Raw genomic sequence first — 126,355 nt, forward strand, 5'->3', positions numbered from 1 at the left:
TGACATTCTTAGACATAGACATCTCTGGCTCCTGTTACTAAAGCGACAAGGACACAAGTTGTGTGTGTCTATGCACAGGCACTGTACATATTTAGGCACACAATATTATGGGCCACAGAAATGCCCCAGATCTGTCCCTAGTGCAACCTGGGAGGTCCCTTTTGCCTTCAGATCACTAAAATCAACACATATGAAGGCAAAAGTGGAGGCGTGGCAGGTGATATGGCCCAGAGCCCTGCCTATCCAGTCATACATAAGTTTTGTTCTTACGGGGGTGGTGCCCGACCTCATACATGGGAGGCAGGTATTGTACCAGTAAGCTATATCCTTAACCCCATTCCCAGTCACTGGACTGAGGATCACTTGAGCTTAGGAGTTCATGGACAGCTTGGGATACAGGGAGACTACATGAAAATGAGCAGTAAATAAAAATTTAAAAAAAAAAGTGTTGCGAGATGACGAAGTGTCAGTGCACAGCCTGAACTCGATCGGTCCTGTGCAAGTAAGCACTGCTGAGGAGGGATGTGTGCAGAGATGGGGCGATCGCTTCCCTTGGGCTCACAGGTGCAAGTCAGCCTTAACCCTGTGACTGTGACAGCATAGGACAAGACAAAGCTCATTGGTAGTTTCTGCGAGTTTTGAAGATTCCCAGTGAGATCACAGCTAAGCGACCCCTGTGACGTCACAAAGACAAAGAAACCTATTTGTCCGGAGAGACAGGATTTACGCCCTAGCCTCCCCTTGCAGAAACAAGAAATGAGACTGTAAATGGGTGGGGTTCTGGGTAGAAAGGACCACGTGAGCTCAGCACCATCACTCCTCACTCATCCTGCTCCCCCTCTCACTAATTCACCGTAACAGCCACAGGGTGCCCAGCGCCCTGCAGCACAAGGCCCAGAAGTAGTGTGTGCAACCTGAAGTCCTGGGCTACCAGGGCCAAAACCCGCGAGCTGGCTGGCTGCCTGAAGTTGCAGGTGCTCCGGGATGCTCCCATACCTACCTGATCAGTTTTCCGCAAAACGGGCGGGACCACGTGGCTCCGGAAGTACCTATGAGCGTGGTGGTCCAGTTGAGGATTATAAGGCGGAATTGCGGACCATAGCTTGGGCCTCAAGATGCTATAGGCGTGGGCCATTGAGCTCACAGCTACCCCATCCAAAACAAAAGCTTTTTCGAGTCGCAGAGGACTGTCATAATAACATCGAGACATCCTAAAGGCAGCAGCCTCTGAGTCTGAGGGCTTTCTAAGGTAGAGAGCTTTAAATGGGGGCTTCACTGAGCATTGTTACGTCTGTCAATTACCTCCCTGAGACACAAACCCTATTGTTATTTCAGGGTCCCCACCACGCCCATCTTATCGTGATGCTGGGATTTAACCCAAGGAAGACTTTACGCATGTGTGTACTAGGAGAGCACTCTATAACAAACGACTACATCCGCAGTCTTTTGCTTACTTACACTTATACGAACACACACACAGGCTTTAACATTTCATATGTATATGCGAGTGCAGCTGTGCCCGAGTGGGAGTTGTGTGGTAACCGATCCAGTGGTAATGGCAGAGGTCCTTAAAGAGGCAGAGGCAGGAGGATCTCTGTAGTTAACGGAAAGCCAGGGATGCACAAAGCCAAACCGAACCAAGAAAAAAAATGGTAATTTAACACTGTTCCTCTGCAAAGCAGTGAGTCCAACATCTCCAGTCTCTACCCTCAGGCCTTTTTAATTTCTTGGCTGACATTTTCCTCCAAAAAGCTAGTTGACCACATTTCAGAGACTCTTCTCAGAACCATCATAATTTCAGTTTAAGTAGCTAAAGGTATAGAAGGGGGTCTGGGGCTGGAGAGATGGCTCAGTGGTTAAGAGCACTAATTGCTCTTCCAGAGGTCCTGAGTTCAAATCCCATGTTGGCTCACAACAATCTGTAATGAGATCCAATGCCCTCTTCCAATGTATCTGAACAATGTATTCATATACATGAAATAAATAAATCTTTCTAAAGATTTATTTATTTATTATATATAAGTACACTGTAGCTGTCTTCAGATACACCAGAAGAGGGCATCAGAACTCTTTTACAGATGGTTGTGAGCCACCATGTGGTTGCTGGGAATTGAACTCGTGACCTCTGGAAGAGCAGTCGGGTGCTCTTAACCACTGAGTCATCTCTCCAGCCCGAAATAAATAAATCTTAAAAGGTCTGGATACAATTTGAGGTCAGACTGATATAGTTCAGATTGCCCCCTTCCCTGCCCCTAACTGACCAAGTCTAGTTGCAGAACTCAAAACCAGAATCCATCTGTTCCTCCAATACCACTCCTGGAAACCATTTTGGGTAGTCTAGGCTAGTCTCTAGTTTCTGAATAGCTCCCAGTGTTGCTATTACAAAAGCAGGTACCACACCTGGAAAATTCTTTACTCAGTACTTTGACTTGGCTACCCTGTCCAGAAAGGCTTCAAACATGTACTGACGTGGCTAGCTTAAGGCTAAAGAAGATGGCCTAGTGGTTAAGAACACTGACTGCCCTTCCAGAGGTCCTGAGTTCAATTCCCAGCAACCACACGGTGGCTCAAGACCACCTGCAATGCAATCTTAAATCCTCTTCTGGTGGGTTTTTTTTCTCCCTTCTGGTGTTTATTTATTTATTTATTCATTATAAAGTACACTGTAGCTGTCTTCAGACACACAAGAAGAGGGCATCAGATCTTTTTACAGATGGTTGTGAGCCATGTGGTTGCTGGGAATTGAACTCAGGACCTCTGGAAGAGTAGTCGGGTGCTCTTAACCACTGAGCCATCTCTCCAGCCCTTATTAGCCACTTTTTTTTTTCCCCTGGAGCTGGGGACCAAACCCAGGGCCTTGCGCTTGCTAGGCAAGTGCTCTACCACTGAGCTAAATCCCCTCCTCTGGTGTTTTTTTTTTTTTTTTTTAAAGATTTATTTATTATATTTAAGTACACTGTAGCTGTCTTCTGATACACCAGAAGAGGGCATTGGATCTCTTTACAGATGGTTGTGAGCCACCATGTGGTTGCTGGGAATTGAACTCATGACCTCTGGAAGAGCAGTCGGGTGCTCTTAATCACTGAGCCATCCCTCCACCCCCTTCTGGTGTTTTTTTTTTTTTTTTTTTGGAGCTGGGGACAGAACCCAGGGCCTTACGCTTCCAAGGTAAGCGCTCTACCACTGAGCTAAATCCCCAGCCCCCCCTTCTGGTGTTTCTTAAGAGTGACAATTGGGGGTTGGGGATTAGCTCAGCGGTAGTGCTTGCCTAGCAAGCGCAAGGCCCTGGGTTGGGTCCCCAGCTCCAAAAAAAAAAAAAAAAAAAAAAAAAGTGACAATGTACTCACAAAAAAATATCTAAAAAAGGGGGGGAAACACAGCTAAGGACTTCTTTAAGTATAACTTCCTTTCATTTTTCCAAGGTATCTGCCTTCATGAAATCACCTCTTTACACGGGCTTTGTGGAGGTCATGGTACAGACCCAAGCAGGTCTGAATTGTGATGGGGGTGTTCAGTCCTTCCGGGCTTCAGGAGGTCAATTCTTGACCTTGATATGAATGGCACAGCTCACACAGCAATGCAGCTTGACATAAAACCTGACGGCAGCAGCTTCTACAATGTTCTGAATGACAAACTTATTGGCCTTATCCTTGGTCATGCACCCGGTGAAGTTGGCCGCAGCCCTTTTGGCATGACCTTTTTTTTTTTTGGTTATATTGGAGCCAAGAGAGCTAAGGACTTTTATGTTCATTCCACCTTTATCCCAGCTCTTGGGAAGTACAGATCAGCCTCCTCTAAAGACTGAGGACAGCCAAGACTGTTAGAAAAAGCCTGTCTTGGGGGAGGGCGGTAATGGGGGAAGGATGGGGAGGGGAATACCCACATAGAAGGGGAGGAGGAGGGGCTAGGGGGATGTTGGCCCGGGAAAGGGAATAACATTCAAGATGTAAATAAGAAATACTCTAGTTAATAAAGAAAAAAAAAAGGAAAAAAAAAAGGCTGTCTTGAAAAATTAAAAAAAAAATTTCCCAGGAATAGACCTATACGTACCAGCAACCAGGCAAATACTGCCCACTCTCATCAAGGACATGGGGCTCAAATGGCACCTGTAGCTCGTTATAGAGGCTCTGACCTCCTCTGGCCCAAGGACACTCACTACACATGGACTGGTACAGAAACACACCCCAGAACCCACACACATAAACCCAGCAGAAGCAGGTAGATCCCTTAAAAATTTAAAGCCATGGGCTGGAGAGATGGCTCAGTGGTTCGGTCCCCAGCTCTAAAAAAAAGAAAAAAAAAAAAAAAAAAAAAAAAGAGAGATCTGATGCCCTCTTTTGGTGTATCTGAAGTGTACTTATATATAATTACTTATAATATACAGTGTACTTATATATAATAAATGAATAAATCTTAAAAAAAATTTAAAGCCAGCCAGAGACAGACATCTAAATATAGCAAATAGTGCACTAGTCATGATCAGACTAGACGAACCACCATGCGGGGACTGCTTTCTATACATTCTTCTGTGAGCACTCTTTTTCACTCTCCAAGTTAAAAGGTTGCCAAGTGCTAAGCACCTTAACCAACCACATAGACGGTAAGGTGATCTCTGTCTAGATGACCAGATTACCTAAGTAGCTGCCCTCAAGCACTGTACCCAGCGCTCCCTATTCAAGTGGTCACCAAGGCTCACATCAGGTCACCGTATTTCCAATGCTTTCCTCACACACAATCATGAGGATGAACACACCACTCTACTTTAGGGACCCAAAATACAGAGATAATTTATTGGTCACGCATATTGTCCCTTGCATGTTTATCTGTATAGCATGTGTGCTGATCCCAGCAGAGACATGAAAGAGGGCATTGTTTTTAATTGGCACCATGTGGGGGCACCAAGACATGAACCTTCTGTCCTCTAGAAGAACAGCTAACGGAAGATCTTTATAGCTGATCCATCTTGACAGGTCCTAAAGATAAACCTTATTTAATCTGCAAAGTGAAAAAGTTTTGCAAGGTCATGCCCAGAGCTAAAATTTTGACGCTTTCCTTTGCAAAGCTGAATGGTGAAGGTGTCAAGAAGACCAGTTCTCAGAGAGAAGACTTTAATGAATATATTTTACAAACACACTGGAGAATCAGGCAATGCTTCCTGCATTGGATGCAATCCTGGGCCACAAGTCTGCACACTCCTTTGCAACTGGACCTGTGATAGCAGAACCTGCATGAAGAGAAGACAGGTCAGACAGGGTCCCTGTCTGTGCCGAATCACCCAGCAGACACACACAGTGATGGCCTAACCCTTCATACCTTTCATCTCGCCTTTATTGTTTACTATGACCCCTGCATTATCTTCAAAATAAAGGAACACCCCGTCTTTTCTTCGATATGACTTTCGTTGTCGAATCACCACTGCAGGATGTACTAAGGACCAAAGAAAAGAGCAGCACTTATTAACTAAGGAAACGCTCTCCACACAATGTTCACACACCATGAGGTGCCCATCACCTGCCAGCAAGAATGAGAATTCATGCAAACACCCAATACCCCTTAAGTGGCTGTTTCTGCACACAAGCTCCTTTCCCATGATAATCCCAAAACACAATGTAGGCACCACTTGCTTGCTATACCTCCCCTCACACCCACAGCCCAATAGGTTATGCACACTTTGGCCTACACATTTTTAGAATTATTTATTTTATGTATATGTACATTGTCGCTGTCTTCAGACATACCAGAAGAGAACATCAGATCCCATTACAGATGGTTGTGAGCCACCATGTGGTTGCTGGGAATTGAACTCAGGACTTCTGGAAGAGCAGTTAGTGCTCTTAACCACTGAGCCATCTCTCCAGCCCTGACCTACAAATATTAATTACAGCGAATAAAACTGTATTTCCAAGTGTCAGGTTCTACAGAGAGCACCTTGTTTGCCAGCCAAACACAAGGCAAGACATTACTAGTGCTTGCCGTGTATCAATCTGTATAGACAGTGCCCACTGACCAGCCAGTTCCACTTATAAAGCTTTAAATTTTGACTTTGCCCAAGTTGTCCATTATTAAGTCACCTCCGGAAAAAAGTAGCATTTGTATTTAAAAGCTTTCCACCATGTTGTTCTAATGGACTAGAACTAAGCAGCCAACTGTCCAGGGACTATCTATAAAACTGTACAGCCATTTAAAATGGTGCTATAGAGTCCCCACATGACAATGGCCCATTAATACAGAAAAAAAAACTCAAGACTATATCATTGTGGGGCCTAACTAAAGTCAGACAAGACATATATAACAATATAAACCATCTCTGCAGAGCTGGAAGCTGGGGTCTCACTAGTACCCACCACAAGTGCTTTTCTTTGTTAGGGACTGACCAAGGCCTTCCACACTAGGCCAAATGGTCTACCATTTAAAATTATTCAAGCAAGCCTTGAACTTATAATCTTCCTAGGTCTCCAGAACAGCTGGAGTTAAGTCTGGTACCACCTAGCCTGGTTAGGCTACCTGTCTAAAGGACTACAGACTACCTTTAAACACAGCTATCGGGCTGGAGAGATGGCTCAGTGGTTAAGAGCACCGACTGCTCTTCCCAAGGTCCTGAGTTCAAATCCCAGCAACTGCATGGTGGCTCACAACCATCTGAAATGAGTCTGATGCCCTCTTCTGGTGTGTCTGAAGATAGCGACAGTGTAATCATAATATATAATAAGTAAATAAAATATTAAAAAAAAAAAGGCTGGGAATTTAGCTCAGTGGTAGAGCGCGCAAGGCCCTGGGTTCGGTCCCCAGCTCCGAAAAAAAAAGAACCAAAAAAAAAAAAAAACAAACAAAAACAAAAACAAAGCACAGCTATGGGGCTGGAGAAATGGCTCAGCGGTTAAGAGCACTGACTGCTCTTCCAGAGGTCATGAGTTCAATTCCCAGCAACCACACGATGGCTCACAACCATCTGTAATGAGATCTGATGCCCTCTTCTGGCCTGCTGTACATAAAATAAATAAATAAATCAAATCTTTAAAACACTATCAGGAAAAAAAACTACAACTAAGCCTGCCACCTGACTCTACTGAGGATATTCCCACTACTGGATCCAACAGTATATGGAGCTGTCATCATATAAAAGGTAAGGGGACATGCTCTGCTCTTCTGTGACTGCTCCCTAGGCCACCAACCAGGCCCTGGAAGTGTTCTGAGAAGAGGACAGGCCCTGGCAGACTCATCCCAGTCTAACCACATTAGGAAACATTTAGCCACAACATCACCATTCCCTGAAAGACCCTGGTGTTAAAGGGAACAGTGAAAGATTTAACTAAGTGCTAAGAGCATACTGGTGCTGTGGAAGCAGATGTTACTATGAAAAACAACACACGCCATGTATGCACCACATCAAAGGTCTGCTAGAACATCTCTGGCAAAGAACAGTGCCCCCTAGCACCCAGCACCTGGGAGGTGGGCAGATCTGAGCTAAAGGCCAGCCTCACTTACAGTGAGATGCTGCCTGAAGGAGTTTTACAGCCAGACCACTCAAGGGAGAGACAGGTTCTAAGGCCTGTCCTTCTAAATTCACATATCTGATGGGAGCACAATCCCGAGTAGTTAATTAGCCAATAGTAAGCTTCCTGCAGAGTGTCTGGTGACAGATGATGTGCTGCTTCCAGGGTTCAGACAGTTACCCATACAAACACACCCATGTAGCACTGCCATCTGCACTGACAGCTAGGAACAGACAACCAACTGGAGATCTTTTCTGGTAAGACCAGGTAGTCTACTACTGAAGGGAAAACTTAGGCAGGCGAGTGTCAAGAGACCTGAAAAGACCCTAAACAGAGAAACAAGCTGCCCCATAAACCACAACAGTCAGGCATGCGGCGTGCCTGCAAGCCCAAGTCAAGTCTCGTCTCAAACAGGAGCAGAAGTATTGATCTCACAGCCTCCCAACGGTGTAATCTAGGGGTCTTGATAGCCACGGAGTTAACATCCCTTTTCCTAATACCTGGAGAACTTCACTCTTCCACCACTACATACATAAGGCGCCTACTCACCCTTTTTCCTTAGTTCTGGTTTGCCTTTCTTAACTGTGGCCATCACCATGTCGCCCACACCAGCAGCAGGAAGTCTGTTCAGCCGTCCCTTGATTCCCTTCACAGAGATGATATACAGGTTTTTGGCTCCTACAGAAAATAACAAGAAAATACATTTTGCATGTGACGGCAAGTATTCCCAATCTGGGGTCAGCCTGGGCTATAGACCAAGAAACTCATCTCGGCAGAATCACAAACCAACCAACCAAAACAAGCGTTTTCTTAAATGCGTCCCAAACCCAGAAGCATCTTGTCACAACACCGATTGAAGTTAAACAACACAGCATGTTGCCACTTCACCCAAAAGCGGTGTTTTCACTCTGCCCCTTCTTGACGGCTCAGTGGGTCATCAGCAAAAGGCCCACTGAGTGCTTTTAAAAGGGGACCGTGACAGCACGCAGCCACAGGCCTCACCTGTGTTGTCAGCACAGTTGATCACAGCTCCTACCGGAAGACCCAGGGAAATCCGGAATTTCGCTCCGGAGGACCCACCACGTCCTGCAGGGAGAGAAACAGAGTAAGGGGGCCACTGCACAAGCTTTGGTGGAGACTAGCCTGTCCCCGACTACCGTCCCCTTGTCACAGAACCTGACCGTCCCTTAAGTTACCATCCTCCTGTGGAGGTTAAGGAGACTGGTCGAGTGCACTTTTACAAAACTTTATCTATACAAGTCGGGAAACCGCAAAGACCGTCCAATCCGGTCAAAGGCAGGCCAACCCCACCGTCTCCGTTCGGCCCCACGCTCCGCTCCTACCCGCTCAACGCCAACTCCGCCGCCCTCCCCTTTCGGAGCTCTCCCTGGGCCTCTGTGATGCCCCATCTTCTCCTTCTCCGGCCCGGAGACTACAAAATATCACCGCAGCCGGGAGCCGTCGCCAAGGAACGGGCCGACCGGCCTACGCGGCGGATGCCAGCGGATCCCCAAACCCAAAATCCTCACCTCGCTTCGACATCTTGAGCGTCCGGAAAGAGTCAGAAAGGAAGTTAGTACAAGGGACACTGGGATATGAACTGGAGGCCACGCCCAGTCAGCCATGTGACCGGACCTCCTCTGACCCGCCTCCCTCCCCTGGTCGCAGGTATATGACGTAAAGCCCTGTGCCTCTTTGCGACTGCTCTGGATGTGAAAGCTGCCGTTGAGTTATGTAGGGGCGAGTAATTTTGGGTCATAAGTAAAAATAAATTGTTCTGTAAGAGTTCCCAAAGAACAGACAGAGATGGGGCGAGATCAAGCTCAGAATGGTTTCATTTGGCTACCGAACGTTTAAGTGGAACGCTACAGATGAGTCCATCTGTGTGCTCGGTACCATAGCATTCTCTTGTTATGAGGATTAACAATACTTTGTGACATTCACACAGTCGGTCAGACAACCACTCGGTCTCTTGTTATTAATTATTCTCAAGCTTACCCCACAGCTATCAGTGAACGATTGATTGACTCTATTGCTTCTTAAAGATATGTAAAGTTTCGTAAAGCCTAAATATAGTATAGTTTGTGTTCATGTATAGTATAATCAGGATGGGCATGTTTTAATTTATTTTACTACCTCAACCTCTCCCTATTTTCCTGACCTCTTACCTTCTGTTGATACATTCATTCTAAAGTGTATTGAATACCTACTTTAGGCCAGATTCCGTCCAGATTACACGAAGGAATAAAATAGAGCATTATTCTTGCCTTTATGGATTTTAGTCTGCCAGGGTAGACGTTGGTAATAGATACTGAATAATAGGGACAATTGTGAGAGTTCCAGTATATAGTTTGTTAAATGGGACAAAGTATTATGAAGAAAGGACAGTAAGATGTGGAAAGGTGATGAGGCAGATTGGAATAGAAACATTAGTGCCTGGAGGTGCCGGTTTGTCATCTCACCTATTCAGATGCTATCCCAAGTTCAAGCCCACCCTGAACCACGTAGAGACCCTATCTGAAAATACCAAATAGGAAAAAGGGGAAGGGATGTCTCGGTGGTGGAGTACATGCCTAACATATGCAAGATTTTTGTTTGTTTTGTTGGGACAGGATTTCTTTGTGTAGCCGGGGCAGTCCTGGAGCTACCCCTGTAGACCAGGCTGGCCTCAAACTCAAAACATTCACCTGTCTCTGCCTCTTGAGTGCTGGGATTGAAGATGTGTGCTGCTGCAGCCACCAACAGACGACGCATGCAAGATTTTATGGTCCTGGACTGGAGAGATGGCTCAGTGGGTTAAGAGCACTGACTGCGGGGCTGGGGATTTAGCTCAGTGGTAGAGCGCTTACCTAGGAAGCACAAGGCCCTGGGTTCGGTCCCCAGCTCCGAAAAAAAGAACCAAAAAAAAAAAAAAAAAAAAAAGAGCACTGACTGCTCTTCCGGAGGGTCTGAGTTCAATTCCCAGCAACTACATGGTGGCTCACAGCCATCTGTAATGGGATCCAATGCCCTCTTCTGGTGTGTCTGAGGACAGTTACAGTGTGCTCATATACATAAAATAAATAATTCTTTAAAAAAAAAAAATGGTCCCTGGGGCTGGAGAGATGGCTCAGAGGTTAAGAGCACTGACTGCTCTTCCAGAGGTCATGAGTTCAATTCCCAGCAACCACATGGTGGCTCACACTGTAATAAGATCTGGTGCCCTCTTCTGGCCAGCAGTCACATATGCAGGCAGAATGCTGTACATAAAATAAATAAATCTTAAAAAAAAAAAAAAAATGGTCCCATAAGTAAAGACACTTGCTTTGTAAGCACTTGCTTTGTAAGCCAGACCACTGAATTTAATCCCCAAACCCTTATAAAGGTGGAAGGATAGAACCAGTTCCATGAAGTTGTCCTCTGACCCCATGCACAGCATGGCACATGTGCTTATACACACATCATATATTCATATAAGCAACAATGATACATTTAAACAGTTGTGGCAGCTCTTGGAAGGCAGAAAAAAGGAGTGTTGTGTGGGGAGTTTGAGTCCTTGAGTACAGTTTGAGCTACCCTGCAACTCCTTGCCAAAAAAAGAAAAAAGAAAAGAAAAAGGGGAGCAAGCTAGAGATGTGACTCAGTGGTTAGAGAAGCAGTTCTTTTTTTTTTTTTTTGGTTCTTTTTTTCGGAGCTGGGGACCGAACCCAGGGCCTTTCGCTTCCTAGGCAAGCGCTCTGCCACTGAGCCAAATCCCCAACTAGAGAAGCAGTTCTAAACCTCGGGTCATGACCCTTTTGATGGTCAGATGACCTTTTTACAGGGGCCCATATCAAATATTTATGTTATGGTTCATACCAGTAGCAAAATTACACTTATGAAGTGGGGACAAAATAATTTTATGGTTGGGGGTCACCACAACATGAGGAGCTGTATTAAAGGGTCACAGCATTAGGAAGGTTGAGCACCACTGGGTTAAGAGCTCCTCTTGCAAAGAACCTGGATCTGTCCCCAACACATGTAGTAGTTCATAATTATCTGTGAGTCCAGTTCCAGGGTCTCTGACACTTCTGACTCTGTGGGCATCAGGTAACTATGCAGTGAATATATACATAGGCAGGCAAACACTCGCTTACATAATCAAATAAAGATCGAAAAATAGAAAGAAAGCAGCAGAAATGGACTAGGGAGAGCTTCTCGCACCACTGTAGAACTGTGGTACTTACTGAGAGAATGGGGAACTGACTTCAAGCCAAAATCGGGCACGGGCTAACAAAGTCAGATCAGAGGAAGATTGCTAGAAGCCACTGTTCAGGAAGGAAATGGTTGATTTGGATTAGCAGGAGAGCTAATGTGGTGGAGTGAAGACCTAGATTCATTTGGAGATAGAACCAGAAAAAAAAAAAAAAAAGCTACTCTGGCTGTGGTGGGTAGTGGTGGTACACGCCTTTAATCACAGCATTCCAGAGGCAGAGGCAGGGGGAGTCTCTGTGAGTTCAAGGTCAGTGTGGTCTTGGCTATTCCAGGAAAGCTAGAGCTACACAGAGAAATCATGTCTCAAAAAAGCAAAACAAGGGCTGGCGAGGTGGCTCAGCAGTTAAGAGCACTGACTGCTCTTCCAGAGGTCCTGAGTTCAAATCCCAGCAACCACATGGTGGCTCACAACCATCTGTAATGGGATCTGATGCCCTCTTCTGGTGTGTCTGAAGAGAGTGACAGTGTACTCAGATACATAAAATAAATAAGTAAATCTTTTAAAAAAAAAGAACAAACAAAAAGGAAATGAGAAATAAAAAAAAAAGAAAGAAAAGAAAAGAAAAGCAAAAAAAAGAGCCAAGCTGCCTGTTGGCCTTGAGAAGAAGGCATTACTATGAACTAACATAGAGAAGAATGTGGGGGAGTGGTTCTATATCTCTGTCTCTGTTGTTAGCAATGGTCTTTTTTGTTATGGCTCCAACCAGTGTGCCAACTAGAAAAAAAAAGGGGGACACATTATATTCTTCTCTTTCCCAGGTACCCAGATTTAATGACCAAGGTCTTTAGACTTGACTTTTCCTGAACTGTTGAGCCAGGCACCTCAAGGTCTGCCTTGAGGTAATGCTACTGTAACAGCTTCTAAGTGGTTTAACCTCAGCCCCCATTGCTTTAAGACTCTGTGCTGGCCCCTCTAGTTTTTGTAGAATAAAATCTAAGTTTATATCTTAGTCACTGTTCAACTGCTGTGAAGAGACACCATGACCGAAGCAACTTACAAAAAAAAAAAAAACATTTAAGTAGGGGCTTATGGGTCAAAAGTGAATCCATGACCATCATGGCAGGGAGCACAGCAGGCATAAGAACCTGTAGTAGCTGAAAGCTCACATCTGATCACAATTTGGAAGCAGAGAACGAGAGACTAGGCCTGGCCTGAGCTTTTGGAACCAACAAGTCCACCCCCACTGATATACCTCCTCCAGTAGAGCCACACCTCCTAATCCTTCCCAAAATAGTTCCACCAAGTAGGAACCCACCATTCAAATATATGAGCCTTTGTGGCTCATTCTCGTCCAAACCATCACAGCTCCTACCCTCAGCATTGTAATCTCTTTCCCACAATTGCTTGCCCCTCAGTGACCTCATCTCCTGTCCTCCTGGCTCTCTCCTTTTGTGGGGGAGGTGTTAAGATTTATTTATTTTATGTATATGAGTACACTGTCGTTGCTCTTTCAGACACACCAGAAGAGGGCCTCATCCCATTACAGATGGTTGTGAGCCACCCTGTGGTGGCTAGGAATTAAACTCAGGACCTCTGGAAGAGCAGTCATTGCTCTTAACCTCTGAGTCACCTCTCCAGCCCTCTCCTATCTCTTTATAGCTCACATTCCAGCAACACCAACTTATCCAGGGTTCCCGGTTACATGCTTCAGTTTCACACCTTATATTTGTGTACTTTATGCTGCTTTCCACTACTCACCGGAGACAGGGATTTGCCTAATTTGCTCCATAAGCTGCCCACATGGTCTTGAACTCACTCTGTGACCCAGACAGGATTTGAACTTGTGATCTTCCTGTTTCAGACTCCAGAGTAGTTGGAATTAGTTGGAATTATAGATAGCCTATATTCTTATATATGTTTAAAGATTGATTTATTTATTTAAAGTATATGGGCACACCGTTGCTGTCACTGTCTTCAGACACACCAGGAGAGGGCATCTGATCCACATTACAGATGGTTGTGAGCCACCATGTGGTTGCTGGGAATTAAACTCAGGACCTCTGGAAGAGCAGTCAGTGTTCTTAACCGCTGAGCCATCTCTCCAGCCCCCTCTTATTATTTATTTATTTATTTTTGAGACAAGGTCTCACTGTGTAGCCCTGGCTAGCCTGGAACAAGGTATTGCCCAAGGTGTTTTCTCCACAGTAAGTTGAGGAGCAGTGACTGTGACTTGCTCTCCAGACTAGAGAAAATTAAAGTGGAAAGAGAAAAGAATGAAGTGGAGGCTGGAGTCCAACCGTATTCTTCGAGTTTCTATTGCTGTGATGAGACACCATGACCAAAAGCAACTTGCGGGAGGAAGGGGTTTATTTGGCTCACATTACCATAATACACTGTAGCTGTCTTCAGACACACCAGAAGAGGGCTTCAGATCCCATTACAGATGGCTGTGGGCCACCATGTGGTTGCTGGGATTTGAACTCAGGACCTCTGGAAGAGCAGTCAGTGCTCTTAACCACTGAGCCATCTCTCCAGCCCTCAGCCTCCTCTCTTCTAGAACCCAGGACCACCAGCCCAGGGATAGCACCTCCCACAGTGGGCTGGGCCCTCCCTAGTTAATCACTCAGGAAATGCTCTGTGTGATTGTCTACAGCCCAATCTTAGGAAGACATTTTCTTAGTTCTGCACCTTCTCTCTTAGCTTGTATCAAGTTGGCATAAAACTACGCAGCACGGCCAACTGGTTTGATTGACCAATCCCACCTTTGATGAATTCTCCTAACTCATCTGCACCTACCTAGAATGGTGGCCGGTGAAGCAAGGAAAGAAGTCCTCTGGCTCTTCACGCCGACTCTTTTTTTTTTTTTTTTGGGAGCTGGGGACTGAACCCAGGGCCTTGCACTTCTTAGGTAAGCGCTCTACCACTGAGCTAAATCCCCAGCCCCTTCACGCCGATTCTTACTCCTGACTTCTTTCTGGGCTTGACTTGAATGTTTGGTGGAATCCTACCCAGGTTTTGGTTTCACTGGACTTTGAAGATGAATCACCACTGTCATCTGGATGAAGTTCTTTGGAAAGAACTTTATTATCTATCTATCCATCTATCTATCTATCTATCTATCTATCTATCTATCTATCTATCTATCTATCATCTATCTATCTATCTATCTATCATCTATAATCTGTCTATCTATCATCTATCTATCTGTCTATCTGTCTGTCTATCATCTGCTATCTATCATCTATCTATCATCTATCTGTCTATCTATCTATCATCTATCTATCTATCATCTGTCTATCTATCTATCATCTATCTATCTATCATCTATCTGTCTATCTATCATCTATCTATCTATCATCTATCTGTCTATCTATCATTTATCATCTATCATCTGTCTATCTATCTATCATCTATCATCTGTCTGTCTATCTATCTATCATCTATCATCTGTCTGTCTGTCTATCTATCATCTATCATCTGTCTGTCTGTCTGTCTGTCTATCTATCTATCTATCTATCTATCTATCTATCTATCTACTTACTTACTTGAGACAGGGTTTCTCTGTGCAGCCCTGGCTGTCCTGGGACTCCCCCTGTAGACCAGGCCTCCAAATCAGAGAGCTGCCTCTACTTCCCTAGTACTAGGATCAAAGGTGTGTGCGACAACCACTACCCGGCCTTTATTTTCTAAGTAGGGGTTTTCATCAAAAATAAAAATGGATTCTGTAACCTCATTTTATGTCCTCCTATTCTTTTGCTTCAACTCTGACCAGATAATGCTGGGGCTTCTTCACCTTCCTCCCCAAGCAGGACAGACGCCTGTGGATGGTTGAGAAAATGGCTGGACCTTGTAATATTTCTATTTTCAACTTTTCCTCCGTGGATTGCTCTTTTTCACGTTGTCACTATCACTCTGTAAGAATTTGACTTACTTATGTGCTTACTTATTTATTTTTGTATTTTATGCATATGAATGTTTTGCCTGTGTGTGTAGAAACACCACATGCATGCCCCTTAGAGACCAGAAGAGGGCATTAGAGCCACTGGAACTGGAGTTACAGATGGTTGTCAATGTACAACAGTCTATCTACAGCGGGCGCCCTGTGGCTGCCCAGGACCCCATCTGTCTTCTACACAGACAGCGGGGGTCTTAACTGCTGAGCCCCTAACACTTCCTTTTTGTTTCTTTATTATTTTTTTTTTTGTTTTTCTTTTTCTTTTTTTTTTTTTTTTCTTTTTTTCGGAGCTGGGGACCGAACCCAGGGCCTTGCGCTTGCTAGGCAAGTGCTCTACCACTGAGCTAAATCCCCAACCCCTTGTTTCTTTATTTACTTACTTGTTTTCCTTTTTCGGATCTGGGCATTTGAGTTCACAGGCAGGAGTGTGGGAGGTCAGAGGACAACTTGAGTTAGTTCCCTCCTTTATTGTGTGGGTTCCAGGGATCAAACTCAGGTCCCTAGGCTTGAGCAGTAGATGCTTTTACCAGACAAGCCACCTCATGGGCTCAAGACAGACTCTTTTATTGCCCTGGAGGTTACCAACTAGACTGTCTACGCCTAGCCAGTGAGCCCCAGGGATCTACCTATCTCTGTATCTTCATCATCACCACCACCACCACCCCATCACCACCACCACCACCACCACCACCACCATCATCATCATTTCAGTTTTTCGAGACAAGGTTTCTCTGTGCAACCTTTGCTGGCCTGGAACTTACTCTGTGTAGACCAGGCTGGCTTCGAACTCAGAACTCTGCCTGCCTCTGTCTCCTGAATGCTGGGATTAAAGACATGCACCAGCACTGCTCTGCCACTCAACCTTTTTAGTGATGCTGATAGAAAGTATAGTAATCCAATCCGTTGTACTCATTCGTCTGTCTGTTTGTTTTCACTGGGATTAAAGCATGCATGCTCCACCACTGCCTAAAACTAGGATTTCATAGGGTGTGGTGGCCAGCATTGTTTTTCAAGGACTAGAAACGTACCAAAAAACAAAAACAAAAACAAAACTACCAAATACAATAGACTTGGACAATTACAATAAAAAAGCTTATAGATAATGCCAAGGACACCTTCAATCTGAGTACTTGGGAGGCAGAAGCAGGTGGATCGCTGAGAGTTCTAGGAGAGTCTCATCTGGTCTGCAGAGCGAGTTCCAGGAGCAGCCAGAGCCACATAGTAAGACCCTGTCTAGAAAAAAAATATGAATAAGTAAATAAATAACTGATTGATTTAAGAACTATAAAAATTGGGATTGGAGGGGCTGGGGATTTAGCTCAGTGGTAGAGCGCTTACCTAGGAAGCGCAAGGCCCTGGGTTCGGTCCCCAGCTCCGAAAAAAAGAACCAAAAAAAAAAAAAAATTGGGATTGGAGAGATGGCTCAGTGGTTGGGATCTCTTGCTGCTCTTCCCAAGGACCCAGGTTCAGTTGCTGGCATCCACGTCTGGAGGCTAACAGCCCCCCTGTAACTCCAGCTCCAGGGATCCCACACCCTCTTCTAGCCTCCGCAGGCACTGCACACATGTGGCACACACACATGCACAGGCAAAACATTCGTACACATAAAATAAGATAAATACATCTTTAGCATTTCAATTACGAAAGCCAAGCATGGTAGTTGTCCTAGTTAGGGTTACTATTGCTGCAACGGAAGTGTCCATGACCAAAAGCAAGTTGGGGAAGAAAGAGTTTGTTTGGCTTACACTTCCAGGTCATAGTTCATCGTTGGAAGAAGTCAGGACAGGAACTCAAGCAGAGCTGGAACCTGGAGTTGTTGCAGAGGGCATGGAGGGGTCCTGCTAACTGACTTACTCCACATGGTATGCTCCTGCTTCCTTATAGAATCCAGGGCTACCAACCCAGGGATGGCACCTCCTTCAATGGGCTGGTCCCTCGCCCGTCACTCTTTGAGCAAATGCCTTACAGCTGGCTCTCATAAAAGCGTTTCTTGATCTGAAGCTCCTTCATCTTTGATGACTGTAGCTTGTGTCAACTTGACACACAAACACATCACTACTAAGCTACAACTCTTCCTTTCTTGTTCATCCCCAAGAACTCGTTAAAAACATGAATAATTAGGCCAGGGAGATGGTGGTATATTCCTTTAATCCCAGCACTTGGGAGGCAGAGGCAGATAGATCTCTGTGAGTTAAAGGGCAGCCTGGTTTACAGAGTAACAGGACAACCAAGGCTATAGAGAGAAACTCTGTCTTTAGTTAATCTATTTTAAAATCCAAAGCCCTTTAAAATTCGAAGTCTCTTATCTGTGGTGTTAACCTCAGAAAATACTGTCCTACTTCAAGAGAGAAAAATAGGGCAAAATCAAAGTAAAACAAAACCAAATTCCAACCATCCAATGTCTGGGAGCCACTCAGGATCTGGAATTTTCCAAAGGGCTTGGGTCACTTCCCTGGCTCTGCTCTCTGCAGCACGCACAGCTTGTCTTCTAGGCTCCAATCCACTGTTGCTGCTGTTCTCATGATGCTGGCCTCTCCAAAACCTGCTGGGGACCCATGATGGAACTGAGCAGCACTTTCCCCAGTAGCCCCTCATAGGCTCTCTTCACAGTGCCAAACCTCAACTTCTCTGCATGACGCCTTTAGCCCTGGGTCTTCAACTGCTACAGAGGCTGCACCTTCACAGAAGGCCTCTCCTGGCCTCTCACCGTGCCAAGGTCAGCTGTTCTCCATGACCCCTTCATGTCTTCAAAACCAGTACCACCCAGGTGACTCTTACCTTAAATCAAAACAGCAAACAATCCTGATAGTCTTTAATCAGCCCTCTGAAATGTCACAAGGCAGGCCTCCATCTTCTGCACTGTTCTCAACATCCTTATCTTCCAAGCTCCTAAAAACATTCCAATGAGTTCTTAACACTGAATGGCTTTTCTAGCCCAAAGTTTCAAAGTCCACTAGGGAAGTTCCAACACCCCACTAGGATGGTACCTGCTTCTCTTAGGGTTTTTACTGTTGCAAAGAAAACACTGTGGGGGTTGGGGATTTAGCTCAGTGGTAGAGTGCTTGCTCTACCAAGGCCCTGGGTTTGGTCCGAGCTCCGGAAAAAAAAAAGAAAATCTAAAAAAAAAAAAAAAAAAAAAAAAAAAAAAAAAGAAAACACTGTGACCAGAAAATACAGTGGCGCTCACCCAGCACTCAGGAGGCTGAGGCTGGCAGGTGTTCAAGGCCAGCCTGGTCTACATAGTGAGTTCTAGGACAGTCAGGGCTACCCAGAGAAACCATCTCAAAACAACACAAAATTTTATTAAAATTAAAAAAAATTTTTTTAAAGAAAGCAGACAAGAAAGCAGGAAAGCAAAGAAAGAAAGAAAGAGAGAGAGAGAGAGAGAGAGAGAGAGAGAGAGAGAGAGAGAGAGAAAGAAAGCAAAGAAGCTGGTCTTGGATCCTAGCACACATGTGGTGGAGGCAGATCTCTGTGGCTATTAGGTTCGTATGGTCTACAGAATGAGTTCCAGGACAGACAAGAGAAGATTCTTTTTTTTTTTTTTTTTTTGTGGTTCTTTTTTTCGGAGCTGGGGACCGAACCCAGGGCCTTGTGCTTCCTAGGCAAGCGCTCTACCACTGAGCTAAATCCCCAGCCCCACAAGAGAAGATTCTTATACAGAAGAACCCTGTTTGGAAAACCAAAACCACCACCGTCACCACCAACAACAACACCCACACACACAAAAATAAGGGGAAGCAACTTGGGTACTCATCGTTAATATAGATGAGATGAATGTCACCCTGCTTTCTTCACCTGTCCTACAACCAATTTACGTTTATCCCTGACTAGCTTACAAATAAATGAGACTCAGACTATGGTTACTTTATTTGGCTTTGACAGCTACTGCGGGTCACCCCTAATCTACTTTTCTTTTTTTTTTTTTTTCTTTTTTTCGGAGCTGGGGATCGAACCCAGGGCCTTGTGCTTCCTAGGCAAGCGCTCTACCACTGAGCTAAATCCCCAACCCCCGCTAATCTACTTTTCTAAGTAGATTTTTTTGCTGGCCTGGCTGCCTTCCCAGTGGTGTATCCAAGATACTGGCTGTTCCTCCTGGCCACATGCCTGTGGTCCATCTGCCCTTCCTACCTTCCCCTGGTCTCTCCTCTCTCTTCCCCACCCCCCAACCAGGTAAGTCAAACCCACTTACCTCTAACCCCCCCCAGAAATTGGCTACAACTACAACAATAACAACAACGTGACAATTTTGGAATTTTGGTTTCTTAAACAAACCCCACAGACATATTATAAGAATATGTTTTCGTTTTAATCCTAGGTATGGGATATGGGGCTGCTTCAGAGTGTCCACAGCAGCTGACAATGAGGATTTACCTCATGTTTTCGGGGTGGGGGGTGGGAGGGGTAGGGGTTGAGGTGTGGAAAGGACAAAATTTTGCCAGATGCAGATAGTTTCTGCGCTCATGTGAGGTTTCGAATTCCGGGAAGTTTTTAGAGGTTATACAAATGCTAGGGATCCAGAGAGCCGGGTTGGGTTATTGATTGGTATTGATTACCTTGATTTTTTAAGTAGTCATGTGAAAAACAGAAGAAACTGGATATCCCGATGGTGAAGATCAAACTTGCCCCAAGGAACTCAATGTCCTCAGTCAGCAGGAAGTAGACTAGTGATTATTGTCCCCCCCCCTTTTTGACCCCTGACTTTACTCAGGGATTGCTTTCCTTTCCTCTTTATACCCACCCCTTATCTAGTGTTAGGGGGTTGAAAGGGTGAAGGAAAAGGGGTGGAGAGGGGTGGAAGAAAGAAGAACCCACAAAGTAGCAAAGGCCTGGTTACGACGAGCAAACAAGCAAAACAGCGAAAACAGTACTTAGATGTGTTTACTTCTATCAGTGTTCTTTGCATGTACATATGCCACATGTGTGCCTGGTAGACGAGGGCATCGGAGCCCTGAGTTGGCGTTATAGATGGGTCCGAGTCACCATGTGGATGCTGGAGCTCAGTTTGGACTCTCTGTAGTGGCAACAATGGAGCTTTTAATTGATGAACCATCTTTCAGGTCCCCATAGATGATTTAAAAAAAAAAAATTCTATTGCCTAGGACTTTAAGTGTAGTGTGTAAGAAAGACCAAAACCAAAGATACCTAACACCTAGTTTACTGACATTAAATGCTCCCCTTTAAGGAAAGTGTAGAGTCAAGGTGTCTTTAGTTAGATGTTTTCATTTATTTGTTTGTTTATTTATTTTTTGAAGCAGGGTTTCTCTGTGTCACCCTGGCTGTCCTGGAACTCACTCTGTAGACCAGGCTGGCCTTGAAGTCAGAGATCTGCCTGCCGTGGCCTCCCAAATGCTGGGATTAAAGGTGAGTGCCACCATCATCACCCAACTCTATTTTTGTAAATACTTGCCTGTTGAATTAGCATAGTTACTGAACATAAAACCATCTTGAGTCCCAAATAGCTGTTTTTCTCCAAACATTTCCTCCTTTATTGACTTAGATAATGGAGGAGTGGTGAGAGAAACGTCTGTGTACAAACAGAAAGGTCAGATGCCCAGGATGCTGTCAAACAGAAGGGATACCTTCAGCCAAAGCTCTGAAAGCAAAAGAGAAGGTATTCAACATGTCCATCCTACACCACCACTTCAGAACCAAGTGATGGCCCATCTACCGAATCATAGATGCTGAGGCCCTGGAAAGAGCTTTCCCCTAAGACACTGCCAGGCTGCTGGACGCTGGGAGACCATGTTGGTACCAGATGCTGACCTGGGGTTCTCCTCTGGTGAATGGTGGATTTCCCCAGGCTTTGGTGGCTAACTAGGGAGACTGTTTCCAAACATTACAAGGAAGAGGAGTGGAGGGGAAGGGTGGAAGGAAGGAAGGGTGGAAGGAAGGAAGGAAGGGAGGAAGGAAGGAAGGAAGGAAAATGCATTGTCCTTGGGGCCCCACTTTGAGCACCTCCGTAATTGAACTGTGAAAAAAGCCAACGTCATTCTGACCCCAAAAGGAATAAGAGAAAGTTTATTCAGGAGACAAACACAAGTGACCACGGCCTGGGAACACAGACTCAGTTTATTCTAATTGCCATGTCTCAATGTGTTCAATACAATAGCAATTTATAAAGGTTTTATAGAAATAGAACAAAGTGAAGCCATAAATCAAGCCTATATATATATATATATATATATATATATATATATATACATATACATATATATATATATATACATATACATATATATATATATATATATATACATATATATATATATATATATATATATATGTTTGTGTTGTTATTCTGGAATCACAGGCATGTGCCGTCATGCCTGGTCCTAATACTTTTAAAAGAGATGGTGAAAATCCCCGGTAGGTAGCAAGAAGTTCCATGTAAGAGGGAGACCTCTTTGAAAAGGCCTGGAATGTTTTCTGATGACATTCTTAGCCAGCCTTCGATTGGTGGGGTCTGTGCCTGCATTCCATAGGGATTTACCTAAGAGTCACAAGGATGTGTGGTCATTCAGAGACATCCACAATGAGTGGCTAATTAGAGAATAAGATAGCTCAGCAGAATTTGGCTCTGGACTTGCAGCATTCCAACTGTCCATAAACATTGATATGGAATCAGTTAATTTTAGAATGTTTAAGATAGGAGCAGCTTTTTTTTTTTTGCTGGAAGTCTCAGGTGACACCTACCTCCTGGCTCTCAAGCTCCTTAGGACATCAACACCTTCCTCCTAGATGGGACAATGTTTCTTTTTCTTTTTTTTTTTTTTTCTTTTCTTTTTTTTCGGAGCTGGGGACTGAACCCAGGGCCTTGCACTTGCTAGGCAAGCGCTCTACCACTGAGCTAAATCCCCAACCCAGGACAATGTTTCTTTTACTGTGGTCTTCAACCTATCTTTCAATCTTATAAATAGTTTTATTTTTGTCAGAGGCAGGGTTTCTCTGTGTAGCCCTGGCTATCCTGGGGACTCTCTCTGTAGACCAGGCTGGCCTTGAACTCAGAGATCTGCCTGCCTCTGCCTCCCAAATGTTGGGATCAAAAGCATGCTATACCACTGTCCAGCCAAATAATTTATTATTTTTGAGACAAGGATTCACTGTGCATCCCTAGCTGGCCTGAAATTCTATGTAGCCGAGGCTGGCGCCACAGAGATCTACCAGCCTCTGCTTCTTGAAATCGCTAGAATTAAAAGTGTACTGAACCTTTTTTTTTTTCTATACAGGGTCTTACGTGTTCCAGGTTGGCTTTAAACTCTCTGGACTTGAACTGCCGGCCCTCCTGCCTTTGTCTTCCAAGTGCTGGGATTCCTGCTGTATACTACAAACCTCGGCTTCTCAGAAATGTCTTGAGTGTTTGTTTAGTTCTGAGACTGTAACTTAGTTGCAACCTTTCTTCTTTCCTTTCCTTCCCTCTTAACCCTCTCATACTCGCGCCCTGCTCTCTTTGAAACTCTTTTGCCTTTTTTTCATGCCTATGTATATTTGTATATACATTTTAATTCCTAAATATAATCTGTTGTGTCCATGCAATGTACGTGTATGTTTTTAGGCTTGCCATTTTGAACTGGACAACTGATTGATTTGCTCATCCCTGGGGAGGTCTACCCCTCCCACCTCCACTTTAACTCAGTTGCCTCTTGTTCTTGTGTCCGGGTGAGGTCTTGTGTGGTTTTCCCTGTTCACTGTCACTTATTTGTGTTTTCCGTGCTCAGCTCATATCTGTGCAGCCATATTGGTGAGACTTTATGGGTAGAGTTTCTGATGCTTATAGGAGTCACAAGCTCACAGCAAACTCCCTGCTCCTCCGGTTCTGACAATCTTTCTATTTCTTCTGCAATGTTTCTCGAGCCTTAGGTATCCATTGACCCTGGGCTCCACAACTCTGCATTTTGATTGGTGGTGTTTTCTGTAATAGTCTTTGTAGCAAAGGGAATTTTCCTCCTATAGGGGTGAAGACTACACTTTTCTGGGTAAAAGTCCATGAAAACACTGGCCTAGCATGTCCCACAACTCTGGGTTCAACTCCCAGGAAGGACAAAGTCTTAGGCTCATGGCTCTCATCATTCGAGTCCTCCTGTCTTAGATGTTCTCTCTGCATTTTGGTTTTGGAGTAACTGTTACTTGGAACACATATCCTGTTCACCATTTTAAAGTACACTGAGAGAGAGAAAGAGAGAGAGAGGGAGAGAGAGAGAGAGAGAGAGAGAGAGAGAGAGAGAGAGAGAGAGAGAGAGGTGTGTGTGTGTGTGTGGTGTGTGTGTGTGTGTGTGTGTGTGTGTGTGTGGACAACTTACAAGAACTGAGTCTTTCCTTGCACTATGTGGTTGCCAGGGATTGAACTCAAGTCTTCGGCCTTCATGAGAAATACCTGCTGAGCTTTCTAACCCACCCCACCTCTAGGTGGACCTTGTGTTTCTTGAGCGCAGGGATCACACTGCGTTCTCTGTGTCCTCCAAAGTCCTGGCTTGGCATACGACCCGGTTCACCTTGAGCATTAGGTTGTACTTCCTGCTAATCTACGGGCCAAGTAACTTGAGTCATAAGATCATTCAGCAATCACACCTATCAACTGAGGTTATTGGGGGGAAAGCACACATCTGTGTCACCTCTCAAAGGTTTGATCTAGCAACCCTACCCCTCTTTTGCCTAAGTATGTTTACCTTTTTCCTTTCCAAAATGACCACTCCCCCAGTTTCTCCTGTCTCATGTCTGCCACACTCTCCCCTCTTGCCTCTTCTCTCTCTCAGCTGAAGAGCTTACCAGGTCCTCTCTGCAGAAAGCAGACACTGTGCTGTGCTGGTAAATGGTGACTATAAGGGACCTATTGGTAGGTGTGCCAACGTGTGCTGTGTGTTAGAAACACACACAGCAGCCAGGCATGGTGGCACATGCCTTTAATCCTAGTACTCTGGATGCTAAGGCAGGTGAATCTCTGTGAGTTGGAGGCCAGCCTGGTCTACGACAGAGAAACTCTGCCTTGGAAAAAAAAAAACCAAAAAGGAAAATAAATTCAAACAGTTTTGCTGATTTCAAGCTACCTGTAAAAGTTAAGACAATTTTCTGAGCCATACCCAGCACACTTTTGAGGTAACAGCTTTCTATCAAGTAGGATAGCATCTATGTAGTGAACATGACCAGAGTTCTACTTTTGGACCAGACCTTCCGAATGAGTTCCAACTGTATTCTCAACATCTGCCTCAAATGTCTATCCACTGTCTCTGTTCTGTGTGTAACTCAGTGGTAGAAAATTCATGCTGAACCCCTGAGTTCAGTCCCCAGTACCAGTTCACGTAGGTACTGGATTCTGATCTGGGGTTCTCCTCTGATGAATGGTGGATTTTCCCAGGCTTTGGTGGCTAACTAGGGAGACTGTTTCCAAACATTACAAGAAGAGGAGTGGAGGGGAAGGAAGGAAGGAAGGAAGGGAGGAAGGAAGGAAGGAAGGAAGGAAGGAAGGAAGGGAAAGAAGGAAGGAAGGGAAAGAAGGAAGGAAGGTGCATTGTCCTTGGGGTCCATGCTTTAATCCCAGCACTTGGGAGACAGAAGCTGATCTAAGTTGGAGGTCAGTCTCGATCCCCATCCTTCCATGTCTATCCAATTTGAAATGGCCCTGTGTACTTCCCTAAAACTCTCTTTTAGTATAGTCACATGTTGGCAGGGTTTTGCTATCTAGCCAAGGCTTGATCAAACTCTTAACTTTCTGTCTCAGTGCACCTACGTGCTAAGTATGCCTCTCCAGGCACCACCCTAATCATTCTGTATGTCTGTATGTATGTATGCATGCATGTATGTATGTATTATGTATGTATATATTTATGTGTGCATGTATGTATGCATATGTTTCTCATTTTCCCTACTGAGTATTTACTTGTTGATTCACTTGTATCTTTATTTTTAGTCTGACTCTAGGACACCAAACTCATATCCAGCCAGAATCTGTGTTTTTGTTGAAACTTTGTACTCCTTCTTGACGTGGTGACATAGTACCCTATGAATTAAAGAGGAAAATCGTGACAGTCTGTAAGCTAGGAATGCCTCCGTGGATGTTCTGTCGAGGTGGTATTTGTATTCTGGTAAGAGCAGGGGACAGTTTTGCAAATTTGTAACTTAAGTTCATGGTTTCAAATTGTTGGTGATATTTTTGGTTTTTCTTTTAAATGTATGTCCTTTTATTGTTTAAATTTAATATAATTTAGCAAAAAGATGTTAATTTTAAACGGATAAACAATTTTCAGTGAAAAGCAAACAAGTTATGTAAAAAGAATTTTGTAGCCTTCCACCAGCAGAGGGGGTATAGCTCAGTGGTAGAGCATTTGACTGCAGATCAAGAGGTCCCCGGTTCAAATCCGGGTGCCCCCTTGATGTTTGTACATGTTTTTCCTATGAGAACAGTCACATATTCCCTCTCAGATATTTCCAAATCCAAGATCTACCCTCCAAATTTTCCCCCATTTGAATATTTCCTACGGCCAGAACCATCATCCAGGAAGGAGTATGAAGCTATCTCTCTCTCTGGCCAGTGAGGCATGGAATTAGAAACATTTTTTACTTAGTTTGTATCCTAACCCCCCAAAAAACTAAGGATGAAGCCAGAAACAATGTTTATATACTTGGCTATTTTAAGAAATGTTAACAGCCAGGTGTTGTAGTATATGTGTGTTAATCCCAGCACTTGGGAGTCAGAGGCAGGAGGATAGGAGTCCAAGGGAGTTTAAGATTATTTAGCCTTGGCCTATATATCAAAATTGAGGCCAGCCTGGGCTACATGACACTCTGTATGAGTGTGGGGGTGGGGTGAGGGGAAAGACACGGTCTAAAGTTATAAAAACAGGTGTCTTCTCTGAGAAGCTGAGGCCTGAGAAAGTACAAGTTCAAAGCCTTGCTTCTGGAAATGGAGACTCGCTACTCTGGTATTTCCGTGCTTTGCCCCGAAGCTCTCTGCCCTGTCCCCTTCCTTGTTCCGCTCAGCGGAGAACAGTAATGGGAACTGGGAGGGAATGCATGAGAATGTTCCCCTGGGGTCCTGGGATGACACAACCAGATTCCGTGTTTAAAATATCACAGCCACACCCTGACCCAGGCAGCATAGCATGCCTCTCTCTGTCTCTTTTCTTTTTCCTTTTTTTGGTCAAAACCTAACAGAGGGGGCCCGCCCTTGCTTCCCGGTTCACACTTGGAGATTTCTTCCAAACCAGATACCCTAAGGCCATACCTAGATACCTGTTCCCATTTTGAGGACTTGAAACTTGATAGCGTTGTGGTAACACGCGAGTGATCTTCAAAGAGTAGTCCCTGGGTCCTTGAATGATTTACCTGAAAAATCCGCCAGAGCTAGCTAATTGCCAAGGCCTTCCCGAGATCTACACAATCGGAAACTGGGGATGTTTTAATGAGCCCTCCAGGTCACTCTGGAGCACGCACAAGTGTGAAAACCACTGCCTTAATTTATATTACTTGGCTTTGGGGTCTTGTTCTTTTGCACCGAAGGGAGCTAAGGAGTGCTCACCGGCCGGGTTCACGTTCTCGAAGCGCTTTCACTCGGTCCACGTCACCAAGCAACAAGGAAGCACGAGAAGAATATAGAACAATAAAGGACGCAGAGGGGTTGGGAAAAAAAAATAAAGAACTCAGAATGAAACGAAAAGGAGAAAGAAAGCTTAGATTGGAGAAAGACTATGTCCGCGAGTTTCCCTTTTTGACCCACCCTTACTCATGGGACACACAAAGCCACCCTGGGGAGTAACCTTGTCTCCGGAACCCAAAGTGTGGAACAATCCAATTCAAATTCACGAGAGTACCATGGGCAGAAATCTCCAGGATTTTGGCGCCAGTCAAATGAGGTCGCACAACTTCTGCTTGGTAAGAGGCAAAACGAAGGCTTTTTTGCTCAGATCGTAAAATAAGGAGTGGCTTTTTATCTTTTTACCATTTTTACCATGGCCGAATCAGGACCACATTTGCAGTGAAATATATTTCTATTGCCATTGAAGTGAGGAAAAGACTCCGAGGGGGCACCCGGATTTGAACCAGGGACCTCTTGATCTGCAGTCAAATGCTCTACCACTGAGCTATACCCCCGCACGGCCACAGTGTTCGAAGCAACCTCTTTTCAGGATTAAGATGCAGCTGCTGCACCGGTAGAATGAAGGGAAGAGAAAAGAATGAAAGACCAAGGGCGGTCAAGCTAAAAGCAGAGGATGCCTGGATCTGAAGGCAGCAGCGCAGAGGCGCGGGGAGGGTGAAGGTCCTGAGGTGCTGAGTCCAAAGGGAAAGGGACAGGTACCAGTTTGGGAGAGGATGTGGGCCGGAAGGGGACTAGCTGGGGGGCGGGGCGGGGCGGGGCGGGGGGTGGTTTCCCCGCAGGTTGACGCTGGGGACCCACGGATTTAAGGGAAGTCCCCGAGTCTGGAGAATCAGTACTATCCCCACCATTGTCCAGAACGTGGGGTTGACCCTCTCGTGGGATATCGGGCTCTGCCACAGTCGCGTCTGTTTCTCCACCTCCGGAAGGGCCACGAGCCGGGCCGGTCCTCATCGGGGAGCCCAGGGGCACGTGCACCCCGAGAGCTCAGGGCTCCAGCAGCCCTGTCCTGCAGCCCTCCCTGGAACCCGCCCCCACGCAGCCCCACGTCGCCCGGGGAGCGCGCCTGGTCGCGCGCGCCTCTTTCCGCGCCCGAGGCGCGTCCCCGCCCCAGCCAGTGCAGCCCCTCCTCCCCACTGTGTTTATTAGGGGAAGGAGGGCGGAGGCGGAGGCCAGTTCCCCAGTTCCAGTCGCCGTCGCCTGCACAGTTGCAGCCGCCGCCTCCTCCTACCAGCTCGCCCAAGGAAAAGGGAACGCGCGCGAGCACGGGCGTTCCCGCCCCAGTCTTTCCCCGGAACCATGAACCCTAACTGTGCCCGGTGCGGCAAAATCGTGTACCCCACGGAGAAGGTGAACTGTCTGGATAAGGTGAGCTCGGGTCCCGGGCGCCGCGAGCTAGACAGTGCCAGTGCAGCTCTCAGTCGGGGGAGGAAAGAGGGGCTGGGTCTTTGCGGGCTCTTGCCTGCGATCCCCAGAGCAGGGAAGGAAGGCGGGAGGCGACTTGGGGTGTGGGGACAGACCCAGTCTGGAACCCTGGAGGTCCAGAGAGAGGTAGTGGGCAGCCACCGCTGGAGGAGGGTGGGCTCTGTGCACCGGGGTTGGGAAGGCTGGAAGGGCGGGAGGGCACCAGGGAACCAGGTTCCCCCGGGTGTGTGCAGGAGGTTAGAGGTGCAGTCCCGCCCCCCAGGCCCGGAGTGAGAGAGGAGACGGCCGCTCCCTTTCCCCGCGGCGGCCAGCGCCAAGTAGGCGGAAGCGCGGGGCGCTGGGGGGGAGGGGGCCGCGGGGGCGGGGCGGAGGCTGGGGCCAGCGCTACCCGCTCGGCTTGGGCTGCTGGTAGCCTGGCTTCCTGGCTTGGAAGCTGCTTCGGGTCTTTGGTCTAGCGAGTGTCAATTGAGGTGAAAGGGATTTAGGGGCAGCACTGGAATCTCATTGGGAGACCCCCCTCGTTTGAACGACCTGCTGGTCCCCTCCTTGCTGGTTTTGTGGTCGGGGAACCCGCAGACCTCCTTCAGAGCTTTTCCCAACCCCCAATTCAAATTGCAAGCCACTCCGGGTGCTGGGCTGCCCAGTCGGAGCTGGGCGGGGTGGGGAGTGGGGAGGACGCTTCTTGGAGATCTGAAATTGTGCTCGGCCTGGAGACCGGCTTAGAGAACAAAGAGCTAACTTTTCAGAGCTGTTTTCTCCGATGGAGGGTGGGATTGGCCGAGTTCTGGGGAAGCAGTGGAAAAGGAGTTTTTTAAGAGGAGGGCGAGGGTAGCCTTCTGGAAATTAGCTGTCCCGTAGGGATTCTTACGCATTCCCCGGCCCAGGCCGGATCGGATCTGTTTGCCGTTACACTTTTGCAAGGGGGACTGAAGAGTAGATCTGGGTGTTTCCGGTACAGTTTGAGGTGGGACCCTCTTGCCTTGCTGTGAACCCCCTAAAGTCTAAGGTAGCCGGTCTCTTCTCTGTGTCCCCCTCTGCAGGGAAGCCTTATGGCTCCTCATAGATACCTTGTACCTCGCTCTGCAAGCTGGATCTGAGTTTACCTACTCCCACCTTTATGGCTGAACTGGCTAGAGGCAGGCGCCTGAGAGAGGCGGTCTAGTTTTGTCGGAATTGGATACTTTGTTAGATACTTTGTCTCTTCTTTCTGGGCTGGGGTTAGTTCCTTCTTTGGAACCTTTGGACACCCCCCACCCCCACACCCACTCCGGTCCAGGTCAGGAGGACTTGTGGTTTTGAAACATTTGAACTTTTTCCTGAGGAAAAAGACATGGGACTTGGCTAGGTACCAGGCTAGGAGGAGCTTAAAGGAAGGTGATAGCCTGCCTAGTCACTGTACCAGCCTCTGGACTTGTGCTTGGCACGCCTAGATGGAGAACACCCCCCCCCCCCTCAAAGAAACCCTGTCCTTACATGAGGGCTTTGCCATCCCTGGAATCAGATATTTTGCATTTGCAGCGCCCTGGGCCAGCAAGTGGGCGCCCCTTATGGTCCCCAGTAATGAATGAGGAGGGGCAATGAATGATGGAAGGATTTGCTAGCTGGGGGAGTGGAAGACTTGGTCCTAGTTCCAGGTCTGTGCCCATCAACTTTATGAATGGTTCTGGGCCTCAGTATTCCCTGTCTGTCACCAGATGGGTATGGATGATGTCATTGCCTTAGAGGTGGACAGTGCAGGGAGTGTGGTCAAGGCTGGTCTTTCCTCTCTTTTCTGACCAGCACTCCAACCACCTCTCCTTGTAAAGACCTTAAGTGCTGTGTGTCACAGGGAAGGTGGTGGGGACTTTATGTGATAATTTGTCCTCACTAGAAGAGGAGATTCAGATTAGGGTTGCCCTGGGAAGTGGGAGTGCGTGATTTCTTCCTGGTTTTAGAACTCCCCCTAGTGGAAGTGGCCCTGGAGAGAAAGCTGCCTTCCACACCCCTCCCCCACCCAGACTGGAAAATCCAGGTATTCTGTCCCTTCCTTCTATGCCCTGCAGGCGATAGGAAGCTAGAACTGGAATCCTGGAGAATGCTGGGCAGAGACCTGGGTGTGGGCAAAGTTCAGTCGTATAGGCCTGGTTGCAACCCAACTTCCCAAGGCTTCTCTACAGTCCGGAGAGAACGAACTTGGACCGGCCTGATTTACTCCAGTACCCTACGTCATGCAGCCTGCAGCTTGGCCAGAGCCTAAACTGTTCATAAGGTTCAGTCTTTTCTCCTGCCTGAGCCTTATCTCTCAAAGGCATAAGTGGGTAAACCTTGTCACCAATGAAGGCCACTCTGTCCCCACCCCATAGTACCAGTGTGCTCTGCCTGCTGGATAATACCCAGTGCTGACGGTGGTGTTTGAGGAAGGAGGTTGAGGTTTGTTTTCTCTAGAGGGTTTCTGGGATTAGAGCAGGAAGGAGAAACAGGGTGACCTCATTCATTTAACAAATATTTATCGAACATTTACTTTGTATCTAGTGACCCGCACTGTTGAGAATCTTGCCACATCTTTCTCTTTCTCCATCAGCATCTAAAAACAGGTGGAGAGGACAGTCAGGAAGGCTAGGGGCTTGGCCCACTGACAGTTGCTTTGGAATGCCCAGTTACAGGGGGCCTCCTGTCCTGAGTGGCTCTGTGAATGTTCTCTTCTCCCTCCAGGGAACAAAGTCTGTGTACGCTGTGAATAACATTTTCATTGCCGTTGTTGTTTTATTTTATGTGGATGGATGTCTGCCTACATGTATGTCTGTGCACCATGTGTGTGCCTGGTGTCTGAGGAGGCCAGAAGAAGTGTTGCCTGAGACTGGAGTTACGAAATACTGAGAGCCACCACGTGGGTTCTGGGAATGGAACCAGAATCCTCTAGAAGAGAGGCTTTTTCTCTTAACCACTGTTGTTCCAGTGTCCTCCACCCCCCAAAACTCCCACCCTGTGGTTTTTGTTGTTGTTGTTAAAAGTTTAGAATACCCTGCTATCACTTCAGGACCTGCCATTCCTATTAAGTTACTACTTGGGCTGGAGAGATGGCTCAGCGGTTAAGAGCACTGACTGCTCTTCCTAGAGGTCCTAAGTTCAATTCCCAGCAACCACATGGTGGCTCACAACCATCTATAATGGGATCTGATGCCCTCTTCTGATGTGTCTGAAGACAGCGACAGTGTACTTTTATACAGAAAATAGATAAGTACATTTTAAAAAACAAAGGAGCTACTTATTACAGTGTACCTAGCTGGGCAACCTCACAGTGTAGGAAGGGATAGCCCCAGTAATCTCTGAGCCCTGTAAGCCAGTGTGTCCAGCCTTTTGACACTGGGACATGACACTGTCATCTACAGCATTCTCTATAGAGGACATATGCAGTCACATTGCTTCAAATTGCCAAAAAAAATTCTTAAAATATTTTAAGTTACAATTTTGTAATATTGGGCTCCATTCTTGGTTTGGAATATGCCTGCTTAGACCAGGAGGATGACGGATGGGATGTCCCCCTCCTTTTAGACAAGTTTTATCTTTCTTTTTTTAAGATCCTCCTACTCCCTCAGCTTCCTCGGTGCTGGGATTATAGTCATATGTCACTGTGACTTACAAAGTGTTTTTTTTTTTTTTTTTAATCTTTTGAAACAGTGTCTTGCACAGACCAGGATATCTTTGAATTCCTGATCCTCTCTTACTTCCCTTTCCCAAGTGCTGAGGTGACAGATGAGCTCGGCTTCCACATCCAGCCCTGCCTCGCTGGGCTGCCAGGGGCTTTGTCCTTGCCTGTTAGGCAAAGCCCTTTACCAACTAAGCTTCTGTCCCAGCTTCCAAAATTCTGACTATTTAGGTCTTCTGCTGGAATATTTGCAAAAAAAAAAAAAAACAAAAAAATTTATACTGTCTTTTCCAAAAGTAGATCTTATTCAGGCAGCATGGTGGTATATATCTTTAATCCCAGCATTTGGGAGGCAGAGGCAGGAGGATCTCTGAGTTCCAGGCCATTAGCCTGGACTACATATATAGTGTATTTCTAGACCAGAGCTACGTAAAGAAACCCGTTGTGTGTGATAATGGTGGGGAACAGTGTTCCGCCCTTCCTCATCCTGTCTGGAGGACTGTGTTGGGCCTGGGATCCTGAGGCCTGTAGCTCTGGGAGCGTTAGGTTACTAGAAAGGGATTGTGGAAGTGTGTGGGCTACTTGGCGATTCTAACCTGAGTTAGGTTGATAACCTGGGTCAGGGCGTTGCTGGTGTTGACCTTAAAGAAGGGACAAACCCTGGCTCTAGGCTCCAGGAAGGGAGGTGTCTCATGCTCCCGCCCTGAGTCACTGCCACCCTAGGGAGCAGATGACAGGCTGTAGGTACAGAGACCTGAATGTAGCTCCTCTCCTTAGAGCCATGAAGCCACGGGGTCCGGCTCAAGTGAGTTGGATCCTTCCCGGGCTTCCGTCCCCACTGGCTTGTTTGTTTTTCTGCAGTATCCGTTTTCCCAAATGCATTTCAGGCAGGAGAGGGAAGGGTGGTTGTCCTCTGGTACCTGGGGTCTGACTGAGCAGCGTGACATGTGTGTGACTAGGGAATTTGAGCTGCAGGCCTCCAGGTGTGCTCAGGCGCTCTAGGAGCGAGTTCCTGCCCTGGACCTTGTAAGCAGGTCCTCTCTTTCTGTGAACCAAGGATCCTAGGGCCTGGGGAAGAAGGCAGAGAGACCTTCTTGGGATAATACTATTTTCTTCCCTTAACAGCATCCTTCCCGATACCTGACAGAGACAGGATGAAGTTTCTCTTATCCTGGAGTTAGTTCGCAGGCATTACTGTATGAGCGACTATTTCCTACCCCCTTGAAGGAGTGACCTTCTGGTTATCTCTCTTTTTTTTTTTTTCTTTTCTATTTTTCGGAGCTGGGGACTGAACCCAGGGCCTTGCGCTTGCTAGGCAAGCGCTCTACCACTGAGCTAAATCCCCAACCCCTCCTTCTGGTTCTCTTATGGTTTGTGGGTGGAGGGGTTGTTCATAGTCGTGGCCCCACTACATAGATATGGAGACCTCCCTTGCTCAGTACCCCAGCAGGTCCACAACCCATTCTGGTTTCCACTCCCCCGCCCTTGACAGATGACCATCCTTCTCTGTCCCAGACGATGTATCACACTGAGAACATTGGATCCCTGAGGGTAAACTGCTAACAGGAGCGGACTCTTGGGGTCAGCCTTAAGTGTGCTGTGTTGAGGGCTGGTCTGTAGTACACTACTACCCTCTTTCTCCACATGGCTTGGCTGGAGGGTGAGGGCCTGGCCATCTGCTTGAGATCTCTCTCCTGATCCAGAGAGTCAATCAGGAGGCGGCCCTGAAGGCCCCTAGCCCTAGGACAGTGTATTCCTGCGTATGTGTGCGTGAAAGTGGGTCATGGTCTGGATTCTGCAGAATGTTTTTCCTGGCAGGCCCCTGCGGGGGTGGGGGAGGCAGGGGCCCAGGCAGGGGCATGCAGGCAGAGGCTGGTGACAGAGTTAGGGCAGTCTGCCAATGCCTCCTAGTCAGGGAAATCTATGGGGAAAGGACCACCCTGTTTTCTTCTGGGGGGCTATATTTTGGGGTTATGCACCATCCTCAAACAGTAAGGATTCCAGAAATTATTGGGAGTGGGGGTGGGGACAATGGCTCTAGGATGTGTCCAGGTGGAAGTGGGGTTAAGCTCAAACCAGCCAACCCTTTACTTCTAGACTTATAGCTGACTTTCTTCCCCAAGAACAGTTTCCTCTGTCTCCTCGTTAGCATTCCCTGTTAGATTTTTTTTTCCCCTTTGGGTCTCCTTGATAGGAAAAATGTCCCATTAGAGGGCAATTGCCCCCAGAAATAGCCCTGGTGTCTGGTTTGGAGTCCCAGTATCTGTGCTTCCTTTCTTCCGGCCCCTCCTCCAAGTGTGTCTGTCTGAAGCTCTCTTAGTTTGGGAAACATGTTTTAAAAATCACCACTTCGGAGGAGTTCCTTGACAGATGGCCCAGAATCAATCCTACTTGCTTGCTCAAGTGCTTTCTGAGGGCTCCCCCCGGGCCCCTCTCTGACCTCTGGCTACCTCCTTTGGGGGTCAGCAGTATCTCTGCTGACGGCTGAGAAGCAGTCAGAGACACCCAGTCAGCCTAGATTTTTGGGATGGAGTTATTAGCTCATATGGTTTCTCCATCCCCCCATCAAGCCCCTGGATTAGTCTTGAGGGCTCAGTTTTAGAAACCTGGGTTTACTGGAGTCACCCCTCCGTCCCATATAGACACGATGGAGTTCAAGCCGGGCTCGATGAATGCCTCCAGCATCCAGCACATACATGGAGGTGCCAGGCGCTTTGCCAGTGGCAGAGGACTTCTCATGAATCTTTAACAGTCCCGGGAGGGTAGGCATTATTCTCCACAGTCCATAGACAGGAAGTAGAATCGGACTCCCAAGCAAGGGATCAGCAGGCTGAGGCCAAGGTCATCTAGCTCTCTGGGTGGGGTTGTGATATGGACACACCTGTAGTCTAGCTGTTGGGCTTTGAAACAAAGCTCTCCCGCCTTCACAGGTGCCTGCCACCCTTATCTAGCTGTGGGTGGGAGAGTTGGGACTAGATGGGGGGTGAGCAGGGGGTGGGGAGGTGAGTATGGGCGTGGCTGGGGCGTGCACCAGTTCTGCTAACCCCAGGTGCCTGGGGGGAGCAGACTGAGCTGGAGGAGCGTCCTGTAGGGAAGCTCAGAGTCATAGGCATTTAGACGGGTGCGTTGTTAAATGTACCCTGATCTGGGCCTGTGCACCAGGGGCGAAGCTCTCTTCTGCAGGCTTGGTGGCAGAAGGACCAGCAATTTCCATGTGCTGCTTAGCAACGGAGTGCCGTTTTGCATAAGCAATGAGGCCCATCCAGTTCTGGGCTGGAGTGGTCTGGGGAGGTGGAGTTGACCTTTCTGGGAGCTGCTACCTCCTTAAGTGGGTTCTTCCCCCCTGTAACTCTCAGATCAGACCCCTCTCCTGACAGCAAAATAACTATGGGGGGGGAGGGGACACGAGGAGGAGAGGGTCATGTCTTTGGCTGTCATAGCTGGTGACCTGGAAATGGTCCTGTTCAACAGGTGTTGTTGCAGCCTTGGGCCTGGGGCCTGGGTGGAGAACTTGAATACCCATTCCTGGAGGAGCTAGGTTGTCTAACCATTGCCTTCCGTCTAGGTTGTCTAACCATTGCCTTCCGTCTGTCTCCACTCAGTTCTGGCATAAAGCATGCTTTCACTGCGAGACCTGCAAGATGACTTTGAACATGAAGAACTACAAGGGTTACGAGAAGAAGCCTTACTGCAATGCGTGAGTCTGGGGTGGGGGGACGCAGCAGTTAGGGGGGGCACCTGGCTTCCCTCCCCAGTTCTTTCCCCCTCTGATAGCCCGAGGTGACATTCATAGATTACATTGTCCCATCATGGCAGAGGGCTCTCACTGTCCCCATTTTTCAGATGAGAGAACAGGCTTGGGAAGGGAGGGGGCTTTCTCCAGATCACACGGCAAGGCCAGTGTGAGGCTGGATTGTGGACAGCCTCTGGATGGTGAAGTCAGTCCACTGCGTTCACTGCACAGTTGTGCAAAGGAGCACAGTAGGGATTGAGAAATCCGTTGTGCAGGGGATTCAGACTTGGGAGTGACTCTACCCTTGGCCTCCTCTCATTGGTGATTATTTTCCGTTTTCCCTTCTAGAAGGTTCTAAAGACCTCTTGTTTCATTCTCCTTTCTTTCTCTCTCTCTCTCTCTTTCTTTCTCTCTCTCTTTCTTTCTTCCTTCCTTCCTTCCTTTCTTTCTCTTTCTTTCTTTCTTCTTCTTCTTCTTCTTCTTCTTCTTCTTCTTCTTCTTCTTCTTCTTCTTCTTCTTCTTCTTCTTCTTCTGAGCATACAAAACAGATCGATTCATTTTTATGTGTTATGAATGTTTTATGTATGTGTGTGTGTATGGGCACCATTTGTGTGCCTGGGTATTCACGGAGACCAGAAGAGGGCATCAGATCCCTTGTAACTGGTGGTTGTGAGTCTAGATGTAGATACTGCAAACTGAACCTAGGTCCTCTGCAAAAGCAGCCAGTGCTCTTAACCAGTGAGTCAGCTCCTTTTCTGCCTTGAAACGGACACTGACCATTATCCTGAGAGTTGCTAGCTTAGGGTCTGTTCTGGCCAGCTGGAGGCGGGGCTTGGGGAGAGAGGCCATTGTCTCCTACCCTAGAGGGACACCATCCAGGAGATGAGTCTCCTGCAGTTTCAGAGAGAGCTGAAACTCCATGTCCAAGGGGACTTAGTAGTAGCAAGAACAACCTCAGTGTTAAGTCCAGAACACAGCAGCTGACCTCAAGCCACTCGCAGGGTCTGGCCTTTAAAAGGTCAGGTAGGAAGCATGGTCATTAATTAAGAAAGTTTATGATCTGACTTAAGTCTCGGGGTTTTTTGTTGTTTGTTTGTTGGTCATGTAGCCAAGGATAGATAACTTCTGATTTTTCACCTCCAGATTTCGGGGTTTATGGACTTGCTTCACCATGACCAGCTTGGTCTCCCAATTCTACTTAGCCAAAGTTTACCAGGAAGGGACACTGGAGACCCTTTGAGGGCTGGCTATCATGGCCCCATCTCCTGGGGGGGGGGGGGTTGAACGTTTGCCAGACACTTGCTGCCTGCCCTCTGATACAGACTAACCTCTATCAGGTGCTGGGAGCCTGATTTCTGATAACATCTCAAGCCCAAGAGACAGCATGACTGCTGTTCCTTCTAAAGGACCTGTCTCCAGGAGTTTGGAGCAGAGGAAGGACCACAGCTTTTTTTGGTCCCTCAGTTCTGATTCCAAGGCTCCTCTGCCTCCCCCACCCAACCCCCAGCCAGTCCAGCCCCAAGGGAAATGGGACATTCTTTGAATTCTTAAGGGCTCACACAAACCCTGATTCTCTGCCACTTCCTCCCCCCCCCAACCCCCTTTGGAGAGTGGGGTGAGGTTCAGAAAAGAAACCCAGGGCATTTAACCCTTTGGGTGCTGGACTGCTTCAGGCTGCCCTGCCAGCCTCCTTTGAGCATCTTCAGGCTGGGCCTCCACTTCCTGGCAGAAGTCTGCCTGAGTGTCTTTCTTTGCTCTCTTCCTCTCCAGTCAGGATGCTAACATCCTGTGAGCATCAGACGTTGGAGAGAGAATGCTGTCTGTCAGAATTCCCTTAGCTATGGGGCCGGGGTTCTAGCTTAGTCTTCTTGGGGAGACCTGAAGCAAATGGAAGAGGGGACAGCCTGCAGCAGTTGGGGGGTCTGGGAGAAGCAGGAGGCGAAGCCTTCCCTGCTTGGAGAGTCATCAGCTCTCTGCCCTTCCTGACCTTCAGCTAAGGGAATGGGTTGGCATCTCCCTTTGCCTCTCCAGCCATTTTTACAGACCCTTTCCAGGTGACCTTTGACCTTGGGCCCAGTGGGTGTTTGTTGGGAAGGCCTTGCATCAGGGTGTGTGTGTGTGTGTGTGTGTGTGTGTGTGTGTGTGTGTGTGTGTGTGTGGTGTGTCTCAGCTGTGCTTCATCCCAGCTGCAGCCTCTGGGCCACAGCTGAAGCTCCCTGGTGGCTTTGCCCTTGGTGCTCTCTGCTGAGTTCCTCATCTAAAGCCAAAGGCAGATAGGTGGCCTCTGCACCTGCCTCAACTTGGGTTTCCCCTGCCCTAGACCAGAATTCCTGCTATGTGCCAGGCCCTGGGTCAAACTTCATTCTCTCCTGCTTCAAGCTGTCTCTGGCTCTAGTTTCTAGTGGCATTAGGGTTCCTGAATCTTGGGACTTCTGGGGAATAGCTCCCCCTGCACCCCAGACTCCTTGCAACCCCAGCTGTGTTTGTGGACTCTAGGCCAGGCCTCCTTCTGCAGAGCGAGCACTGCTCCTCTTCCCTGGGCTAAGCTTGACTAGGGTGGGACATTCAGAGCCAGGTGACATCTCCTGGCACTTTGCCAGGGCTCTAGGCCACCCACAGAGTGTGACTCTGATGTGCTGGAAATTTCTGCCTGCTGCCTGTTTCTGGCCAGTGTCTGAGCCCGAGGGCAGCTAGACTCTTGTACAGGAAGAAGGAATGAGAGCCTGCAGGCCTCTCAGTCTTTCCGGAATTCTAGAAAGCGAACAGTGAAAGGCTTCTGTTTCTCTCCTTGCACCAGACATGTTTGAGGAGGAGTCAGGGGCATGAACACAGCCTAGGCCTCACAGCCAGTAAGGCAGGGGCCACACACTTACCTGCATAATAGGCCAAGGACCTCTTCATCCACGGCAACTTTCAGGTGGGCGGGGTGGGCCCGATCTGTTGGCCTTGGGTTATGTGTTGTGTAAATTGGATCATCAGAACCCTCTGCTTGTGCAAACCATTTCTGGGACCGTGCAAACAGTCACAGGTGTGTGTGGTGGTCAGGCTGGGGTTGGGATGGAGATGGGCACAAACTGCCTTGGGGTCCACTATGGTCTAGGGAAACTATCTGGGGAAGGAAGATGGACCTCAGGATGACCTTTCTCCTCAGTTTTCCTGAGCTGTGGGGTAAGGGGCTGAGTCAGAAAGGGTGAAAGTGTTCTTTCTGCTGGGAACTGTGAATCTACCCATTTCTGGGGCCTTAACTGGGAGTAGGGTCTAGTCACCGAGTCTGTATATTCTAGCATACTGATCCCAATCTCAATTAGTTTGGCTTTGGTTCGAGAAACAGTGTCAGGTAGCCAGGGCTGGTCTTAAGCTCACTCTGTAGCCAAGGATGACGTTGAACTTAAATAGTTTTTTTATTGTGTGTGTGTGAGAGGGGAGAGAGAAGAGAGGGAAAGGTCAGTGTGTGAGTCCAGGCAGTCACAAGCCAAGGCGTGCACGTAATACAGGTCAAGTCAGGAGTTGGTTCTCTTTCTCCACCATATTTCTGACGTTTGAATTCATGTTCTCAGACTGAGTCATTTTGTTCCTTTGCCTGACCTTGAACTTCTGATCCTCCTGCTTCCAAGTGCTGAGATGACTGGTGTGTGACACCACGCCTGGTTTAAGGGGACTGAGGTTGAGGGCTTTGTGCTAGCCAGGACAAGCATTCTGCTAGGCACAGATGGGTCTCGCTATGCATGTAGATCTGGTCGGCCTTGCTACGGTCCTCGGCGAAGCATTTGTGGCATCTCAGGCTTGTCTACCTCCCTCAAATTCTCTGCTTCTTTTTTTTTTTTTTTTCCAGAGCTGGGGACCGAACCCAGGGCCTTGTGCTTGGTAGGCAAGCACTCTACCACTGAGCTAAATCCCCAACCCAAATTCTCTGCTTCTTACAGGAGAAATGGAATCAAATGTCTTAGGGAGCTAGAAGCCACCCAGATGTGAGGGTGTGTCTGTGGTATATTCAGGCTGAATGAGGCAAGGAAAAACAGGCAGCCAGAGTGTCAAAGTCATCAAACACCTCCTGCCTCATTCACCCCCGTAGGTAGCTCCACACATAGACACATCGGGGCCTTGAGGAATTTTGGGGATCACTTCTCTTCTATGCCAGGGCCCTATTTATTGATAAGAAAATCGAGGTCCAACATTACCATGCCTTATTTAGCTTGGCAGAATCTTTTTAAATATCGCCAAACAGGGAGAAAGTATGGATATTGTTTAAAGTTGTTAGCGAAGGAAAAAAAAAGAAAAGGCTGTGGGTTTGTTTTTTTTTTTTTTTTTTTTTTTTTTTTGTCTGCAAAGCCTAAGGGCTGGTAAGTTCTTCCTCTAGTCTACACTCAATTTTTTGGTCTGTTCATTTTCGCCCATCTGGTCAAACAATGCCTCCTTGTTTCTTTCCTGTCCCTGCCACTTCAGTCCTGAAGGCCTAGAGCTGGGCTGGTAAGAATCAAGGCTAACAGATCCTGCCTTTTCTCGCTCACTGCCTGTGGGCAGTGTTCCTAGCAGGGGCTTTGGGGATCCACAGCTCTAACCAGAGGCAGGATGTTAGGGCTTTTTTCTTTTCCCCCTTCCTTTTGGCAAAGCCAATAGTTTCTTATTTTTGCTGATGTATTTTTATTCCTCTTTGAACACAAAGCTGTGTGTTTTTTTTTTTTGGTTTTTTTTTTTTCCTCTTTTTTTCAAGAAGTCCCAGCCCGGAAGGGGTAATGTTCCCTGCAAAAATGACCAGCTGGGCCTTCAGGATCCCTGAGCCTGTCCTTGTTCCGCCCCTGGGATGTAGTTCCTGCACACACTGTCCCACACACTCCCCGTCAAGGGGCTTCATAAGTCTTCCTGCTATGGACCAGTTGTAGCTCGGGCCCTCGGGGTTAGCTTATCTCCTGCTTCTCTCGGATCCCTTAGGTCTTTGTCCTCCTAAGGGTTTCAAAGGTCAGGCTGGGTTTGAAGGTCAAGCACTTTCTTGGGCAGTCGCTCTGCCAATTGTACCTTCCTTGGAGTGGAGCTGGACCAGAGCCCACCTGTCCCAACAGGTCTGCCTGACCTCATTTGGCCAGGCAGCTGTGGAGCAAGGAGACGTGCACTGAAAGAAGTCTCTATCCTTGAATCCAAGCCTCAGTTTCCCTATATGCAAAATCGGTGCCCTTATGGTGCTGCCTTTTTCCAGCCTGAGCCTGTGGGGTACTTGGGGAGAGGTTGTACACCTGACAGCCTGTAGGGGAGCTGAGGGGTTTCCCCAGCAGCTGCCCAGCTCCCCACCTACCTTCTGGCTACCCCAGGCTTTTCCCCATCCCCTGCTTTCACCTTCCTGATGCCAGGTAGCTTCCTTGTCCCTCCCTACCCACCCAGCTTTCTGTCCTATTGGCCACACCCCCACACCCCACCCCCTAACTCCGAGAGCTATCATTGGCAAAGACTGGTCTATGATCAGACCTCTAGTGAAGGTGTCACACGCTGGGAATGATTAATACGGGGCTAGCCCAGGAAGGGACAAAGAGCAGCTGTTCTCTGTGGACTCCGCTCTGTCTCTGCTCCTTACGCTGTCCCCTCATTTTGTTTCTGTGGGAACCTGAAGATCTGGCTGGGGTGGAGGGTGGGTGGACTCGTGGTCTTAGCTGTTTCCGAACTGGCATGTCCCTGTTGCACCCCCTCCCCCACCCCTGCGCCCTAAATCTGAAGGTGAAGGCATGGCTTTAACCTGGGGTCTAAGGGCGGAACTCTGAGGACTGGTTTCTGCCAGATCACCTCTTCAAAGGCCACCCTGTTGGGGGAGGGAAGCAGCGAGGATGCTCTCGTACCCCGCCTCCTGGAAGCAAATTTGAGCACAGCTGTCTACAAGAAACCAGCCCAGGCCCCTCGGGCCTCTCCTTGGTGGAGAATACTCTTGTAGTCTGTCTTCCCCTGCCCCCATACCCTGTAGACCTCTCTCTCCCTCCTTCCTCTCTCCCTTTCTCTGCTCTCCTGCCTGGAGCTGAGGATGCGGTTGCCATGGGAACCTGAAGCACAGCAGCTAGCAGGAGAAGGGAAAGGCAGGGTTGTCTCACCCAGGGTTGGGGGCTGTGTGTGTGTGGGGAGGGGGGACTGGGCTGACCCATCAGGAGTAATGTAGTCCTTGTGGTGCCCTTCCTCTGCCTGGGACTGGGCGTAGCGGCTCGATGGAGTGTCTTAACCTACTTGAACTGATACAGGATTAAATTCCTTCCCCGTTCCTAGCACTCCTAGAGTCCACATCTAGGCTGTCCCCTCCCCCCATTAATATTCCTGTTGTACGGGGTTGAGAAGATAGTGGTGGCTACAGAGAGGTGAAGTACCCTGATTCCATCTCAAGCATCTGGTGCCTGGGATCTTCTGGTGGGGTACAGGGTGGGACAGGGACAGTGGAGGAGGAGTAAATGTGGAGGCTTCACAGCTGCCAGCTCTGTGTCTAGGAAACGATTGTCAAAGTGAAGGGCACACCTCTGTAGTAATCGCTCTGGAGGCAGGTGCTGTGTGCCCAGGAGCTGAGGGTGTGTGTGTGGGGGTGTGTGTGGGGGTGGGGGGTGGCAGGCTGATGCACGTGTCTGGCTATCCCCAGGCCAATGGAAGTGGCTCTCTGCCTTAAATCTATGGATGCAGTCAAATGAGAGCACTCTCCCCTGGGTCTGTGGATGGCTTCTGTGGATGGATGCTTTTTGAGTTCCTGTCGTCAGTTCTTCAGGCCGCCTTCACCTTGTCCAACATAATGGCCTGGCCCTGCACACGTGGCCAGAGCTGCCTAGATCCTGCATCTCTCGCTTCTGCTGTGTGTATCTCTCTTGGCAGATGCCCACTGCCCCCTGGTTTGCGTTCCACTTCCCTTCAGAGTGGGCCCAGTTTGTATGGAGGGTCCTTGCTGAAGCCCTATCTCCTAGGGTCTCCTAGGGTCTCAGGACCAGCCAGCTCTTCTAGAGATCTCTCTTCATTCTCTCTGTTCATTTCTTGCCTCTAGGAGCAGAGTCCACCTTAATCTTCCCTGCCCTGGATGGGAGCAGGAATTTTGGATGGGTTCCTGAGCTGTGTGTGGCTTGGCGGTGCGGGGCACCGGGCCAGACCTGGGGGGTGGGACCTTTGCTTGTCTTCATTCATGTCCATTTCTGCTGCCAGCTGCAGGCACCTGTGTTTGCTTTTCTCATCTAGCTCCCTCACTTTGCCGAGGGAGCCGTTTATCTGACTGACTGGGACGGCCGGAACTCACATTGGCATCACCTAGGCCAAAGACAGTGACATCGCCATGGCACGGAAGATGGTCACCTAGAAAGAGTCCATCACTGTGTCCCTTCTAGTCTAGCCTTCTACGGTGGAGTCCCCTCGACCCTAGGTGGCCCAGAGGGATAGAAAACGTTCACAGGGTGGCGCAGGTGGCTGGAGAACGCGCCAAGTTTGGCTGAAGTAGGCAAGCAGGTGGCAGCTCATGACTTCTGTTGGCAAGCTGGGGTGGGTCACAATTGGAAAAAGGACCATTGGGGCCATTTTTTTTTCCCCTACCTGGTGCTTGTGAGTCTGTGAGTTAGGGGGTCTGCACTGGTCACAGCTGTGATAGGTGCAGTCACACAGAACTAAACATGGCTGGCTCAGGCTTTTCAATACAACGTCGGCTTGGAGCAGCCACCCACCTGAGTTCCCTGAGGTGGATGAGGCCATGTGGACCCCAACTATTTCATATTCTAGCGCTACACACAGACCTGCCTGTCCTGGCTGGTTTACCGGAGGACCTTGGGGGGAGGGGGCGGGGCACAAGGGGTGAAGAGCTCTCTAGTCCTAGAGCAACTCAACGTTCGTTAACTCAAGTGTTTGTTGAACATCACCTGCTGTTCCGGAGGCATGGGTAATTCAGTGGACAAACCGTCAAAAGTCTCTCCGCTCGAGGAGAATCAGGAAGAGAGCGTCCATGTGATGAGAACAGGAACTCAGGGCTGAGGGATGGCTGTGCATGGTTTACCTCTCTGCACAATAAGGGTGACATCCTTCAAGTCCCTGCAGGCTAGATTCTGGGCCACCTCTGGGCCAGCTTTTTCTAGAGGTCAAAATTCTGATCTGTTTCTGTGTGTTTTGACCAGATTGACCTCTGTAGCGAGTCTGTTCTCCTGTCTGTCAAAGGGGGACAGTAACAACACTAAGGTAAGGATGACTGCCAATTTGAGAACTAAGTCACTTAAGGGTGACTGGCCACGAGCAGATCTTCCCCCTTACCTGTGGGTTGGACCATGTTGGACATGGTATGGTATTCCCTCTTTCTCTTGTTTTTCTTGGGTTCAGGTTTTCTTTGGTTTCCTGGCTGTCCCAGAACTCACTCTGTAGACCAGGCTGGCCTCCAACTCACTGATCCCGCCTGAGGGCTGGGGTTAAAGGCATGTGCCACCATCATCCTGCACACATATTTTCTCTTATCACAATGACAGGGAGCCTCCTGGGTATTTTTGTCCACATTTCCTTCAGTCTTGGGTCCTTCCTTTGTGTGTTTGATCTCTACTGCTAGAAGTCTCAGCTCTGACCCTGTACCCATCTCCTGCTGTCTGACTAGGCTGGCTCTCCTGGGTGGCCTATCTCTGGGATCCTCGATGGGGGACTCCAAGGCATAGATCATCTGAAACAAGTAATCTGAAATCCTCAGAAGCCTCCCTGTGGGCCAGGACAGTCTGCCAGGCAGCTGCTCAGACCTGCTCTGTCTTGCCTTCCCAGCTGGCCTAGGCTGTGCCAGCATTGGCAACCTGGCAGGGTCTGCTCAAGCTCAGAGTTCCTTGTCTTTGCCCTAAGTGACGCCTGATCCGCTCTCTGTCCCACAGACACTACCCCAAGCAGTCCTTCACCATGGTGGCCGACACTCCGGAGAACCTCCGCCTGAAGCAACAGAGCGAGCTGCAGAGTCAGGTGAGAGCTGTGCGCACTGGAACTGGTGGAAGGGGAGGGCGTTATGTAACCAGATTGGGCCAGGGCACTTGTGGTCTTTGTAAGGCCTGTGGTGCTGAAACCTAGGTTGGTCTGTCTCCCCACCCCCACCCGGGCTAGGTTACTTCACACTTTCTGAGGTGTGGACATCTGTTCAATTCTGCTAGGGTTCCTAGAGCCTGTCCCTTGCCTGCCACCCCCTTCACACCTAACAGTAGGTGTTACACAGCCTGTCCCCTGTAACTGTGTCTCAGGCCATTTGGATCTTATGGAGGGAGGGCAGTGAGGGGCCCCATCCTCCCATCCCTTTAGCTTGGCTTTCCTGAGTGGTATAATACAGAAGGGAGACATCATGCCCTGCCTCAGGACAGAAGACTGTCCTTCAGGGACCCTGAGCTGCACTGCGCTTAGGTGCCTGAAGCCCTGAGAGCCTACCTGGAACCAGCCAGGTCTGCCTCAGTGAGGATTAAAGGATTAACTGCGAGAATTCAGTGGGGGAATTTACTGAGTTGGCAAGGTGCCCAGGGTAGTGCCACCTGAGCCACAAGGGCTCCTCACAGACCCTTGTAGGACTGCGTCCGGTGGTTCTTTTGGTTCTTCTGGTTGTTCTGAGATGATAATGTCACATCACCCTTTTAAGATATTGCCTCGGGGGCTGGGAAGACAGCTCAGAATCCACATCTAATGTTTGTAACTCAGGCTCTGGGGAATCTGAAGCCTCTGGCCTCCAGGCATCTGCGCTCACGTGCGCTCATGTGCGCTCACATGCACATAACCTCATGGACACAGACACCTACATGTAATTAAACATAACACAGTCTTAATGGGGAAAGAGAAAAGCATTGAATTCCTCATCCTCTTGTCTCTACCTCCCAAGCACCAGAATTGCAGGTTACACCACCTCTGGCTTTGTGGTTTCCTGTCTACTACCTGAAGGGAACAGTTCCTTTCCTTAGGACGCACAGTAGTCCCCAATGCTGCTGAGAACGTGTGAAGTCTGGACGTGGTGTGGTCCCTTCTCCTTTCTCCTTGCTGCAACTCCAAGGGCAGGTTTGGGATCCATTCCCTCCCCATTCCCTGCTATGTCCTAAAGAGTTCAAGGTCATATTGAGCAAAGAGTCTGCCATTTCTGGGCTCTGATCTTTTCACTCCCACCCGAGTGTGTGCCCTGAGTGTGTGTAGCCCTCCGGTGTGTTCCACAGCACAGGCAGCTGCTTGTTCCTTAGCAGTTCCTGGGGAAGCTGCTCCACATGACTCCCAATGACGGACGGACGGAAAGGTCTAGCAGGCAGGGAGAGAGGTCAGAGAGCCAGATGCCTGGGCCAGGCAAGAAATTTCTTCCTCTTCCTCCTCCTCCTCCTTCCTCCTCTTCCTCCTCTTCTCCTCTTTCTCTTCCTCTTCCTCTTCCTCCTCCTCCTTCCTCCTCTTCTTCCTCTTCCTCTTCCTTGTCCTTCTTCCTCCTCTTCCTCCTCCTCTTCCTCCTTCTTCCTCCTCTTCCTCCTCCTTCCTTCTCTTCTTTTTTTCTTTCTACATCCTACTCTAAGGAGAAACCCAACTCCCTTGCCCTTAGGAGCCCAAGAGAGCTCCACCTCAGCTTTTTTTTTTTTTTTTTTTTTTTTGCTTCTGGAATCTGACCCCTGTGGGGCGGGGCTGATAGGGAAGGCAGGAGACCAGCTCTACTACCTGGGCCTACATACAGGAGCATCCGGTATTTGTCAGGGCAGTTCTGCTTTGCACACACAGATTTGGAGGTTCCTAGAGTAGCATTCTCTTAGCTTCTTACTCAGGGACAGGCCCCATGTGTGTCAGTCCTCACAACTGAATTGTCAAAAAGAGAAGAGCTGCTTTTGTGGGCCTACTTCTTTGGTGGTTGGCTTCTCTTTTTTTGTTTTTGTTGTTGTTTTTTTTTGGGGGGGGGCGTCTCACTGTATCCTTGGCTGTTCTGGAATTCCCTGTGTAGTTCAAGATGGAATTCTCCTGCCTCAGCCTCTTAGGTGCTAGAATTTTAGGTGTGAGCCTCCACTCTTAGACTAAGAAACAGCTGTTCTTACTATGTAGGTGGGGTTACTGAGGTTTGGAGAAGCCATGCCCCCCTCTTCCTGTCTGTCTGTCTACCCGGGACTCTGTCTAACTCCTAGTCTCTCAGCACCAATTGCCCGCCCTCAGGCAGGCAGCTTTTGAGCTTAGCTGACGGGAGTTTCGTGCACAGCTGGATCTGTTCTACAGAACTGACTGCCCATCGTACCAGCTTGAAGGAGGTTAACCCGGGCTGGCCTCAAACCCCTGCTAATCCTTCAAACTCAGCAGCCTCCTGTGGGTTGGGATTACTGGTTTTGCGCTGGGCGCCCAGACCACACAGCGGTGCCCTGGAGGCCTCCTCTGCTGGGCTGCTAAGTTAGGTGCTAGCTGGGTAGAGCTAATAAAGCCGACAAGCAGCTGCTTTGGGGACAGTGCCACACTGGAGGGTCTGTGTGACCCCAGTCAGCAGGGTGGGAGGTGAAGGAATTGACCTTCTATATTGGGGGCACAGATCTGTTCCTGGTCCTGGGGACCTGGTGGACCATGTGGAAAGGAAAACGCTGGGACCTTGTGTCTCCTCCTCTTCTACCAGCTGTGCGGTCTAAGCTGGCTGTTTGTTTGTTTGTTTGTTTGTTTGTTTGTTTTTCTTCCCCCCTCATAGTTTTCCCTCCTCTGTAGTGAAATAGAGACCCCATTTGCCTGGAAGTTGGGGGCTGGGTCTGTCGATAATGCCTTGGCAGGCTGGGCCTGGCTGGCTGGCCTGGTGATAGATCTGTGGCTGCTGTGGGGGCAGGGCGTTGTGTGGCTGGAAGCAAAGTGGGAACCTTCTTCCTGTTCCCTGCCCCGCCCCAGCAGGGTATCCTGGGCTCCTTCCAGGGCTGCCTGCTTCCTGGCCTGACTTCATGTGTGGCTTCTTTTTCCTTTGCAGAGCTGCCTGGGCCAGTTCTGCTTTGCTTTCCCACTGCTACATTGGTGCCTAGAGTGGCACTTTGGGTGTTTGGGATATCTGTAACCTCCCCTACCACAGAGCTGCCCAGAAGGAACACTCCGAGTGGTGCCATCAAAGCTGGCAGTTGTCCCCAGCTCCCCGCTTCTCACTGTGCTCCCACTAAATAGAGACAGCATCTTTGGGGTGGGGCTGGCATAGAGGATGTGTGTGACCGGGTCCAGGCCCTCTCCCAGGCGGATGCGCTGGGAGAGTGTCTCTCTGTTCTTCTGTTTCTTGTCACCTTTATAGAGTGTTTCAGGAAATGCCCTGTGTGTGTGTGTGTGTGTGTGTGTGTGTGTGTGTGTGTATGTGTATGTATTCGTGCACGCGCAATGCCTCTCCCTCACTCCTCTTGGGGCGGGGTTCTCACTCCCCATCTCGGCTCCTGTGACCTGCACACCAGCAGGACACCCTGAAGGGTGGCACTTACTGAGTGGAGTAGCATCTATGTGTAATCCCGAACAGAAAAGACTCTGGAGGGAGCTCCATTGGCCAAGTACTCAACACCTAGGTCAAAAAATGCCAGATGTTCATGCTCGTGATTCCCTCAGCGGGGAGGCTACGACCAGAGGATTCTGGGGGCTCTGTCCAGATTGGCGAGCTCCATGGCTTGGGCTGGAGAGATGGCTCAGCGGTTAAGAACACTGACTGCTCTTCCAGAGGTCCTGAGTTCAAATCCCAGCAATCATATGGTGGTTCACAACCATCTGTAATGGGATCAGATGCCCTCTTCTAGTGTGTCTGAAGAGAGCGACAGTGTACTTATATATAATAAATCTTTAAAAGAAAAAAAAAAGAAAGAAAAAGTTTGTCTTAAAGGAGATAGGCATAGTGCTCCTGAAGAAGACATCTGGGCTTGCATGCCCTTTTGCGTGCACACACATAGACATGAGCATAAACAGTGAACATGCATCCGTGTACACATATCTTAAAAATGCCCTAATAGTTTGAACCATGTTTGGCGATGTGTATACTCAGGAGTCCAAGGCCAGCCTGGGTTGCCTGGTGAGTTTAAGAGAAGCATAAGCATAGGCTGTATATATGGAGACCTGTCTCGAGTTTTTAATTTTCAAGACAGGGTTTCTCAGTGTAGCCCTGATTGTCTTGGAACTTACTTTGTAGACCAGGTTGGCTTCGAACTCAGAGATGTGCCTGCCTCTGCCTCCCAAGCCCTGGGACTAAAGATGTGTCCCACCACCACACTGGCAGCCTTGTCTTATTGTCAGAACCAGCAGCCTAAAGCGGAATCTCAGATTACCACCATGACTGTGTCTTGGGTGTGTCATTAGCACCCTGCCACAGGGCCTCCGTGTAGAAAATGGCGATCATCTCTCCGGTTTGCCTGTGGGGCCATTCGTATGTATTAGGTGTTTGCCACGCTTGGCATGGTGTCAGAGCTTAACACATTTCCTTTTCCTGTTCTCTGTGAAGGGAGAGGAAGTGGATGGGATGACTCTGACCTCCACTCACAGCTCTGATCTTTCATTAGCTCTTCTCATCCGGGGGCCTGATGTAAAAGCCTGTTGCTTTTTCAGAGGGGAATGGGCTACACAGTCCGGGTCCAATATACTAGAAATGGTTGGCAGCGTGTTTCTGTTTCTTTGTTTTGTTTTGACAGCTTCATTACATATCTCTGACTGGCCTGGGACTTGCTATACAGCCCAAGAATGTCTAGAACTCAGAGATCCACCTACCTCTGCCTGGATTAGAGGCATGCCCATCCCCCTCCTCCCCACCCCTACCCCCTTTTGAGAGAGACATAAGTGCTTTGCTCTGTAGCACAGGCTGGCCTAGAACTTTCAATCCTGCCTGAGTCTCGGTAGTCTTACTGTGTGCTGCCGAGCTCCTGGCTTCCTCTGCTGGATCCCAAGAGAGGATGTATCTGCGTTCAGTTCATTCTTTATCTGGCCAACGCTGGTGTGGAGCTGCTCTCGGCTGGGATAATGAGAGAGGGTAATCGGACTTACCCAGGGAAGGTAGATCTTCATAGATACTGGCGGCTGGGCATCAGGCCCAATGCTGCTGTGGGAATTTCCAGAGAGGGAGGACCTGGCAACACCAAGCAGGGGCAGAGGCATCTGACCAAAGTTCAGGCAGTGTTGTGGCCAAACTGACAAGAGAGTTGAGTGACCCGTCAGCCCCACCCCCACCCCAGCTACCATCACAGCTGGTGAACCATCCAAACACCAGCACTCTTGAGTGGGTGAAGGGAGAGTCTGAGACTACCCTTTTAGCAAAATAAGATGAAACCCTCAAAGAGTTTTCCCCACCACTATTCTCCCTTTAAGTCCAAACACTGCTTAGATACAGGGTCACAGACTCCAGAGCGAATGGACTTTTAGAGACTAGCTAGGGCTAGCCTGTTCTCCTTCCCTACACACCAATCTCAAGAGGAGCACTGGCCTGCCTTGGGACCTGTTGCCATACTGTGTGGCACCCAGGCCTTCCTGCCCCCTCACGCCACCCTCTCTGCCTCCTGTGCTAGTGTGAAATGGATTATCCTTTGCCAGTGAGGAGGAAAGGCGGTCCCTAAGCCTGGGAACCAGTTGATGTCATTGCAGTGTTGCCATGGCAATTGTTCCATGGATTAGGGGCCTGACCCTTGCAAAGCCAGGAAACTGGAGTGGGGCTTGGCATTGGTTCAGCACAGTCGCCCTCATGTGGTGTCCAGCACTGGCCTCAGCTCAGCTGACACCATTGCTTTCCCATCTGACAGATGTGAGGAACCTGAGGCTTCAGAGGTTAAGCCACTGGCCCAAGATAACACAGCAGGTTGGAGATATAGGACTCTGTCGCCATGCTCAGTGTGTGTGTGTGTGTGTGAGACAGATTGTTCTCTACCTCCCTAGCATTGGGATTATAGTTTATAGGTGTGTATTACCATCCTGGCTTTTCTCGTGGGCCTGTTTTTTGTTTTTGTTTTTGTTTTCTTTTTTTCGGAGCTGGGGACCGAACCCAGGGCCTTGTGCTTGATAGGCAAGCGCTCTACCACTGAGCTAAGCCCCCAACCCCTTTTTGTTTTTTGTTTTTTGTTTTTTTTTTTCTTTTCTTTTTTTTGGAGCTGGGGACCGAACCAGGGCCTTGCTCTTGATAGGCAAGCGCTCTACCACTGAGCTAAATCCCCAGCCCCTTGTTTTTTTTTTTGTTTTTTTTTTTTTAAATATTTTATTTATTTATTATATATGAGTACACTGTAGCTGTCTTCAGATACACCAGAAGAGGGCATCAAATCTCATTACAGATGGTTGTGAGCCACCATGTGGTTGCTGGGACTTGAACTCAGGACCTCAGGAAGAGCAGTCGGTGCTCTTAACCACTGAGCCATCTCTCCAGCCCCCCTTGTTTGTTTTTTAAGACAAGGTTTTTCTTTTGTATAGACCAGGCTGGCCTCGAACTCACCAAGATCCCGCAAACACTGGGATTAAAGGTGTTCATCACTACTACCTGGTATTTTTTCATGTTTTCACTACTATCTGTGATTGCTCTAGGAAGCTAAAGCTAGATGGGACCCTTTTGGGTTCCTGCAGCCTCCATTCTTTGGAGATGTCTTCACAGAAGCTTTTCAATAATTTATTTTTGTTTTATGTGCATTGGTGTTTTGTCTGCATGTATGTCTGGATGAGGGTGTCAGATCTTGGAGTCACAGACAGTTGTAAGCTGTCATGTGGGTGCTGGGAATTGAACCCTGGTCTTCTGGAAGAGCAGCCAGTTCTCTTAACCACTGAGCCATCCCTCCAGCCCCACATGTCTTTTTTTTTTTTTTTCCAGAGCTGGGGACCGAACCCAGGGCCTTGCTCTTGCTAGGCAAGCGCTCTGCCACTGAGCTAAATCCCTACCCCCGCAGATGTCTTTTCTTCTGAAGGTTTTTTTTTAGTAGTTATGTGCTGTTTCTGGCCTCCTAGGAGGGTAGATCATAGACTACCCTCTGGGCGCTTCCAAGGGCAGTAAAGCTCATGTCAGTCTGGGTCCACATCCCAGTCCCAAGTGCATTTAAAACCCCTGGATCTTTTTGCAACATCCCCCCCCCCCCCCCCCGTCCTTTTTATCTGCATCAAAGGAAGAAAGATCCACCCACATTGTGAGCCTGACCCTGGAGGGCCTCACAGGAGGGCTCAGGGGCTGTGAGCTCAGCGCAGTAGCTCAGTTCCATGACCGATGACCAAGGCTTGGGAGCTGCCTCGGCTCTGCATTCTGGAAACTCCCAACATCCTGGCCCCTGTGTCCTGGGCTGACCTAATCCAGCCAGCTGGTGAGGCCTGAAACAGACGGTTACTGAGGTGGACAGTGAGATGGCAGAGCCGAGAAACGGCTCCCAGCCGCTGTTCTCCAGAATCCCCAGGGAAGGATGAGCTGCTCCTTACACTTTCCTTCCGTTCCTGTTGGGGAAGTCCCTTCTGTAGTGTGTCCTGGGTGCCTCTAGTTTTTCATAGAGTTCTCCAGAGAGCGGGGCAGCAGGGCGTGGCGGGGCTCTCCTCAGAGCTCAGACCTCTGTTCTGAGGTTCCTCTGTGCAGAACTCCCTCCCTCTCCTGTAGTTGCTCTCTGGGGCCAGCTTGGCAGCCCCTGGGAAGCTATTCTGGCTTGTCAAAGGCTCACTGATGCGCTCACCGCTCTCGTAAGCAGTGGCTTTGTCCTTTGGTTGCTTTAAAATTCCCCCATGCTCTTGGTGGCTCCGGCCATGTCCTGCCTGGGATGCAGGCTGCTGACACTCGGAATTGGCGAGGGCGGTTTTATAGTTATAGGCAGGCGGAATATAGGGTTAGGAGCCAGGGATCCTGCTGCCTCCAGACATTTGCTGCTAAGCCATGCCACCTCAGGCATGACCTTTTTAATTAGAACGGCTTTTTGCCCACCCACCCCCCTTCTGGTTTTTCAAGACAGGGTTTCTCTCTGTAGTTGTCTCTGGCTATTTTGGAGCTCTGGCCTCGAACTCAGAGATCTGTCTGCCTATGCCTCTCGACCACTGGTATTGAAGGCGTCCACCACCACCTACCAAAAAAGAAAAAGTTTTTTTTTTATATGCACTGGTGTTTTTTGCCTGTATGCTATGCACCATGTGTATGTCCTGCACTGGCCAAGACTCTTTTTTTTTTTTTTTTTTTTTTTTTAGATTTATTTATTTATTATATATAAGTACACTGCAGCTGTGTTCAGACACACCAGAAGAGGGCGCTGGATCCCACTACAGATGGTTGTGAGCCACCATGTGGTTGCTGGGATTTGAACTCAGGACCTCTGGTAGAACAGTCAGTGCTCCCAACCACTGAGCCGTCTCTCCAGCCCTGGCCAAGACTCTTAAGAGGGCCTTGAACCCCTAGCGTTAGGGATACAGATGAGTTGCCTTGTGGTGCTAGAAATTGGGCCTGGGTTACCTGTGACAGAGAGGTGTGGGCAGTGTAGTGTCTGTTTGGAATGAACCTTTTATTCACATGCCACACTTTAGGAAAAGGGAGTAACTCACAGCAAATGAGTCTTTTCCCCCCACCCCCCCCACTCCCACCACACCCCCACCCCCGGGAGCTGGGGACCGAACCCAGGGCCTTGCGCTTGCTAGGCAAGCGCTCTACCACTTAGCTAAATCCCCAAACCCCCAGCAAACGAGTCTTAACAATCTAGCTCCCCAAGTTAATGCAACAGAGACCTAGAGACAGTTCGCTCAGACAGTGGGGAGAGTTGGCACAAGCAGGCTGCGAGACCTGTGCAAGCCCAGTGCACAGCAGGACCTCACATCCATGTTCACTGCGTGCTCCGCCACGCCCAGCTAATAATGCTCTCTTCTGGTGTCTTCTGATGTCAGAATTTCGAGCAGAAGTGTCTCCATCTTTTTTCTTTATTTTGTGTTCTAAGTATTTATTTCAGGTCCTCTGGAAAAGCGGCTCGTACTCGTAACCCCTGAGCCACCTCTCCCTTCATAAGATATTGCCTCTCTGTGGGCATTCAATGTGTGGCCTCCCTTCAGAGCCCTTTAGATATGTCTTAATGGGGTCATTATTGCTCTGACACTTTCTGGCTTAGGCTTCTGCATTGTGTTGGGGGTTTCTGGCCAGGGCATCAGGTTCCGAAAGTCCTTCTTCACATTCAGCCTGATCTCTCCTTTTCCTCTTGGCCTCCAGGTGCGTTACAAGGAGGAGTTTGAGAAGAACAAGGGCAAAGGCTTCAGTGTGGTGGCAGACACGCCTGAACTGCAGAGAATCAAGAAGACCCAGGACCAGATCAGCAATGTGAGCTCCTGCCCCAGATGCCCAAGCTACCCTCTTCCCTCCTTTCTCATCCGTTCCCTGACAACCTCAGGAAAGGCCTGTGTGGTGGTGACCAGATCAGGGGGAAGAGAGAGGTTGAGGTACCCAAGGACCTTTTCTTTGTTGTCCCTCTTTTGTAGGCAGTCTGCCCAAAAGGCATTTCCTCCTTAAAGAGACTTCCCTTTTAGACAGACAGACAGACAGACAGACAGACAGACAGACAGACAGACAGAGTCTAAGTCATCTCCCATTCTCTGGAGCAGGCCCTATTCCCTAGGCATGGTGGTGGGGAGGTCACAGAACGGATTAGATGCTTGTTTTTGGCACCAGGGTCAAAGCTGGGGTTGGGGGTTGAGCCTTCCATCTGCCTCAGGGTGCTAACACAACAGTCATTTCCGCCCTCCCTCGCAGCCTCCTACCTCAGTTTGCTCTTCCTTCCTGTGTGAAAACCCAGTTGGCTTTGCCCACAGGCCCTACACCCACTCCAGGCCCTTTCAGGCCCAGCCAGGGACTGGTCATTGGTGTGTCTGGCAGTTAGACAAGAGCGTGGAGAGCCGGTGGGGGACTAACAGCCTCTATATGGTTCTGCAGAACAGCTGAGGCTAGAGAACAGCCTTCGGTTCCTCCTTTACATAACCACAGACCAGCAGCTTGGGTGGCTCTGGGCTTGCAGGGGCCTGATTTATGGTATGTGGGAGTATCGTGCTGCTGGAAGTGGCCTCACAGAACATGAGCACAAGCCTGAACGCTGAGTTCTAGAACATGCCCAGTCAGCTGCAACAGACTCCTGTAAATGAAGACCGAGGCAGGCCGATATCCTCATGTCTGTAACAGGAAAAGGTCTACCGATTTGTCTGTGTCACCCTGGGCTGAGGGACTAGGGATGGGGAAGACGGGATCCAGATCCAGGTGGCACACCTTGCACACACCCTCTAGGATCCTTTCCGCTGTTCAACTACTCTCACAGCTCACTGGGCTGTGCCCCTGGTGAGCTGGAGTGGAGGCTCAAGTGGCTTCCATAAACACCGGGCATCAACAGAAGTGCCCTCTCACAGGTGATTGCTTTCTTATTCTGTCCTGTCTTGAAACGTTTCCTTTGTCGAGTGACACACGCCTGTAACCAACATTTGGGAGGCTGAGGCAGGAGAATCGTGGATTCAAAGCCACTCGAGGTTGAGGCAAGATCAAGAGGTTGAAGCCATCCTGGGCTTTATAATAAAACATGCACACTCACACACTCTTACACACACGAGTGCACACAAAACAAAACTTCTTAAAGGAACTGAGGGTGTAGTGTAGTGACAGTGTGCTCGGGGGGCCCAGAGTCCCCTCCTTCGCACCAGGAAGAGGAAGCATGAATAACTGCTTTTGGGGGGTGGGGTGCTTGGAGAGTTCATTCAGTGTTTTCTATTCTCGTTTCATGAGAAATGAGTTTTGCAACCTAGTTGTTGAGGTGAAGTTTAAAATAAACAGTCTGATGAAACGGACTTCTCCTCAGAGAACCCTTCTTGGCCCCCAGGAAAGCCTATTATAGTTGCCCTCTTCCAGTCCGGGACTCTCACCCTGGAGTTTCCTTTCTGGCCCAGACCACACAAAGGGTAAGAGGGTGTGTCCTGAGCACCCTGTATTGAAAGAGGGGAAGTGGCGTGGCCTTGGGTGATTGGGAAACTGGAATGGCCCACGAAGCTGGGGTCATGTGGCTTTGTGTCTTGAGATGCCACATTCATTCATTGATTTACCAGGTGTGGAGGAGACAAGTAAGCCCTAGTCATCCCTGCCTCACTTTCTTGGAAGGCTTCCGGAGTGTTCTGACTGACACCCAGTCTCTTTCACTTAACCTTCCTGCACTCTGTTATTGGACATTGGACGCATTAAATGCCTGAGGAGCTCTGGTAACAAAAACCGACTGTAGCCGAGGTTTCTACAGTGCAGATAGCATCTTATCAGCCACTTGAGGGAGGCAATTAGCTGATTGGCCCGGTTCTCTCTGGGCTGGGGGAGGTGCCTGGGATCTGATTTGGAGGCTGAGCGGGGAAGGGTGGATGATGACCCGAGCCTGTCTACCAGAGCCTCCGCACAGGCAGCTGGGCTGTCAGTGGAAGAGTTGCCTGGCATGCACACAGACCCGTGAGTTCAGTTTCCCACACACACAAAGGGTCACCTGTCACCGGGCACTGGGAGAAGACTCAGGTCTCTGTTTCCCCGGCATACAGATTGGTACCCCTGGTCTGGGGCCTAAGAGTCAGCATCGTCAATACACCTCCCGGCTTTCTGTGGTACCCGGTGAAACTTACTGCTTAAATTCAGAAGGTCTCACCAGCCCCTAAGTCTGAGGACATGGGGCATGGCTGTGTCCCAGAACCCCGAGGGAACTTTAAACCACAGGCAGAACTGTGTGGCTAAATTGGGCCAACCTCCAGCGTAACTCTCTGAGGAAGGTGCTGTTCAGAGAGAGCCACATTGTATTTTGGTTCCAAAATAGCGCCCCGTGTGTGGCTCATCCCTTCCCAGTTTAGCACCTAATGACCAGTGGTCAATTCTGAAGGTCAGACTTGTCTTACAGAGATGGAGACTGGCTTCCCTGGAGACATCACGTCAGACAAAGGACTTTCACCAGCCAGAGCAGTTGAAAATCAATGCCCATTTCCCTGGAGTGGTGTTGTTTGCTTGGGGATGTGAAGGCTACCTCAGTCCTATGTAAGGCAAGCGAGTGAAAGAGACACGTGCCTCATTCTAGGCATGCCGGGCTCCCGTCTTCCGTCCCAGAGCTGGGAAGCTCGGGAAATGCAGAGTGCTTTCGTTAGTGATGTGTGGTCAGCGGCGTTCGAGGCAGGGTTCTCTGCTCTACACTGTGAGTAGAGAAGGGACATGAAGAGCCTCGGGTACGGCTCAGTGACAGAATGTGGATTTAGCATGTGTGAGGCCATGAGGCTCATCTCTAGGTGAGAGGGGGAGACGGAAGAGAAGGGATTACATATCTGTTATAATTCTGTCTTCATTAGAGGCTTGCCCTGGCCCCGTGCTATGGAGGCAAGAGCCCTTAACGTTTGTAACTGAGGTGTTTGCCCCAGAGCGCTGAGGACTTTAATGGATGAGACGATTTAGCTGAAGCCATTTGTGTGAGCCTTCCTTCCGCTCTACAGGTCTACAGGTCTAGCTTTCCTTCCTCCCCCCTTATGAACCAGGCACCGTACACAGCTCTTCGCTCACTGCAAATCAAGGACTAGGCTAGGGGCGTCTCATGGTGGTGGAGCACTTACTTACCTCACATGCATGGGGTCTTGGGCTTAATCTTCAGAGCCCCTTCAAAGAAAGAAACAGGGAAAGGAAAGAAAGTTGGATTCCTGGGCCCGGCTCTAAGGGGTTTGTAGAGCATTAGATCTGGGACTCTCTTAGCACCTGTCACAGGTTTATAAGTAGCTAGAGACTCCTCTGGGCTGGAGGGAGGCAGAGGCGGGGCCAAGCCTTGCTGCTTTCACAATGGCAAAGGACCCACAGGACAGTAAAACCATAAACTCTGCAGACACCTTTGCTCCAGGCCAGGAGCCTTTGTTTTTCTGTTAGCTAAAAATAACCCTCATTCCATGCAGTCCCGTCAGTGTCTGGGCCTGATCAATAAATAGTAATTAGTTGCAGGGTATTGCGAGATAAATCTGTAATTTAGTGGCCTGTAGGCTGAGGCAGGAAGGATGCTGAGAATTCAAGGTCACCTAGACAACACCATGAGACCTTGGATGGATAGACGGGTAGACAGACAGATAGACAGGATAGAAAGAGCTAAATAACTGCAAATTTTCATTTCCTTCCCAGAGTTCAATGGTCAGGAGTCGGGCTCATTAGAGGATCGTTTAGATTTCTCAATTACGAAGATTTGTTTTATTTTTATTTATGTGCATGTGTTTCTTTTTCAAAGATTTATTTATTTATTTATTTATTTATTTATTTATTTATTTATTTATTGGAGCTGGGGACCGAACCCAGGGCCTTGCTCTTGATAGGCAAGCGCTCTACCACTGAGCTAAATCCACAACCCCTATTTATTTATTTATTTATTTTATTTATGTGAGGACACTGTCCCTGTCTTCAGACACACCAGAAGAGGGCATCAGATCCCATTACAGATGGTTGTGAGCCACCATGTGGTTGCTGGGATTTGAACTCAGGACCTCTGGAAGAGCAGCCAGTGCTCTTAACCGCTGAGCCATCTCTCCAGTCCTATATGTGTGTTTCTATGCCACGTGTGTGGGGTGCTCTCTGAGGCCAGATGGAGGTGTGGAATCCTTGGAACTGGACTTACAGGAGGTCGTGAAGCCAGTCACCTCACAGAATGAATGCTATAGGCTATAATGAATGAATGAATGCTATAGGGACTAAACTTGAGTGCCCTGGACGTTCTTAACCACTGAGCCTTCTCTGAGGTCCTAATGCTCGAGTTGATTTTGAAAGGCTGAATTTATCCATAGCTTCTTTTCGTCTTCCAGGATCTGTTTTTATGGAGTGTCTGCTTGCCTGTGTACCACGCTGTGTGTCTGCTCCTCTAAGAAGCCAGAACGGGCCATGGAAATCCCTAGAACTGTAGTTTATGGGTAGCCATGGACAGTGAGAACTGAACCCAGATCCTTAGCCTGAGCCGTGGGCACTCGTAACTGCTGGGTCACCTCGCGTGACAGTTGTACCACAGAAGCCAAGTTTGGCCTCCCATTGCCTCTTCCTGACTGTGTGCTGCGGTTACATGCCCAGCTCGTGTGTGTTCTAGAAATACTATGAGTGCCTTTAATCCTAGCACTCAGGAGGCAGAGCAGGTAGATCTCTGAGTTCGAGGCCAGCCTAGTCCACAGAGGGAGTTCCAGAACAGCCAGGGCTACACAGAGAAACTCTGTCTCAAGAAAACAAAAATAAAAAAATAAAAACAAAACAAAAACAAACCAGGAATCTCTTTAACAGGAAGCCAGGCTGTGTGTTGGTGGAGAACTAAGGCTCTTTTGTGCTGACGTAGTAGATTCTGTTATGATCCATTTAACCTGGCCCTTCTTCCACCTCGGTTTTCCCATCTATAAAATGGGGACAATAGCGACATGGACTGGGTGAGAAAAGGGGTAATATATATATATAAGACCACACACAAAGCAGGAGTTCACCCTCTCAGCCCTCTCCCTCCCCAATTGGGCTGACTTGTGAAAATGAGCTGAATATTCCACTTAATGCTTTCTGTTGGTAAGCCATGACACAGCATCATGTGAGGAGGGACGTGTGCCTGTCGGGCTCTCTGTCGACCACAGACAGGAAGCAAGTGGTCAGAAAGCAGAATTAACTGGCCGCCTTCAAGGGCACCCTACCTAGTCACACAAAAGGCCTGGGGACAAGGCTCCTTCAGCTCCAGGCACTGAACCCTTGTGTACAGGAAGGAGGCTTGGCTCTCCTTCCATGGAGGCCCAGCATTTGGGCTCTTTAAAGATCAGAACTTTGGGGGCTGGGGAGCTGACTCAACAGTTAGGAGCAGTTATTGCTCTTGCAGAGAACCTAGGTTCGGTTCCCAGCACCCACATGATGGCTCACTATAAGAACTGGGTCCTGATTGGCCGGATCATGGAGAGGGAGGTGTTTCCTGGGCTGTTTGCTTAGGAAGCTGCTAGGTGGGCCAGGGGAGATTACCCAGCTTCCCCCTTTTTGCTGAGGAGGAAGGGCAGTGGGCAGCCTGAACGTGGCCTCACTTTTCAGCCATTATAAAACCATTTTAAAACCCATGCTTTTGGGGTTTGCATTTCTAGGTCCTCCCCATGGTAGGGTGATCCAATGATTATCCCCCATTTTTAGGGGGCCTGAGGTACTCTGATGTTTGGACAGAAGTTGAGAGAATAGGAAGGGGTGTGTGGTCCTGCCCCACACTTGTTCTCAGGAAAAGGCCTGCCTAGGTGGGACTTTGTCCACTGTCCCAGTGAAGGGTCCTCCACAGAGGTCTCCCAAGTCCTATTTACTCTTGTTTGAAGTGGAAGTTAAAAGTGTCCATCCGGCTTGAATTATCTCTTCTGTAGCGCGTGTGTTGTGGAGGCCAGAGGATAACTCACAGGGCAGCTTTCTCCCTCTGCGTTTGTTCTGGAATTCAACTCAGGTCATCAAGCAAGTGCCTTTACTGTCTGAGTTGTCTCCCCAGCCCCCTACGTATAGGTCAGGGAGATGATGTATTGGATGCTTTAATGGCCTCGGTGTTAAGTGCTACCCAGATGTTAAGGCTGTTAATATGAACAGTGACATCCGTGGGCCAAGGGAGGACGAGAATGTCTGATGCTGTCTTCCACTAATCAGAATGCCTGAGTCTTTGGGGTCTCCTTTTATAGGCATCTTCCCACAAGTAGCAACTCTGATTTTGTTAGGCAGGGTCTTGCTGTCCTGCCCTGTCAGGCCCAGAGCTCTCCATCTAGACTAGACTGGACTGGAAAGGTCGTGACATTCTCCTGCTTCTACCTCCCGAGTGCTAGGTTTATAAGAATATGCCATTATGGGGCTGGGGATTTAGCTCAGTGGTAGAACGCTTACCTAGGAAGCGCAAGGCCCTGGGTTCAGTCCCCAGCTCCGAAAAAAAGAACCAAAAAAAAAAAAAAAAAAAAAAAAAAAAAAGAATATGCCATTATTCCTGGCTGCCCACAGTGACTTCTAAGAAGTGAGGTGGGCGGACCTTACGTGGAATTGCACTGGTCCACATACCTGCCTTCAAACCTGATGGCATTCTCAGGGTCACATGGGAATAGGTGAATTATTAAATTATCTAATTGTAAAATTAGAAATGAAAAAGTATCAATTTTTTTTTCTTTTTTTTTATTTCGGAGCTGGGGACCGAACCCAGGGCTAGGCAAGCGCTCTATCACTGAGCTAAATCCCCAACCCCAAAAGTCTTAATTTTTTTTTTTTTTTTTTTGGTTCTTTTTTTCGGAGCTGGGGACCGAACCCAGGGCCTTGCGCTTCCTAGGCAAGCGCTCTACCACTGAGCTAAATCCCCAGCCCCTTAATTTTTTAATATGGGAAGGTTGTAGACAAAAAAAATTCGAAGAGCAGTCTTTTGAGCCTTTCAGGTGGTATTCTCTACTGCTTCCTATTGGCCACAGAGCAGAGTCCTAAGGAGCTAGAGAGGTGTCCTGCGTCCGTGCGTACCTCACGTCTGTGTGTCCTTCCAGGTGGTATGAGGGGTTAAGTGTTAGTCCAGCTGCCTTGTTCCAGACTGTTTCACCATTTGGGTGTGTGTCCCTGCGTGTCCCTGCTCGATCACGAGAGGATAAGACAGAGAAAGGGAGAGGTCTGACTCTCTACTCAGACTCCGTGAGTGGGCAGCCCTCTGCTTCTAGACAACACCCCTCCCACACTCCACGGCTGCGCTGGCTGCTGCCCTGCCTGTCTGCCGGCCCAGACTACAGCAGTAACCATTATTTAGCCGGCAGCAGTGACCCAGGTATTCCCAGTTGGCCACAGCCCTGTGCTTCCTGCAGGCCGTGTGCAGGGAATGCTAAGGGCGAGAGGAAGCAGCAGAGAAAGCCTGGGAAGGGGAAGCCTCAGCACTCACCAGGACTCGTAGCTCTCCAGGGTTATGGGTTTGGCTCCTTCCTTTTTTGTTGTAAGAACATGAGTGGGTTTGCCCAGCTCCCTTACTCATTCCCTCCGCTGCCGTTCTCCAGGGTTAAGGAAAAGGCAGGACAGAGTCCTGGTAAACAAGCGAGAATCAACCGCTCAGCCTCCAGAGGGTGGGGCAGTCACCCTGCTGTTTGCCCGGGAGGATCAAGTGTTCAGCTTGTCTCTCTGTTTCATTCCTTCTACCTGGACCCTGGGCCTTCTCTCCCCTTGGTTTCCTCTGTGGGAGAGTAGGGAGTTGACCTCACCAAGGTTCTTCAAGCAGGGAGGATGTGTCCCATGAGGGTGCAGGAAGGACACTTAGAATCTCTGCCTGCTGCCTCTCTGCCTCCTATTTTTTCTGCCCATCACTTTCTGTGCATTTTATGATATACATTCCATATTTGAACAGTAATAGTTCTGTGTGCTTATTCTAAAGTACCATGTGCTTTGTGAGGACCGCGCTAAAGTCACCTGGGAGAATATTTGGCTGGCTTTTCAGCAATCCGGGGACTGGCACAGTCTTTGTGCCATGTGGTGACATTAGGCATGTGGCACGGGGCCAGTAAATAGCTGTAGTGGTTACTTTTGAGTCTAAGGAGAGCGAGAAGGATTCAGACCCTGCCACAGGGAAGCAAGCCCCACCTTCTCCCTCCTCATCTTCTCTCTTTATTTAGAGATCGTGTCTCGTGTAGCCAAGCCATTTTGCACGTTTTGTTTGTTTTGAGATAGGGTCTCACTGTGTAGCCCTGGTTGGCCTAGAACTTGTTATGTAGACTGGGATGGCTTTAAACTCACGTCTACTGGTCTCTGCCTGTGGTGATGTTTTTTTTTTTTTTGGTTCTTTTTTTCGGAGCTGGGGATCGAACCCAGGGCCTTGCGCTTCCTAGGTAAGCGCTCTACCACTGAGCTAAATCCCCAGCCCCTGTGGTGATGTTTTATATACCATGCCTGATTGTGTGCAGAATGTAGGGCTTTATGTCTGCTCTACTAGACCAAGCACTCCTTCAACTGAACCAGCCAATCCTTGCGTGGACTTCCTATAGCTGCTCTCTCCTTGTCCTGTGTGGTAGCACATAGCATTGAGGAAGTGAGTATCTGTGAGCTGAAGGGCAGCCTGGTGTACATAGTGAGACCTCGTCTCCAAGGGGAGGCTGCAAAGAAGGTTTACCTAGCTTGTCGTGGTTAAATCACTTAGAGAGCTGGTACGGTCTTTCTGTAGCTCTCCTGGAGTCCGTGTGTGTGTGTGTGTGTGTGTGTGTGTGTGTGTGTGTGTGTGTGTGTGTGGCCTTGCTCCGCCCCGCTGCCTCAGGAGCTAGCACAAGGGGCACTTACTGCCATGCCCAGCGTGAGTGGCCGTGGGAGAGGACTGATTGGCTCACCCATCCCTTCTGCCCTACAGATCAAATACCATGAGGAGTTTGAGAAGAGCCGCATGGGGCCCAGCGGAGGTGAAGGCATAGAGCCAGAGCGCCGAGAAGCCCAGGACAGCAGCAGCTACCGGAGGCCCACGGAGCAGCAACAGCCACAGCCCCACCATATCCCGACCAGTGCCCCAGGTGAGTGTAGGGAGGGGAGGAGGGGGCCTGAGGTCAAGAGAGTGGGGGCGGCTACATATACAGGCATCTATGCATATAGGTCTGCTCCCTAAAAATCTCATCTCCACCCCCGCCAAGGAGCAGGAGATCTGGAGTAGCAGATCCTGCTGTAAGGAGCAGACAGCCGTGCCTAAGACACTAATGAATGCGCATGCCTAGCCTTTGCTTTGGGGGGAGCAGTGCTGAGCAAGGCCCAAGTGGGGTTAGAAATTCATACCTTTGACCTCATAGGGGCTGGGGGAATGAATTTGGCAAAACACTTTCCGAGCCATCTCTTCTGTCTTCCAGTTTACCAGCAGCCCCAACAGCAGCAGGTGACCCCGTCCTATGGTGGGTACAAGGAGCCAGCAGCCCCTGTCTCCATACAGCGCAGTGCCCCAGGTGGCGGCGGGGTGAGTAATTGTCTGGAATAGAGAAGCCCCGGGGTGAAAGGGTGAAAGAGGTCACAGCTGCACGCACCTGTGTACGGGCGCACGCACGCACGCACGCACACACACATACATACACATGCAGGCGTGCACACACACATGCACACACGAGAGCTCACACATACATGCACACAGTGCACATATGCACACACACATGCATGAGTGATAAAGGTGAAATGTAGAGTTCTCACCTAATATACACAGGATCTTGGGTTCTTCTGACCCCCAGGGCCATGTCCCTTTCCCCAGAAAAGGATTATACTAACTTGTGTCTCTGTGTGAGCAGGAAGTAGCCTTGTGCTACTGTCTTGAGCCAGGCTTAGAGTAGGACGAGCCAGAGCCAGAGCCAGAGCCAGGCCTGGGGTGGGACTCACCAGTTTTGGGAAAATGAGCATCACTAAGCTGGGTGGCCCTGGGTGTGAAGCTCTGGCCTGGGTGTTCCGGGGTACCTCCCGCCAGGGTGCACTAGGCTGATTTCCACGCTGGGATTCAAAGCAACTCGTGTCAGAGTAGAAGAGAAATAAGGTGGCCTGGGATAAGTGACCTTTCTTTAGGGTGGAGGCAACAGGAGGCTGTGTGAAGGGTAAGGCAGCAAATGGCCTGCCCTATGCAGGGTAAGGGACAGAGCAGCAGAGTCAAATGGTACAAGGGGGACAGCAGGTACAAAGACCTTATAACAGAACATCCTTGGAATGTTCAGTGTCTTATGGGAAGGTCCAGGTTCCTGGAGACAGGAAGAAGTAGATGAGGTCAAGCCCTTTGGGTACCTGTAAGCCCATGGGAAGGAAGGCCTTTGAGACTAGTAATCTATACTGCACTACACTGCACGGCACTGCATGGCACTGCACTACACTGCATTGCACTGCACTGCACTACATACACTACACTATACGATACTACACTACACTGTACTACACTGCAGTGCACTGCACTATACTGCACTTCACTGCACCACACTATACTGTACTGCACTGCACTAAATTGTCCCGCATTATACTGCACTTCACTGCACTACACTGCACTGCACTACACCGCACTGCACTACACCACACTGAACTACACCGCACTGCACTACACTGCACTGCACTACACCGCACTGCACTTCACTGCACTACACTGCACTGCACTACACTACACTGAACTACACCGCACTGCACTGCACTACACTACACTGCACTACACTACACTGCACTGAACTACACTGCACTGAACTACACTGCACTGAACTACACCGCACTGAACTACACTGCACTGAACTACACCACACTGCACTACACTACACTGAACTACACCACACTGCACTACACTACACTGAACTACACCACACTGCACTACACGGCACTGCATTACACTGCACCACACTGCACTACACGGCACTGCATTACACTGCACTACACGGCACTACACGGCACTACACGGCACTGCATTACACTGCACTACACTGCACTTTTGCTTTATGAAAATCACCCTGGCAGTTGGGTACAGGTGTAACCTCAGCACTTGGGAAGGTGTGGCAGACGATTCACTGGGAGTTCAAGGCTAACCTGGTTACATAGCTTAGACCTTGTCTTGAACATTTTTCTCCTTTTTTTTTAAAAAAGGAGAAGTTCACCTTTGTGCCCATGTAGGGTAAATAGGAGGATAGCAGACTGAGGGGATGGGGTGTGTTGGGCGTTCGTGTAGAGGATAGCCAGAGACCGCAATGGCCATCTGGTTGGACATAAAAGGTAGTCAATGTACGGACCAGGATCTGAAAAGTGATTAGGCTATCTATACCTCTTTTTTGTTTTGTGGTGTTGAGAATTAAACCCAAGACCTAAGGATACAAGCTATGTAGCCCAGGTTGGCCTTGAACTGAGGATCTTGTCTTGTTTTAAATCTCAGTCTCTTGAGTGCTGAGATTCAAAATCCCATCTTATCATGCCCAGAATGGTATATTGCACTTTTTCTTAGGAATTTATTACTTTTTCTTTTGTGCATTGGTGTTTCACCTACTTGTGTGTATGTGAGTGTGTTGGGGCCCCTGGAACTGGAATTACAGTCATGAGCTGCCAGGTGGGTGCTGGGAATTGAACTCGGGTCCTCTGGAAGAAAAGTCAGTGCTCTCAACTGCTGAACTATCTCCTCAGTCCCTGTATATGTCACATTTAAAAGCCAATAGATTTGTGTCAAGTCTATAGGACTTTACTGTTGCTATGTGGAAACAGGTACAAGAGACTCCACCACAGAACCTACCCCAGGCTCCATCTTCTGGTTTATTGTTTCTTTCCCTCAAGGTCCCTGAGAGGTAGAGAGAAACACGGGGCTGGGAGTGACTTGGTGGAGCACTTGTCCAGCACAGGAGAAGGTCTGGGTGTGTGTGGGAGAGCCTACATCAAATACCCAGGCTAACCATTGGCTGTGCTCCCCAGAAACGGTACCGTGCAGTGTATGACTACAGCGCTGCCGATGAGGACGAGGTCTCCTTCCAGGATGGGGACACCATCGTCAATGTGCAGCAGATCGATGATGGCTGGATGTATGGGACCGTAGAGCGCACCGGTGACACGGGGATGCTGCCAGCCAACTATGTTGAGGCCATCTGAGCCCCGTGCTGCCCCACCCTGTCTTCAATGCATTCCATGGCATCACATCTGTCCTGGGGCCTGACCCATCCACCCTTCAGTGTCTCTGTCTCTTAAGATCTTCAACTGCTTCTTTATCCCCGCCCCTCCTCCAGCTTCCTTTGCCAACCTAAGCCTTGTTCTGCTCCTGTCGTGGGCTCCTTCCTCTGGCAGGTTTCCCTTGGACCAATCAACTGATTGATTTTTCTCTCTGGATGGAACAGGCTGGGCACTCTGAGGAGGGCAGGATTGTTCTGAGGAGGGTGGGATCACAGGGCTGGGCTGAAACGAGAGACCCATTAAGGAGATCGGTTAGACTGGGTGTGGTGGCATACACCTTTAATCCCAGCAGAGGATTCATCCCAGCAAAGGGGGGAAGAGGCAGGCAGATCTGTGACTTTGAAGCCAGTCTGGTCTACATCATGAGTTTCATGACGGCCAGAGCTATGTAGTGAGACCCTGTCTCGAGGGAGGAGGGACTGGTTAGCTCTTAGCTTCACTTCCCACCTTAGGCCCGTTGGAACCCCTGGCCCAGCTCCTCTGCACCCTTCTGCCTAGAGCTGGGGTGAGCTGCATACTCCTCATCCCACCAGGTGGGGCTCCACACATTCCCAGGGGGTGGGTGTTAAGGCCTCAGTTATGTAAAGAGCAATGTGATGGCCTTCCCCTAGTCCATCTCTCTGCCTCCTCAGGGCATCCAGGGGAGGGCAGACTTTCTGCTTCAGGCTGAATCCCTGCCCCTCTGTTCCTTCACACACTGGAGTGTGCCATTCTGCCCACACAAACCTAGGGCGGCCAAAGAGCTCCCCAGAAATCCCAGCTTGGGTCAGATTCTTGCCTTAGTTCTAGGGGCAGCAGCAGAAAGGAGGGAACGGGGTGTTCTCCTGGGCCCGATTGCTTCCCTCCTCCCCCAGCCTCCTGGGACTCATTATCTCCCTGGCTGGGAGCCTGCTGTGAAGGGTAGAGCAAGGGAAGCCTTTGGGACTTGACTGAGCTGTTTCTTCCTGCTCCGCTGGGGAAAGGTCTCTGTGTCTCCTATGGCCTTCCTTCCCTGGAACAAGGCTGGACTAGCCTAGAGCTCTGCAGTGACAGAAAAATGGCAAGAGTTTTCTGGAGCACAGGAGGCCCTCCCACCTCCGCAGTGAGGTGGGAGAAGGCTTCTGCGTTAGATGTGTGCTTTCCTGTCTTTGTGTCTGAGGCTACAGAGGGACCAAGTCACCCACACACTGTGGCACCTCACCTGAGGCTCTTCTGTCCTTGGAGCAAAGGAGGGAGTCCAGGGCTCCAAGGCTGGCGGCACCATCTCTGGGCTGGTGCTAAACTCAAGTTCCTCCTTTGCATCTGGGGCCCGGGACAGTACTCACTCGATTTCATTCATCTCGGGCTTTTCTTGTCACTCCTCCTGGGTCTCCTGACTCATCTTTACCCTGAGTGTGATGTCAGGTCCCTTTACATACTCAGACCCTGCTGCAGGTGACCTTTGAACCTGAAGACCTTGGCCAGGCTAGCAGTGTGGTGTCATGAGGGCTTGCTAGAGTAAACCATCTTCCTGCCTGGTCAATCCTTTTACCTCCGACCCTAGCCTGGGTGAAGGCAAGGAGTGTTCTGGTGGGCAACATGGGGAGAACCTTGTAGGAGCATCTCAGGAGCTACTGGGGAGGTGCCCCACCCACTCCACTTCCCCTTGATCTCAAAGCACAATGCGGTTCTGGGGACCAGGGTTCAGGGGCGCTTGCTCTTGGAGGGCCTGTGTTCAGGAGGTGCTACAAGCCTCCTGGTTCCTCTCAGCTGAGCCTCCCTTCCCAACATGTCAAGTCAGCTGCTCCTTTAGTGCCCTAGAACTGGGGGAGACTTTCCCACACCTGCAGAGGGAAGAGGAACTACCAAAGGTGCTGAGGGCCCCAAGCCTGCTGGAGTCCATACTTTTCCAGAAGCATCCAACCCTAGAAGAGCACAGAATCCCCAAGCCCATGGTCTCTTCCTTTGTAAAGGTCTTTTCAGCCAATCAAAACCCAGGAAAGAGGGCGCCTTGGCTAGACTGTGAACTTAACTTTTGTGGACCAATCCTGTAGCGCAAGAAGCCCCGTGGTGAGGAGCATGAGTTCTTCCCATGCTGCTTCCTGTCCCCTCCTCATGTCCCTCCAGGGAACATTTCATTTCCTAATAGCTGGACACAAGACAAAAAGAACCACCCCACAGAGCCTGTATTTAAACAGAAACAGAAGTGACCCTGTGAAGTCCACCTCTGTCTAACATTTCATCCGTGTTTTTGTGTGTGTGTGTGTGTGTGTGTGTGTGTGTGTGTGTGTGTGTGTGTGTGCGCGTGTGAAGCCACCACTCATCTTTTATATCGGATTGTCATCTTTCTTTGGTCTGTTTGGTCCCCTCCCTCCTGGCCTTGTGCTTGGGATCAATTCTTTCTGGCCTGTTATGATTTTTGAACATTGACTTGAACCACAAAGTGAATCTTTATCCTGGTGACTCAAATAAAAGTATAATTTTTACCTGCGGACTGGGCCTCTTCCTCTTTGACTCTGAAGTAACTTCTGCGTGTGTCCTGTTTGCCAGGGGGCATTGACCTGTCACTCACACTGAACCCAGTTAACCCTCAAAGAGAGACAGACTACTCTAGAAACCAAAGACACTTGCTCTTCCTACTCTGATGCTTGTTTTCTCCTTGAGGACATAGCCCAGCCCTTCAGTGGAATTCACCAATGACAGCTCTGCCCAGCCTGGGGAAATTGTCACAGTCAAGGCTGGCATTCCCTGAGTTCAGAGGCTTCTCACACTGTCACCCCTTTTCAGTTAAGCGTTTTCTTCCTTCTTTCTAGCTAGTGTACTCAGGGACAGTCACGGGTGTCATTCAAGTTCCTGGCCGCTGGGAGTGGGCTGCTCTACAAGTCTTCAAGCCAACCAGTGAGCTCAGCCCAGGCGCGTTCTAGCCCAGTGTACCACTGCCACGTTTGAATTGTAAATCAATTGCAAGTAGGACAGCCCACAGTGTCACAGAGACTGGATAAACCCTCCACAGGCCGTCTGGCAGGCAACGGGAGGCAGTCCTCCCACTCCTTCCATTTCTCGGTCCTGTGATGGCCGGTCCCCAGCCAGCTTGATTGCAAACACTGCAGCGTCTGCTCAGTGGCTCTAGGGAGGCACCTGTGGTAAGCAATACAGCATTCCTGGACCCTGACTCCTGGTTGGCAGCCACCTGGCCAGAGGCGTCATAGAAAGGGACATTTTCTACCTGGGTTTCACATGGAAGCATTCTCTGGCCTCAGGGAACAGCAGGTGAGGCGAGGGCTTGGCTGAATGAACTGCGTGTGGGGAATGTCCCAGGCAGAGGACAGAGATGGCAGCTTAGAGTTCCCAATAGCAGCAGCAGAGCCTGTGGCCCCGTGTAGCCTTGTCTGCTGGACTGCCTGCTCAGGAAGTCTCCCCTCTTGAGAGTGGCCTAAGTTTCGGTTAGAAAGGGGGTTACTAATATCTGGAGGCCTGGGCCCTTAAAAGAAAATATTCGGGGTGAGGCTAAGGACCAGACCTTAGAAATTGGCCTACAGAAATCCTTTACATTTTAGTAACTGTCAGTGTACAACACACAGCAGAAAGCATCAAAATACACCACTGTGGTGGGGCTGGGGATTTAGCTCAGTGGTAGAGCGCTTACCTAGGAAGCGCAAGGCCCTGGGTTCGGTCCCCAGCTCCAAAAAAAAGAACCAAAAAAAAAAAAAAAATACACCACTGTGGGGTGTGGGTTTATGTGCCTGTGTGTACACCAGAGGGCATGTGTGGACATCACAGGACAACTTACAGGAGTCCTCTTCACACTGCGGGCCCCAGGGATTGAACTCAGGTCCTCAGATTTGATGTAAGGCATCCTTACCCTTTGAACCCTGTCACTGAGTTTTAGTAAGACCCCATTCCCTCAGAAGAAACCACGTGAAAGCTGGCTGTAACGGCAATGCTCAGGAGGCTGAGAGGTAGAGGCAGAAGTCAAGGGCTAGCCTGGGCTACTTGAGACTATCTCAAGACAAAAAAAACCCAATAATTAATAATAATAATAGCAATAATACAAAACAAACAAAAAACCCAAAATCCCACTTGGATTTGCATTTCCAGACATTACCCAGGAGTGGGGTGTGTGGGCTTCTTGCTGCTTTCTCTGAGGATGTCACTGGGTAAATTCAGAAGATCCAGAGAAAACAATTGGGGGCAGCAGCAGCACATGGGGTAGCAGGAGACCTCAGGTGACACAATTAAGCTTAGGCTCCGAGGATCTCCCAGACCAACAAGGCAAGCCAGTGTGGGGTGGGCTCCAAGAGAGAGTATGCATTTAGGAATGTGAGAACATCGCTTTGACTCCTGCCCCTGTTGACAAGATGTAAAATTTATCAGGCAAGCTCTTGAGTTCAGGCTGTAAAAGACTTTGCACCAGTTGAAATGACCCTACGTGCGCCATACCTGGCACAGTGGAAAAACTCACGTCCATGCCCAGGGTCGCAGCGCCCCCCCCCACCCCCGCCCAAGACGCCCGTGAGACTTTCTTCCATGTTCTGTGAATTAACCAATGGCCCACAAAACTGGTAACAATTAGTTTTCTGAGTTAGATTGCCAGAAATGTGTGAGAGGAAGCAGGAAGAAGGCAGGCAGAAGAATCCATTCCTAAGGGGTCTGTAGAGATCCTCCGCTCACACCTTCCGGAGCACCCCACTCAGTGCAGAAACTGTATCTAAATAGAGAGAGCGTTTCCACACGAAGGGGCGGGGCTGCCTTCCTGGGAAGAAATTGAACCTCTCCGGTTTTGCCTGTCTAAAAGTAGCTGTTCCCTGGTTACCCACCGTGGGCTTTGTGATTGGCTGGCTGTGATGGTGGAGGTGGAGAGTAAGCTGCTGATGGAGTTGCAGCATCCCTTAGCCTCGGGTCCCTGGGAGGGGGAGGGAACAGGAAGCGGGAGGGAGTAGGAGCCATTTCTCCGCGCTGACCGATCTCCACACTTGCAGTTCCCACTTCCCGGGAATCTAGGGGGCTCCTCTGCTTAGTACTGAGCCATGCTGGATATCTTCATCCTCATGTTCTTTGCCATCATAGGCCTGGTGGTTCTGTCCTACATAATTTACCTGCTCTAGTGGCCTGGAGCCGCAGGGGCTGCGAGGGGAAGGATGGAGCTGAAAGGCCGAGCACCCTGCTTGCGGACGCACCGGTGGATTTTGGCTTCTGGTCATTATTCGGGTATTGATTAAATAAATAAATAAATAAATAAATAAATAAAAGCTTGGTTTTGTATCTATTTGTCATACACATTGACGTAGCATTTCTTGGTTCAATCTGAGAAGAGTAAGAAAAGAAAGGTCAGCTTCCTTTGGAATTGATTTAAAATGTGATTTCTTAAAATTAAAAATAAACTTCGCTATAAATAAAAAATAAATAAATAAAAGTAAAATGTACTAGGTTTTAGGTGGGAGGGGGAGGGATGGAAAGATGTACTGGGGTGGGGTGGGGACAATCATTTCCTAATTTCCTCTTCCAGGTAGATGCAAAACCAAGTTGTCCATTCTCTCCTGGCAACGACTACAGTACATCCTTCTGTGTGGGCAAGGCAACTGTACTCATTCATTCACTGCAGCAGGCACGACTGCATTCATTAATTCACTGCAGCAGGCACGACTGCATTCATTAATTCACTCGCGATTAACTCCCACTTGAGAAAAAACAGCAAATGACACTTACTTGGGGTAAGGGGTGGGGGAGGTGCCCACTTTTCCCTAGTCGTGTGGGCACAGTTTGGTGTAGAGGGATGGGATGTTGGTTCTCAGAGCTCTTGCTAGTGCCCCTCCTGCAGTTCCCAGCTGACCATTCTGTTTTTGGGTTTCCCACAGCTCCTGTGCGGGGTCCAGCAAGAGGCCCCTTACCAACGACAGCAATCCTGAGGCCCAACTGACTTCTTCCAGTGTATCCAGATGTGGCTGACCCTTGGCAAGCCGGCATTCTGTGAGGCAGGGGCACTCTTGGGGACATCAGGATGCGTGCGATTGAGCTGTAGACAGGGTGTATTGTGAAATGGAAGGTTGGAACAGTGAAGCCAGAGTTGAGAGTGCCCAGGCATTCACACGGGCAGCCTTTCCTTCCACCTAAAGGCAACTGCACACGATCCTAAGATGTTCTTCCCTTCCTGTTTTCCCTTGTAAACTCAAGGGCAAACTCTGATCAGTAGTTTACAGTTTGTACAGGCTGAGGATATGTGGTTTCCCTTGATCTTCAAACCACTCCACCCCCAAAATCCTGTTATTTGAATTCTTTGAGATTTATCATTTCTTCCCTGCTTTTCCCACTTATTCCCAGCTCCTTAGTTGACTAGAGGCGCATGGTTGTGAAGTCTTCATTCTTTGTGCCCACCTATAAAGCACTGGGACAAAATGGCAGTATTAATTTAGGAGAAAAAATTATCCCCAATGGAAGGGTCTGAAAACGTTTTAAGAGTTTTTAAACATTCCTTTATCCTAAAAAACAAAAACAAACAAACAAACAAAAAAAAAACCCAAAAAAACAAAAAAAACCCAAAGTTGTTATTTCCTTGTCCAGTTAAGGTTGAAAAAAACTGTATCTTAGGTTAGAGTAGATTTGACCCCAAATCTGTGGTATCTATTATTTCCTTGAAGACTCCATCATAATTGTTCTGCATTGATTTTCTTTTTTAGGTTAAAAATAAACAAGGAAAAAATGAATAATTTCTTGTAATAATATTTTGTCCAATTGCTATTTTTAAGAAGAAAAGCCAAGTATGGTGGCAGAGTATGGTAGCACATGCCTATAATGCCAGCACTTGGGAAAAGAGACGAAGGATCAGGTGTTCAAGGCCAGCCTTGGCTACATGAGATTCTATCTTCCAGAAAGAGAGGGGCTGGAGAGATGGCTCAGCTGTTAAGAGTCCTTGTTGCTTTTGCAGAGGACCCTGTTTTGGTTCCCAGCACTTATATGGTGGCTCACAGTCATCTGTAACTCCAGTTCCTGAGAATCTGATATTTTCTGGGATTGCATGTTCTGTACACACAAGTGGTGCACAGACATACAGGAAGGCAGAACACCCGTATACATAAAATAAAAATAAAAGAGAGGCAGAAAGTGAGGTTGTATAATTTATGCCACAAGTTTGCATCTTAAATTCCTTCCTGGACAAGCTTTCTTGTGGTTATCCTCTAGTCCTGGAGCTGAGGCAGGAGGACTGCTGTCAGCAGCAGAGAAAAAGCTCACCTCTTCCCATTCTCTATTTCTGCAATGCTCAGGATTGAACCCAGGGCCTCACCCATGCTAGCCAAGTACTCTACCAGCTCCAGCCCAAGACCCTCACATCTTAAAAAGAATGGTGATTTGATCCCCAGCTCCGAAAAAAAGAATAGAAAAAAAAAAAAAAAAAGAATGGTGATGGCTTCAGGCCCAGCACTCATGAAACAGAGGCAGGCGGGTCTCTGAGTTGGAGGACAGCCTACTCTGCAAAGTGAATTCCAGGACAGCCAGGGCTTACTCAGAGAAACTCTGTCTGGAAAAAAAAAGCCACTAAAAAGATATAATCTAGACAAGAAAGAAACATTAATTCTGTCTATGTCACAGAGCCATTTAAACTCTACAGCTTTAGTCTTTTTCCTAGACTCTAAAAGATTTCCTGGGGCTGGAGAGATGGCTCAGCGGTTAAGAGCACTGACTGCTCTACCAGAGGCCCTGAGTTCAAATCCCAGCAACCACATGGTGGCTCACAACCATCTGTAATGAGATCTGATACCCTCTTTTCCTGTGCCCAAAGACAGCTACATTGTATTCATATACAATAAATAAATAATCTTTAGAAAAGATTTCTTATCCTTTCCAGTGTTAAAATGCTAAAACAGCCAGAACAGCTAGGCTAACACAGAGAAACCTGGTCTTGAAACAAAACAAACAAATCTAAAACTCTAGCTAAGTAATGGGACAACCCTGAGTCGTTACCACTTCTCCCAGCCTTCCCCAGATGGCCTTGTTTGTTCCAGGGTCTTGCTGTGGAGCCCAGGCTGGCCTCAAACTCACAGTCCTCCTGCCTCAGCCTCCTGAGTACTGAAATTACGGGTGTGTGACCATCTTCACACAAGAATTTATAGTGAAAAATTCAACTGCAAGATAAATTTGAGGAGGAAATAGATTTATTTACTGCAAATATATATCACCGGTAATTTGTCTAAGGTGTTAGGACATATTAAGAAACGTGATACTATGTGACAACATGGGCTTAAGACAAATAATGGGCAGATTCACTGCTGGGATGAGCAGAGGCCTGAGCATTAATATATTTAGGGGGTTACCTTCAGGGGCACCCTGACATTTCCCTCTAGAGTATCTCTCTAACTCTAGCATAATCTTATTATTTCAAACTCCAATTCCTTCCTTCTTCCTCTCCTCCCTCTTTCCTTCCCTGTTTGGGAGGAGGATGCAGCCCAGGCTGGCCTCAGACCTGAAATCCTAACAGCCTCCACTCCCAGAGAGCTGGGATTACAGGGTTGAACCACTGTGCCTGGTCCAAACTACAACTTTCTACTAAGATAGCAGTTCTGTATCCTTACCTAAGCAAGTACCAAGGTTTGAAGGGGTCCAAAGTACAGAGTTAATTATGGTGATTAAATCTTTATGGCATAGTCTCTAATCAAGTTTCACTCTGAAGTTCTATGAGACCGAAGTTCTTTACTCTGTATCCATATAAAACTGAAACAACTTGTCAGTAATATCGCACAAGGGCAAAGAGGCTAACCTCAGAGAAGGTGCATACATATGCCCCCAGACATGGGCACAGCGTAAGATCACTTATCCTTTAATTGCTTTAAATTTTATTTTACCTTGTATTTTTGTGTTGCATGCCTGAGTGTACGTCTGTGTACCGTGTTACTGCAGGAACCCAGGAAGGTCAGAAGAATACGTCAGATCCCCTGGGACTGGGATCCAGATGGCTGTAAGCCTCCCTGTGGGCTCTGGGAACTGAGTGAATCTGTGTTCTCTGCAACAGCAGTAAATACAGTAAATACTCTTAACCATCGAACCATCTCTCCAGGCCCAGACTAGCCTTTTTAAAAAATGTTATTTATAAAATATCATAGTTAAAAAAAAAACTCTGTGTGTGTGTGTGTGTGTGTGTGTGTGCGCGCGCGTGAGTCCTGTGTGTGGAGGTCAGAGAACAACTTGTGGGGAGTCTGTTTTCTCCTTACATTATCTGGATCCAGAGAATTAAACAGGTCTTCAGGAACAGGCAGCTTTATGTCTTCCTAGTTTTAAGAAATAAACATTGAAGAGCTGTTACTTTGTGCTTACACACCCAGACAACAACATACCCAGAAATAACAGTAGGTTTCCTGTTGTGTTGTTTTGTTTTTGTTTCCTCAAGACAAGGTCTCACTATACCTGAGGCTGGCCTCAACTTGCCATCATTCTGTTTCAACTTCTCCAGAGTTAGTATTGTTTGGTTTGGGTGAACTTATTTGCTTTAAATTCATTATTATTTTATATCTATGGGTGTTTTGCCTGCATGTTTGCCTGTGCACCACATGCATGCCTGGTGCCAGTGGAGCAGAGGCCAGAAGAAAGTGGAATCTCTTAGACTTGTTTACAGACAATTGTGAACTGCAGATGGGTATTAGGAATTGAACTTGGTCCTCTGCAAGAGTAGCCACTGTTTTGGACTAGAGATGTGGCTCAGTGATTGAGAGCACTGACTGCTCTTCCAGAGGTCCTGAGTTCAATTCCCAGCAATCACATGGTGACCCACAGAGTATCTGTAATGGGATCTGATGTGTTCTTTTGGTATGTCTGAAGACAGCAACGGTGTACTCATATAAAAATAAGTAATCTTTTAAAAAAAAGAACACCAGATAGATAGATAGATAGATAGATAGATAGATAGATAGATAGATAGATAGATAGAGTAGACACTGTTTTAACTGCTGAGCCATCTCTCATTTTAGGTAGGTCTCCTCAAGCTTCTGGGTTTAAGCCTGCCACTCAAATAGAAAACAGCTGGCCACTGTTGTGTTAATTTGAATAGGTTTAGTCTCCATAGATTCATGTGTTTGAATGCTTGGCCCACAAGAAACAACAGTATTCTGAGGTGTGTCCTTGTCGGAGGAAGTGCGCCATCGTATAGGTAGGCTTTGAGTGCTACATCCAGTGTGGAAGAGACAGTGTCTCCTACTTGTCTTCGGATCAAGATTCTCGGCTCCTTTTCCAGCACCATGTCGGCCTGCACACTGCTATGCTTCCCACCACGATGATAATGGACTGAACCCTGAAACTGTAAGCCAGCCCCAATGAAATGTTTGCCCTTATAAGAATTGCCATGGTCATGGTGTCTCTTCGCAGCAAAGCAAAGCCTAAGACAACTATGTACCATAAGCTGGCCTTGAACATGTGGCAATTCTCTTGCCTGTCTCCCAAGTACTGGGATGACAGGCATGAGCTACTATGTCTAGATAGAAAATGTTTTATGTCATATTTAAACTACATATATATTGGGATTCTCAAGCACAATAAAATATTAAAACCTTTATTTGTGTAAAGTTTTGTATATATTTCACAGATCTCTGTCACAGGATCATCAGGTAAAATAGATCTTATATTTGGCTTATGCCAGTGCAATAAAATGTATCTAAACAACTGTAAATTATGCTGCAAAAGTTAAGATGACATAATGCTAAGAATCATGACACAAATATTTTTGACGAAATTATAGAAGTGATATAATTTATTTTAGGAAAATTACTGAGGATAAATTTTGAGAACATTAAAGAGAAGAGGGAAATACTGCAAAGTCAGACACCCACAGTGTATTTTTCCCAGTGTGTGGACCCAGAATGGAAGTTTATCATCTTGAAATGGAGCTGAAAAATTTAAATCTATTAAGTTTCAGGGAAAAAAGACTGCTTTTCAAAAATGGTTTAAATTTAGCATTATTTGAAATGTAAAATTTCTTAGCATATCATTTAAACTTGAAATTACAGTAACATTTTCATTAAGCATAGCCGAGGTGGAAACTATTTCTTGCTTTGGCTTTTCCAGACTTCGTTTTCGTAAGGTTGAGAACCACTACCTCCTTTCTCTCCTCTTTCTCTCACTCTTGGTTTTTTAAGAAAGTTTTTCTCCGTGTATCCTTGGCTGTCCTGGAACTCACTTTATAGACCACGCTGGCCTCGAACACAGGGATCCACCTGTTTACCTCCCAAGTGCTGGGATTAAAAGTTTGCACCACCTGCTATCTAAAATCATCTAAGGATCACTTACCTATCTTGGACCCTGGGTTGTATCTGCTCCCTTCATGACTGAAAGGAAAAGAGGGAGGGAGGGATACACTGAATTTGTGTAGTTTCAGGAAGTTGCTGGCAATAACAGTAATATTTGCTTATTTAGGGGTTTGGAACTGGCATTAAACTGATAATTATAACATCTATTTTAGCAGCAGTTGGAATAATGCTTGGGAATTTTCTCTCTGAACTAAAGAGAACATTTTACAGTGTTGCACTACTTACAGACTACTGTTCAATTGATGAGTGGTTTCTAGTAAATTAAGTTAATGTTCGGATGCCACACTGTTAAGGCTAAGATAGATATAACTGTCTGCAACACTGTTTATATAAGACAGTTCCCTGGAGCTTGCAGGGTAGCTTAGGAGTAGAGTGTGTGTAGCATGCCTGAGGCTCTAAGTTCCTTCCTTAGCACACACACAGGCCTGGGATATGCTCAGAGGTACAGTGCTTGCCTAGCATGTGCAAGGTGCAAGCTTCAGTTCCCCTTTCCCAGTGTTTGAAAACAAGTGCTCACTTTTGTCTTGTTTTGAGACAAGGTCTTGCTGTGCATGCAATTCTGACTGGCCTGGAACCTGATCTGTACAGCAAGCTTTAAAGTAACAGCAGCCTTCCTGCCCCTACCTCCCAAGTGCTGGGATTATAGGCATGCAGCCAGTCTGATAATTCATCCTTAAAAACCACTGTAGGGTTTAATTGATAGCTTAGCCAGGCATGGTGGCACAAGCCTTTCATTCCAGTACTCAGGAGGCAGAGGGATCTCTGTGAGTTTCAGGCCAGTCCACTCTGCATAGTGAGTTCTACACCATCCTAGATAGTAATGCCTTGTTTTTAAAAAAGAAAAAAAAACAGCTTAAATAAATACAAGTACACTACAGAAATTCAATGAATGAAACAATAAGAAACTCTAAACATATTAGAAATATTTCTAGTTTAAACTTAATTTTATTAAAATAAATAAGAAATTAAATAAAGTTGAACAAATAGAATATTAGTTTTCAAAGATGTTTGGCATAACACAGTGCTTTTGAGAGAATACTGCACTCTGCTAGTAGTTACTGAAACAGTCTCCAGTCAGCACAGAGGCTGTCAAGGCATGTACAAATCTGCAGTCACGTGACTGAGTACTGTTCACAGAAGGATGCTGACCTTGAGGCTAACCACATAAAGACAGTAGTAGTGTTTATTTCTCAGACATAAAGTGATTCTGTCGCTACACCTTCTACTGGGTACCTCCTGCTTGCTCTGTTCTCCAAAGGTGAAGTTTCCCTAGCAATAAACTATTATTGACAAAGACCTAGGAGTGCAAACAGAGTTGGCCAGGCGCACAGGATAAGGAACTTCTAAGCAGGTGCCTGATGGACAGAGCTGACCTTTGCCACCAGAACACACACACCACCACTTAGGAACTAAGAGGACAGATGGCATCACCACAACAGTGTGCTACAGTGCATGGTTTCACATGGTTAACATAGTCATCACAAGATACAGACTTCAGTTCCTGACATGAGTGGCGTCACGGTATGCCATGTGTACAGAAAGAACAGTAACAGCTATGTCGTGGTGCACTGACTTTCCCTCTGGTAAAGGTTAACCCACCAAAAAGGAAAAGACGTTTTGGGAGCCTGGGTCTCCAGGGATCACAGTGACTGGAGATGATTGCAAAAAATGACAGAAGAAATTATCTGTTTAGTGGAAAGTTTACAATGTTTTTATGACTTTTTAGTTAATTCCTGTCTAGCCAGTTCTAGCATTTTAGTCTACCAATTTTCAAATGTTCCATTTGTGTGTGTGTGTGTGTGTGTGTGTGTGTGTATGTGTGTGTTTAATCAGACTGCTTGTTACTTAAACCTCTGTGCTATACAAATGTTACTCAAATTAGTGTCTCCCTCTCTCTCTCTTTTTTTTTTTCCTTTTCTTCTTTTCTTTTTTTAGGAGCTGGGGACCGAACCCAGGGCCTTGCGCTTGCTAGGCAAGCGCTCTACCACTGAGCTAAATCCCCAACCCCCCTCTCTCTCTTTTAATGATTTATTTATGAGTACACTGTAGCTGTCTTCAGACACACCAGAAGAGGGCATCAGATTCCATTACAGATGGTTGTGACCCACCATGTGGTTGCTGGGAATTGAACTCAGGTCCTCTGGAAGAGTAGTCAGTGCTCTTAACCGCCGAGCCATCTCTCCAGCCCCTTATTCTCTCTTTAAAACTCAAAATCACTTTTTTTTTAAATGACAAATGTACTTAGCAAAATCAATAACCAGGTTGCTGAATTGTGGAAACTGCAGATTCACTCCCAAATTTACTTTATCTACTATTAGATAAAGAATTTGCCAATTTACTTTTTAGAGATAGAAAAAAGGAACTGGGCAATTGTGGCACACGCCTTTAGCCCGGCACTTGGGAGGTAGAAGCAGGTGGACCTCATGAGTTCAAGGCCAGCCTGGTGTATAGAGTAAGTTCTAGGACAGCCAGAGCTACACAGAGAAACAGCCATGTCTCAGGAAGAAGAAAAGTCATTACTGCAATCATGGCTTGATTTTCTTTCAGATTTAAACTCAGAAGTAACCAAGATCAACAACTTTACATGAATTGAAAAGAATTTATAGCAGCGAGTTATGTCAACAAATATGCAAGAAGAGTCAAATCCCAATAAAAGAAAATTTAAATTAGCAGGATTATAGCTCAGTAGTAGAATGATTATCTAGCAAGTGTGAGGCTCTGAGTTCAATTCCCAGTACAGACAATAAACTGTTTTAATTAAAACATGCTTCTTTGGTAAATTTTCTGAATTGTGAAGACTTTTGTTATTAAAAGCAAACTTCAGAATGATGCATTTCTTTCTCTAAGAAAATGAAATTATCTTTTCTTTTTAAAGATTTATTTATTATACATAAGTACGCTGTACTTATTTTCAGACACACCAGAAGGGGGCATCAGATCCCATTACAGATGGTTGTGAGCCACCATGTGGTTGCTGGGAATTGAACTCAGGACCTCTGGAAGAGCAGTCAGTGCTCTTAACCACTGAGCCATCTCTCCAGCCCGAAAATGAAATTATCTTTTAAAAAGTTTTATATTATTATATGTGTATGGGTATTCTCTGTGCATGGGAGGGATGAACAGATGTGTACCATGTCTAATATGCCTGCACAGGCGGAACTGGAGTTACAGATGGAGGTAGGTTGCCACGTGAGTGACAGAGACTGAACTGGGTTCTCTGTGAGAGCAGCCTGCAGTAATCTTAGCCTCCTAAAATGCAATTATCCACTTGTCAGGCTCTTCAGAGCTAGATGTGGTGGCACACACCTTTAGTCCCAGCACTCGGAAGCAAAGGCAGGTAGATCTCTGTGAGTTCAAAGCCAACCTGGTCTGCATAGTGTGTTTCAAGACAGCCAGAGGTATGTAAAGAAACTCTTTAACTCAAGGAATCTAAAATAGTAAATGAAAAAAAGTAAGTATAATCTTTAAAATACTGTTCCCAGTAACATCTGCTTCTTTTCCCTTTCTTTCCAAGAAAATGTCAGCTTGAAATCACCAGTGTTTGATAAGTAAATCTAGTAATCTTTCCAAAGTGGGTATGGGAGTGTCAGTACAGAGAAAGAGTGAGGTGTTACTTTGTACTCTGCCACTTGCTGTTACCATGGGCTGCCAGGCTGTTGGTTACAGATCAATTCTTTACCTGAACAGAAGAAAATTAAATGAGGAAAAAAAGCAAGAATGTTTCCCTCCCTAAATCTTCAAATAAACTCTGGAGAAAAAAACAAAAATCTTCCCACTAGTGAAATTATACATAGACAACAAAAAGGCAATTAATTTTGATCCTTTCATATTATGAGTGTTTTTGTTATTGAAACAGTAAAAGCCTGAGATCACAATTTTTCTCCACAATTTTCACTGTCCTCAGTCTTATCAAATATTCACTGAGCCTTTTGTTAAAACTCATGACTTTTCTTTTTTTTTTTTTTTTTTCCTTTTTCTTTTTTTTCCAGAGCTGGGGACCGAACCAGGGCCTTATGCTTGTTAGGCAAGTGCTCTACCACTGAGCTAAATCCCTAACCCCATGACTTTTCTTTATATCCCACTGCTGACAGTGATCTCCTGACCTCCCAGTATGCGGAGGAAAAGCAGGGCAGCCTCTGAGAATCGAGTGGGAAGGTGAGTGTGGGGTGGGGAAGCTCAGTGGTGAAGCGCTTGCTTAGCTGTGCAAAGCCCTGGGTTTGACTGGAAAAGAGGGAAGGGAGCCACAGGAGGCCCCTCACTATAGCCCCTTGGGAGGCAAGTGGAGGAGAAGGTGAGTGGTAGGTCTACTCTATGGGCCTAGAGTTTCTGGGGTCCACACACATGCTGTCCTCTTGCCCTGCCCCTCTCTCTGTGCACACTCTCACAGTCTGTGCTGTCAGTCCCCACCATCAAACCCCACTTTCCGGGACTGGGAGGAGTCTTACCAGGAAGAGCAGTGAGTTGTGAAGATTGTTCTGGCAGCAGAAGAGCTACTTGCTTTTATTATGTTTTTCTCCTGCTTGCAATTTACTGCTCTAATCCCAAGGGAAGTTACAAGATAATTCCATTATCTGAAAACTACAGTTCACACACACACACACACACACACACACACACACACACACACACACATTTGTAGACCTTTTGTATGATTGTCTTGCAGGAAATATATGCACATGTGTCTTTACATATATAAATATACAATATATATTATCTACACATACTTATTTTGGACTTTGTTAGTTCATACAAATATAAATGAATATAAGATTGTTTTGTAACCATATGCTAAGAAGGTGGTAAAGAGTGTTACTTACATAATGTACATTCTAAAAGCTAGTATTACAAATCCTGAGAGAACACGTGGGCAAAGTGAACAGAGAGCACTAGTCATTGAGTGTGGAGCTGCTCTTAATAAGGCAGAATTAGTTCTTGCTTCGCAGCCATATAGATAGGTCGGGTCGGCTGCAGATTCGTGGACAGTTAATACTCTGATTTTGTTTGATGTTATATTTACCAAGACCTGGAGAGCCAGAACTTGTTTTCCAGAAAAGTTGCAATATATTTTTAGGTTTGCCTGCTATTTTCTAATAATCAAAGTGAAACAGTTACAGCCAAAGTTCTGTGCAACTGGAGTTTCTGGTTAATTAGATTCTCAAGAGCCCAATAGGTGCTATACTTGGATGTGAAAAAGCCTCACTCTCCTGAATGCCAGTCCAGGCGAACATACTCTTTAAGAGACAAGCTTCCTGACTTAGGAAGAGACAGCATTCATGGTCAGATACAGCACCTCCTTATGGAAGTTTGCCTGAGCATGGAGAAGATGGAACAAATTCAGGAAGCCTCTGTCATCATCATCACGCTCTCCTGTGAGACATACACATGGACAGAAAGCAGAGAAAGGGAAAAGTTAAACATTTTAACACATGGCTCAGGAATGTAAGATGGTCTAAGTGTCCCTAATAATATTTAAACAAACATTTTTGTCAGTGATTCTTACTAAGCCTCATTAACCACTAGAGCCATGAAATCAGACGCTAGAGAGAAAACACGGGCAAGGACCCTGCTCTATGCTTCGGTATGTCTCAACTTTATGACCTTGGATGAGTCAAGTTCTATCTGTGATTCCTATGAAACAGGGATAATGAGGAGGATATCAGTTAGGAGAGTCAGAAACCAACAATTTTTTGCAGAGGATCCTGGTTCTCTCTCAGCACCCGCATGGTGGCTCACAACCATCTATGACACCTTCTTCTGACCTCTGTGTATCAGGCATGCACATGGTGCACAGATAAAATAAAATAAAATAAAAACAACAAAAAATTTAAAAAATGTTTCAAGGGCTGGGTGTGGTCATGCACCCCCTTAATCAGAACACTGGGGAGGTAGAGACAAGTGGATCTCCTTGAGTTCCAAAAAAAGCTTAAAATATCAAACAAAAACCCCCACACAGGGTAAATTGTGTTGGCCACCAAACTAACTTAATATCTATTATCTAGGCCTACTGTGGTGGTGTGTGCCTTTAGTCTCAGCATTTGGACAGCAGAGGCAGTCAGTAGATATCTGAGAGTTCAAGCCTATTCTGGTCTACACAGAGTGTCCTAGGGGAGCCAGGACTACATAGAGAAAGACCCTGTCTCAAAAAACCAAAACCAACTCCTCCCCTTGCCCCCTAGCTAGGATCTCACTCCTGTGCATTGTCTACGCTTACCAGACATAACGGGCTGCAGCATTTCCATCGTGACACAGGCAAAGGCATTTGCTACACTCTGCAGGAAGCTCTTTCTCTCTGTTGCAGTGTTGAAGACTTTGCAGACTTTTTGCATCATTCTAACTGTCCAGTCCATGCAGTACAACTCTTTCTCACACACCTGATTCAGATGCACAGAGTAACACGATCATCAGTCTTCACGTGAAGAAAGCAGTAGAGCTTCAAAGTGGCCGTGACAATGATAGCTTAGGATGAAGCGTAATTTACTACCTAGGGCAAGGTTGTGATACAGCTTACTGCTTAGGGCACCCCACTGAGTCATAATGGGCAATGCTCAATGAGTGAATAAAATGGAGAGCGATGGCACATGCCTGTGATTCCAGAACTCAGAAATTCAAGGTCATCTTAGCTACGTATTGACTTTGTGGCCAGCCTGGGCTATCTGAAACCATGTCTCAAAGATGGAAACCAAACAAAAATGTATGTACTTTAATACTTACTTTTTAAATACAATTTTCTGTATATCTCAGCTCTTGGCAGTGTCTGTCTGTCTGCCTCTCTGTGTGTGTATGTATGTGTGTGTATGAGAGAGACAGACAGACAGAAGTGGGGCTTTGAGTCAAGTGTAATGCTAATAAATAACTCACTAGAGAAAAAGTTCTTACTTACCAAAGCCAAAAAGACTATGAGCCTTGCCAGCTCGATGGCTCGCCCGTTTACAGCTTTACTAGCCATGAAAGTGAAGCAGATGTTGTTCCCGCTCAGGATCAGGAGGCGTGCATTGTTCTCCAGAAGCCACTCCCGGGGAACCACTTTTATTAGAAGAAGAGCAGTCATTTAATGAGAAATTATATAATTGCTGTAGTAAACATCTTTAAACACATTCAATATTATATTAGTTTATTGGAAATGTAATTAGTGCCAAGGGAAAGACTCAGAAATAATGTTTTAAGGTTTTTCTTTTTTTTTCAAACAGGGTTTGTTTATGTAGCCCTGGCTGTTCTGGAACTCAGTCTGTAGACCAGGCTGACCTTAGAGACTGGCCTGCCTCTGCCTTCTGAGTGCTGGGGTTTGAGGATGGCACCGTGCCTAGCATGTTTTAGCTTTTCAATTTCAGCATTCAACCAGAGAGAGCGGTCACCTGCATGCCACAGTGCTTTTAGTCAAGAAGTTCTTTTTTTTTTTTTTTCAAAGATTTATTTTATTATATATAAGTACACTGTAGCTGTCTTCAGACACACCAGAAGAGGGCATCGGATCTCTTTACAGATGGTTGTGAGCCACCATGTGGTTGCTGGGAATTGAACTCATGACCTCTGGAAGAGCAGTCGGGTGCTCTTAACCGCTGAGCCATCTCTCCAGCCCCCATAGTCAAGAAGTTCTTGTACAAGTAACACATCGGCAGGCAGTGTGCATCATATGTAGGAGGAAAGCCCTGCACACCTCGGAGTCTGTTTCCCTCTCTCCTGTCCATCAGCAGAGGGATTTCTTTTTATATCATCTAGAAGGGTGTGTATGTGGACCTGTAAAATGAGGGTAAGTAAACTCATTGAGCTGTGAAGTGATCCAGTAATACAAATCCATAAAACTGGACGTTGATTCCTTGCTATGGAACTGTTGGCTACTGAAGGGTGCTGAGGGGGTGGGGGCCATTGTAGGGGCTGTGTACCTACTGGCGAGTCACTAGGCTCCAAGGGACAGATCCATACCCATGCTCATGTGGACAGCCCTGGCTAAACTTAGTGGGTCCCAAAACAGAACAAAAAGATGATGGAGAGAAAGTCTTAAGAGGGAGGAGGGGACGTTTAAGGGAGGAGTTTAAGGGAGGAGCTATGAGAGGGTGAAGTCTTAAGAGGGAGGAGGGGACGTTTAAGGGAGGAGTTTGTGGGAGGAGCTATGAGAGGGTGAAGCACAGGAGCAATCAGAATGCAGTGTATACACGGACGGATTGTCAAAGAACAAGCTTAATGTAAACATTGGAAAGTAAGATAAACACATTCTTATACCACAGTATTTACATATTCCACATGCATACACACACACCAAACAACCAAAACAACAAACAACAAAACAAAAAAAAACAAAAAAACAAAAAGCATAATACAAAACTAAAAATGTTTTGGAGCTGTAACAAAACAAATTTAAAACTATATATTGAGCAATTCTTAACTTCTTATTTTTAATAATTCACTTAATTTAATGTGCACTGGTAGTTTTGTCTGCATTCTTGTCTGTGTGGGGGTGTTAAATCTCAGACAGTTGTGAGCTGCCATGTTGGTGCTGGGAATTGAACCTCAGTTCTCTGGAAGAGCAGCCAGTGCTCTTAACCACCGAGCCATCTCTCCAGCCCCACAGTTAGTAGTTAGAGAATTGTCTGTATAACTTTATGTTTGTATTATAATAATAAATTTCTATTATTCCATATTAGTAATTACATACTTTACCTGACAGCTCATCTACAAGACTGATGACATCATCTGCTGTCCAGCCTTTGGCACCTGTGTCATACAGTAACTTAATGGCATTAGCCAAACCTTTCAGACTGGACTCATCTGTAGGCCCTTCTATCATTTCCTGCCAAATCACCTGCCCTGGATTGAAACAAAAGGTAGAATATAATCAAATAGACGGTTTTGTGATAAAGACTTCAGGAATTGTTTAGAATGAAAAGGACTATACAATCCTGTTACTTATATAAAATGTCAATTCTGATAGCATTATAGATTTCTAATTAGTTGTGCTGAAACACAGCAACAGTACTTAAACCAAGAAACTAAAGTAGTTTGACATGGAGAACAATGCTTTTTTTTTTTTTAATTTGAGTACACACTAGCTGTCTTCAGACGCACCAGAAGAGGTCATCAGATCCCATTACAGATGGTCATGAGCCACCATGTGGTTGCTGGGAATTGAACTCAGGTCCTCTGGAAGAGCAGTCAGTGCTCTTAACCACTGAGCCATGTCTCCAGCCCGAGAACAATGCTTTTATAACTCCTCTGAGGAGCTTGTGCTGACCAGGCTAACAGGCCTGCCTTCCTTTGGACAACTCTTCATTGAGAAACCCACACCCATGTTGCCATGTTACTTTTTTTTAAAGTCTCTGCTTCAGCCTCCTTGTTGGGGGATGGTTTTGTGCACTGTGTATTCAGATGCTGATTACTGTGCCCAGTCAGGCTGCTGGTGCTGCCAAGCATCTCTTGTCTCAGTGTTGTGTAAAAATTGTTTCCCAGACAGAGCTGGAGAGATGGCTCAGTGATTGAGAGCACTGGCTGATCTTCCAGAGGTCCTAAGTTCAATTCCCACCAACCACATGGTGGCTCACAACCATCTGTAATGAAATATGATGCCCTCCCTCTTCTGGTGTTCATGAAGAGAGCTACAGTATATCTTATACATAAAATAAATTTTTTTTTTTTTGGTTCTTTTTTCGGAGCTGGGGACCGAACCCAGGGCCTTGTGCTTCCTAGGCAAGCGCTCTACCACTGAGCTAAATCCCCAGCCCCCCTAAAATAAATTTTAAAAGTTGTTTTCCATCACCTCTGATTGATTAATAAAGATCTGATCAGCTACAAGCTGGGCAGAGGAAAAGAGATGAGACTTCCAATCCTGGAAAGGATCTCTGGTGGGAATCAGAGAAAGACAGGGAATGTAGTACCTGTCAATAAAATCTAATGGCAAATAATCTGAGGCAGGAATAAAAGATCTTCCGGCAGGGAGAGAGCCACTTCCAGCAGAGAGAGAAAGAATTTGGTGGTGATACAGAGGAGACTGACTAAAGAAGTAGAGGAGAGGAAGGAACCAGCCACATAGCTGAAATCAGATTAGAATAAATGGGATATTAAGTTTAGAGTCAGTTGGAGAATGAGTCTAGCTTATGGCCCAGACATTTGTTAGTGATATAAGTCTCTGAGTTTTGTTTGGGAACAGGGCCATGGGAGAGAAGCCCACAGATATAAATGGTGCCCAATATGCTCTACCAACTGAGCTGGCGGGGCAGGATGCTGGGTTACGAGTACATACTGTGTTTGAAGATGCCTTAGAGCAATGACATACAATAGCTTGTGCATTTCATTTTGTGGAGTTAGAAATTTTAAAGTATGTACATATGTTAACACATCACTCTAATGACACACATTCAGAATTCCAAGGATGATTCTGAGACTGCACATTTATTAAAGATGGTGGCTATCTTGGAGATGACTTTGCAGATTAAAGCTGATGATACTCCAAGATGTGTACAATAATATTTTAGACATTATGGCATGGGACATGTTACTGGCATATCTCACAATCCTACAGGACAAGCAATGGGAGAGAGATCTAACAGGGCTTTGAAGGAAATGCTCATAGAACAGAAGGGGATATGGGATCTCCCAGAGATAGATTACATAATGCTTTACTAACTTTAAATTTTTAAAGTGCTAATGAGTAAAAAATAACACCTGCTGAGAGACATTGGATTATGGAAAAAAAAAAACTTCTAAATTAGAACACTATCCGTTTTAATGATGTGCTGAGGCAGGAAATGTGTTGCTCTGGGGAAGAAGTTTTATCTGTTTCAACAGGAGAAGAATGGATCCCATTCAAATTAAAAAAGATTCAGGGGAGACCGCCTGAATATCTAGGCTGTACGCATAAAGAAAGAAAGTAAGAAGAACAAAAATCCGGTAAAGTATATGCTGATCCCTTTACATAGGGAAAGCTCTAAAAATGGCCAAGACATGAATGTCTCCATCCAGGACTTAAGCTAAGCATAGATAACAAATCTTATGGAGTACAAAGTCCTCAGGATTTATCATGCCATATTTTCATATGACATGGATGAAAACTTATATTACAGTTTGGTTATACAGTCTAAACTAACATATAAAGACAGATGCCTCACCTGCTCAAAGAACAGAGAGTCATCTGCAGATGAACTGTGCACACTGCATATTCTATACATGTGTTGATGCAGAAGTGTACATTACCTTCGAAAGTTTCTATGTTCACAGAGGAACACGACCAGACACCAGTGAAGTTAAAGCAGGCCTGACAAGACTCAAGAAGGCGCTGAGACATACTTATTCCAGCATCCTGCTTGATCCAGCCTCAGACTGCCTCAGTAGCTTCATCAAACTTGCTTTCAGGAGAGCTTCAAAATGGTAGATCCCATTTGTTCTAGTCTCTCAGATTATTCCAGTCAGGACTTTAGTTAAGCCCTGCACTTTTATATAACACAGAGACTGGACAACAAATGTTACATCTAGATTTCTCTTTCTTTCTTTTCTTTTTTTTTTTTTAAGATTTATTCATTTATTATATATAAGTACACTGTAGCTGTCTTCAGATACACCAGAAGAGGGCATCGGATCTCTTTACAAATGGTTGTGAGCCACCATGTGGGTGCTGGGAATTGAACTCAGGACCTCTGGAAGAGTAGTTGGGTGCTCTTAACCGCTGAGCCATCTCTCCAGCCCCTTCTTTTTTTTTTTTTTAAGATTTATTTTATTTATATGAGTACGCTGTAACTGTTTTCAGACACACAAAAGAGGGCATCAGATCCCATTACAGATGGCTGTGAACCACCATGTGGTTGCTGGGAATTGAACTCAGGACCTCTGGAAGAGCAGTCAGTGCCCTTAACCACTGAGCTATTTCTCCATCCCTACAACTAGATTTCTTAAGACTGATCAATATCCTATTTTTAGGGTCCCCAAAAGAGAGGTCACCCCCCCCCCCAGACAGCAGGGAGTAATTTTAAGAGAATGACACTCCATTTCCAAAAATGGGATAAGTGGTTTTCGGTCGTGTAGTGGATGATGGATGTCTATCATCGTTTTTGGCGGGTTAATCACAAGTTATTAATGGTCTTGGTCAGGGATGATACAAAATACAAGAGGTTCGATTCAGGGATTTCTCTTTTTCTTTCCTCCATTCTTCTTTCTCTCCTTGCTAGTATTAGTGGGAAAAAAGAGTGAGAAAGGATAAAAAGAAAAAAGGGGGATATAGGAATGATAGGATTAAACAATAGATTATTGAATCTACTTTTAAACTAAAAAACAATAACAAGCTAAATATTTTACACTTGTATGGATTAATTTAAGGTAATTTTTGCTGTAACATACTGTATATATGTTTCAACTTTTGTATTAGGTATTATAGCTATGCAACTTATTTAAAAATGCAATGTGATATTCTAGTCCTTTTGAAAGTTGCTATTACAAACTGTTTAGAGTAATTAAGAAAAGCAAGTTAGTAGTTAGTCAATAACTTATGTTCAGGGCTGGAAAGATGGCTCAGTGGTTGGGAGCACTAACTGCTCTTCCAGAGAGGTCCTGAGTTCAATTCCCAGCAACCACATGGTGGCTCACAACCATCTGTAGTGAGATCTGATGCCCTCTTCTGGTGTGTCTGAAGACAGCTACAGTATACTTATATATAAAATAAATAATTAAAAAAATTTATGTTCATGTTAGGTACTAGTACAGTTAGATACAGAAATATGTTTCTTAGGTTGAAGAGACAGTAAATAGCTAGAAACAAACAACGTGCCTATTCAGTTATACTATACATAGATGGTCTTCAAAAACTTCAGAGGTATACAGAATGTGGCATTTAAAGATGTTTTGTTAGTAAAAGGCTTTTTAGACAGCAAGAGTTCTCAGCTCCTGGCAGCACCCCATTCCACTTCAAAGATGATGAGCATCAGAGAACCTTTGGATGGAGTTTTCTCCTGTGTGGCAAGCTAGCCATTAGGCAAGAAACTTCCCTTCCCTCAACTAATGATAGCATACTGTTCAAGCTATGGACAACAGGACACAGAAGTCTGTTGTCACGTTTGTAAGGACAAGGTGAGCAGGTCCTTCATCATTCCTGCTTCATAGAAAAGTCTGTTATATACTGGGCCAGAAGGTCAAAGATGATGCTCCAACATTGCAAAGGAACCTTGGATAACTGTGTAGGCAGCCAACTGCCTCTGTCTATAGTTTTGAAAGCTGCTTGCTCTGCACACTTCCTGTTTTTCTCAGTTAATACTTTTATCCTTCTCAGGTCTCTGATGGGGTTAAAGACTAGATAGTTATAGACTCACAGTTAAACTTAAGTTGTTTAACATTAAAAAATATGTGTTTTAAAGCCTAAAAGGATATTCATAGGCTGATACAGGCAAATTAATGAAGTAGAGAACTCTGAACTTACCAAGAAAGGATAAGTAGAGTACTTTCTCCAAGGCTGCCAAATACAAATGAACTAGACTTGTGAATGTAATTTTTACCTGAGAGTTTTCACAACTATTCTTATTGTACATAGTTTAATAATATAAAAGAATGAGCTTTTATTGGACTAAAAGGGAGAGACATAAGAAGATGGTTTTACATACTGTGTATTCAGAAGCTGATTACTCTGCCCAGACATCTGGTTGCAGTCTGGATGTTGGCACTGTCAATCAACTCCTGAATCACCTCTATTGGTTAATAAAGACCTGATCAGCTAAGCCAGCCCAGAGAGGAGGAGGTGGGACTTCGGATCCCAGAGATGGTCTTTGGTGGGGACCAAAGAGACACAGGGAGATTTGTCATGAGCGATTAACCATGAGCAGGTGGCCAGGACAATTGCCATGAGGACGCCCATGGAGTAGGAGCAGCCAGGCAAGACTAAGTTGGCAAGTAATGGGGCACTTGGCTGGGTAGTGGACAGCAATATACAGGTTATAATAGGGTTATAATATGAGTATCTGTCCAGTTACAGTGCTGAAGCTTATAGTAAATATAAGGTCTCCATGACTTTATTTGGGAGCTAGAGTGGGAATAGAAATGGCAGAATTACTTCTATATATATTAACATATCTTTTTAATTTAACTTTTTTGGTCCTGAGGACTATAGAAATTTTGTTTGTATGTTTGTGATATACACTATTACATATGTATGACTGTTTCCCTGCATATATATCTGTGTACTATATGCATGCCTGGTACCACAGAAGTCAGAAGGATCCCCTGGGATAGGAGTTATAGGTGGTTGTGAGCCATCATGTGGGTGCTAGGAAACAAACCTAGGTCTTCTCAAAGAGCATCCAGTGCTCTTTTTTTTTTTTTCCTTTTCTTTCTTTTTTTTTTTTTTTCCGGGGCTGGGGATTGAACCCAGGACCTTGCGCTTCCTAGACAAGCGCTCTACCACTGAGCCAAATCCCCAACCCCGTATCCAGTGCTCTTGATCACTGAGCCATCTCTCCAGTCCTCCACATTAACATATCTTTGTTGGGCTGGAGAGATGGCTCAGTGGTTAAGAGCACCAACTGCTCTTCCAGAGGTCCTGAGTTCAAATCCCAGCAACCACATGGTGGCTCACCACCATCCATAATGAGATCTGATACCCTCTTTTGTTGTGTCTGAAGATAGCTACAGTGTACTTATATATAATAGATAAATCTTAAAAAAAAACCCCATATCTTTATTAAGTCACAACTTTGCTTCATACAAAAGAATAGAGATTTTATCTACTTACTATTTATTTTATCCTTTTTATGTGTGAGTATGCATGCATGTGGAAGCCAGGGGTCATTCCTTAGGACTCATCCACTTTAATTAGCTCCACAGTATAAAGGGAGAAGTGATTCCTGCAGGTTGTCCTATGACCTATGACCTCCACAAACACACCATGTTACATGCAGGCACACACACACACACACACACACACACACACACACACACACAAAATCAATCAATCAATCAAACAATGTATGTTTGTCTGTTTCTGTATTTATTTTTGAGGCAGAGTCTTATGTATTTCTGACTGGTCTAGAACTCAATACATTGTCAGAATACAGTCCAAGAACTGGAGTCCTGTGAGAATTCTGAGTGCTTGTCAAAAAACTCCAAGAAAACAGGGCAAGAGTCTTGTGACCTCAGTTTCTTCAAAAACACAAAATAGTTCTTGGAATGTGTTTTCCTGCTCCTCCCAGGTGACTCAGGTAAGAGTTACTTCAGATTACTCATTACAATCGCCCTTGTTGTTGTTTATTTGCCTCTATAATTGGACACTTTACTCATGTGACTCTTCTTTACCCTCAGAGTTATAAATTATCTGGTGCTCTGAATAAAGTTGGCTATTGCAAGACACTATTGTATGAATCTGCCTAGCTTTCAGGCTCCATTTTTCTTGGTCCCACTGCCTCTAGAGCAGTAAACAGCTATGTAGATCAGCCTGGCCTTGAACTCACAGAGCTCTACTACCTCTTGTACACCAACCAGTAAAGATGGATTGGGTTTTTGTTTTGGTTTTGGTTTTGGTTTGGTTTTTTGTTTTTGGTGGTGGTAGGGGTTGTTTGTTTAATTTTGGTTTTTCAAGACAGGGGTTCTTTAAGTTGCCCTGGCTGTCTTGGAATTCACTCTGTAGACCAGACTGGCCTTGAACTCAAGTAGATCCATCTGCCTCTGACTCCCAAGTGCTGGGACTAAAGACGTGGTCATCCTGCTTCGTACCAGTAAAATTTTTAAAAAGCCTATCTAAAGAAAAATTAATTAGCCAGGTATGTAACACACATCCATGAAAAATAATGGTGCTTACCATCATGAGGAGATGTTGGTCCAAAGATAATATATAGCAATCTTGCCTGATTCACCATTGGCCACGGCTTTAATATTCGAGTTAACCAAAATGCAGAATCACTCCGATGCGTCCAGTGATCAAGTAGGACATTCCGGCAGAACAATCTAACCCTTAACTCCAGTTTTCGAGCACTTCCTATGAAGAAAAAGGAGTTATAAATCATTCTTTTAAGAACGGTAAGTTACATACTGGACTGTGGTTAAAAGAGAGATCATAAGGGGTTGGGGATTTAGCTCAGTGGTAGAGCGCTTGCCTAGCAAGCACAAGGCCCTGGGTTCAGTCCCCAGCTCCAAAAAAAAAAAGAAAAGAAAAGAAAAAAAAAAGTAAAAAGAGAGATCATGGTTCAGTCCCCAGCTCCGAAAAAAAGAACCAAAAAAAAAAAAGAGAGATCATAAGCTGAGTGCATGAACAGGGAGTCACCAAGAAGTCAAAGGTCCTCTACCTTTAGAGTTTGATTATCTTCTTATGTTTCCTTTCTTTTTTTTTTTTTTTTGGTTCTTTTTTTTCGGAGCTGGGGACCGAACCCAGGGCCTTGCGCTTCCTAGGTAAGCGCTCTACCACTGAGCTAAATCCCCAGCCTCTTATGTTTCCTTTCTTTATCTTCAACAATTTGAGTAATGGGTAAATCGAAATCCATGCTCAATTTGACCAGAATCTTATATAGTTTTAGATTTATTTATTCAGATTGGTCTTACATATCCCAGACTGACTTTGAACTCCTTATGTGGTCAATACTGACCTTAAACTTCAGATCCCCCTGCTTCCATGTCCTAAACACTGAAGTTACAGGTCTGTCACTGCACCCAATTTATGTGACGGCAGGTACTCTTGCCAAACTGAACTGCATCCTTGCCAGATTTTAGTTTTAAAGGGAAATAATGCAAAGAAAAACCAGATGTGCATCATCAATACAGTTGTACTAAAAGTGTTATTCTTTCTTCCATAAAAATTTTAAGAAGTTATATGATTTATTTATATTTTGGCTTAATAATTTTTCTTTTTTTTTATTAACTTGAGTATTTCTTTTTTTATTTTATTTTATTTTTTTTTTTATTAACTTGAGTATTTCTTATATACATTTCAAGTGTTATTCCCTTTCCCGGTTTCCGGGCAAACATCCCCCTCCCCCCTCCCCTTCCTTATGGGTGTTCCCCTCCCAACCCTCCCCCCATTGCCGCCCTCCCCCCATAGTCTAGTTCACTGGGGGTTCAGTCTTAGCAGGACCCAGGGCTTCCCCTTCCACTGGTGCTCTTACTAGGATATTCATTGCTACCTATGGGGTCAGGCTTAATAATTTTTCAATGGTACTTATTTTTATTTTGTGTATATGGGTGTTTTGACTGCATATATGTTATATTTTTAAATTCTCTGTATGTGCCATGGCACCTATATGGAAGTCAGTTCTTTCCTCTCTCCCATGCAGATCCTGGGGATTCTAATTAGGTTCAAATACCTTTACCTGCCAAGTCCCACAATTTTAATTTTCTGAGACTGGATTCTATATAGCCCAGAATTCTTTATATAGATATTTTATACATAGCTGAGACTAGTCTTGAACTCCTAATATTCATGCCTTTTTTTCCATATTCTGGGATCAGAGGTATGAGCTAGGCCTGATTTTATTTATTTATTTACTTACTTATTTTTCCACACAGGGTTTCTTGGATCCCAGGCTGGTCTTGCCTGTGATATAGTATAGAGCCAAGGATGACTTTGAGTTGCTTATCCTTCTGGTTCCAACTCTAAAGAGCTGGGATGACACTCAGGTGCCACCATATCAATTTCATTCAGTGTTGGAACATGCAGGGAAAGCAATGAACCACCATCTAACCTACCCCTCCAGATCCCAAATTAAGTATTAAAGCATGAAAGAGAAAGATGGTATTTCAGGAAAATGAGAAAATGGGAAAAGGTTCCCAGTAGGATACAACTGCATAAAGAACATTGGAAACTCAGTGAGTAAAGAACGGTATGCTGAAGTCAAACTAGCACAGTGGGTAGCACACTTGCTTATTTACTTACCTATTTACTTAGGACCCACCTTCTCTTTATGATCCCTGGCTGTCCTGGAACTCAGTATGTAGACCAACCTGGCCCCAAATTCAGACGTTTACTGTCTCTACCTCAAGCCTGGGATTAAGGGTGTGCCACCATGGCCATCAGGCAAAGAGTTTGAAATGTAGGTAGGGACCAGAACCTGAAGGCTAATTTATGTAGCTTAGATTTTATTTTGAATATGTTAGGTTAAAAAGCTAACAAAAGTTTCTCATCAGAAGAAAGACATTTAAATTGTTATCAGCCATTGGGTTTCTAAGTCTGCCTGGCCTACATATAAAGCTGGAGTCAGGTCTGCGCTAGACAGTGAGCCTCTTGCTGCTAGGTGTAGCTCAGTGTAGAGCCTACTACACTCACTACCCCCCCAGCTCAACCTTCAGCAGCCCCTTGCCCAAAAGGAAAGAAACACGAGACTCTACCTAAGCAAGGACATAACTAAATCTGCCCTTTTATCTGTAAGTTTTTTACAGTGAAATGTTTGGATTTGGCAGAAAATCAGTATACAAATCAAGTAGCTTAGTCTAAGCCTTACAACTTTCTGTTTGCTTTGAGATTTATAAAATAAATAAACATTATAAATGTCGAGTTTCTTGTTTATAAATTCCAATCATTTTCCCCAGAAGAATTATCTTGGATTTAGGGTCCGTCCCCGTCCCTTCTGTGTTAGTCAATGTTCTCCAAGGAAACAACCAATAGGAAGCAGATCGCACCTACATGGCATTCCAGTTCAGTTGGCACTGGAGCTGGAGCCCACTGTTAGCTGAGCCCAGCCCAGCCCTTCCACACTTGTTTACCTTTGACCTCTACCTCCTCTTAACATTTCATCTGTACACAGTAGAATCTCTCAACTGAAAGTCTTTACCTGGTTTGTTACAGACAACAGTCTGCATCTTTCGGGAGAGATTAGTCTGCTCACATAAGAAGTTATACACACGATGACATTCAAGTTCATCCCAGCCTGCGGTTAAAGTCTGAAGAAATAGAAGAAACAGTGTACAAGTTCAGACACAAATTGGAAGGCTAAGCCACTACTTCCTAATCTGAATAAGCTGATGTTAGAGTCTAGGTGATGTTTACCCTTTCTGGAGTTATTCAAATTCACAAGAAATTTACATGGTTACAACCTAAAAATTCTCCAAAAATCTTTCTTTTTGGTTGGGAAGAAAGTATCTTTTAAGAGAACTTTTTTTTTCTTTTAAGTTTTTTAAGATAGGGTTTCTCTATGTAGTCCTAGCTGTCGTGGAACTCACTCTGTAGACCAGACTGGCCTTGAACTCAAACACCTACTTTCCTTTGCCTCCCAAGTGCTGGAATTATGTGCCACCACCACCCAGCAAATTTTAAGTTTTTTATGTTTTTATTCCTATTTATATTTATGCGTCTCTGTGAGGTTATGCTACATGAGCGTAGATACTCGTGGGAGCCAGAAGAGTTGGAACTACAGGCAATTTTGAGCTGCCCTGATGTGGTGCTGGGAACCAAATTTTGGAGTTCTACGAGAGCATCAAGTACTCCTAACTGAAGAACCGTTTCTACAGCCTTCTAACTCACCCTACATCTGCCTGCATTAAGCTTGAGTAATGAGACTGCAGTGACTTAGTTTTTAAACTTAAACTAAATTAAATCAATTATTAATTTCTTTTTGTGTACGTGTATGTAAGAATGTATGCAACCATGGAGACCACACACACACAGGAGGAGGCTGGGTTTCCTCTCCTACATGCTCCTTATTCCTTTGGACACTATCTCATCAAACTCAGAATTTGTATTTTGGGCTATGCCCCATGGATAGGGTTACAGACCATCAAGGCAATGGAAACTTCTTACTTGTGGGCTGGAGGTTTGAATGTAGCCTTACATAACAAATAATCCTACCTCCTGGACCATGTTTTCAGCTTCTGTAGCTTAGTTGTTTGTTTGTTTGATTGGCTGGTTTTTTGGTTTTTTGGGAGGGGTTTTCCAACCGAAGTCAGAAAACCTGCTAGACAGATTCTAAAGGAGCTGGAACACTTGTAGCTTAGTTGTAGAGAGAACTTCTCAGACCCTTACACCTGCCATTTGATATTGTTTACAAATAATAATGATCCCATTTAACATGAGAATTGTGCTTGCTTATGACTTGTTGCTTTTAATAATGAGACAGATCTCACTATGTAACCCTGGTTGGCCTAGAAGTCATTAGGTAGACCAGGATGGCCTCTAACTCAAAATTAGCCTCTGTCTTTGCCTCCAGAGCACTGGGATTAAAGGTGTATGACACCATTCTTGGCCCCACATATAAATCCTTAAAATATTTAACTGGATTTTACAGGTTTAAAAAATAATCTTTTGGGACAGTGAGATGACTCAGCAGGTAAAGGGTTAAAATCTAAGCTACAGGAAAAGGAACACTGGCTCCCTAAGTTGTCCCTCTGACACTTACACATACATGCATTCATACATGTATGTGTGCCTGGTACCCAAGGAGGTCAGAAGAGGGCTGAAAGGCCTCCTACAATTGGAGCTGGGGTAATTGTGAGCCAGCATAGGCATGCGCTAGAAATTGAACCTGGGTCCCCTGGAAGAGCAGCCAGTCCCTCTTACTGCTGAGCCATCTCTCCAGACCCACGCACATTTAAAAGGAAATTAATCAGGCAGGTGAGGGTTGTATCCAGCACTTGGGAGGCAGAGGTAGGTGATCCTTTGAGTGTGAGGCCAACTTGATCTAAAGAGCCAGTTCCAGGATTACCAGGGCTAACAGAGAAATCCTGTGTAGAAAAGCCAAAACAAATAATCTTCAATCCCAGCACCCTACAATTTAACATTATTCCTTCTAGAATAAGAGAGATTGCTAAGCACTGATTATTTCTGGTGAAAAGAAATCAGTAGACAGGAGACAGCTCTGGGAGGGAGGCATTTTACTTTATATCTTTTGTTCCTTTTGAATTATACATGAATCCATATTTTAATACTTAAGCCAAAAATAGAAAATACAAAACCAATAGGAAAAAGTAGAAATCTGCCATGGAAGAGTGTTAGTAGGAAGTCCTAGAATCTGGGTGCGTAGGAGCTGGTGGCTGGCGGCCTGGGATACAGCAGAAGACTCTTAGGTAGAGTCCTGAGGTGTGTGCTAAGAGCCTAAGGTGGCAATAAGTTCTAAATTAGATAATTCATGTAGAGGTTTTAGGATGGTGTCTGTCACATAGTATAAGGCTTAACAAATGACACTTTTTATTTTTATGAGTAAATATTTTCATTTTTATGAGTAAATATTTTTAAATAATAAATTGATTTCTAAAGTCACATTTCAGAAAACTAGTCCATAAATTTAAATTCGAAATACTTATAAAAAAGTTAGGTGTAGTGGTATAGTCCTTTAATCCCAGCACTTAGGACACAGGAACAGCTGAGTTCAAGGCCATCTTGGTTTACAAAATGAGAGCTACATAGTGACTCAAAAAAGCAAAACAAAAAACAAACAAAAAATTATATAAACACATATACCACCTTTAGTCTCTCTCTTTTTTTTTTAAAGATTTATTTATTCATTTATTACATATAAGTACAGACACACCAGAAGAGGGCATTGGATCCCATTACAGATGGTTGTGAGCCACCATGTGGTTGCTGGGGATTGAACTCAGGACCTCTGGAAGAGCAGTCGGTGCTCTTAACTGCTGAGCCATCTCTCCAGCCCACCACCTTTAGTCTCTTAAACTGGCTATGGGTTGGGTTCAGCTCAGTGGTAGAGTGCTTACCCAGTATCCCTAAGAACCTAGGTTTAATCCCCATGTCACAAAAATCAAACAAAAAAAGTTTTAGTACACTTGTGTAGAGCAAATAAATGCTAAGCAGTTCTCACCAGTTACAAAACCAAAGATACCCTTAACAAATGTAACAGTGTTACTTGTCTTTAAGATTATTATACCTTCTCTAACTCACACAGGGATCCCAATGCTCTATTTGTTAACAGTTCAAAGTCATTCCTTTCATTCTTTCATTAAACACTGTACCTGTAAAAACATGCCATAACATGATAATCCTAAACACTGCAGAGGAGCTGAGCAGCCACTGAACTTGAAGCAGGGAACCTGTAAAGAGAGCAACTGTCAGTAGACTATACAAAGCTGCCCCGAGGCAGGGCTTGTCTGGGTAACCCTGCTGTCCAGACTGGCCTCAAATTCAGAGATCCACTTGCCTCTACCTCCCTCTCTGAGATTAATGGCATGTACTACCTTGCCTGGCTACTGGAGATATCTTGAAACAGAGTGTAGCCCTTTTCTTTCTTTCTTTCTTCTTTTTTTAAAGTGAAGTGGTTTGGTTCCCACTGACTTGGCTTGGAGCACCCCCCACCCCCAATGACTGTGTGTTCAGCCTACCAAGGGTGTAGGGGAGGAGCTAAAGACTTTTTTTAAAAAGAGAGATTGAAGGGGTTGGGGATTTAGCTCAGTGGTAGAGCGCTTACCTAGGAAGCGCAAGGCCCTGGGTTTGGTCCCCAGCTCCGGAAAAAAAAAAGAACCAAAAAAAAAGAGAGAGAGATTGATTGATTTATATTCGTCCACTGTTGCTGACTTCAGACGCACCAGAAGAGGGCATCAGATCCCATTACAGATGGTTGTGAGCCACCATGTGGTTGCTGGGAATTGAACTCAGGACCTCTGGAAGAGCAGTCAGTGCTCTTAACCACTGAGCCATCTCTCCAGTCCGAGAGTAGCTCTCATTAAAGAAAAACTGTGCTGGAGGGATGGCTCCAAAGTTAAAAGCACTGGCAGAGGGAATTGAGTTCAATTCCCAGCACCCAGCTGATGGCTCACAACCATGTATGACTGTAGTCCCATGGGATCCATGTAGTAGGCAGATAGATAAAGCATCCACATACATAAGATGCATCTTTTATAGCCCGGCATGGCCCACATGCACTTAATCTCCAAAATTGGGAGACACAGGCAGTCGGATCTTTGTGGTGAGCTTGAGGCCAGCTTTGTCTACAGAGTGAGTTCTGGGAGAGCCAGGGCTGTTTTACAGAAAAACTGTCTCAAAACACACACGCACACGCGCACACACACACACACACACACTTTTCAACCTGAAGATATAACTCAGTTATTGTTACATAGCATACAAGAAGCCTGAGGTCCCATTTCCAGAATAGCAAAACAAAACAAAAACCCCGTCTCTACTGTTGGTACATTTACATAAAAGATTCTAACATTTAGAAATTATTGTTGTAGTGGTGATGATATTTTGTTTGTTTTGTTTTGTTTTATTGAATTTCATTAGAGTTTAAAAGAAAAACTCCAAGGGCAGGCAAGCTATCAATCTCAGCAGCTGAGGAGGAGGGTGGAGGAGAGGAGAGAAGAGGCCATGTCTTTTAGGCTGCTATGGTGGTTAACTACATGCAGACAAGCACCAAAAGGAGGAGGGAGGAAGCCCAACTGAGGAAAAAGCTAATGAGATTCTGGGAGAAATAAACAGAAGAGGAAAAGCTGCCCCTTTCCAAGTCCTCATCGAGGTTCACAGTGGCTCATGAAGACTGTTTTGTTTATTCTTTGAGACATGGTCTCTTGTAGTCCAGCCTGGCCTTGAATTGATTCCATAGGAGAGATGACTCTGATGCCCTGATCCTCAAGCCTCTGCCTCTTGATTGCTGGGACCACAGACCTGTGCCACTGCCCTGGGTAAGAGCTGCTAGGAATCAAATCAGACTAAGCAGTGATCTATCAACTGAGCCACACCCCTAAGTCATCACTGTAAACAACACTGGCAGCTGTGAAAAAGATGCTGGCTCAGCAGATAAAGTGTTTGTCTCATAAGGCTGAGGATCAGAATTCAATCCTGGAACCATGTGAAGAAAGAGGACAGCCATAAAGTGTACTCTGACCTCCACATGTACACCATGGCATATATACCATCACATGCAAAAATAAGTATTACAAAATACTCATTGCTTTATTATTCTTGTATGGTATAAAATATACTGCACAACCACACATGGTATACAATGTAACACTCATGAAGTATTTTTGTCTAGCATTTCACCTATTTTCTTTTTTTTTTTTCTTTTTTCTTTTTTTCGGAGCTGGGGACCGAACCCAGGGCCTTGCGGTTGCTAGGCAAGCGCTCTACCACTGAGCTAAATCCCCAACCCCTCACCTATTTTCATAGAAGTTGTTTGTGGATAACTAAAATTGTAGACAAAAGAGATAACTGTACTATATTACATCATGTAATCTCCAAGTTATTGGTAAAGTATTATATCATCATTGGCTAACTTTTTGGTACTGATTCATGAAGTCTTATTAGTTATAGGTTTAGGGAGCTAGCCAGTGGTGGCACAAGCTTTTAATCCCACCACTTAGGAGGTAGACAAAGGTGGATCTCTGTGAGTTTGAAGCCATCCCAGTCTAAAGCTTGTTCCAAGACAGACAAGGCTACACAGAGAAGCACTGTCTGAAAGAAAGGAAGAAAGGAAGAAAGGAAGAAAGGAAGAAAGGAAGAAAGGAAGAAAGGAAGAAAGAAAGAAAGAAAGAAAGAAAGAAAGGAAGGAAGGAAGGAAGGTAGGTAGGTAGATAGGTAGATAAACAGATAGATAATTCAGTGGTTAAGAGAGCTTGCTCTTGGGGCTGGAGAGATGGCTCAGTGGTTAAGAGCACTGACTGCTCTTCCAGAGGTCCTGAGTTCAAATCCCAGCAACCACATGGTGGCTCACAACCATCTGTAATGAGATCTGATGCCCTCTTCTGGTGTGTCTGAAGACAGCTACAGTGTACTCATATACATAAAATAAATAAATCTTAAAAAAAAAAAAAGAGAGAGCTTGCTCTTCTTTAGGGAATATAAGTTGGTACCCACATCAAGTGGTTCACAACCACTTATAACTCCAGAGGATCTGACATCTTTTGGCTTCCATGGGCTTCCACAAACAGAAACATACACATACACACAATTGAGAAATAAAATAAATCCTGTCTTTAAAAGATAGGGTTGGGGTTGGAGAGATGACTCAGCAGTTAAGGGCCCTTGCTATTCTTGTAGAGGATCTAGGTTTGACTTCCAGCATGGCTCACTCCTGCCTGTAGATCTGATTCCAGGGAATCTGATGCCTTCTTTTAGCTTCCATGGGCACCAGGCACACATGATACATTGCATACATACAGGCAAACCAGACATACATGCAGGAATTTGAAAAGATAGGCTTATAAAGAATACATGACATTAGTGAAAAGTTATCTTTACTGGAAATTGAGATGGTGCACTAATTCCAGTTTATGACTTACTTCTGAGAGTATCTTCTGAATGTATTTCAGTCTTTCCTTGGTGGGAAGCAGCAAGGTGCATCTTTTAAATAGTAGACCTGAGAAAGGAAGAAAACAAGAAAAAAGTGACAATACAATTTAAACTTATCAACAACACAGTGCAACAGTCCTTGCTAAAAAAAATTAAGTATGCTACACTACTGTATACTATGATACTTTTTTTTTTCTTTTTTCTTTTGGAGCTGAGGACCAAACCCAGGGCCTTGTGCTTGCTAGGCAAGCGCTCTACCACTGAGCTAAATCCCCAACCCCTATGATACCATTTTTACACAAATATTTGGGAGGAACAATAAAAAACATACACTGCATGACAGTCACCAAGTGATGCTGATATCCATCTGGCTTTAGCAAAAGCCAAAAACTTGTGATATAAATAATATAGGACACATGTCAGAGTGACTTAAAAAAGATACAATAATAAGGCATAATAATACATTAGTGAAACTATATCTTACTCTGTAGAAAATACGGTCTAGTATCTCTCGGGATTTAATAGGGAAAACGCTATTAAAATTGTGCCATTTGGAAAGGATAAAAATATTTTGTATGTCTTTCTCAAAATATAAAAATTTGGCTGGGTGTGATAACCTACACTTTAATCCTACCATTTGGGAGGCAGAGGCAGGCAATCTGAGTTGAGGACAGTCTGGTTTCAGGACAGCCAAGGCTACACAAAAAACTGTCTCGAAAGAAAGAAAGAAAAAAAGAAAGGAAGGAAGGAAGGAGGAAAGAGAGAGAAGATTATCAGTGCATACCTTTAATCCCAGCACTCGGAAGGTAGAGACAGATGGATCTCTGTGAGTTTGAGGCCAGCCTGGTGTACATACTAGGTTCCAGGACAGCCAGAAAACAAAAACAAAACAAAAATAAAAAGAATATTTTTATGTCATTATTTACAATTTCAGAGGTTAGAAGTCATTTTTGCTCACAGAAATTATATAGATTGGATTCAATAATTATCTTTCTCTTCAAAACTCATATTTTTCTTTTTCAGACAGGGTTTCTGCTTCTCCTGGACCTAGCTATGCAGACCAGGTTAGCCTTTAACTCATAAAGATCTGCCTGTCTTTGTCTCTGGGTAGTGGGATTAAATGTACCACGTTAGTTTCTATTAAACCTTTATGTGTGTGAGTGTTTTGCCAGCATGAATTATGTACACAGGGTGTAGATCACCTGGAACTGGAGTTACAGATGGCTGTGAACCACTATGTGTGTGCTGGGAATCAAACCCTAGCCTTCTGCAAGAGCAACAAGTGCTCCTAACCACTGAACCATCCCTCCGGCCCCTCAGGGATATTTTATAGAGCTAGCATGTTCATAATGTGTAGGATTCTGTCATGACATTAGAAAAAAGAAAAAAGATATACTTGGTAAGGAAAAGATATACTTGAATATCACTTTCTCCAGTTTTTATTCTTTATATAAGATAATCACCACTTCTCTACATTTAGTCCTTACATAATAAAATGATTATATAATCCTGAAGAATCTATAGAAACCAAGTTTATCTTTAGAAATTGCTGTGTTTGGGTAACACATGACCAGAATTGGGTTTTTAAAGATGAACCCTCCTTATTTTTGCTTATAGGGAGTTATTCTCAGTGTTTGGCTTTAGCCTGAGTTCTGTCCTTCCATGTTTTGGCACTATGTCTCATGTTATATCATAGCTGGGACTGTAAGATAAAACCGCAATACTGGTTGCCTTTTCTACTGCAAACCTCCTATTTTTAAGAGTTTAAGTTTACCATAAAAGCCTTGCATTTGGCTGACTGTTTTTTCTAAACACAGGTACTCTTTTTCAGAGACCAGCTTCATTTAAGTTCTTGAAGTAAAACAATGTCAGATGCAGTATTCTTTCTACATTGGCCATCTGCTTTGTTCAGTAGAAGATGCAAATTAAGATTTATAATGCTCAAAGTTAGGGTTCTCACAAATGTTATTATTTTTTTTTTTAAAGATTCTTTTTTTTTTTTTTTGGTTCTTTTTTTTTTTCGGAGCTGGGGACCGAACCCAGGGCCTTGCGCTTCCTAGGTAAGCGCTCTACCACTGAGCTAAATCCCCAGCCCCCTCACAAATGTTATTTTAATATATAAAAACAAGAACGGATCAGATGGGAATGAAAGCATGGAAGAATGCTAAGTATGTCAAACATTTACTAAGAAACCAACCATAACACAGGTGCCTACAAAAAGTTGATTAGAAAATTAAAGCTAATATATAATCAAACTTTTTTGGAAGATTTGGTGTTAAATCGATTTTTTAATTGAATTGCCCATGTAATTATCATTCTTTTGGTTTTCAGTATGGAACTGAGGATGGACCCAGGGCCTTGTGATTTACTTGTCTGAGCCCACAGCCCAGGCTGCCTCCATGCTCACTATGCAGCAGAGGCTTGCCTTGAGCTCACTCTACTCCCTTCATCTCTCCAGCACTGTGACTAAGAAGCTTGCACCGTAACCTAGGCAAGCGCTCTACCACTGAGTTCTATTCACAGACGATATAATTAGCTTTGATTAACAGCAGAGAATTGATCAGGAAAAAAATCCTTTAGGGCAAACTCAAAAGACAGTAATCAAATACTTGCCAGACTCAGTTACAAGCTTTACCAAATCTATTGATAAATACTGAAACCAACAACACTGTATTCAGACTTTAAAAAGAAATTTAAAAGTCAGGTGTTAGTGGTGCACGACTTTAATCTCAGAATTTAGGAGGCAGAGGGAGGTGAATCTTTGAGTTCAAAGCCAGCCCATTCTACAGAGTGAGTTCCAGGACAGCTAGGGTGACACGGTGAGACTCTGTCTCAAAAAACAAACAAACATAAATAAAAAATTAAAAGCCCTTTTAAAATTTATTTATCCATTTATATGTTTTCCCTGCATTTATCTGGGGCAGTTGGAAGAGGGTGTTGAATGCCCTGGAACTGGAGTTACAGAGGGTTAGGAGTCACCATGTAAGTGCTGGGAACTGAACACAGGTCCTCCAGAAGAACAGTCAGGACTTTTAATCTCTGAGCCTTCTCTCCAACCCTGGACTATTTTCCTTCTTCTTTTCTTCCTTGTTTCCTTTCTGTTTGTTTGTTTGGGTTTTGTGGCATGAGAGATTGAACCTAGGACTTTATCTCAAGTATGCTAGGTCACCCTCTCACAGAGTCTCTAAATTGCTCAGATTGGCTTTGAACTCTACAGCAGAGGCAGGCCTTGAATTTCCAATCCTCTTGCCTTAGCCTCCCGACTAGCTGTTCTTGCAGGCCTAAACCACATGCTGTTTTTGAGGAATTTACATATTACTTTGCTTTTTTAAAAGCTAGGCTTTCCTGTGTTTCTAAAAGACAAGATTCACTCAACTCACTATATCTTTATTGAAATCCCAACAACATCCTGATATTTGGCTGAATTGCCATGTTTTAGTTAATTATATTTTAGGTTCATAGTTAAATTGGTATCATTAGTCAAACTGAAATTAGGATTTTATTTCAGTACTCTAGGGAAAATGAAATCAAGGAATAGAGTAAAAGATACAAACTATTTTATATCAAGGGAAGAAAAATGATACAGTATTTTCTTTGATAACATCAGCTTAGTTACAGCATAATGATTTGTTAGTAAATGTGTAGAGTACTTAAAAAGAAAATCATGGGGGTTGGGGAATTAGCTCAGTGGTAGAGCGCTTGCCTAGGAAGCGCAAGGCCCTGGGTTTGGTCCCCAGCTCCGGAAAAAAAAGAACCCCCCCCCAAAAAAAAAGAAAATCATGGATTCTGATAGGAGAATCCATGATTTTCTTGTAGTGTGTTTAAATGTATACATTTAAGGAATAGATTATGCCTGAAAGGAATATAAGTACAGAATAGATTTAGCTGGATATGGTAGTGCAAACCTTTAATTCCAAAATTCGGGAGACAGAGGCAAGCAAATTGCTGCGAGTTCAAGGTCAGCCTGGTCTAGAGAGTGAGTTTCAGTACAGCAAGGCTACAGACAGAGAAACCCTGTCTCAAAAAACAAAACAAAACAAAACAAAAACCAGTCAACCAAAAACCCTCTAAATCACAAGGAACAGAAGCAAAAGACAGAGAAAAGACATCAATTCCCCCTATCACCTAAACAACAACATCGGTTAGACTATATCTTTGTACACTCATTAGGACAGGCACTTTAAAGATAATTTAATTAGTTAAGGATAGGTATCTGCCCCTTTCCCCAGACAAGGTTTCATGATGGTGGCTATCAACTCACTATGACCACTATGACCACGAAATTCTGATTCTCCTGCCCCCACTTCCAAAGTACTGGGACAACAGGCAAGTGTTACAAACACCCAGTTTATGGGTTGCTAGAAATGAAATGCAGGGGCGCTGGAGAGATGGCTCAGCAGTTAAGAGCATAAAATAAATAAATAAATCTAAAAAGGGGGGGGGAGGAATGCAGGGATTTATGAATGCTAGTACAACCTACTGTGCATTCTCAGTCCTATAAAGGTTTTTTGAGACGGAATCTCATGCCTTTCTTCAGGCTGACCTGGAACTCAGAAACTCACGATGGGGTGGTTATTTATTTATTTATTTATTTATTTATTTATTTATTTATGTATGAGCACACTGTCGCTCTCTTCAGACACACCAGAAGAGGGCATCAGATCCCATTAAAGATGGTTTTGAGTCACCATGTGGTTGCTGGGATTTGAACTCAGGACCTCTGGAAGAGCAGTTAGTGCTCTAACTGCTGAGCCATCTCTCCAGCCTGGGTTTGGTTTTTCAAATGCTAGAATTACAAGTGTGAGCTACCTTGTTCAGCTTTCATCTTTAAAGTATGTAGGAATACTGTTATGGTCTTTGCACTGAAAATAAAAACATAATAGAAAAAAGGGGAAATTTTCCAGGAAACAGTATACAAAACACTAGCCTTACAGAATTATATAATAAAATATAGCTATAAATAGTCTTTATTTGTTCCACTGTGCATTTTATAAATTACCTAGAGCTCTGTAGTGCTCCAATAGAGCAGTCTCTTCTTTTGTGCCAGGCAGATCAAGGTCATGAAAGTTCTGTAGTAAAAGTCTCCTACTTCCAGATGAGGTTGAGATGTAATTAATTATGTGCTGGCTGACTGTTTTGGACACCATACTTAACATGCCAATATCCTTCACTATCAAAAAGAAATAAATGTATATAAAATATGAGTGCAAATTATTTAAATCACTGTTAGCATATCTCATTAACTTATGTTAACTCACCAAAAATACAAATTACTTAAAAGAAAGCACCATGATCAACACAGTATATTAGCTTGTAAACTAACTCATTAGTAACAAACCTAGTGTCAGGTATGTTGGCTCACACCTGCCATGTTAGCACTTGGGATGCTGAGGGAGGCAAATTGCCAGGTGTTTGAAGCCAGTCTGAGCTGTAATTCCAGGATAGCCTGGGCTAAGAGAGAGAGCCTGTTTCAAAAAAATCTTAATATTGTTTTAAATCTAGTTCTTGATAATTAAAAACATGTTGTAAAATAATAAGCCACCATTTTATTACTATTTAGATCATTTAGAGGTGGTAGTATTGGTTTTGGGTTTTGGTAATTTTTTTGTTGTTTTTTTCCTCTGTCCTGGAACTCACTCTGTAGACCAAGTTTGCCTAGGACTCAAGAGATCCACCTGCTTCTGCCTCCCAGTGTTTGTTTTGAAGGCTGTTATTGTTGTTTCAGACTGGGTCTCCCTATGGGTAGTCTTGTCTCTCTTGGAACTTGCTATGTAGACCAGACTGGCCTGGCACAGAAAGAGATATTCCTGCTTCTGCCTCCCAAGTGCTGGAATTAAAGGCAGGTACCACTATACAGAGTTTTTGTTGTGGGGTTGGGGATTTAGCTCAGTGGTAGAGAGCTTGCCTAGAAAGCACAAGGCCCTGGGTTTGGTCCTCAGCTCCGGAAAAGAAAAAAAAGAAAAAAAATTTTTTTTTCTTAGAGGATTATGTCATGTAGCCCAGGCTGGCCTGAGATTTGTAATCTTGCCTTAGCTCCTTGGTGCTAAAACTTCAGGTATATGCTGTATCCAGCCTACAATATCTTTACACAATTTGAACATTAAGGTGGGCAGTACTTAGAGAGTTGCCCAGCCTGCTGCCTCTTGTAGTCTACTAAATAAACTTTTCTGTTGAATAGAGAGACAAAGAGAGGAGAAAGACAGAGGAAGAAGGAGAGTAAGCAAGAATGGAATTTTACACTTAATTTTAGCTAAAAGGTAGAGAAGTTGTTGATAGACCTGTAGAAAATAAACTCAATATAAATGTTATTAATATTCCAGAATGTTATTAACATAGCCAAAATAAAGAGAACAAAATAATACTTGGGGGAAATTATAATATTCTAATATCGTATATAACCTGCTGTTAGCCCCCAAACCTCACCTGACAAGTATCTTAAAATTATGTGTAATATTTCCAATGGTAAGACTTTAAAATTTCCAAGTGTAGATAAGAGCTGAGGATCTGAATCAAGAGTGTTGCAAAAATCGCTGGATTGATGATTCAAACGTCTACATTTTGAGCTGGGTATCAGAGTGAAAGTGGTATTTACTCTAGACGCCATCTTCTCTTATCCCATAAATTTATCCTGGTTAGAAAAATAAAGCACAAGACACAAAGAAAATTAAGGTAATGAAGTTGTTCCTTTGTAAATTAAGTCACACTTTCTGTTCTTTTCTCCCCTCTTGTGTGGCCTACAGCATGCCCCACAAGCACTCCACCAAGTGAGGTATAGGCCCAGCCCAAGGTATACACATTGTCTTCCCACATTACAAAATATTTACTATAATGTCCAATTATGGCATACCCATCTATAGAGTTTCTTCATCATATCAGCATTATTTAAAAAACTTTTAAATCATTGACATCTTTAAGCATCTGATCCTATCTATTCTTAGAATAAAACTCTTAGAAAGAAATTTAAACATTTAAAATTAGGTGTGGAAGCATATCCCAGAGATGGAGGCAGAAGGATCACAAGCTCACAACCAGGCAGGGTTGTTGAGACCCTGGGTGAAAATCTAACAAACTTAAAAGGAAGAAATGAAACATGTAATTGGACAAAATATATTCTAAGAAAAGAAAAAAGCAAAATAGGAAAACCATAAAAGGTTTAATACAGTTTAACTTGTGGGCAGACTTAAAGACTACTATAAAAATAAATCCTTTTGCAACCTGAATTCACTGTCCAATATGAATTTTTGTAAGTATGAAGGAACATGGTAGAGGAGGAAAGAGAAAAAAATTGACACAAAAAGTTAATAAAGCATAAAATATGCTCAATACTCTCATAGGTATGAGAGATGGATTACAGCTCAGTGACAGAGCAATTATGGAGTATTTGAGCCCCTGGGTTTTAACTGCAGTCCTACAAAATTCAAACAACAAACAAAACCCTGAAATATAACATCTGTCATCAGTACATGCTTTCTTTGAGAGAAGGTCTCTCTACTTACCACTGGCTGTTCTGGAACTGTAGATCAGATCACAGAGATCTAACTGCCTTTGCCTCCTGAGTGTTGGGATTTTTTTTTATAGTCTAAAAAAAATCAAAGCATTAATACAGCTTTAAATATTTGTAAGAATATTTTTGACTTTTTATTTCATTAAAAGAAGATACTGACAGGCTTCTGTTACAAACAGTAAAAACAAAGAAAAACAGTTTTAATATTTGAGCAATTTAATTGTATCACCTAATCTAATTTAATAGATTTAAATGTAACAGCTTAATCTAACAGATTAATACTAACTGTTAATACTATTACAAGTTGTGTGCTGAATAATAAAATAAGCAGTGACATTGAAGTTTTGGAAATTTCTATTCATGTCAAATTATTTTTGAAGATTTTGGAATAGAGTTTAACTATTTGGGTCCTGCTTCAATCTTCCAAGTACTGGGATTAAAGGTATATTACCACCTCGCCTCACTTAAAATTAAATTTATACTGTCAAATATGAGGTAAATAGTACATTTCCTTTCTTTCCAGTTTTTGTTAGTAACAGTTACAGATAAGTCATAGCCATGGCTTATAGGGCTTGATTTTACAGTCATTTCCTAAAGGGAATTTGTTAAATATGATATCAAAATCACTGACTATTTGCTTGCACTAAACAATAACACTTTAGAGGCAAAGTAAGCATCACACAGTGACTTTGTATTACTCTACTCTTCTAGTTAGAAAACCATGTTTTGGGGCTGGGGATTTAGCTCAGTGGTAGAGTGCATACTTAGGAAGCGCAAGGCCCTGGGTTCGGTCCCCAGCTCCGAAAAAAAGAACCAAAAAAAAAAAAAAAAAAAAAAAAGAAAACCATGTTTTGTTTTGGAACTCCAATCTAAGGTCTCTAAAGGAGCTGGAGGCAAGAATTAAGACATTGCATCAAAGAGTTACAGTATAGCCAAGAAAAATACTGTTTTTCTTTCTATACAAAATAACTAAAAACTAGATTGATACTTGTCTCTCTTGAAATGTTACATCTTAGTTTACATCAAGTCAAAATTGTTACACATTTGAAAACATGACAAAGTACTTTACTTCTCAGTTAAAAACATAATCTGGACCTCCATCAAGATCATAATTGTAAAGCAGGGTGGTGGTGGGAGGCAGAGGCAGGCAGATCTCTGAGTCTGAGGCCAGCCTGATCTACAAAGCTACTTTCAAGACAGCTAGGACAACCCAGAGAAATCCTGTCTCAAAAACCAGAACAAAAGCAACCCAACAAAATGACTATAGCCGTGCATTCAGCAGTGACATTTTAGATTAGTAATTGCAAAAGTGATTACATTTACACAATATGTCAAATTTTACAGAACACAGCTAAATGAAAGAAAACTAAATTCACTTACGCGTTTTGTTTATATTACTGTGAAAATTGTATTTATGTATTTATTTATTTATTTTTTTGACGGCCTTGGTCCATGTGCAGCACAAGGAAGATTAAGTAGGAACCACCTTATGTATTTTTTTTTGACAAAAACGTATTCATACTATTTTGTAATCTTGTTACAATTTAATTCTATGCCAATAAACGTATTCCTACAAGAATATGTATCTTAGTATCTGCATGTAATTCCCAGTGGAAGAATTCTGATTACCTTAATCAACAAGACTGTTTTTTATTTTAACTTTTCTGCTTGTTTTCTCTGTGTAATAATGCTGGTTGTCCTAGGACTCACCAGGCTGGCCTCGAACTCACACAGATCCACCTGCCACTGCCTTCTAAGTGCTTGGATTAAGGGCGTGCAATACCATTGCCATGCTTAACTTTAATGTTTAACAGAATCTTAAAAGGTATTTTTACTATAATAAAATACAAATCTGACCTAGTTCCTGGTTTGTGCCTCTTCTTCCAGAAACTTCCATCCTAGTCAGACTAGGGTGGGGTTTGTAGGATATTTAAACACTCATTTACAACCCCCCCAGGGTTTTTTTTTATCATCCTCTAAGGGAATAGACATACGTGTGTGTATAATGTTTCACTTAAATCTGAGAGGACTAAAAAAAAATAACTGGTCCCAGTTATTTCAAAATTTGTGGGCGGTGATGGCGAACACCTTTGGTTCCAGCACTAGGGAGACAAAGGCAGGCTGATCTCTTGAGTTCAGGCCAGCCTGGTCTACCCAGTGAGTCTCACAGTGCGAGTCTCAGGAGAGCCGGGGAGCGCACAAAGAAACACTGTCTTGCAAACAAACTAACAAAACAAAACAAAACAAAACAAAACACACAAACCCCAACATCAACAAAAACCCAAACTAAAACAATTTAAGTCTCATTTTCCTCACTAAGACCTACTTTAGGGGTGGAGGAGGGCATTTGTTTTGGAAATAGTAACTATAGCCTACCAAACTCTTTCCGCTTTCCTCTTAGCCTGAAGGGTATGGAGTTCACAAGCCAAATGACTATAGGATACTTTTTTTCTCTTTTGGATCGCTGGGGTGGAACTCCTGAACGTCCTGCCTCGGCCTTCGAAGAGCCGGGAAACAGGCGGGGACTACCTCCGCCCACGCACCTAGAGAAAGGGGGAGGGTCTAGGGCCCCGACTTCGTCTCTGCCCCCACACCCTCTTCCGGCGGGGAGAAAAACCCCAGCAAGTCACCCGGCTTTGTTTTAACGTCCCTTTGTCAGCCCTAAACACCTCTAAAGGGGTCACCTAAGGAACCATAGCAGAAATTGGCCCACATAAAAATCAAATAGGAGGTGCTGAAAAACACGGAGTTATTTCTACCAGGAAGTACTGGGGGAGATAAAACACTTTTTTACCACAGGTTTCGACAGTTTTCCGGCTACAGTATCACAGGAAAGTGGGATTTAGTCGTCTTGTCCCACCCTCCTCAGATTTCATAATACTTAAAAATAAAAATCGCCTCAGGCTTTTCCCGCCAGAAAATGGGGGAGGATACTGCTTCGCTACCTCCGCTCCGCCCCGAAGCTGTGTCTTCAGCTCTCGGGCGCCCCCGTCGCCTCAAGTAGATTTTAGAATTCTCCCAGGAGCCCCAGCGGGTGGAGGCTCCGCCTCCTCATGAATATCAAGCAGCCTCGACCTTTCTGCCCCTCCCCTCACGATTACTCAGAGCTCTCCCAGGAATCCCTGCGGGAGGAGCCTCTCACCGTCTGTGGAAAGGACGAAACGCTAGGAGCCTCGGCTCTTTTGCCTCCTCTCTTGAATTGCTCAGAGCACTCCCAGGAGGCCCCGCGGGGGGAAGCCCCACCCCCCCTCGCGAAGAGCTAGAAGCCGCGGCTCTTCTGTCTTTCGCTTAAGAATACCCAGAACCTTCTCAGGAAACACCCCCAAGGAGGCCACGCCCCTTCATGAATACTAAGAAGAGGCTCCCACAGTGCCCTCCTTTTCAGGAGTATTAATCAGAGTGAACCCCATAAAGCCTGTGCTACCACCGTTTTAAGCACTAAGTTGCTGGACGGAAGAAACGGGGCTCTTACGGCTGTAAACGGAGAGCTCAAACTTGGGGGAGTCACATGCTCCACTTCGGTTTTTACACTCAGGTTTTTGGGGGTTTGGGTTTGTTTTTTTTTGTTGTTGTCTTTTGTTTTGTTTTGAGATTTTATTTATTTTATGTGTAGGAGTACACTTTTGCTGGCTATAGACACACCGGAAGAGGGCATCAGATCCCATTAGAGATGGTTGTGAGCCACCATGTGGTTGCTGGGAATTGAACTCAGGACCTTTAGAAGTGCTATTAACCGCTGAACCATCTCTCCAGCCCTACACTCAGTTTTAAGGCAGTTTTCACTCTTCCCCTGGGTCAAGACGATATGTCACGAGAGCTTTTTATTAAAAGTTGTTGGGTGCTGGGTGTGATGACGCTTCCCTTAAATCTCCACACAGAGAAGATGGAGACATGAGGACCAAAACAACCTAAGCCTAAGCTACTTGAAAACGTTTTAAACCCCCCGACCCCAGATCCATAATATTAAAGTCTCACTTATTTACAGATCCTGTGACCTAGACCTCTGACTGTTGTATGAGACAATTAGGGTGCTGCTGGGAATATAAGCATGAGCCAATATGCAGCCCTTGATTCAGTGTGGAAGCCTACAGTGGGGCAGGTTGTCTGGGAGGCCTTAAAGCTTTAAAAGAGAAAGATACATTGTATACGAGACACCGACTCTTGCAGTCCAGCTCTTCTAGACTCCTCAGGTACACAGGCATGTATTCAGGAAAAACACCCATCTGCATAGAAACAAAACAAGGAAACCAACCAATTACAGTAAATAACAAAATACCCTGTCTTCCCTGAGTTGGAGTAGCCTAGTGGTAGAATGCTTGCCTAGAGCTTGGTTCTATCTTTAGCATCCTCAAAGTCCTCCTGACTTCCCTCTTCTAAATCTTCCTCCAGGTTTCTTTTGGAAAGCTGTACCGCCTAGATGTTGGCAGCGTTAGCTCAGTAGTGGAAAGTGTGGACTTGGCAGGTGTGAGACCCGGGTTCAACCCCCCACCCCCACAAAAAAAAAAAAAAACAACCAACCAAAAACACAAAACCACACCCTACATGACTTTTTCAGTAGCCATACTTTCTTCCACAAGTGGCGCTGTAAACTTGAGATGACTCTCTCATATCTCTCATTTACTAAAGGACAGATACTTCAGTACCGCCTAATTGCCCTAGTTTAATTCTGATATTTGAACAGCAGATGAAATATTAGCTGAAGGAAGGTTTGGGTGCAAAAGCCGTCATTCTAACTTCTTGGGAGGCAAAGGCAGGAGGATCCCAAGTTCAGCCTTCCTAGAAGACACAAGGTGAGGTCAAGGCCAATCTGAGAAAATTGATAAGGCCCTATCTCAAAAGGTTAAAAAAAAGAGAGAAGGCCTGAAGGGACCAGTCTTGGCATAAGACACCCCAAAACCAAGTTCTGGGCACAAAGGAGATTGATTTGCTCCAGAGGGACAAAGGGCAGGGACTAAGAGACAAAGACAGGAAATAGAGGAGGAGGGAAAAGGGGAAAGAAACATGGGAAGGGGGAAGGGATATTTGTGTGGTGGGGGCGTGGGGGACAACAAAGGGCTGCCTCTGGGTAGAGAGGAGACAGACATGGCCATAAGAAAATGGAAGGTTATAAAGGGAAAAGGGGAAACCCTGTGTTAGGATGAGGTGTTTAGTTTTTTGTTTTTTGTTGTTTTTTTTTTCCCGGAGCTGGGGACCAAACCCAAGGCCTTGCACTTCCTAGGTAAGCGCTCTACCACTGAGCTAAATCCCCAGCCCCCCGAGGTGTTTAGTTTTAATTGGGCATGTTAACTAGGTGAGCCAAAGGGGACTTTTGATAGCTGGACCTTAGTAGTCAGCCTCAAGAGGAAGTAGCTGACAATGGATAAGGGAATGGACTTTGGTGGCCAGCTTTAGGAATGCAATCTAATGATTTTTAGCAAGGCAGAGGGAATGGGGGAGAAGGGAAAGGCCTGCTAGAGCCCTGCTTGCCTTGCTTGGGCCTTCTAGAGTCTGTTCAGTGCTGATATAGTTCAGTGGTATAGTGCTTAACATACTTAAGGCCCGGAAGCACCATAACTACCAAAAGACTAACAAACAAACAAAAACAACAAAAATAAAATAAAATAAAATAAAAAAATTTAGCCAATGAGGTCTAAAACAACCAACCTCAAGTATTTCTTCATTTATTAAATTTTATCAATAAAGATCTGTGTGAAATTTTTAGGTATAGAATAATAGGCTATTTTATTCCCGTGTGCCATGGCTCAATGTTTTCTTGCTGTCTCCAAGTTCTGCCTCTTCGGTGTCTGTGCTTGAGGTCTTTTGCAGATTCCCACCCCACTCTCATTCCCCCTCGCCCAGACTGATTTCCTGACTGTTACCCTGAGGGTACTGTTCCTGCTAAGATCTCCACTTGGGAAGCTCTTTCTTCCAACTTCATATTTTGACACCTTAGAATATTCCTTAAGGTGGTTGTTTCTGGAAGAGAGGTCCCTAGCTCAGTAGTTAACCGAAAAGCTTTTTTAGAATGTCAGCATCTCAGCTTTTACTTCATTCTATCTGCTTTTGTATTAAAAAAATATTTTAAAAGATTTTATTTGTGTTAGTTTATGTGTACGAATGTTTTGTCTGCTTCTATACTTGTGCCACACGCATGCCCGGAGCCAGCAGAGGCCAGAAGAAGGTGTCAGACTCCCTGGAACTGGAGTTACAGACAGTTGTGAAGTACCATATGGATGCTGGGAACTGAACTGGAGGGCAGTAAGTACCCTTAACCTTGGATCCATCTTCTGCATTTTAAGAAGGTTTACAGTATGAAGTTTGAGGCTACTGACTTAGGCCATTTCATAAGGCATATTCTCAGAGTTATAAACCTTTTCAAATCTCTGTCATGAGATACATTCCTCTTCCAAGGGTCAGAGCTCAGTGCTGGTGCTTCTCTTTGGGGACTTTATATGTGAAGGAGACCCCTCCCCAGCCCACCCCCACATCCCAGACTGTGGATTAGGGTTAGGCACAAACCACACTCAGACACCTGTGTTTACAGAGCGACCCTTTATTAATTGGGGAAGAAAGCTAAAGTGGCACATTCTGACTCGGACAAATGACCTTGTCGGTGTAATGTTTTTAAAAGATAGATTTATTTATTTATTTATTTATTTATTTATTTATTTATTTATTTTGTGTAAAGTACACTGTAGCTGTCTTCAGACACACCAGAAGAGGGCATCAGATCCCATTACAGATGGTTGTGAGCCACCACATGGGTGCTGGAATTTGAACTCAGGACCTCTGGAAGAGCAGTCAGTGCTCTTAACCGCTGAGCCATCTCCCCACCTCATAGGTATAATTTTTAAGAGAAGAAAGGGGAAGGATGTTTAGAATCAAGTAGGATACAGGGATATTTTGATTGGGCATATTAATTAGGTGAACCAAAGGGGGATTTGATATACTTTGATAGCTAGACCTCGGTTATCAGCCTTAGGAGGAAAACATGGCCAAACAAAAGACTAGAGCTTGGTGGCTAGCATTAGGAATATAATCTAATGTTTTTATAGCAGTCAGAGGGAATGGGAGAGAAGCCAAAGCTTGCCAAAGCCATGGTAGCCACACTTGAGCTGGCTAGAGCCCCTTCAATATGACCTTGACTTATGGTTACTTACGTACCAGCCTTATGTACAACCAGTTAGGTTGTGGACCTTTTGAAGACAATATCAAAATAGAGGGGTTTTTTTTGTGGGTTTTGTGGTTTTTAATTTACATATATATAACTACACTGTCTTCATGCACACCAGGAGAGAGGACATCAAATCACATTATGGAGTCACCATGTGGTTGCTGGGAACTAAACTCAGGACCTCTGAAAGAGCAGCTAATGCTCTTAACCACTGAGTCATCTCTCCATCCAGCAAAGAGAGTTTGATACAGTGAATTGACTTGGTGTCTTATAACTATTTTCTCTTGAGTCCAAGGATTAAAACATTCCATCCTGAAGGCAGATCCTTAACTAGGAAGGGAAACAACTCAAAATAGCTTCAGGAAGTCCCTGAAACTGACCAGATTCACTAGGCCCCGCCCTACCAGAGTAAACCATAAAAGCTAAGAATCCTTCTCAGACAAGACAAGCAGCAAAGACCTCTCAGAGACTACACTCGCTGTCTAGAAGTAATGGAAACCAGCATAGCTGCCCAGAAGGGGTTCAGACCAATTAGTTGAAGCACCTGGAAAGGACACTCTCCAGCCAGTTGAGCAGGAGAAAGACGCTCTCCAGCCAGTCTGCAGACTGTGCAGGTCCCAGCTTTTGTGAGCTGTCACCAGTGTCGGAGTGCTTTGGTGATGCAGCTGTCTGTGAGTCATTTCTGCTCCTAATAAAACTCACTGGTTCACCAAGCTGGCCTTTGGTGCTATCCATACTTGGTCTGCTGTGAGGTCCTCCTCTCAGGTGAACAGACTGTGAGGTTGTTTCTTCCTAGTTTTGACACACAACACTGGTAGCCTGCCAAACACACACACACAAAGAATCTCCCTGGAGGACGAGGTGGTGTTTTAGTCAAGGCTCGGAATCTTTCAAGAATCCAAATGGAAGTTAGCTTTCTACCACGTCCTAGGTAGGAGGAAAGATCTGCTGCAATCATTTTTTTTAAACGAAATAAACATCTTTATTGATATCTTGAACATCATCCTCTTCACTCTTGGCTACAGCTCTGTGACAAGATTATTCCTCTGTGCTAAATTCCAGTGTGAGGATAAATTATTCAAGAACAGCCGTTTTCGTGCTGCATAATGCGGATACTTGAGAGGCAGGAACATCACATGTTTGCTTGATTAAAACTGTAGGAGAGCCAGGAGTGTAGCTTGGTGGCACAGTGTGTATTTAGTTATGTGAGGCTCTGGGTTCAGTCACCAACATTGACAACAAAACAACCAACAGGCAGGTTTCCCCATGAAAATATTCATTTAAAAATTCCCACGAGGAGCTGGGGAAGATACCTTTAACAGCAGTTCTCAACCTGTGGGTCACTACACCTTTGGGGGGGGGGTCACGTACCAGATAGCCTGCGTACCAGATATTACATTATGATTCAGAACTATCAAAGTTATAGTTATGAAGTAGAGTGGTGGTTTGAATAGGTTTGGCTCCCATGATTTATGTGTTTCAATGCTTGGCCTTAGGGAGTGGCACTATTAGGAGGTGTGGCCTTATTGGAGTGGGTGTGGCCTCCCACTTATTGGAAGAAGAGCATTACTATGTAGGCAGGCTTTGAGGCCTCCTATGCTCAGGCTCTACCCAGTAAGGAATTCCAGATCTTCCTCCTGGCTTCCTTCAGATCAAGATGTAGAACTCTTGCCTCCTCCAGCCTCATTTCTGCCTGCAGGTTACCATGCTTCCCACCATGATGATAATGGACTGAACCTCCAAAACTGTAAGCCAACCCCAACTAATGTTTGCCTTTATAAGAGGTACCTTGGTCATGTTGTCTTTCCCAGCAATAAAACCCTAATTAAGACAAAAAAGCAGGGGTTGGGGATTTAGCTCAGTGGTAGAGCGCTTGCCTAGCAAGCGCAAGGCCCTGGGTTCAGTACCCAGCTCCAAAAAAAAAAAAAAAAAAGACAAAAAAGCAGCAAAATAACTTTATGGTTGGGGGTCAGCACAACATGAAGAACTGTGTTAAAGGGTGTAACAGCATAAGGTTGAAAACCTCTCCCTTAGTTAGTACAGTGCTTAGCTTGCAAATATAAGGCCCTCGGTTTGGTCGGGAGAATCCATGTAGAAAGAGCTGCCATGGAGTATGTACATGGAATCCCATCAGTGGGGAGGCAGAGAAAAGTAGATCACTGGAGCTCGATTGCTAGTTATCGAAAGTTCCAGGCCAGTGAAAGGTCCTCTCTAACCCACCCCAGCCCTCCTCAAGAGGTCAGAAGAAGAATGCTAAGGTTGTCTCTGGTCTCCACACGCATGGCGTGGTGCACAGAAACACAAGCAGGCAAAACACCTGTACACAGAAAGTAAGTTAAAATTTTTGTTTCCATTTTTTTCTGTTCAAATTATGCTGAAAGGGCACTGTTCCTTTTAATTGTTTCCCTTACCTTTTTCTTTTCTGTAGACCAGGATGGCCTCAAACTCAAGGGATCTGACTGCCTCTGCCTCCAAGTGCAGGGATTAAAAGTACGTGCCACCACTGATTGGCTTCTTTCCTTCTCTCTTTCTCTCGCTCTCTCTCTCTGTGTCTGTGTGTGCGTGCGCATGCATGTGTCTGTCTGTGTGTGTCTGTGTGTGTGTGTGTGTGTGTGTGTGTGTGTGTGTGTGTGAGTTTGAGTCTCACGATTCACCTTGTACTCTCTGTGTAACACAGGGTGGCCTTGAACTTCTATTCTTTTGCCTCCACTTCCCAAGCAATGGGATTACAGCCATTCTCCACTGTGCCCATTTAGGATGCATTTTAAAAACTTAATTTCATTTTTAATAGTGTTCAATAGTGTCCAGTGTGGTATCTCATGCTCCTAATTCCAGCATTTGGAAGGGAAATTCTTTGAGTTCAAGGTCAAACTGGTCTACACAGGAAGTTAGTTCAAAGATAGCCATGTGTCTTGGGGTCTTATTGCTGTGAAGAGACACCATGACCAAGGAAACTCTTGTAAAGGAAAACATTTAATTAAGGCCGCCTTACAGTTTCAGAGGTTTAGTCCATTATCACCATGGTGGGAACCATGGCAGTGTGTGGACAGACAAAGGGCTAGAGGATGCGAGACTTCTACACCTTGATCTGAATGCAGCACGAGACCGTGTATCACACTGGGTTTAGCTTGAGCATAGGAGACCACAAAGCCCACCCTGTACTGTGACACACTTCCTCCAATAAAGCCACATCTGGTTCAACAAGGCCACACGTCCTAATAGTGTGACTTCCTATGGCCAAACATTGAAACACACATCTATGGGGGCCAAACCTATTCAGTCCACCACACCATGGCTACAAAGAAACTCTGACTCAACAAACAACAACAAAAAGAGTGTTTCATCTCAGGAATGGTGCGCTGCACAAGCCTCTACTTGCTATTAAACCTGAAGAGTCAAATGTAGAATTTACATTTTTCCTCCCAGCCCGTGCTTCCAGAATTAAGACTCAAAGTTAAAATTTACTTACAAATACCTTGGCCATATAGCTAGGCCCTTCTCTCTCTTCTCTTACTAGATGGTAACTTAAATTAACCAATTTATTCTAATCTATATTCTGCCATGTGGACAAGTACCACGTGTCCAACTCCTCACATCTTCCCCGGACAAATCTTGCATTCCTCACTCTATCCCAGAATTCTTTCTGCCTCCTGAATGTTCCACCTTCTACTCTACCCTTTCCTATGGGCCATAGGTTTGTTTGTTTTTTTTTTAATTGACAGGTGATGTATCCATCCAGCACACAAGATAATCTTTCTATAGCCAAGTTTGGTCCCTAGAACCCAGATTGTAGCAGAGAAGTTATTCCTACTAGATTTCCTCTGACACTGCACGTATGTAATGGCCCTTGGCATTCACATGTGCATGCAGTCACATGTACATACACAGGAGAAGTAAATAAACATTTTGAAAGTGTATCATTTGATGCCTACCATTACAAAAAAGGAAAAAAAAAGGCTGAAGGAGTGGTTTGTGTTGGAGGTCTTGACCAATATATAAGAGGCTCTGAGTTCAGTCCTCAACAACATGTTTATAAACATACGTGCACACACACACACACACACACACACACACACACTTATACAATCACACACCACACATACCGAAAATCATTAATGACGACAACCAAACAAAAGCCCGACTAGAATGTGGAGAAATTCGAGCTCTTTCAATTATTTCTAGGGAGTGTAAGAAGGTACAATTGATATAGAAAACAATATAGTAGCTTTCCAAAAAATTTGATATAGAATTCCATGTGTTTCTGTTGTGTGACAAAACTTTTCCTGGGGGAGACTAAACACATTTGTCTACTCAGCCCAGATAGGGAGCCCATGACAGACCAACGTACAGATACTGCCCAAGTCCAGCTTGATGAACCAAGGTGTTTTATTGGGTTACTTACAGGAGCAGAATTAACTCAAAGACAGCTGTGTCACTAATGCCTGAGTCTAGCGCTCAGGAGGCTGAGTGGACGAAACAGTGTGGAGGTGGCTGAGGATGGGGCTCGGTCGGTGGACTGCTTGCTTCACAGACACAACAAAGCCTTAGGTTCCATCCCCCATGAAACCCAATGATGGTACACAGTTGTGGTCCCAACAATTAGGAGGTAGAGCCAGGAGGATCAGGAGTTCAAGGCCAATCTGGGCTAAGTATTAAAGTTGAGGTCAATGTACCTTGAAAACACAAATCAACAAGACAACCCAAGGCTGCAGAGATGGATCAGCCATTAAGAACATTTCTGTTCTTCCCAAGGATCTGAGTTGGGTTCCCAGAACCCACAGCTGGTGGTCCATAATATCCTGTAACTTCTATTTCCTGTAACTCCAGCTCCAGGGGATCCGCTGCCCTTTTCTGGCCTTCCTGAGCACCTGTATACACATTACATACATACATACATACATATAAATAAAAGTTTAAAAAATAATCTTTATCTAGATACTCAAAATAGTATTACTAAGTATTTACAAGTGACCTATATAGGACAGTTGGAAAAATACACAGAGAGTCGCTGACATACTTTGATTGGATTTTGGGTTATTTAACTCTAAGACGCATGAGAGTAACAGGCCGACAGGAGAAACCATAATGTTTTGAATTTTGATTTCCCCCTCCCTGGGCCAGTGAGGTGGATTTGATTGTGATGCTGTGTCTGGGGACGCTGAACTGCTGGACACGGATCTACAGCGTCCTGTCAGCCACACAGGCGTGAAGCCGACGAATGATGCTGCACTGTAGACTAATACCTGACAAACCCTAGTTTAGTGGGGTTCTTAAATGCTCTAACCGGGGCTGGGGATTTAGCTCAGTGGTAGAGCGCTTACCTAGGAAGCGCAAGGCCCTGGGTTCGGTCCCCAGCTCCGAAAAAAAGAACCAAAAAAAAAAAAATGCTCTAACCTCCCTTCTAGCCCACCACCCACCAGAGGTAATGGAAAGGAAAGGTTAAGAGGGCAAAAGAGGATGTGGACCTGCTTAGAAATAATTTTTGGGGGACAATCCCAATCTTTTGCACAAATCAGCAGTAGTAGCTAGATCCACTTGCAAACACACATATGGCAGTTAGATCCAGAAGAAACCTCCAGGCTCTGCCAATTGGTCCGAGTCTGGGAGCTGGCCTAGCTGCTGAAACACTACCAGAAATTCTTTGATGCATTTCATGACAAATGATGGTCAGCAAGGAAGACAAGGTGAACCAATGCCACAGCGTCTTCAAAGACCAGCGTCAGCAAAGCCCAAGGAAGACCAGCAAAAAGCGGCAAGGCGAACCAATGCTACACACCATCATCCACCATTTGCTGGGTTATATTCACCCCTTTCCAGACATCACTGTTCTCTCATGCATCTGCTCTACCAAAACATCCCACGCCCTTTTCCCAGGCAGCTTCAAGAAAACACCACATGTCTGTTTTCAGCAAAGTATTTTCCCACATGTCTGCTTCAGCAAAGACATCCTCTCATAAAGCAGTTTCCAGAAAAGTACCACATGACACAACAGAGTCTCCAAAGAAACCAGCAATTCCACTTCGTTGCATGGTTAAGCTGTGATATTTGACATATTAAGCCTATTAAATGGGGTTGGGGATTTGGCTCAGTGGTAGAGCGCTTGCCTAGCAAGCGCAAGGCCCTGGGTTCGGTCCCCAGCTCCAAAAAAAAGAAAAAAGAAAAAAAAAGCATATTAAATGTGTGTTTTGTGTGCATGCTTGTTTATGTGTGTGTATCCATGTGTGTTTCTGTTTTTCGTTGACATTCTTCAGGTCCCATCCACGTTGTTTTTGGACACAGTTCTCCCACTGGCCTATAATTCACCAATAGGTTGGAGTAGGATGATGTCATTATACAGGTGAGTTGGTGTAGGATGATGTCATCACACAGGTGAAGGCAGGTACAGGATAGGATGAAGCCTGTCATTGGACGAGAAGGAAGGATGGTTGGGAGAAAAGTTTTAGAGAGGAGAAGGAGACTGGAGTGGAGAAGCAGATGAGAGAACGTGGAGGCGGATGTTAAGATTCCTCTCTGCACATTTACAGGTTGTTATGAATGTTCTTAAGGGATGGATATGCACAGGGCTTTGTATGTCTAGTTGGGCAATTATATCTTTACAATTGGATTAGAGGTTATTGTGTTGTCTGTTCTTTCATGTGGCAGTTTAACTGAATTCAAGAGAGTGTGGTGGCTGGAGACACTGGGCTGCCACGGAATTGGGATGTGTATGTCTGGCATGGTGGCAACCTGCCTTGGGAACTAGACGTGTAAAGAGATTGTTGCCAGGCTCAGAGAGTAGCCATCAGCAGTGTGATATGGGATGGAGCAAAGCGGGTGAGATGTTTTGCTGACTGAGATGAAAATATTAAACAGATGTCATGGGGCACTGTGGTGCGGGATCTAGTGCGGAGGATGGAGGTGGGGTCAGGGGTGCAGGGAAGAAAGTTATTTATTTGAATTTTACAACAACAGGTTAGGCTGACTGACCAATGATCCCCAGGGATTTTGCTATCCTTGCCTCTTTAGCATGAAAGTTTCAAGTGCACCCTAAGTGGGCTCTAGTCTGGCAAACATGGCTCCGACAGGCCTTGCTCTTCTCCTCTTCCTCTGCCCTGCTAAAAACCATTAGGTTACATTCTCTTCTTTCTTTGTTCTTATTTATTTATTTATTTATTTATTTTTGTTTTTTGAGACAGGGTTTCCCTGTATAACATAGCCCTGGCTGTCCTGAAATTTGATTTGTAGACCAGGCTGCCCTTGAACTCATAGAGATTCGATTGCCTCTGCCTCCCACGTGCAGGAATTAAAGGCATACACACTACTCTTAACTTAGATTGCATTTCTTTTATTTTCCTTTTTTTCTCTCGGAGCTGGGGACCGAACCCAGGGCCTTGCGCTTGCTAGGCAAACGCTCTACCACTGAGCTAAATCCCCAACCTAGATTGCATTCCTAAAGCTGACCACCAAGGTCCATTCCCTTATTTGGTCACTTCCTCCTCCTGAGGTTGACTACCAGGGTTTGGCTATCACAGGGCCGAAGTCCAACAATCAAAATCCCTTTTGCCTACCTTAATTAACATGTCCAATCAAAATTAGGCAATCCATCCTAACATGGGGGAGTCCATCCTAACATGGGAGAGGTCTCCCCTTCTTTTTAAACTGTCATTTGCCTATGGGCCACTTCTGTCTCCTCTCTACCCAGAGGCAGTCCTTTGTCCCTCCCAGACAAATATTCCTTCCCCTCCTCTCCCTTGTTCCTTTCCCCTTCTCTCTCATCCCCTGTCTCCTGTCTTTGTCTCTTATTCCCTGGTCTTTGTCCCTCTGGGGCACATAAACCCTTTGTGCTGAGAACTTGGTCTTGGGGTGTCCTGAACTTACACTGGTCCTCTCGTGTACCATATCCCAGAGGTAGTGAGATCCAACTCAGGGCCTCACGTTCGCATGACAGACATTTTACACACAGAGCCATCTTCCAGTCCTTAAAGCCAAAATTGGATCTTATATTTTCTTTAAATTTAATTTATATGTGTATAGATGTTTTGCATGCATGTATGCTTGTGCACCACGTGCATGCCTGGTGCTCACACAGGCCAAAGAAGGCGTTAGATCCATTGGGGCTGGAATTAAGGACAGCTGTGAGCTGCTCTGTGGGTGCTGGGGATTGAAGCTAGGCTTTTTTTTTTTTTCAAAGAGCAGACTGTGCTCCAAAGCACTGAGCCATCTCTCCAGCCCTGAACTTATAGTTTCAATTTGCAGTGGATTTAGCAAGATGTAGCAGCATCATAGTCAATGAAGTTATATTCTGACAACAACAATAACAACATAAACACACAAGGGTGCATAGAACCAATGACTGTGGCATTTAGAACCTTAGAGTATAGTATTATAACTGAGTATATCATGTTATAGTTGTAATGTGATAGTAATCCGAGCACTCAGGAGGCAGATCTCTGAATTCAAGGCCAGCCTGGTCTAAATTGAGTCCCTGGATAGCCAGGGCTAAGCAGAAAAACTTTGTCTCAAAGCAAACAAAGAAAAAAGATTAAGGGAGATTTATGTTTTTCTGCCCCTGTCAGAAGGGTTTCTAAACTCGCTCCGAAGCCCAAGTGTTTATCTATTAGGAAAATATTCCAAGTATGCTCTGCTGTACATTACCACAAATGGAAGATAGGAAAGGGCAGGGAAATATTGGGGATATTTTTAAATGAGCGTCATTGCAAACTGAAAGGAGGCAGTAAGTGAAAACATTAAAACATGCAGCAGGCCAGTGACAGCTGTCTGGGGACTCACAAGGCAGTGGGACAAATAACACAGCAGTGAGTGGGCACTGGGTATCGTCTGCTTTCCCAAGCTCTTTCCTGACTTTGAATCCCTGCCCAACATACATTTTTAGAAAAATATAGGGTT

The 126,355-nt window shown here is 45.6% G+C and overlaps 5 protein-coding genes and 4 non-coding genes across 14 annotated transcripts in view; 3 read left to right on the forward strand and 6 right to left on the reverse strand.

Moving 5' to 3' along the window:
* The window catches only part of Spmap1 (sperm microtubule associated protein 1), a 3,531-nt gene extending 2,296 nt beyond the window's left edge, over positions 1–1,235 (reverse strand). Inside the window, exon 1 of the mRNA NM_001430286.1 lies at positions 1,001–1,235. Coding sequence (NP_001417215.1) covers positions 1,001–1,210 — 210 coding nt within the window. The 5' untranslated portion in view covers positions 1,211–1,235. The remainder of the gene's footprint in view (positions 1–1,000) is intronic.
* A 3,862-nt stretch (positions 1,236–5,097) lies between these two features.
* Positions 5,098–9,056, reverse strand: Rpl23 (ribosomal protein L23). Its single transcript, NM_001007599.2, has 5 exons — positions 9,023–9,056; positions 8,496–8,579; positions 8,043–8,171; positions 5,314–5,427; positions 5,098–5,224 (listed from the first exon to the last, which is right to left on the reverse strand). The coding sequence occupies exons 1-5, from the start codon at positions 9,033–9,035 to the stop codon at positions 5,142–5,144; spliced, it is 423 nt and encodes a 140-aa protein (NP_001007600.1). The 5' UTR covers positions 9,036–9,056; the 3' UTR covers positions 5,098–5,141.
* Positions 8,330–8,465, reverse strand: LOC134478777 (small nucleolar RNA SNORA21). The gene has a single exon (XR_015632478.1). It is a non-coding gene; the product is annotated as a small nucleolar RNA SNORA21 (small nucleolar RNA).
* A 16,859-nt stretch (positions 9,057–25,915) lies between the features above and the next one.
* Positions 25,916–25,987, forward strand: Trnac-gca34 (transfer RNA cysteine (anticodon GCA) 34). Its single transcript has one exon. It is a non-coding gene; the product is annotated as a tRNA-Cys (tRNA).
* Positions 25,988–27,634: 1,647 nt separating this feature from the next.
* Positions 27,635–27,706, reverse strand: Trnac-gca35 (transfer RNA cysteine (anticodon GCA) 35). Its single transcript has one exon. It is a non-coding gene; the product is annotated as a tRNA-Cys (tRNA).
* A 716-nt stretch (positions 27,707–28,422) lies between these two features.
* On the forward strand, positions 28,423–68,901 carry Lasp1 (LIM and SH3 protein 1). Of its 2 annotated transcripts, none has more exon segments than NM_032613.3 (7): positions 28,423–28,577; positions 35,862–35,956; positions 44,818–44,902; positions 54,039–54,146; positions 63,163–63,319; positions 63,647–63,750; positions 66,198–68,899. In NM_032613.3, coding segments are annotated over 7 exon segments (792 nt in total). In that variant the 5' UTR covers positions 28,423–28,508; the 3' UTR covers positions 66,372–68,899.
* Positions 68,902–71,312: 2,411 nt separating this feature from the next.
* Positions 71,313–76,939, forward strand: LOC139440229 (uncharacterized). Of its 2 annotated transcripts, none has more exon segments than NM_001436227.1 (2): positions 71,313–71,615; positions 72,263–76,939. In NM_001436227.1, a coding segment is annotated over 1 exon segment (78 nt). In that variant the 5' UTR covers positions 71,313–71,434; the 3' UTR covers positions 71,513–71,615; positions 72,263–76,939.
* A 1,678-nt stretch (positions 76,940–78,617) lies between these two features.
* On the reverse strand, positions 78,618–113,634 carry Fbxo47 (F-box protein 47). Of its 4 annotated transcripts, none has more exon segments than NM_001436225.1 (12): positions 78,618–83,059; positions 83,904–84,063; positions 84,573–84,715; positions 86,348–86,494; positions 93,450–93,626; positions 96,409–96,517; positions 99,539–99,616; positions 102,803–102,879; positions 107,812–107,982; positions 109,236–109,440; positions 110,309–110,391; positions 113,459–113,629. In NM_001436225.1, coding segments are annotated over 10 exon segments (1,356 nt in total). In that variant the 5' UTR covers positions 109,417–109,440; positions 110,309–110,391; positions 113,459–113,629; the 3' UTR covers positions 78,618–82,946.
* On the reverse strand, positions 97,497–97,558 carry LOC120095381 (U7 small nuclear RNA). Its single transcript, XR_015632449.1, has one exon. It is a non-coding gene; the product is annotated as a U7 small nuclear RNA (small nuclear RNA).
* Positions 113,635–126,355: the final 12,721 nt, after the last annotated feature.

The sequence above is a fragment of the Rattus norvegicus genome, chromosome 10 (assembly GCF_021556685.1).
Source record: "Rattus norvegicus strain SHRSP/BbbUtx chromosome 10, alternate assembly SHRSP_T2T, whole genome shotgun sequence".
NCBI classification, from domain to species: domain Eukaryota; kingdom Metazoa; phylum Chordata; class Mammalia; order Rodentia; family Muridae; genus Rattus; species Rattus norvegicus.

Coding starts and splice junctions, on each gene's coding strand:
- Fbxo47 (XM_087573166.1), bottom strand. CDS start 109,416: ATGGCGTCTAGAGTAAATACCACTTTCACTCTGATACCCAGCTCAAAA. Junction 99,617..102,802: donor TTCAGAAGATACTCTCAGAA/GTAAGTCATAAA, acceptor CTCTCTTTACAG/GTTCCCTGCTTCAAGTTCAG. Junction 84,064..84,572: donor TCATAGTCTTTTTGGCTTTG/GTAAGTAAGAAC, acceptor CATCTGAATCAG/GTGTGTGAGAAAGAGTTGTA.
- Rpl23 (NM_001007599.2), bottom strand. Junction 8,172..8,495: donor CAACTGTGCTGACAACACAG/GTGAGGCCTGTG, acceptor TATTTTCTGTAG/GAGCCAAAAACCTGTATATC. Junction 5,428..8,042: donor ACCAGAACTAAGGAAAAAGG/GTGAGTAGGCGC, acceptor TTTGGTCCTTAG/TACATCCTGCAGTGGTGATT.
- Lasp1 (XM_087571075.1), top strand. CDS start 35,901: ATGACTTTGAACATGAAGAACTACAAGGGTTACGAGAAGAAGCCTTAC. Junction 44,903..54,038: donor AGAGCGAGCTGCAGAGTCAG/GTGAGAGCTGTG, acceptor CTTGGCCTCCAG/GTGCGTTACAAGGAGGAGTT. Junction 63,320..63,646: donor TATCCCGACCAGTGCCCCAG/GTGAGTGTAGGG, acceptor TCTGTCTTCCAG/TTTACCAGCAGCCCCAACAG.